At 39.8% G+C, this 144179-nt stretch overlaps 4 protein-coding genes across 6 annotated transcripts; 2 read left to right on the forward strand and 2 right to left on the reverse strand.

Annotated features, from left to right (window-relative positions):
• The first annotated feature begins 3928 nt into the window (after positions 1–3928).
• On the forward strand, positions 3929–16477 carry MRS2 (magnesium transporter MRS2). The gene is made up of 11 exons (XM_066189447.1): positions 3929–4130; positions 4360–4433; positions 5932–5968; positions 6548–6660; positions 7088–7261; positions 7920–8050; positions 8731–8847; positions 12118–12270; positions 13361–13478; positions 14206–14319; positions 15156–16477. Exons 1-11 carry the CDS (start codon positions 3929–3931, stop codon positions 15261–15263), a joined length of 1341 nt encoding a protein of 446 aa, XP_066045544.1. The 3' UTR covers positions 15264–16477.
• Positions 16478–16708: 231 nt separating this feature from the next.
• On the reverse strand, positions 16709–39880 carry GPLD1 (glycosylphosphatidylinositol specific phospholipase D1). 2 transcript variants are annotated; one of them, XM_066189436.1, is made up of 25 exons: positions 39765–39880; positions 36645–36700; positions 36071–36149; positions 33429–33526; positions 32514–32624; positions 32208–32256; positions 31667–31721; positions 30917–31024; positions 30180–30207; positions 29953–30092; positions 28928–28993; positions 28573–28696; positions 27916–28055; positions 26745–26931; positions 25629–25739; positions 24560–24634; positions 23929–24085; positions 22084–22225; positions 21442–21541; positions 21255–21348; positions 20456–20599; positions 19986–20146; positions 19711–19737; positions 19565–19615; positions 16709–18376 (listed from the first exon to the last, which is right to left on the reverse strand). In XM_066189436.1, the coding sequence occupies exons 1-25, from the start codon at positions 39859–39861 to the stop codon at positions 18299–18301; spliced, it is 2478 nt and encodes an 825-aa protein (XP_066045533.1). In that variant the 5' UTR covers positions 39862–39880; the 3' UTR covers positions 16709–18298. The 2 variants fall into 2 exon arrangements, with proteins under 2 accessions (XP_066045533.1, XP_066045524.1); XM_066189427.1 differs by having other exon boundaries at positions 20456–20632.
• Positions 39881–41224: 1344 nt separating this feature from the next.
• ALDH5A1 (aldehyde dehydrogenase 5 family member A1) lies at positions 41225–50157 on the forward strand. Its single transcript, XM_066189458.1, has 10 exons — positions 41225–41555; positions 41679–41762; positions 42701–42871; positions 43001–43117; positions 43551–43694; positions 44568–44711; positions 46001–46159; positions 47484–47653; positions 48413–48471; positions 48619–50157. Exons 1-10 carry the CDS (start codon positions 41259–41261, stop codon positions 48822–48824), a joined length of 1551 nt encoding a protein of 516 aa, XP_066045555.1. The 5' UTR covers positions 41225–41258; the 3' UTR covers positions 48825–50157.
• Positions 50158–52431: 2274 nt separating this feature from the next.
• KIAA0319 (KIAA0319 ortholog) lies at positions 52432–98619 on the reverse strand. Of its 2 annotated transcripts, XM_066189473.1 has the most exons (21): positions 98550–98610; positions 88840–89606; positions 81439–81622; positions 80066–80071; positions 79215–79313; positions 78436–78533; positions 77967–78054; positions 77348–77440; positions 76592–76724; positions 74622–74850; positions 72059–72182; positions 70550–70682; positions 69478–69626; positions 67542–67693; positions 66338–66476; positions 64982–65141; positions 63526–63668; positions 62458–62580; positions 61416–61506; positions 59807–59898; positions 52432–58159 (listed from the first exon to the last, which is right to left on the reverse strand). In XM_066189473.1, the coding sequence occupies exons 1-21, from the start codon at positions 98596–98598 to the stop codon at positions 57981–57983; spliced, it is 3231 nt and encodes a 1076-aa protein (XP_066045570.1). In that variant the 5' UTR covers positions 98599–98610; the 3' UTR covers positions 52432–57980. The 2 variants fall into 2 exon arrangements, with proteins under 2 accessions (XP_066045570.1, XP_066045580.1); XM_066189483.1 differs by lacking the exon at positions 80066–80071 and having other exon boundaries at positions 98550–98619.
• Positions 98620–144179: the final 45560 nt, after the last annotated feature.

Genomic DNA, 144179 nt, shown 5'->3' on the forward strand with positions numbered 1-144179 from the left:
AAAATGGACAGAGACTCTCTGCACTGGCAGTTTAAAGCACATAAATACCAAATGGTTCAGCTCACATGCACACACTAGAAGAAGTAAAATACCGAAGCAGTTGTAAATTTTAAAGCCCATGTTATAGCAAATTCATCTACTTGTTCAACTGCCAAATCAAAAACTGCTTAGAATACCATGATCAAGTACTTTTGCTTTAGAAAATACCTTAGACAATCACAGTTTAAGCTACAGCTTTTGATCACACAGGTCCTGTCCAACAGTATTCTTGACACAGCCAAGATGCTGAAGGATTACATAGGCAAAAGGCTTTAGCAAACCCTTAGAGGCACAAAAGGAAATAGTTCTCCATGGAAAAACAAATTCCAGTGGGTTACCTTAAGTAAGGAAAAGGTTGAAAGATAGCTTCCATGTGGTCTTGGTATAGAGGAATGAAAGTGAAGTCATCCTTCTTAAGCAAAGATTTCTCAGGGTATTACTGTAGCTACCTTTGATCAAGAAACCTCAGATTATCAATTCCTGATTCATTCATGTAAGAGCAATTACTGTAAGCATGAGTGGGTTTTTTTGGTAAGTTTTCTATGGGGTCTTTTTTATCTCTTTCTTCTTGTGTAGCTTCACTCATCATCCACTAAGCACTTATGTTCTGTCTGGTAGTAATTGTGGGGTTTTTGTTAATCTGGCTTTTTGCTTGTTGTTTGTAGCTCTGATTTTTATTTTTTTTTTCTCAGTGCAAATAAAATTGCACATTTCTTTTAGGAGAAGAAACAGGTCATAGGTACAGGCATACATATTTGCATATTAAAAAAGATTGATCAAATGAACAAGTTATACACTGAGAATTGTCTGTAGACCAAGACACCTTTTTACCATAATTTTACCAAAAAGTTCTATGAGCTTTTCTTCAGCAGAGATTTATAAAGAACCCTCTGATTATATCAATGGTTTCCTTCTCTTTCTGTGTTTTTCCTTGCTATTTCTACTCCTTCTTTGCACAAAGCCCAGCTGCAATCAGAGCAGCCCCCCACATCCGCACTGACATTCAGCTAGCAGTGGAACTAGTGGCTTGTGTCATTCAACCTCACAAATAGCTTCTGGTTTGGATGGCAGTTTCATGACTAAGCAAGTCTGTGCTGGAGCTATCCTTTCTTTTTGGCTGAATGAAGAACAGCCCTCATGCCTGTCCTTGTCAGTGAGCCTCTTCAACAAACAGCAGATGAGCTTGGCCCACTATTTCTTTGATGAAATTCAGCAAACCACTCCCAAAAGTCAGCACTGCAGGACAGATACCTGACATGTGCCTACAGCAGAATACAGCAAGCAACTCATTGGTATTTAGAGCTACAACAAATAGATGCCAGTTCTAGATCTCCAGTTATCTTTTGCCAGCAGCAGAGTAAAATCAGACATTGTGTGTATGCTTTATGACTTGTCACTGGCTGCCAGTGCACACTGATATGCTGCCTTCACCTCTGAAGACAGAGGTGACACTTGGTTATTGTCTGCCCTTCCAGACAGTTCCAGTGGTGGCTGATAATGCAGCTGTAATGAGATACAGTGCCAGTGTTTACTAATACTTTGGCCTGTTGGATCTTACATAGCAGAGTTTGTATCAGTATGGATTCAGTGCGAAGTTACATCATCTTACTTCTAACACTTCTGTTGTCCTAGCAGCCAGAAAAACAGATAAGCAAAGGAAAACCAATAGAGCAACCCTGCAACTTTTGCCTTTTTGTTGAAGAGTGTGAAATGTCAGCTGTGTAAGACTGCACATTCATTAAATGTAAATTTCTGGCAGATATCCTTTAGATGCTTTCCTAGTTTTTGCATTCCAACATGCAGAGCCAACATAAGTTGCCATTAATTGTGAGCAATGGTGTGCACTGTTTTCCTCCCTTCCTGAGGTATTTTCTGTGCTGTCTGGTATTTCCAAATATTAAGTATCTCTGACATCCCAGAGATTAAATTAGTGTCACACATACTGCCACCTGCTGAGATTAACCAAAACTAGAGCTAAAAATCTAGAGCAGATTTCAGCTTTTGATCAAGTATGGATAAGGACAACATTTGTAGGCAGACGTGGTTACCCTGAAAATGAAAACCCCTGATGGCTTCAGCCTACATAAATATGCTGTCCATAACTACTGAGGTACTTTTTCATTGAATTACTTCCTTGTGAGTTCATTCACCTTTATGAAAGGTGTGCATAAACCATCCTTCTGATTCTGTGCATGTCAATCTACTTGGAACAAAGGCTCATGTATGTGTGTCAATGTATGTATGTACACACAAACACACAAATGCACAGGTCATCTGGAAAGAAAAGGCCAGTGTTGTTATAAATATTCTGATAAAATAATTGATTTAATAATATAAAAGAGTTAGTTATGATTACATGTAGAAAATAGTAAAGTATAAGGTATAGCAATGTTAGGAGTGCTGTGTTTAAAATATGCAACCATAGAAACTTCACCAAGAAGTTACTGGATTTCATATGTCATGCACACCAGTTATGCTGCTTGGAAACCTTTCTCTCCCCTTCCCATCTTGATCTGAATGCCAAGGATTCCAATCAGTAGAGCTCAGTAGAGACGATCAGTGATTGTCTTAGGGTGGGAATATTAATGAAGTTACATAACTACAAAAACAATCATTGTAAAGGTTAAATTTAAGAGCTGACCTATTATGTATAGTACATAAAACAACGAATGTAACAATGACTTGGCAGAAAAAGTCTATAAAATGGATGGATTTTGTTTACAAAGTAGAACACACTTGGAGGAGTAATCCTGTGTACTCCCAGCACCCAAATAAAGAAGTGTCTGCTTACTCACATCAAATTGGTGTTGGATAAGTTTCTTTTGTCCTGTTTGGTGACACCCTTGTTTTCAAAACTCAGACCGGTGTTTAGATTTGTGTCGTCCTCCTGGAGCAGCCACGCTTCACGGATCATTTCATTAATCACTTCCTTTTTTTACTTCCACGCCAAGGATTAATGAGTATTCTAAGTACATTCTGATAACATGTCCTGCTGCAGGGTTTGGACACAGGCTTTGCCTCCAGGCCGATTTACACATTTCAGCAGGACCAGCCAAAGGAAGGATTACCCCTGCTACCTGCATTGCCCTTTTGTGCATGAAAGCTGCAGTTTCATAAGAATATCTAACAGTGGAAGCTGGTATGCTGCTAATGAAACTTTTACATCTCAACCACCCAGGTTGTCTCTATCTTAGATACAGAAGTAGGGCAAGGAAATTTAATTCCAAGACATTTGCCGAGGATAAAACTGTTTCACTTCACTTGGAAAAAAACCCGAACATATTTTATAAGATCAGGAAGTGGCCGAATGCGGCAGGGAAAATCCCAGTCACAGTAAGGTATGCTGGCATTATTGAGCACTGCTGGAGCTGGAATTTTAAGAACATTTATGTCTTTGGGAGGGGTTATCCATTTAATTGGATTTTCAATTCGGACCTACCTCATTAGGGGCCCTCAGGCGAGCTTTATGGGCTTCTTGGGTGTGTGTGTGTGGGGGGGGGTCTTTCTTTGGTGTTTTTTTTTTTTTTTTTTTTCCATTATCACAAATCATCATGTACAAAATCCAGTTAATTCCAGTGGGGTTGAACACAGGCTGAGTGAGAAAGTGGTGAGAGGGATCACGGCTCTGTGCACATACCAAACAATGGCTATCAACTTCCAGGGCGCCAGTGAGTCATCTCAGAGCGATCAGAAATACAGAAGCGGATCGGCAGGACCCCCCGCTCCGCATCAGGGCCGGCCCCCATCGCTGCGGCCGCGCTTCTCCCAGGCTGCGCCGGGTCCTCCCGTCACCCCGCCGGGCTCCTCCTCCTCCGTCACCGCTCGGGCTCCTCCCTCGCCGCGGCTGCGTGCCGGGAGCGGTGCCGGGCCGAGGGGCCGAGCGGGGTCGATGCTGCGGGGCGCCGCGCTGCTCCCCCGCGCCCTGGGCGCTGGCGGCTGCTGCTGCTGCGCGGCCCGCGGCTGGGCGGGCGCGGCGGGCGGCGGCTCCCGCCCTCGGGCCGCCCCGGGGCTGCCGCCGGGCCGCGCCTGGGACCGGCCCGCGGCCGTGGTGGCGGTGCCGCCGGGCGGCCGCGGGCTGCTGTGCTGGGCCGGTGAGCGGCGCGGCCGCGCTGCGTCGTGTGGGGCCCCGGGACACCCGGGCGGGGGCAGCTGCGCTGGGAGCGGCCGGGCCGGGCAGGGCCGGGCGGTGTCGGGTTCTCCTTCGGGGCCTTGCCGTGACTGGCGCTTCCTGACGTGTGTGCCAGAGCCTGAGAGCGGGCACCGGGCAGCTCGGGGCCAAGGGCGGTGTGCTGGAAGTAGAGCTGTGTTCTCTTTCCGCAGGTAAATTTTACCAGCATACCCCCTCTGAGACCTCCCAAGCCACCCTAGCCAGCGTGTCTCCTGTTTTTGCAGTGGTAAGTACCTGCAGGCGTTTCCGCCAGCGAGGGCAGCTGGTGCACGATGATGGTGCTTTTCTCCCCTGTTGGTTATTTGGTTGGTTGTTTTCTAATCTTAAGGCGTCATAAAAACAGATGGATTTGTGTCTCGGAGAACATCTCTAGTTCTAACTTGTTGCTTTGAGCTACTCTGATATGAGGACCAGTTAGAGTACTTAGTGTTGGTGAAGATGCTTTTCTAAGGCCCAGCATCTCCTGGAAGCCTTCTGGCTCTAATTGTGAAAGTAAGTCAACTCTCGGAAGTACTCCTGTCAGAAGTTTCTTCTTAAGTTTATCAAGGCTTGCTAATACCTTTTAGAAATATTAATCCTGTGTCTTGATAGCTGCAATTCCAAACATAGGATTTGGTGAAAAACAAGCTCTCTCTGAGTCTTTTTAAAGGAGACTGAAAGCTGTTTGCAAGCTGCTTGTTTGCACATTATGTTTTTCTTTTAAGTATGTATATTGTGAAAAACCTCATTATTAGTGCCAGTGAAGGAAGATGTGGTCTCCTTGTTGATAACGAAAAGCAGTCATTATGCAGCAAGGTGCCATGTAACCTCCACTGCCGCTCTACTGGAATGCATGTTTAGGTAGGCTTAATTCACTGAAAGTTTAAAAGTCAGTAGTGTTGCATTAAAACCACATTTTTAACGAGCAAAACAATAAACTTTGTGATTAATCCAGACATAGCAGTCTTTCCAAGAAAATAGTTTTACTAGTAAATACAAGTGTTAAATGAATAACGTGAATGACAGATACTAAGACAAGCTTTTAGGTGCAGGCTACAAGCTAAATAGCATGTCTTTGCAATGCTTGATGTGGGCACAAAGCTTAATTTTACAATCCGTGGTACTCTTTACTTTTTTAAGTTTTATTTGTAAATTTCTCAGAGTGTTCCAGAGCAAACAACTGAATTTCTAATCCCAGGTGTAAGATTCCCTGCTGGTCTCCCTGTGAGATCCAGTGATAGGATGCATGGGAATAGCTCAAAGCTGTGCCATGGGAGGTTTAGGAAGCAATTCTTTACCACGAGGGTAGTCAGACTCTGGGACAGGTTTCATGGAGAGGTGGTCAATATCCCAAGCCTGTCAGCATTTGAGGCATTTGGACAACGTCCTTAGTATCAGGCTTTAACTTCTGGTCAGCCCTGAACTGGTCAAGCAGCTGGACTCAGATCAGTGTAGGTCTCTTCCCACAGAAATAGTCTGTTCTAAGTCTGATCCTCTGTAAATCACCTTAACAAGGTTTGTGTAGGAACATGGTCATGCAGATGACACTGGTCACAAACACAGTGAAACGTGGCCATCTCATGCAATTATTTTGCTTAATTGTGAATAGAGAGCAGAAAAGTTGTTTTCTCTTCATAATGTGTTTTCCATTTGACTACTAGAGAAATGCAAATAATTTTAGAAATTGATTTCTTGTTTTGTAGTCGTTCTGTGAAAAAAAATATTTTTTTTTCCCATTTCTCCAGATGAAGTTTGACAAAGAAGGCAATACTACCTATTTTGGTAAGTTTTCATTGTAGTTTTGTGTGGAGTTTGAGTTTTTTCCTTGTCCAATGCAGAAAAGCCCCATTGGAAATCTACTTGGTTAAAAAAATTACATTTTGGATACTTCAGTGTGCTTATTTGGGATGTTGCAGCATTTCTTCTGTTTTGCTGCCTTTCATTGGGCCTTCGTTGCATCTTTATTGTTACAGTTTTTGTACATCTTAAAGTAATATTTTGATAATAATGTATTACCATTTCTCACAGGAAGGTTATTTTTGCTTTACTGTTTTGCTTCTTGACCAGCATGCTACTTTTTCTGCCTTGTCTGTCCATGTAGGATTATATATGCTTTCTCAAAGGAGTCACTTGTTTCTGATGTGAAATTGATTGTTGTGGCCAACTTTTTCACTTATATCTAGAATTTTTCCATTCAATATACAGTCTTTTAAATTTTGTAGAAAATATCTTAGATCGAGGAGTCAGGGGGAGGAAAACCTTCAAGAATAGCTGCGTTGTTTTGTTGTGGGACTTGGGACATAATTTCTGAACACACGTTTGTCCTCTAAATGTCTTCATCTAAAAATATTTTCATAATAGAAAAGAAGAAAACAGAATTGTACCAGGAGTTGGGTCTTCAAGCTCGAGATCTAAGATTTCAACATGTGATGAGCATTGCGGCCAGGAACAACAGGATCATCATGAGAATGGAGGTAATGGTTTCCCTATAGCTGAGTGTAAACCCTGTGTCATCCTTGCAGTTTGATTTTCTTGCAAGAAAACAGCAGCTTTATGTGACATGCGCTCCAGCAGTAAATGTTTCTTTGGTGCTCTGCCTAGCAATAAGAGTGTGAGTTCACCAACTGTGCACACTAGTGCCCATTTTCCTGTTTGAACACAGGAGAAACAGTACTAACACTGTCATAGATGTAAAGGCTTGTTAGGAGCCTCTTCTCAGTCCTTGGCACAATGCTGTGCCTGAGCCTCTTTGCAGTTAGCATGAGACTTTGTTATTTTCCTATCTGAAATGACATTTCAAGATTGTTTGTATCAGAGCCCAAATCTTCAAATGTGCTACAGAGTTATGAGAAATCTTCAGCGAGTTTTTTCAGACTCCTTAACTTGTACTGTCTTTTTCAGTTCTTGAAGGCTGTCATAACACCAGAGTTTCTTCTGATACTAGATTATCGTAATTTAAGTCTGGAACACTGGCTCCTCAATGAACTAGCATCTCAGCTGGCTGGGGAAGGTCAACTAGTCACATATTCCCTGCCCTTTGAATTTCGAGCCATAGAAGCAATCCTGCAGTACTGGGTGAGCTGTCTCTTTTTTTTTTTTTTTAAATGTCTGGGAAGTTCTTGCTACACAGAAAGGGCAATATGACTTTAGTCTTGTGTTAGTATTTACACATACATGTTTTTAAATGTATTCTGCACTTTCTCGGTTTTTGTTTTGACCCTTGTTTCTTTAGTTCTTAAGGTTTTATGTGTATGTATTTTTTCACTCCCTTTTCAATAAAGTGCTATTTGAATATGACAGCTTCACCACCATTTGGATAATTAAAAAAACAAGTCAGAATTCCTTTCTAGAGACAAGTAGGTGAAATGAAAATTACACAAAAGGGCTGAGGTTTTGGCCTCTTGAGCAGGAGTCAGATAAGATTTCTAGCTATCATTAGAAATCTGTGCTTGCTAATTCTAATATAACATTTATAGACAATAGTGGTTTAGCTTTATCAGCCTTATTGGTGTGGTTGTCACTGGGTTTCAGCTCACTTTTTATTGAATACTGTATTGTGCACTGGCTTTGTGTTTATGGGGTATCCGTATAGGAAGTATTTCCCAGGCATTGGAAAGCAGGTTGTATTAACTACCTATTACTGTGAATTCTGTGTTGAGAGGCAGGAGTCAGTTGCCCTAATCATTCTAAATGAATTATTTTAATTCTTATGAAGGATCATGTTGTTATCTAGATCAGCAAACTGCAGGGAAGACTTAACACTTTGCAGCCTCAGATCCTTGAGACACTTGAAGCCCTAGTGGATCCAAAGCTTTTATCTGTGGATAGGAGTAAACTACACATTCTTCTGCAAAATGGCAAGAGGTAACTAAGAATAAGCTATGAAGACACTAGAATATGATCATAGAAAATGGCATGGCATGCATTAAGGTGCTAGAAAAATGGTATCTGATATTAATTTCTTAGATGACAGTAATGCTGGGTTGTGCATCTTATTTGGAAATGTAAAAATCAGTATATGAATAACCTAGTGATACGGGGAAAAGGGAAAGAAATTCTGAATAGTCAGAAGTACTGTCATGCTCCTTAAATAGCATCTGACAAAACAGAATAATACCTAGGAAAATCAAACAGTGTGAAAATGTTCCCCTTAATGTAAACCTTTGTAAATCTATGTACATCTGTGCTTTGAGGTTACTAGTGCAGTGCTACCTTCATGTATTGGCCTCTCATGTGACAGTGCAAACATGCGCCTGCTATGTGCTCAAAGAGTGCTTGTTTTTTCTGGCTTACAAATACATGCAGAAACACATCTGGATGCCTTTTAGTGTGTGTCTGTGCCTCACTGGTCCTCAGACAGATGACTGCCACAGCTAAGTGTGTGGCTTGTAGAGCATGTGTTGAAGGAGCTCTTACAGCCTTGCAAGGAAGTCTTCCCTGGCCACTCTCTGGCAAGGATGCTGGGTGACAGACTCACGTAGAGATTACCTTTGGGCACTGGTGCCACTGGGGATTACTTGACCTTTTGCCTGTTCTTCCTTCAGCTTGTCAGAACTGGAAACAGATGTTAAAGTTTTCAAAGAAACGATCCTGGAGATCTTAGATGAAGAAGAAGTAATAGAAGAACTTTGTCTGTCTAAATGGACTGATCCACAAGTATTGTATGTATATTTTGAAACCACATACATTTTTTTTAGCAGTGTAATTTGTTTGAGGAGAATTTGAACACTGAACTGGATGTTTTCTGCTAAAAACCAGAAAGAAAAGGTCTTCCTAATTTTTTTAACCCTAATGCTTGCTTCTTTAGAAACAGTTGTAGTTGCCATTGTTATACAGTTACAAATAGTTCTTGAAATAACAGTTTGGCACATACAGTATGTGATGGGATGGGAGCAGGATGGCAGAAAAAGCAAATGTTATTTTTCAGTATAAATCAATACATTCTGGGAGTGTTTTTCCTTTACTAGAAGTGTTCTGAACACCTTGCTCTGAGCTTTTTGCTCACCAGCAGAACCTGAAGGAAAGAGGCCTCTGAGCAATCTTGAGCACCTGAAGAACAGCATTCCAGGAGATGTATGTGCAGAAACAATCCTGTTGTGCTCTGGGGTTCTGGTGAAAAACAGCACACAGCCACAGCAGCACCAGCCACTTTAATAAAAACTAAAAAGCTGAAAGATGATATATACAATTTCCAAATGTGTATTGGGCTGAATTGTATTTAAATCTTGGACATAGAGATGTGTTTTATATGTAAGCACATAACAGAAGTTACCTTCCAGGATACTTTGTGAAGTTGCTGAATGATACTTTTGCCTAATTGCATTGCATGCACGTATTAATACTGTTCACACGGTAGTGTGGGTTTGAAGTCTTGCCCTGCAGAGCTTAATCTAAATGCGCAGCAGAAACTCAGTGTTCCAGAAGTGGGATGTGGTTTGCATTTTTAAGGCATCTTCTGGAGCAATATCAGAGGTAGCTCTAAATTCCAGCTGCCTCTGAGTCAGCAGCTGGTCTTTTTCCTGGTTTTGCTCACAGCCTTCGTTTAGACTTACTATAGTCTGCTGGCAAAGCCTTTGTTGCCTTATGGTAGACAGTGTGTAGGGGATCTAGAAAAGATCCCAATGTCACCTTAATAGTCATGTCAAGAGAAACCCACAGGGATCCCTTCTTTCAGACACCATTGCACAAGCATAGGGGAGGTAGTAAGAGGTTGTGTGAAGAGCTGTGCTGCAGGATGTGGTGAGGCAGTCTGTGCACAAGGCACACCAGGAAACACAAGCCATGACAACACATTTGCAGGCACATTTGCTGTGTGTCAACAGCTCTTCTTTGATCCAGGATTGATGCAACTGATAGGTGGTGTCTGATGAACTTGGGAATCCTGAAAGGATGTGGAGGAGCCCATTTGGGCAGATAGGTGCAGTCAGAGATCTTTTGCAGCAGAATGGTGAGCTTAGCACCGAGAGACAAAGCAGACCTCTTAATTTTGTGTGAAGGAAAGTCAGAATGTGGAGGAGTCATGAGACAGATGGAGGCTAGTTAATGAAAGCACATCCAGTGGCAGTTGTTTTCATGTCTTTATGGCTGTCTTTATTTTTTATATCCCCAGAGGAGCTGATGTAAACATAAAGACACTCGTCAAGTATGACCTTGTGCTGAATCTCTTAATAGTGCAGCTAGTGCTCTAAGACTCAAGTCTGCAGCTCCTCTCATCACCATGCAGTGAAAACCTCAAGGTCTGGAGGGCTTCCAAATCAGGTTGGCTAACTCAGTTTCTGCCCCAGAAGAGAGAAACTAAGTTCTCTGTTAAAGGTCCTCAGGGAGCTTACATGAGTTGATTTGTAAGATGTACCACTGTCTTGGTTTAGATAGACAGGTATCTGCCAGGGAGGGTTGAAGTCTCCCTTGAAATGTAAGCCCCTCCTCCCTTTTCCAAATTGTTATAAATTTGCAATTAAAAGGCTGTCAGGCAAAGATTTTGGGAATAGGTATAGCAGTTCTTTACTAGGGATATAAAAATACAGATGTTGTAGTACAGAAGAATAAGCAAGCAAATAAACAAATCCTAGAAAACCCTGACAGAGTCAGAAATACAACCTGACACTCTGTTGGTCAGGGTGTTGGAAGCAGTCCAAAGTAAGCCCTCCTGGAGTGGCAGATGCGGTTCTGTTGGAGTAGAGATGGTCCCATTGAAGAAAAAGGGTCCAGTAATGGTGAGATGGGTCCAGTCTTCCTCCAGGGATCCGGTGGAAAACTGGATTCCTTGTGGTACTGTGGCTCCTTTTTATCTAGGTTAAGATGGTTTGGCTCCTCCTCCCTGTGTGGAGCATTTTACAGTAGTAGAGTGTGTGTGTCATGTCATTGATGAGCTCTTAATGGTCCATTAGCAGAAGATATTCTCATGGAAGTAGTGAAACAATGAAGAGAGATAAGTAGCACTCCACCATCTGATAAGCGACACTGACCCATTTGGGCAAAGATAAGCAATTCTGCTCCACCCAGATGGAATAGAATAACATATTGTTTACAAAACCTACGACAACCACTTATTTTCATGGAAAACCATTTCAGAGATGTTCCTTTAGCAGTCAATAATGCCAGGAGGAGATTCATTAAAAACTTCAGTCTCTCTAGAGAAATGAGATCATACCACAAAATGAAAAAAATTATGAACAAACTTCCTGGCTTTGCTGCTTAGTTTTCAAGGTCTTGTGGACCTCAGGTGCCTCAGTTTCATCTGCACAGTGCCAGAAATGTGTTTCAGAGGAAGGCTGCTGAGCCAGCAGTAGCACTCTTGAAGGTGGGTCTCTCAGACTTGACTCAAGAGAGGAGCATCTTTCATTAAGATGGTCACTCTTTGGCTGCTTTGGGATTGAAAAATGCTTTTGCAGCAATTGCTGTGTAATGCTCAAATGCTTTACTACTAAACTATTTTAATATAACCTAAACCTTCTCCATCACTGTGTAATTGGGTGTGTATTGACTTTTGGTTGCTTTATTGTTGGGAGCTTTTGACTGCACAGTTACCAGCTCTCACCACTTGAGGGCACCAAAAAGTTAATCTGTCAAAATAGTTAGCATTTTATAATAACTTAATAATAATATATAATACAAACTTTCTATAACTTTGTAATATCTGAAAAACTTAAGATTTGTGGTGTTGGTGTGCATACTTTGAGCACATCAAGTGTTAACTTTGCTACTTAAAATAATTGACTGCCTATGCTGAGGTGATGATAAATGTAAAAGTATTTCTTTTATTTTATGTTGTTGGAACTGATGGAAGTTCCTCACCAAAAGGTTGGATTTTGTGGTGTAGTGTCTAACAGCACTCTTGTTCCCCACAATTCCTATGTACCTAAACACATCATCAGTAATACACTTCTATACAATATGTAGCTAACCAGGAAAATATAAATTGTTGCTCACAGTGAGGAGAGTACGTCTGGGATTGACCATGCAGAGGAAATGGAGCTGCTGTTGGAGAATTATTACAGACAAGCAGAAGATCTTTTAAATGAAGCTCGTGAACTCAGAGTGCTGATTGACGACTCAGAAAGTATCATCTTTATCAACCTGGACAGGTTAGCTGCCACCTGTTAGATTACCAGAAACTGAGTGGAATTTAGAGTTTCTTGGCCTAGACTTTCTCAAATCTTACAAGGAAAGTTGGAGAATTCTGTCTTAGTGAGAGTTGAATGGACTTTGACAGCTGCATTACACTTTTCTAATTGTGAACTGGATAAAGCAAAGCAAGAAGATAGTCTAATTAGTGTGTGTAATTAGTATGTGCCTCTGTAGCTAGGCATCAGACTTTCCTAGCAGAGAAACCCAGCTTCTCCTAGACCCTTCAGAGGAGCTATTCAATACAGGAAATGTCTGCAAATTGAGAGACATATTAAAATTCTGTTCAGAAAAGATTGCTAGCCAGAGTTTGGCTAGGCTACTCAGGTTTCCAGTACAAGATAAATTATTACTTTGTAGAGTGATACAAAAATTGATAACTTGGTAGCAAGTTTTCTCTTTCTCTCTGTGTGTTACATTTTTTCACTTTCAGTCAGATTTCTTACTGAAAAAGTTGCAGCTTGCATTTGCAAGAACGTGCCCCTCTGAGGTCGGTGTTTAATATTCTTTCTCCTCTACACTGAGGAGTATCTGTAGAAGCACTTAGTGGATGCCGTATCGGGAAATGACAAAAATCGTTTTGTGGAAGACTTGAATTTGGAATTCACCCAGAAGGACTGAAGTTTGTAGTCTGTCACATTTAGCAACTCAATTTTTTTGTAAAATGTATTTGTTTGCAAGGTAACAATAAATTTTTCTCTCTTGTGAGTAGAAACATAGAAATTCCAGACAGATGGTAGTGAGAGGTCTCAAATTTCAGCAGAAATGTACTATTACTCTATATATTCACCTCTGAGAAGTGAGCAATGTTGGAAAATCCGGTGATGGTTAAGCAGAACCTGCTGTCTTTAGCGGTGTCCAGATGTAGCAATGTCAAAACTATAGTCTCTTGGTACTGTTGTTTCATGATCTTTGCAACTGGGTTACCTAATTTCAGCATGAGTTCCTCTCTTTCACTACTTGTTTTTAGTGCATGCTATATAGAATTTAAGAATTTAGGCAGCAAATAAATTGTTGGGTTCCCCTTAGAGATGTTTCTCCCTTCTTTAGCCACCGTAATGTGATGATGAGGTTGAACTTGCAGCTGACCATGGGGACTTTCTCTGTCTCTCTCTTTGGACTCATAGGAGTTGCGTTTGGTATGAACTTGGAGTCATCTCTTGAAGAGGTAAGGAACAAGTCCTACATTTATCATAAAATGTGGGTCCTGCTCTTACAGCTTATTTCATATTTGGTACAACTTCAGCCTTTCCATATACAGAGCTCCAGGAATTCGGTTGTTCATTCAGCCACTTCTTTTGTAAGCAAATTACTGCATGGCAAACTGCACAGTATTGAAGCCTTTTTTCTATGTCATGTCCATGGAAAAGAAATGGGAAGACAAATTTTTGGTTATACTAAAAAGTAGTATTTAAGTATTCCTAATGATCATCTATTCTGACCAGAGCAGCTTTGTCTTCCAGATACAAGGGTATTTCCAGCACATCAGAGGAAGTACTCTACTGCCAGTAACTGTTTATACCTAAACTGGGGAGGAACGGGTACAGGCTGGGGGGCTACAACTTTAAAACTGCACATGACACCTTTAAAACAAACAAACAAAACAAAGACTTCTTCCTTTTCAAATCAGTTAAATATAAGGATTGAATTTTCAAACTTTCCAATGAAGGAAGGAAAACTGCATGGAACAGTAACAGAATATAGTACAGTGATCCTAAATAAAATGCTTTGCTATGAAGCAGCCCTTTTCCTAAAGGAGGGCTTGGTTGTTGATGGTGAAGAGACTGCTTCCTCCCATAAAGGAAGCAAACACTGGTGGGGAGTGAGAGATGATCTTTTGGTATCCCTTTTCTGGAGAGATAGTTGGATGACTAATGGGAGTATTCTGTCGGTAGGACCCCAGGATATTTTGGTTGGTGACAGGGATAATGTTTCTGGGAAGTGGTCTGATCTGGCGGCGCTTACTTTCCTTCCTTGGGCGGCACCTGGATCCTCCGCTACCTCCTCACGTATGTATGGCTGGCTGGGGCTCCTGCCTCACACTCTGCATGTACAGTGAATTCCTAAGGCTTAGAGGGGTAGGCCACAAAGCCCTGCAGAATTCAGCTCAGGGTCTGCTCCATGACAGAGAAGGTGCTCCCTAGCTAGATTGAAGAAGGTGGGGAGCCCCAGCACTGGGCAGAAGTGAAGCTGCAGGCTGTTCAATGGGAAGTGCTGTATTTACTTTCATGTGGAAGCCCAACGAAAGCTGAGGCTAATGGTAGAAGCTATCTTCATCCTCCCACCCACATAGTAACTCTGGATCCATAGTTCCTGTCTTGTAAAAGAGTAAGCAGAGCTCAGAGGATGATGAGGAGAAGCACTAGCTTGTAACATCTCTCTGGAGAGTGATGCCGTGGTTGTGATGTCCTGACTTTCAGTCTGAAGTTTGTAATAGTTTCTTACATGCACACCAGTTATCTTTGTCATTGATTGTACCAAGCTGTAGGAAGATTTCCAAAGAGACCATGTTCGGATTAGCATGTGTGGGTCATTTTCCCTATTGACTACCCTTGCCTGGACTTGTGGGACTGTGTTGTCTACTCATCTCTGCACTGTCACATTTATAGCAGATGTATCAGTAGAATCAAAAGTTAGGTTGCTACAAGTGACAAAGGGAGGCTCAGATAAACTGCCCTTCTCTCTCCTCTTAGTAGCAAGAGGTAGATGGAAGTAGTTTGTTGTGGATTGTTCTGAAAATAAGGGGAGTAGAATGAGGGTTCAGGCCTCTGTGGAGCCTTATTTCCTTCTGCCACATGTAGAGCAGCTTCTCATGTAATCACAGGCTATTTTGTTTCTTGCCTAGGTTCCTGCAGTTTTGAAAAAACCCCAACCAGCTGGAAAAATGGAGATAAAGACCAGCCTTAAAGGAGAAACATTTGGGCTGAGCAGAAGCACATTAACAAACCAGTAGGAACAGCAGGAATGAAGAGACTTCTGTTGTTACAGGGTGGACTTTGGACACTTGTATTTGTTCTTCCTTACTGAAAAAATATCAAGAGTTTCTAAACTTGCTGATTTAATCTATATTTTGTGCCAAAAACCTACAATGAAATTTTTAATGCTCACGCACATAAGGAGAGAAACACAAGGAAAAACAGCAAAATGCTTTCTACAGTAGTTTCACCTCCACCCTGTGTATGTGCCTTCAGTTTTCTGTACCACATACACATACTTTTTGGGCATTCTCATTTTTAGTGTTTGTCAAATACTGCTTTGCTTAATGGCCTTTCTTAGAGAGAACAGAATTTTTGGCTTGAAGAAGAACAGAAGTTAGCCTTGATCAGTAATTCTGGTTCTGAACGGCAGATTTAGGAAATCTGACTTCAAAGAAAAATCCACCCCAAGAGTGGCTTCTTGAGTGGATTTTTAAAGCCCTATTTAATTGCACAGAACAGGTTTTCCAGAGCAAAAAGCATACCAGCATCTCTTGTAAAGCATGACTTCTAGATTGGTAGCAATGAAAAAAAAAGGAGCAATAAAAGGCTTTGAAATGTAGCTGCTAATCTTGTATATTCCTTAACAATTAATTTAGGCCCGAAACAGGAGTTCTAGGAACAGGGCAAGCTGGCCTATGGATAATGCCCACTTGTGTTTTTCCATCTGACACTATTTCAACACACACTGATACAGCTGCAGTTTAATAACTCCTCATGTTCTCATAATTCAAATTGTGGTAAAAATCAACAGACCAGTTGTTGGTTTTTCTTAAGGTGGGCTCTGCTTTGTCTCTTCCCTCCAAGACAAAGCATGGACCAGCCTGTACCACAGTAAGTAGCCAGGTTAGTTAAAGATGTGGAAGCCTGATGTGCTGATAGGCTGAAGGAAGGCGTAAAAGCCGTATGCCAACTATTTCTGTTTGTTCTTAGGACTTCTTTTTAAGGGTGTAGTTCTCCACTGGTTTCTCTCAGGTTGTGGAGGGAGCATGAAATGTCTAAATCACATCATACGCTGTCCATTTCTTCTTTGGGATTTTTTAATCTATCTGTAACACAACAAGCAGCTCCTTAGGTGCCACCACATAAATCATTGTACTGGCAGGGGTTGAAAAGACAGTAGCTGTAGCTGTGAACATTCTTCTCAGGACTAATGAGTCAAAGATGGAAATAAAAAGGTTCATAAATTAAAGTTGTCCAGGCCTGTGATTCTGGTTTGGTTAAAGTTATGTAAGTATGTAGTTACTTTCCAACAGTTCTTCTGTATGTGACTTCAAGTACAAATTCTAATGGCATGAGAAGGTGAGAAAGATAATAGGGCTTGTAATGCTTTTGAAGTTTTTAGCTGATTTTTTTTTTTTTCTGCAGCCTTTAGGCTTATCAGGTAAAGTAGTAAAAAATCTCCAAACTGAGAAATCCAATGGAAAAAAACAATGGCTTACATACCTCGGCTGATAAACCCCAGAAATGTCCGTTTGAAGGGAGATGGGTGCTGATGTTTTCAAATGAGCTGTAATTGCTTTAGGCCAGAACTGATACATGTTGGTGCAGCTGTTTGGGAGGCTTTCTTGTAAGCTTTTTTGCAGGGAGGCTTCTGTGAACTCCTTTTGACTCTTTACCTGTTCATAGCTGACTCAAAGCACAATAAAAACATGGAGCGAAAGACATGTTCTACAAGACTGCTTTTTATCTCTATAGACATATGCAAATGTCTAAAGTTTTTCTTACAATTCAAGTAATCAAAATGCAGTCAAGTGCAATAAAATTACATGGAGGTCGTACACAGAACAAAGCCAGTGAAGAATGCATGTTCAGAATGGAATGGCTACAGAACATACTGCTTTTGTCAACTTTTATTTGAAGAGAAAACCTTTATTCTGCCCTTAAAAGCACACTTCATGTTTTGCCTCATACCACAGTTAACAAATTTGTAATATAAGTACTGCAATCCCAGTTGTATCCAGTTACTTCTTTCATGAAGGTCAGAATTAACTTCTTTTTAAAAGTGTTTTGCTATTTGGGCAAGTCCTCAAAATAGATACCAGAATGCATTGTACCTCAAGCTAATGTTCACCTTGCCTTTTTTGATTTGTTTAAAATGTCACCCTTGAGAGAGAATTCCTAGGAATTCTAAGGTAAGTTGAGGTGTTTAATTTTGGCGTATGACCTTCAGAATTCTGTGCAATTTTATTTCAAATAAAAAATAATGCTTGCCTGTGTGAAGGAGGCAAGAGAGAGAAAACACATACGTGTGTCTACAGACTAGCATTGGTAAGAATACTATCAACACATTCTGCTGCTCATGTTGTTTAATAGACCTGCATCATACAAAATTAGTGCTAATTAGTTAAAGACAATACTGTTAACAATAAAAGCCATTAACAACTCTATGTTACCATGGTCATGGAATTTTACACAAAAGCAGAAAGGATGTCAGAGTATAATCAGCCAAATTGCAAAATCTTTTCCTAAAACTTCATCAGTCTTGCTTGTTCTTTTTTCCCTGGGAGATCTGAGCTGTGCTACACCCTCAATGCAGGCCTCAAGACTTGAGAGAGAGGAGAGAGACACACAGTTCTGTTCATCAGCACCCACCTTTCTGTCAGTCTTAAAGCTGCCCCTGCTATCTATGCCTATTATTTTGACAGTAACTTTACATAACTTAGAATCCTGATCTTTATCACAGTATGTAAGGAATTGTACATGCTGTGCTGCAGTTTCCTAGTTTTGTCAAGCAGATACTCAAATCTGGCCAGTAAAGAAGGTGACCACTGAACATTCCTTATACAGCCAAATAGTACCAAAAATGCAGCTGCCTGCTCATTTCAACCTCTGAAAGGTTTTCAGACCAGCTTGCCTGTTCTAGATAAGCGATGCTGCTGCCCACCACATAATTCAGCAAAACCTTGCTGCCACTGTATGTTGGTTTGTGTGAGTTCAGGAAAGTAGCACAAATATTACAAGAGATTCTTCACTAGAAGACCAGGTGTGTCTTCAAGGCTATTGTGAACTTCTAGAGTGAGTAGACAAAAAGCCTTCCACCAAGTCGAGCTTTCGCAGAACTTCTCTCTGCTGCCACTACAACTTGTTTCTGCAGAGACAAAGAGCAAAGGTTAGCAAAATGCAACTGCAGGTGCCTTAAGGCAATTGCTGCCTTAAGCTTCCCTCGTGGATTTTGACCATGTCATTAGTGTCATATAGAAAAATGTGATGGGAAATGAGAGAGCCTGTCTCATCAGACTAGCAGTTAAGAAAATTGTTCAGCAAATAGTTATCTGGTTATCATTTGGGGAACTGGAGCAAGCTGGAACCAAATTAAATTAGTCTCTTGGCCATACAAACTGCTTCTCAGGGCTCAGATCAATAGGGATGAAGCAGGAGTGTGGACTAGATGGTGCTGTAGCAACAGAACACAACTGCTTGGAGAATGGGCTCACTTGCACGTAGCAGTGCTTGTGTTTCAGGTGTTGGATTATGCACCCTAATCTAACAGAGAATAATTTCCAGGTGTTCCCCCACTGCATGTTTTAATGCAAGAAGTCAAACAGCATTTGCTGAAGACCTCCTCAGCCAGGTACTGAGGCTTCCTTTGTACTCACACAGAGAACCCCAGTCCTCATGGAGGTGATGTTAGAGTGACCAGAACATTGGAACTCAGCTGAACAAGCACTAAGTAACCTTCCAGATGAAAAAAAGGCTTCTCAGTGCATCATAAAAATGTAGCAATTGGTGTTTGGTAAACAAATGGGCATCTGAGGGAAGCAAAGCAAAAACAGGTACACAAACACATCCTAAATCAGTCAGGTAGGAAGGAACTGGACCTCTGTGCTTAGAAACACAAGACTTATGAATGGCGTTCACTGCAGGAGATAGCCAGGACAGCAAGCCTGTAAAGACTAAATGAGAGGGGTGGTTTTGGGTTCCTGGTTTGCTCCACAGCTGAGCATTCAGTTTGCATACAGTTTGGCATGAGCAGTAAAGCTGGGAGGCACCTATGCTGCATTTCCCATGGAACCTTTCAGTATATTCCTAAGCAGTTTAGAATTCAGGCTGCTTTAAAGTGATTAATTTTTTTTAATTTAGGTGTCAAAACTTTGGCAACTCCATAGCTTATCAATCCCTAAAATGGGTTTAATTATTGGTTCAAAGACTGGCTTAATTAACTATGTAAAGAACTTAAGACTTGAAAATGTGTAAGATACATGTGAGATGTTAGCTAGTATATGCAAGTGAGGTAGAAAGATGTTACGAAACAACCAACCACAGTAATTTTTCTCACCTTTCTTTCAGATTTCACAGTGGTAACTGAACTCCCAAATCTTGATAGTTCCTGTAAAATAACACTCTGGTTATAATGCTGCTAGGTATTTTTAAGTAGGACTTTTTAGTTTCTCTCAGTAGTTCATTTTCTGGTTACTTACTTACCTCAGGAGAAATCAGGACATACTGTGCCTAAAGAAGAGGAAAAAAAAAAAAAAGTCAATGGAAGAGAGTAGAAGACCAGTATGATAACCCTGGCTCCTAAACAGCTAAGTAATTTAAGAACAAACAGGAGGAGCCAAACTGCAGAGATTCAGAAACCTGAGAAAACCTTTCGTTTTCTGGAACCAAGGCAGAGCACACTTGATATTTGTACTGGATATAATTAATTAGTTGTCATTCTAAACTTAGGTCCAGAATTCACTTTCATGTATTCTTACCCAGTCCTCAGGACAGGGAGATGTCCATGATGTGCAGTGGCCTGTCACATTCCCCGAGGATGCCTGTCTGCCATTGTAAATATAAACACGGCCAGCAGCCGCACCAGATAGGACTGAGGTGACACCATTAGATCGCAGTGGGGATGCCACAATCATTTCATCTGCATATATTACAAAGAGGACATAAAACAGCAGAAGTCAATTAATGGTAGACCAACACGGGAGAGCTGGCATTTATATGCCTCTAAATGCCACAGTTCCTATTAATGATGGCAACTAAAATGTTTCAATTTCTGATTGAGTTGCTTGGGATTTTAGAGAGGCCTTTTTGTAAGGCACAATGGAATACTGGAACAATTCAATTGAGAAAACAGATTGTGTTTAGCACTTCTATTAATATGTAGGTGACTAATTTTCCTGTTGCCAAAAGTTAAACACTTCATTTCTGGTTGAAATTCATCAAGCTTTACCTAGCCCATCGCTATCCAGATCACTTAAGTATATGTCTCCTCCAAAACGAGAAAACCTCCTGTCTCCACTGAATGCACTCAGCAGAGAAGGCTTGGTGCTGTTTGACAGGTCATATACCAGAGCCAGTCCAGCTTGATGCAGCACTGAGGATATAAATAAAATCCTAGACAGGCTGTCTGGGGAAAAAAAAAAAACAAACAAAAAACAAACAAACAAAAAAAAAACAACAACAAAAAAACCACAACAAAACACAGATATTGAGCGTAAGACATAGGAACTCAGGTTTAATACTTACAATTATAGGTAATACTGGTATTACATAAAATGGACAAAGTTAATATAATGGATCAAATAACATCAACAATTATATGCAATTAACACTAATTAGCATAGGAAAAAAAAATCTTTTAGTCACAGTACCAGGGGAGAAATGCATTCAAGTTAGACTTCTGCAGTTTGACATCCTCAGTTTCTTACTGTCTACGGCCAGAGTGAAGACAAAATACTGTCTTGTTTCAATTCCGATAAATAGGCAGTCTACTAGAAAATCACTGTTATATAAAAAATGCAAAGTAGTAATGCTGTTAAGCCCATTTTAAGGAAGGAAAAAGACCCACTCGAGACACAGTAGAGAGGATTCTACATATAAGCCAATACAGGTGATTACAGTGATTTCTATTTTTTTTTAATTACATGGCAATTTAAAGGTCCATTTTCCCTTAAACATTGTATCTCTCCTCAAGTCATGCAGAAACAAACATCCTAAAGCAGAAATGGTCTCAAATTTTCAAGACATACCTGCAGTAGGTGCACCCACCACCAAAACTTTCCTTGTGTTCCCGGCCACAGACAGCACACCACAGGCCAGAGACAAACCCATTCTGCCCATCTCCTGTTAGATTTTTAAAACACCTATGTAATTTCTACAGAATGCCACTTTATTTCAAATTATTCACAAGGTCCCATACTAAAGAAGCAACCCTACCTTGTCTCCAGTTATCTCAAACCAGCGCTTTGTACTTGGTGGATTATACCCGTATACCTTCCCAACACTCTGTCTGACGTCCGGCAAGAGGGGATTGCAGCTTGAAATACAATGCAAAATAAATTTGTATGTAAAAACATATAATTGTACATGTTCTCCCCTTTTACTTTGGAATAATACTGCCTGACAAATTCTAGAAATCTACTTTAGTAATTCCCATATTTGTTCTAATTACACAATACTTAGAGCACAGACTCGGTCTGTCTATCCACTTTTTTATCATCCAATACATCTTTATGTTCAATTTGCATTTAAAAATGCGATCTCAAAGTAAGAGTTATCCATATGGTTATTTAAGGCACACTTATCCATCAGCCTTTTTGTGATCCCTCTCCCTCCCCAAGGAAACTCAAGAAATTCTTAGGTGTCTTTAAATAACAAAGACCTGCCCTAAAGAGGGTCTAATAACCCTTGTCTTCATAAGGAAGGGTGAAAACATAAAAATATTAATGTAATATAAATATTCTAAGCAGAACAAAAAGAAACTTCCTAAAAAGCTGGAAATCTAATCCATTGCAAATCTTAAACCTTGCAGAAGTAGAGCAGAGTGGAGAAGACAGCAAGCTGTCACATGCAACACACCTAGAACAAGTCTTCCATGTAGGGCTACCAATCAGCATTAATGTCACGTTCTCCAGCTGGCAGCTGGCAAGTGAAAATCCAAACCAAGCATAGTTTTCTTCCCCTTCCACCCTCCAGTTGGCATCCTGTACTGACAGAAGTCCTGAGAGACCAGAAAAAAATATGAGTTAAATCTTGGTGTACCCTGGCATTGAAAAACCCACCTGCAATCCTCCACTGATGCATCCTACAACAGCAAGTTTCTCTATGCAAAGTTACACTGACCATGACACGGCATCAGTGGTTGTTGACTTTGCTTGCTCACCCTGCACCTCTGCTGGCTGGCGAAAGCTTTCATTTGACACAGCCCATTTGTCAATCCTTCCAATAGCCTGCATTAAGTACATGAAAGCTACCACTTGAGCCTGCCCTAAACTACTTACAGTTTATCAGAACTTGTAATTCTTCAAGGGTGCTAGGTGAGAGAGCTTCAGATCATTCTGGCTATAATTTAAATAACTCATTCCGTACTTTGGTTTTACAAAAATGTCAGTTAGCAGTCTTTTGAAACCCATGTTCTTGTGGTTTCTAATTTTACATGAATTAGAATAAACTGCAACAATTAAGCATTATTGTAAATCTCAATTGCATGATTCTGACAAAGCTGCCCATGCTTTATTATTTAGTTCCATATATGACATTTCCTCCCTCATTCACTAGAAACTTCATCACCTTTACTCATTAACTGTATTCACTTGTAGCATTCCTCTTTAGCCACATGAAGGAATATACAGAATTATGAAGACTCATTTGTTGAGCTTCATTTGCAGTTTTCCAAGAAAGAGCAGTGAGCCTACACTGGACTCACAGTACATAGTTGAATCCACTGCTTTAGCAAGGTTTTCAACAGTTTCCCACAATTGTTCTTGCAACCAAGCTGGGACATCGAAATTTGGATGGACAGAAAACCAGATGGGAAAACCTTGGGTTTTTTTCTTGTCTGACATGCGCAGAGAACCATGTGTTGTTCTCTGAATGCCTGTAACAAGTGGAGTGCCTTCAGGGATCAATTCTTTGACTCGTCCTGTTGGACACTCTATTATAAATTATTTAGGCAAGGCAACAAGATGCCCTTTTGTGAAGCTGGCAGATAACAGGAGATTGCAGGGGGTGGTCCCATTCAAAGGCACATGGGCAGGCTGAAGTAACAGACTGACAGGAACCTCACAAAATTCAGTGAGGACGAATGCAAAGCCTGACCCTGGGAAAGGAGATGCCTTGAACTGATACAACTGGGGACAGACTGACTTAGGAGCTGTCATGTGGAAAAGGCCTTGGAGATCCTGGTGGGCAAAGAGCTGAGTGTGAGGCTCTGACAGCAGAGAGCCAACAGTGCCTCAGACTGTGTAAGCAGGAGCATGGCAAAGAGATTGAGAGAAGCAATTGTTCCCTAGATCACACCTATAATACATTGCTCCATAACAGGAAAGATGTTGACAAACTGGAGCAAATTTAGCGGTGTTCCATGCTTTCTATGCCTATAAGGTCACTATGCATGGTGGGAGGACAACAGACAATGAACATAAACTGAAACAAGAAAGGTTCATACTAGCTGTAACAGGAGACCCCTATGAGAACTGCCAAGAAGTAGAACAGCTGTCCAGAGTGGCCATGCAATTTCTATCACTGGAGGTTTTAAGATGCAACTGCACAAAGCCCTGAGCACTTTGGTCTGGCTTCACAGCTTATTGAGTAGGAGGGACATCCTTTGAGATCACTTAAGACCTGACTAATGCCATGATTACTTAGGAACAAATAACCGGTCACATAAACTATGGGAGGGTTAATTTACTCAACAAATATTACCTTGATCACTCCTGTTGAAATGAGAGTAAAATGCAACCACAAATCCTCTCTGCTTCCCACTACCGGGTGCATATGGAGAGCCCACAACCAGATCAGCATTTCCATTCCCATCAACATCAGCTGCCAGGAGGGACCATCCAAGATTACAGTAGGAATACTGCAATAAAGTTAGTTTAAGCCTGAAATAGAACTGAAACCATCAATTCTGTAGCAAAAGAGACCAACTTAATTCTAAAGAGCTAACTTTGCTTCTGACCAAATTACCCTCCCACTCCCTGGCTTCAGTTTCGTTTTCTTTGGTTTTTTGTTTGGTTTGGGTTTTTTGGTGGCTTTTTGTTTGTTTGGTTTGTTTTGTTTTGTTTTGTTTTGAGGGCTATGCACCTTTCTATTCACCCTGCTGCCTTCCTGCACTGGGGTATAAATGTCTTTCCCAAATACAATCCATCTAAACAAGCACCTGCTTGCTCCATCCCCATCAGTCTAAATTTCTTTGCAATGATAAGTTGAATTTTAATATTCTTTTTTTAAGCCCATAAGCTCTTTTCCCCTTTATTTCACCTCATGCCTGTGTAGCCCTGTGTTAGCCTGGCCAACCGGACAGTATAAACAGGACATTACATTATCAATATACCTGACAAGTTATGGTAACGTTTGGCTGAGGTGCCAAGCCTCTTCCCTCAGTTCCAAAGTAGACATACACAGCACCCTAAACAGCAGAAGAAGAAAATAAGGCATGAGAGCACCTGCAGGTCGGTATCAAGTTTTAAATCCAAGGCCAATCACAAGGAGTGGAACAGTTCTGCAAGGGCTATTTATGCAACTTCATTTTCCCTCTCAGAGCGTTCCCGTAATACTTTCTTTCCCATCCCAAACCTAAGAATATCCATGGGTAATGGGTACTGCTGTAGCCAAGCAACAAAGTAGAGAAGTACATTTTCATCATACTGTGAGTAAGGAACAAGGGCAGTATACTTTTACTCATAATACACATGTTCAGATGGCTCAAATTTTGATAAATATTATTTAATGCAATGGCAAACAGTGCTGGGCACAACAGATGCACACAATTTTCCAAGTGGTGAGTCTAAAGAAAAGCAACTTAATTCTTAGTCAGACAGGTAAATTAGTATCTAAAATTCTGAAGAGTTTTAAGCTTAATGTTTATCGTTTAAATCAAAACATTTTACCCCTCAGTTTGCATGGTCTAAAAATACTCAGGGACCATTACACAGGCTTATCTGATAGGCTGTAAGCCATTAAGCCTCTGTGACTTGATTATTTTAGCAAGTGTGTTTGTGTTCATATCATATTTTAGCTATCATTTGTTGGCCTTGTGACAGCATATGACAAAGCTCATTGACCATGAGATCCATTCCAGACTCTCTGTTCCTAAACAAAAAGGGTACATTTGTATTTCATGAAAGGCCCCTTACATTTCCAGCATATCAATGCTGCCAAGTTGCAATCTGGTTTGGATTTCTAATGCACAAAAAGGCCACTGAAAGAGAAATACAGGTAGCTGGCATTGTTCTAGTCAAAGTACCCACAAAGGGTATAAGCTTCTGTTTAAATTACAGTGTCACCTTGAGCAACGACAGAAATGTTCTTTTTCATTTAAATGTCTTAAAAAAATATGTATCAATAAAAAAACTCAGTTTGGAGAGTTTTAAAAGAACAACAAACCCATGTTTGTAGCTTACATTGTACGTAAGAAACTGAGATCCCACAGAAGGTGCTCCAATTGCGAGATCTGGCACTCCATCCTCATTGAAGTCCAGGACTGCCAAGGCAGAACCAAATCTTCCTGAAGGCTAAAAGAAAAGGGATTGCTCTCATGTTTTCAAGTCAAAACCATGAAAACCAAATGTACATTTGCACAGGGAAGAACTGGAAACAGACAACAAAAGTCTATCCAAACATTTTTTTTCTTCTAAGTAATAAACCCCATGATTGTACACTAATTCAAAGTCAACTGTGTAAAATGAAGGACAATTGAATATAATAGGGTGCTGCTTGCCATTTCCTCTTCTGAGTCCAGTGCACCACTGATGTTAAGTTTATGGTCTTTTCTGTTGACAGTATTATGACTGGGAACCACTAAAACACTCTGTAAGAAGACAGCAGCTGTTAATCCACCATTTATAACCACTGAAACAAATTAAAAGGAAATGTATCTCATTTCTCCCTATTATTTTCATTCTGAATAAAGGTATTTTCTACAGAGGATCATATTTAACACTCAAAAGGATCATTTGCTCCTACTTCTTGGTTACAAACCGGCCCCATTCATGTCAAATCAGTTTTCTCTCTCTCTCTCTCTTTTTTTTTTTTTTTTTTTTCTTTTTTTTTTTTTTTTTTTTTTTTTTCTCCAATACCCCTACTACAGACAAAATTATTTGGGGAGAAGTTATCAATTAATGAAGAAATGTAGCCTCAAAGGAATTAAAACATATCAAATTAATAATTTTAGATTTAAAAGGACAGGAAACACAATATTTTCTTAAATGCAGGGACCAGAATGAGCTATACTGTGATTTACAGAGACACAACCTGAGTTTTGTTTAAGGGCACTTTATGGTCTAATACTCACTTATCTGGTACAGTAATGGAAGTGAACCTACAGATCACCATCACTTCAATTGTTCCTGGGACTTTAATAATGATTATTTTCCTTGAAAAGCATATGCCATCATATGACATCAGGAGTGTCTCAGGAATAATACTCATACACATTAATGATACCACTGCTCATTCAAAACTCACCAATTTTTAGGCAAAAAAAAATTAACTGACAAATATCTGCCTTGACCCCTTACCTGATGACCCTGTAGTATTTGGTCAGCTTTCCCATCCAGGTCCATGTCCTCTGGGGGCAAACCTGACTGATTGCCATAGACCACATACACCCTTCCTGTCTGAATATGGCCCATGGTGCTGTACCCTGGTGCTCCAGCCACCAGATCTTCATATCCATCCTGGTTTAGGTCAGCTGAGATCAGTGCCCTGTACAGCAAGGAAGTCAACAAAATCAGTATTTCCAGACTACTACAACATTAGTGGAAAAAAACCCCATAATTCAGATAAACCAGCACCTGTGCTTCCCCATATTGTTTTGTAAAGATCTATACAGCATGTTTTATATCATATATTTATTTGTGTTTTCTTGAATTAAGTGAAACCAGAAGAATCATCTTCCATCAATGCAACCGAGATCTGTAGAAACTGCTGTTTACTGACTGAGAGCAATCAGAGCAAGGAGCATGAAAAAGGACCGCTTGCATATTGACAAAGAACACAGAAAAAAAGAAATTAAGTATCTTTTAAACTGAACATCTGATTTAATTGATGGACTTAACAAGAGATAAGCAGAAGGATCACAGATCTCAGTAACATGTTGGAGTTTAGAGAGGGAACATGGAAAGAACTAATTACTGTTAATTTAGCCAGTGTGAAGTAAACTCAAGAATAAAACCCAAAATTCGAGACAGAATAAGGGAAGGTAGATAAGCAGGAATGGAAATCTGTTTTTTTAGTCTTCTTTGTAGCAGGTCAAGGTAGAACCTTATGGGCAAGGAGAGAGAATATGCCTCTCTGTGTCCTGAATCTATCTACTAGTCTAGAGTATTTCCAAGAAGTCTCACTAGACATCATCGGTCATCAACTCATGACAGATGATTAATTTTGCGCAAACATCATCCAGCAATCAAAAAAGGATAGCAATGACCCTTTTCTGTTCAGAACTAGAGCCAATGTTAGATCTAATGTTGGTTCCTTCCATTCTGAGCTTAATCAACATCTGGAAAAAAAATCTTATGAGTTAACTTGCTGTTCTGGACATACAGTGTAAGCCATTCTCTCAGATTTGTACCACTAGTTGATTTGCACTGTCACCTTTGAAGAGTATCCAAAAGACTAACAATAATATCTTGGTAGGTACTCAAAATTTTCAGAAATAAAGAAGAAGGTGGGATGAAAGAAATTACCAACCATCCAAGCCTAGCATAGGGTGAAGTCAGAAAATATGAAGCTGCTGGCTTGGAGATGTGCTTAGAAGATTTCTGATGTGTAGTTCCTAATGCTCTCCAGACGTTAGTTTTAAAAGCATGGTTTATCAAGTGGAGAGATTTCTGAAATAAAAACAATAAAGGGACACAACAGTGGTTAAAACACAGGTTGAAACTCCACAATGTTTTGGGACACCTCAAAAATCAAGTCACCAACAATGGAAATCACCACCGGGATTTAAGAGGAGTTTGACTCAGATCATAAGCACCATTTTAGAAAGACAAAAATCTGTATGCTCGAAAGGGAGCACTACTAATCATTCACTGCCATGCTTTGCTGGGAGTTCTTAACCCAAAAAAGCTATCATATGTCTGTAAAATGTAAATACTAAATATATATGTTGTCATTTTTGGCATTGCAGGATTTGTTCTAACTTCACTATACAATGAGCAAAGTTTAAAAATTGAGTATTTATGATGTACATATATAGATTAACAATGGTACCGGAATGTCCATGAAGAAGTCTGCTACTGTTAATATCCAGAGACCCTGCTCCATAACGTAGCATTTGAGACAGAAACAAAAACAATTTTCTATAGTGATGAATTTTACCTGACACATCTGTCACTTCTCACTTACTGTTGCCCAAGGCTGTATGTTGAATTGAACTCCTCTCTCTGTATAGTTTATATTCTTCTCAAGTGTTTCTGTAAGCAAAGAAGTTGTATTCTTGTGATGTTCATGTTTTGATTGTTTGTTTCTGCTAAAATAAAGAAGGCAGTGATAAGAATTAATATAACTGAAATAATGACTCGAGGTAAAAGCTGCTCTTAGGTTCCCAGTTCCTTTATACAAAACTTAGTTATTTATGCTAAAAGAATCCCTAATTTATACACAAAAAGATTACCCAAAATATCTCTAATTTTCAGTAGCTCATTTAGCAGAAGACTCTCCTTTCATCACTGAAGCTTTAAACCATCAGAGCTATACTTACATGTGGTTGTCCTTGTGCTCCTTTGTGCAGTTTATGAACAGAGGGTTCTCAGGCAGGTAGCAGTCACTAAAGAAAAATACACAGAATGCACTTTAAAGAATTTACCATAATGAAAGTGAAACTAAAAAATACAACTTTTATCCTTACTGATTCTTCTGTTAAAAGTCATCTGTTTTCTCAAGAAAATCAAAATCAGAGCATCATCATAACCCTTAGAAACCCCTATGATGTTTATTTGATGACCTTGATTAGGTTCTGTATGAGTATCATATGTCTTCATAGAGCTCTTGAAGGAGTCATATTGTAACATGCACATATATGAATCTAAAGCGCTTTTAATGAAAGTGCCATTCTGGAACAAAGAATGTAACAGATTGTATTTCATTCCGTATTTCAAATATAATTTCCCAAAATAGCAATAGAGACATCTTCCATATAAATGGATGAATTAATTGCCACTGTTGGTTTTCTAAAGTTATTTACAGAAAGGTTGTATTTGTAAGAGAGCTGTACAGGGTTAAACTTTTATAAAAATACGAAATTGTGACTAAAAGCCTGAGCTTAAACACTAGAATATATACTCCTACTCTTTCTAATCCTATTTGCCTGCAGAGTCTAAATATCTGACCTCTCCTCAAAAGGGACATCTTTGTTGACTGATGGCAGCAGCCAAAAAGTGCATGCTCAGATTGCCAGTCCAGGCAGAACCTCAGGGCATGGCTATGCAACATTTAAGCAAACTCTTGAGTCTGTCTTGAAGAATGTCCTAAATTTTCCCTGCTAAGTATCACTTGGGCATCCCAGAGGCATGCCAGGGCAAAGGAGTGTGCACACGTAAAAAATACAAACTTAAGGCCTGCATAATCCTGTGCACCCAGGTAAAAGGCAGCCATGGAAATCCCCTTGTCCAAGCGAGGATCTAAAGCTCAGCACGTCTTCTGGGAAAGATCCTGCCTTAAGAAGAACATTTAAGTGGGTGTCAGGACTTGACTACTGCATTTCATAGCTCAGGACAGACACTATACCTGGTTCCATTCTCTAGCATATGGCTCGTCAGCTCAAAAATGTTGTTGGTCCAGAATGCCATGTCATCCACTCCTCCAAGGAAATATTCATGGAACTTCTCCACCAGAAATGGAGATTTACTCGCAAATGTTGGAAAAAGCTAAGAGACAGGCAACATCCTCAGTAAAATGGATCACATCGTCTCCGTGCTACATGTTCATTTTTATACAGAAAACAGAAAACCAACCTTGCCAACAAGAAGCCTTTCTCCATGCCTGAAAAAAATCAGAAATAAAACTTGCTTCATTTAATACTTAATTATTTAAATAGTTCTTTTCAAAAGTGCTATATGGTAAATACTAGACAAATCATTACATTCCCATGTTGGTTGTTAATGTATTTTAAAGTTGTAAAGTAAAAAGTAACAATATAAAGTTTATTGCCCTTAATTTTGAAGGATTTACAGTTTTCGTAAATGTTGTGTGACTATTGGTAATTAACTGAAATACAAGATACAGCTAAGTTGTTTAGGATATTCAAAACCAGACACTGCCAGATATCTAAAGTCTCTTTTGAATTATTCTTGGATTTGAAGGAATGTACATAAAGTCTAGATAAGGCATGCATCTAGAGACTCCTTCAGTGCATGATAATTATACTGCTAACTCACCACAGTGCAATGGTACTTGAAGATACAGCTGTTCTCAAATAAATAGGCATAAATACATTAGATGTATAAATGCATTAAATAGCCAAGATTCACCATCTGTGGTGTAATGATTAATTTAACAGTCATTAAGTACTCCAAATTTGAATCCTAGTCATTAAAAAGTTCAGATGTTTAGTGATTTTGGGGTCTAGGAAGGAGTCTTCTTTGCTGACATCAATGCGTAAGGTGTTTCAAATATGATTTCAAACATGATTATCATATTTCTCCTACATATGTTTCACTTACAAAAGCTCAGGCAGATATATTCAACTTACAGTTCAAAAAACAGCAGATTTGTACATTCAGCAATTGTGCTTTCAGTTATGATCTCTTTTCCATAAAATTCTTTATAAATAGCTGCTAGGTCTTTGACAGGTACATACCTAAAAACAAAAAGAATGTATTACAACAAAAGATGTTCCACATCACCCAACAAAAGATTGCAGTTCTTGTAATAACAACAGCCTATAAAATATTTCAAATTTCAAAAGACCATATAAGTCATGAAAATTTACGAATGCCAGGATTACACATGCAACTGTGAGGGGAAAAAAAAAAAAAAAGTGGATATCTAAATCTTCTGCTCATTTTAATGCTTTTAAAACTGTCTGAATTCACATCCTCAGCTTCCAAAACTTAAACTAAATCTCACTGAGATTGCCACTTAACTGAGTTATTTAACTAGCTGTTAGGACATTTCAGCAAAAGGTTTTCACTAGCCATTTATATACAACAACTTATAATTTAAGATATAAATAATTTAATCTTTTTTGCTGTGTTCCTAAACATAAAACTCTCTTCTGTCCTTCCAGTTTTTCATGTCATGGAACAGGAAATATGCGTATAAGAAATACCAAACTCATAACATTTAAAATAGTTGCAAGGGTTTCTTTTGAAAGAAAAATGTAGGACAGCATTTTGTTAAAACAGATTAATACAGAATTATGTGATATGATATGTCATTTTAACATATATTACACAAAAATAAACATTAAATATTAAAGAAGGCAACCTCATTATCTTACCAACTTGATGCCAAGTAACTGAAGTCCAGCTCATACTGACTCACTACATCTCCTCCTGAGGATGAAAGAATGAAAAGAAACCCAAATAGCCCAACAAAGAAGACCTGTTAAGTATCTGTCATGGGTAGCAGTGTGCATGAAGCTATGTTTGGCTCTTCTATATGCCTTTATATGGCAGATCTTCCAGCTATATATTTAGAATACACAAATGGTTCACCTGAAAGTATGCTGCACATTTTGTATCTCTGGAGAATAATGTACAATTTAAAATCACAGTAGTGACTCCATCCAAATCTTAGCATCCTTTGGTCTGCATTTTGGCTTTAATCAAAATGTCCATATGCCTCATCACCTCTCCTGAAACCTGAAGACAGGTACAGCAGGGCTTTGCAAGCCATGTGGGAGGGCAAGAATACAGTATCCATAAGCTGTTCTTAACTCCTGCATTGCACAGGACAAGAGGCAGAATCAACCACCATGGGTTTGAAGAGAACTAGTTATTCTAATACAAAGATCTATGACTGGCAAACAGAAACATTACCAAAATCTCCAACACTGTGAGCTTCTGAGTATGAACCATGAAAATCAATCTGGAGAAAGAGAAAAACAAGAGAACTGCCTGTTTCTTTTAATATGAGCAGAAACAAACTCTCCAAGCAACACTTATGTATACAGGTCCCAAACCTGACCAGCTTCACACTTATGAAGTTTGTGATATTGTGTCTCTCCAAACATCTTCCTGAAACAGGGCTCCAGCTTTTCTCTTTCCTCCCCACCACAGTCCAAAGTGAAGCCATCTGTTCCAATAAATCCAGTTGTATCAATAAATAAAAAAATACAGGCTTACTTCTCCCATGGCCTTTAGAAATCCTTGGTCGATGCCCAGGCTATGCCAGCTAACATCTGTCACCATATGTGAAGCAATTCCAAACAGGAAAGCCACCAGCTTCTCTGTAGCCTACACAACAACAATCCACTTGTCCATCATTCTACTCCTGTCTTTAAGAAAATGTTAGCATTTTCTACATGTGCATTATACAAGGATACAAGTGAGAAGCTCTTACAACCCAGGAGCTACCAGGACTAAGTGCTGACCACTCATTGCTTGATGCTGTGGTTAACTTTTGTAACTTCAGAAACTTTAAGCAGTTTACACAGCCCAGGGCCATAGAAACATGGTTGATGTGAGGGTAATTTGCATACTTCAAGTTAAATGCATACTAAACTGTTTTTCTGGACTGAGGATAAACTTCCAAGGACTGAACTCCGTCTGCCACCATGGTTGGTAGGTAGGTAGACAGAGGACAGAAATACATTCCTCTGCATGTTTACTTTTGACAAATTGTTTTTCCTTTCCTCCTACATAGCTCACAGACCATTAACAAGAGCAAATATGGACTAAGTTCAAGATTTCACAAGTGAGAAGTCTAAAAGGTGTCTGGCTTTCAAATGGCAAACCCTCAACCAGATCTCACAGGAATGCAAGACCACCAATCATATTTAAAAGTCTGGACCTATGAAATGTATCATAAGCACCAGACCACAGTGGAGAAAACTGACAGACTTTATATGGAAACTGTAGATTTTTTGTATGGTAAAGATTAAAACAAGATTTCAAGTGTTCCTGCATAAGCAGAGACTTTAAGACACAAAAATGTTGTTTTTTTTCTACACCTCACAAAGGATGAAATTACAACAAGCGAAGGTGAAGAAAACAGTTGAAAACAAAGTCAATCAAGCAAAAGTTAATCAATTTTCTTACCTCTTCCCAAGGCTGAGGATAATTCCTTCTGATGTAGTCAATACTTGCTTTGAGAAATGGTGACCAGTGAGTGTCTTCAGACACACCATGGAACATTCCTATTGCAATAAAATTTATATCAATATTTGATTTATTCTTTGGGGAAAAAATGAAATAGAAAAAAGAAAAAGAAAGTGTCTTCTCCATTAAAAACCACATAGACTTTTGTTCAATTTCATGTCAGACAGATGATACATTTTGCACTCCAACTAATGAAAAGAGCCAAAAGAGGCATACTGTTATCTGATTCATCCTATCAAAACAGATACTAGATTTACCTTCTATGATTTTGGCTTGAAGCATCTGAAAATTTTGTGCCTGCTCTTTTCTCTGTGCCTGTGAGTAGGTACAGTACAATGAAAAGCTGCCTCCCAAGCAGAGAAGATAAAGAGAGCTGACAGAGAACCTGTTGACTAAATTAATGCATCCACTTGTATAGCAGAAAAACTGTAGGGAATGGGAGCCAACTCAAAATGTCATGTTTTTTGGCAAGTATCAGTTTCCACAGGGCAGAGAAGGGCTATGTTATCATTATCACCACAATCACTTTCAATAGAAAGGCAAACTAGCCAAGATACAGTCAGTGTAGGAGGAGAAAAAGGGAGGAAAGCAGGAAAAAAATCAGGTTTCATTTGAAGAATCAATTACTACTCACACCTGAATTTAGGCAGAAAAAATTGTGTAGGATCTAATACAAGTGACCTTGCCTAAAATTTTCTGTGTACCTACATAAAGCTAAGTGCAAAGGGATGTTGACATAAAGAGATCAAGCAGCACACAATATTAAATTCTCTAAGGGGGAAGAAGGTAGGCAGGAGATTGTTCAGACCATCAGTACTCTTGGAGGAAGAGTGCGTGTTTGTTGACACAGCAGTGTGAAACTGCACAATGTTAGGGTAGATTAAACACTGAGAGAGCAGACCTTGGGGGTAATTCAGTTACCTTTTGTCCTCTTACCATCTTACAGTGCAGCTAAACTAGATAAAAGAAGGATGGTACTTGCTTGGCCAAAATCAGAGTAGCCGTCTATATCTAAGCTTGTCTCCTGTCCAAAGAGGCAGTCTGCATGGCTTTGTTCTGGATGGCTTTGTTCTTGATCTTGTCCCACTCAGTTAGAACAGCTCAGGTCTGAAGAGGTACCTATTTCTTCCATATTGACTAAGGAGACTGCTGACAAGTGGTCCAACTCTAACAAGGCAAGAGGGACTCCAATGTTAGTGAGGAATGAAGATTGGATACTGTAGATAGAGAACTTGATATAAGGTCAAAACGGTTAGAAGGGAAAGACGAGGCAGACAGATATAACCAAGCTGAAGTAGGAACTGAAAAAAATCCCAGGAGAACATCAGTCACGAAAACAGGGAAAGCAAGACTGAAGTTTGGGACAAGAAGTTGGCAGAGAAAACCGAGACCAGTGACCCGATGAGTGACAGAAGACAAAACCAGTATTAAATGCCAGAACAGAGAGGTGATTTGGATGTGAACTGAGTACATCAGGATATGAACCAAGCAGCCTTTAGTTGGCATAACCACCAGGCAGCATCGACAACCTCTGAGAAAAATAAGAACACTTTGGCTGCAACTGTGTGATTTGGCTCTAAACCAAACAAAGATCCTAAGTACACCTCAAATTTAATGGAATTTGCATAGCCCACTAAAATAAGCTACTTCAATACTCTAAACTTCCACTAATATCTCAACAATATTGAAGCCAGTAAGGCCAGATATCCTCACACAAAGTACTTATCACTGCCCTGAACTGGTATCTGTCTAAACACCCTAATAGCCTGTAGCTGGAGGACAGGCTCTTTATCCTATTTGCTAACTGCTCACTATCCAGATTTACTCTTGCAGTGGCAAATATTCTACAGCAAAGCCTAGCTGGCTGTTTTATAGCTCTAATGTTGCTGGAGAAGCTGATTATGATCGAGAGCTAACCTTTCAGAGCTGAAAAATCAGGGGACCGCTTGCAAGTCAAGACATACTTTTTACAGCTATTGCAAGAGAGTGCTTATTTTGTGGTGCAGTCATTTGATCTGAAAGCAGCAAAATTAAGACTGGAATTAATTTCCAACAAGAAGAGTAAAAGGCAAAAGACTGCACTCTGGCAAAAGAGGCTATAAACTGGGATGTTATTAACACTTGCCCACCCACCCCCAGTGAGTCCTACACTATTTCGTTGCTGTGGGATTTTTAGAGTCTCCTATCCTCTTTTTGACTGATCTGACAGAACCTAATAAATTTTAATACAGAAATAGTTTTAGGCCTTCCCTAAGATTTATTTTAAAAATATCATTTTGTCCTCTCTGCACTCAGTAATCTGACCTAATTTAATCAAACAGCATCCTTCTATCAAAATGACCTACCCATTAAATAGTTAAATTTACCCAAGAGTTACTTTCTAAAACATTTTCAAATATATTATTTCATTACAAAGTTCTACAAAAAGGCTTCAACAAAAATGGTGGATAGTTTTTGCAGGAAAGCATTTTTGGCCACACTTCATTTCTTACAACATAACCATTTTTAACCCACTAAATTCTGTAGGATTTCCACATAAAAATGCAGTTGCTGTAACATTGGACTTATAAAGCTTCTCTTACCATGTTTGCAGATTGGAGGATAAAAGGCATCAGGATAAATGCTCCCAGCCTGAAAAGCATCTTGGTGATTTAGTAATAACTGGGGAAAGGATGGGGGGGAAAGAAATCAGAATGATATTGCACAGCACAAAACCACATTTTACTGCCAACATCAAAGATACATTCTAAATAGCCAGCAAAATATAACTATTACCTTGGCAAAATACACCATGTGGTGCATAAAACCTTACTTTCATTTTGCTGTCCTTAGGTTTATTAAATCTGCTTTCCCAAAGCCTTCTACTGGTTCTTCTAATACAACTGCTCACATAGAACATGACTAAAGAAGATAGGAAAACATGCAAGAAACCACACCAAGTATATATATATAGATATATAGATATTGGTATAATTGCTACATTTCGGTAATAATATTCAGAAGGAGTCAAATTATTTTGAATAAAAAAGATGCAAATACATTCTGGGCACAATACTGACACACACATTACTGAGAATAATAAAGAAGGGCAATAAGACAGAAAGAAAAACATTCAGAAGAAAGGTGTACAAAATTAAGCAATAGTATGCTTCCTACCTGTCTATAATTAACACTCCCTTCATGCTTAATGAAAAATTCCAGAGCTCTATGTGCTGAAAAACAATATATCAAAGTGTTGATTTATAGGTATTGTGTACTAGCCCATGTTCTGTCAGAAGCACTAGCAGAACCAGAAGACACCACATTTTCATACCTAAACCAAGCACCACGTGCATGAAACACCATTTCTCACAGAACTGTGCACCTGTGAGAGGCTGCGTTTTCTCACGTAGGGAGTTAATAAGGAAGTGCTCTTTCTGTGGCACGTCTTCAGTCTCTAATCCCTAGCTCCCAAGCTGACCAAACTGAAATCACAGGGAAATAAGCTCCCCATGTCCAGAAATGAGCTACAGCAGTGAACTGACAGGACCCCACCCAGCACACGTAAAGTGTGGACCGTAAAGTTCTAGCTGTACTGTATCCAAGCCTCACTGTTGCCTTAAACAGTGAAAAAGATATGTTGGGAATCAATGTGGGTGTTTAACAGTTTGATTAATTTTAACAGGCATGAAAAGTAACAAAAATCAAAAGTAAGCAAAGTAAATAACACTAATTATTCACTGAATTGGCAGATATTCTTACTGCCAAAATCTTTATTTAGTTGGCATAACACGTGAATCAAATGAACTGACATTCTTTTCTTTAATGAGGTCTCCTAATTAATATTTGATCCCAGGTATAATCTATCAGCACTATTCTAAAACTACCTAACATTTCCTCTAAAGGTATTTACAAAGATTGAAGTTAATTTTTTCCCTACCAAATAAATCACATCACAAAAAACCCAAAAAACCAAACAACAAAACAAACAAACAAAAACCTCTTCCCATGAAATCCGAAACAATTCCTATTACTATTCTGGAACAAGATCCAGCCAAAACTGTGGGGGTTTGAATGATATTTCACTTTGAATTTTACCCAATAATCTAAATCATCCTTATACAAGTACGATACCTTAAAGACCAGCCTTGCACCAGAAGAGAAACAGCAACAAAATAATAAGTAATAATCTAAAATTTTAAGGCTCAGACATTTCTACACACATCACATCTCTGATTCCAGTGTGGGAGAGACTCAGTCTGGCAGTTTGCTTTTTCTGCCTCACACCTCCCCCACACTTCTCTCACTACTCGAGTGGGCCCAGGTTCTACAACTCCACCTTTACAAGGGAATTTTATGCCAGATCCCCACAGTCCCACAGAGCCTCACAAGTCTGACAGGAACCCCTAGGGCAAAGAGCTTCCCCACCCAGATCTGCACAGCACGGCCATGCAAGTAGGGCACAACACAGCTCTGCCAAGCACACTGAACACGATCAACATTCTGAACAGGCAGGGCTTTTCGCCATTTAAAAGTACTTTCAGAATTCTGTCCAGGATTTCTTTGGTGCTGGCTTTGAGTGAGAGGAATTCTTTCCTATGGCTTGTTGTTTGTTTGTTTTTTGTTTTGTTTTGCTTTGTTCTTTTAATTTTTGGGGTGGTGGTGGTTTTTCTTGTTTTGGTGGGGGTTTTTTGGTGTTCTGTTTTTTTTTTTTTTTTTTTTTTTTTTGTTTTTTTTTTTTTTTTTTTGTTTTCTTTTTTTGTTTTGTTGGTTGGTTGGTTGGCTGGTTGGTTGTGTTTTTTCGCTTGTTTTTGTTTTCCTGGAGTACTCAGTGTCTGAATTTTGGAAATATTCTCAACTTATTGTCATAGACTTCTATGTGAACAACAATAAGCACTCATTTTAGCAGCATCAGAGCTGATCACAGTTTAGTGTAATTTTCCAACAAATGGACAAAACTTGTTGTAAACTATGACTCAACAGTTCAGTGTACACACAAATCCCCAGACAACCAAGATTATAAAAATATATATTATATTATATTATATTATATTATATTATATTATATTATATTAGATTAGATTAGATTAGATTAGATTATATTAGCACAAGTTTTCTGCAACATGCTCCCCTGATTAGAAAAAGAAAAAAAAAAAAAAGACTGCTTTGGGATGGATCTGTAAGCTTGTTTCTCTCTGTAGACTTTTTTTTCCAAACACACCCTGTTCTGGCAAATCTGCTATTTCAAGCCCTCAGAAGCTCATACTCAGTAATTAGAGCCGGAAGCTTGCAAAGTTGTGTGCACTTGCCTAACCTCAGGCAGCGTGACTTCTCCTACAGATTATTATAGGTTTCTTGACACATTGTTAGGAAAAGCAAATTGTTCCAGGATGCTGACCATGGGTACAACACTCAGCAAGGGAACACACTCCAGTCTCAAATACCATGAATAATCCCAGTCTTTAAATTGTTCAAAGTTGCATGTATTCAGTACTTAAAGTCTGAGAAAATTACTTGAATAAAGGCAACATCCTACATTTTACCACCTGTTTGAGCAATGGATTTAGAAACAAAACCAGAAGAATAATTAAAACTGTCAATTATTGTGAGTAGCTGTTTCAGAATAACCTCACACTGCTCATATTTGTGCTTACAATAACTGCAGAAGAAACTAGGTTTTAAAAATAGCACAGGCAAACAAGAAATTCAAAACAGAAATATTTCTCCATTTTGATGTTCACTCAGTTCTCTCCTTCATTCTCTACAAATTAAGGCTGTTCTGTCTACAGAGAGCAACCTACCAGAAAGAGACAGAACAAAATTTTTTATCATGTTAGTTACAGATATAAACACATTACAGAATTTTATCTACTTGTGCAGGTATGGCACAATCAATACAGAGTGATTTGTAAACAGAGTTACCACAAAGGACTTGTGTTATTCTTTAGTTTAAACATAACAATCCCACGAATTGCACAAAGTATTCCTTTTCTTTCTCCAAACCAAACTCTGTGTACGACTCACAGACAAAAACATTCCAGTTACATAATGACTGCGTCTTAGGAGACGGAAAAATACACAACCCAAGTCAATTCAAGCATTTTACTTACAAAACCAGTAAAATTTCAAACTCCAAAATCATACTACTCATTAATCCTGCTTTCACATTTTTAAAATTATGTAGACAGCTCGTTACTTTAACATTTTTTCCTCCCTCTGCTTTCTGGCTAAATCTGAATTTACTTCTCTTCACAAGAAATTCAAAACACAAGAAAATCCATTTTGAACATGCCTTACCTATTTCGACATGTGTTGAAATTCCACACGGGATACATCTTTGACAAAAATGGTAGAGGATAACCAGCGAGACAGACCAAATGTTCAGACCAACCATGATGCTGGCTCCAACTGTGGTTTTCAGAAGCCTGGAGCAGTAGCACTGTGACCTTTGAAACGTAGGTTACGGAGCATGCCTTTTCTTTCACGCATATTGCTGACACAGCAAGCAAACGACTGCCAAATTTGAAAGGCTATTTTATACCAATGCTTTCTTTTACTGCAAATAAAGTAATTTATAGAAAGAAAGGAATAAACTGTGGATATTCTCCCCACTTGAATTCTGTAATATCTCTGAGATTTGAGCAGGGTAATCAGTGCACCACTGCACAGCAGCAGTGAGATTTCTGTTAAATTCAACAGCATGACAAAGAGTTTATCCAGCTCATGGTGTGCTTGCTGCTTGCTTTGCAGCAACTACATCCCATTTCACAAAAGAAATTAAAGTCAAATGCCAAAGCAGTATTAATAGAAAAACACTAGCTCCTGAGGTGCAGGTAATACACATTCATAACCTTTGGTGAGCTGATAGATTATGCACTTAAGTCTGGGTCTGATGATCAGTATTGAAAGCTCAGCTGATATGTGGGAAGTACTCCTGCCAAGTGTGCTGCCATGAAGTCCTGGCTGCAGAGGCTGGGCACCCTGCCCTTCCCAGCCACGCTTCATGCATGTGCCACAGCCACACCAGTCCCCAGGGAGGTGGTGGCACTGGGCAGGGGCTTCGCATGGCTCTTGTGCCAGAGACTGAGCAGCTATCACGGGATCCTGTGGCCCGCAGGCTCCCGTGGGCCAGTGCTGCTGCAGTAAAGCACAAGTTAGTCTGGGGAACTGGAGACTGAGAGCCGTGAGACCCTATCACAGTCTGCAACTTCCTCAGGAAGGGACAAGGAGGGGCAGATATTGATCTCATCTCTGTGGTGATCAGTGACAGAACCCGAAGTAATGGCATGAAGCCGTGTCAGGAGTGGTTTGGGTTAGGTACTAAGGAAAGGTTCTTCACGCAGAGGGCACCGGAACAGGCTCCTCAAGGAAGCGGTCAGACCACCAAGCCTGACAGAGTTCAAGAAGCCTTTGTAGAACGCCCTCAGGCACACGGTGTGTCGCTTGGCCTGTGCTGTGCAGGGGCAGGAACTAGACTTCGATGATCCCAGTAGGTTCCTTCCAACACAGGATATTCTGTGACTCTAAGCCTCCCCTCTCCCTGCGAAGCGGGGATCTCGATGGGGCGCAGGAAAAGAGGCTCCGGGATGCACAAGCCTCCTCCCACCCCCAGCACCACCGCGGCTACACGACCACCCCCGCCCAGGACACCGGGTGTCCCTGGCAGGGTGCCACCGCCCCCATGTCCCGGCGAGGCGCCGCTTCTGGCCCGGCCCCCCGGCAGCTCCTCCTCCGGGGCGGGCGGGAGGGCCGTGCCGGGGCCGTGCTGGGCCCTGTCGCCGAAGCGCGGCTATGGCCACCCTCCTGCCCCGGGGCGCTGCTGCCGCCCGCCGCCGCCTCCTGCTGCGCCCCGTGCCGCTCGCCCCGGGGCCGACGAGAGCCGCCAGCCAGGCCCTGTCCGCCTCCCTAGTGCGCCGGGGCGGCCTGGTGGGCGGCCGATGGGTGGAGACGGCCGCCGCTTTCCCTGTGCAGGACCCGGCCAGCGGCGAGGAGCTGGGCCGGGTGTCCGACTGCGGGGCGGTCGAGGCGCGGGCGGCTGTGCGGGCCGCGCACGAAGCCGGCGCCGCCTGGAGCCGCGTCCCCGCCAAGGTGAGCGCCCGCGGGAGGTGGCGGCGAAGGGGCCGGGGCGGTCCGGTACGGTCGGGGTTCCCGGGGCCTCGCTTTCCCGTCCCTGTGTGCCGCGGCCACGGCAGCCTTGTCTCTCCCTCCCAGGAGAGGAGCGCGCGCCTCCGCAGATGGTACGAGCTGATGATGGAGAACAAGCAGGAGCTGGCGCGGATCATCACAGCCGAGAACGTGAGTGGGGCGGCGGGGGTGGGCATGGGCGCTGCCCCGTGCTGACACTCGCTCTGGGAAACCCAACACAGGCAGGCGAGCACTGACCCCAAGTAAAACTGACAGGCGTCAAGCCTCTTCCTGTGCGCTTCACCACTTAGCCCTAGTGTCCTTTTTAATAACTTCAGGCATATTGTGCACTCACATTGCTCTGCTGGGTCAGTGGGTGTCGTTCCAAACATTCCTTCTCCGGACGTACATAAAGTGCATCGGTTTGATGGCGGTAGTACTTACTCAGAGGAAGCCAGACCCATGTTGTGCTTCATGGCATGCAAAAGCAGACATTTACCTAAACCATGGTCCTCATGGCAGAAATGTTTGTGACTGGGAAAAATCATGCAAGTCTTCCAGTTGGATTCATACAGTCTGTATCACTGAGTAGTCTGGGAGCTCACAAGCTGGTATCCTTTTGAACAAAACCTTGGTGAAAGATACTTCAGCAGCTCCTCCGTGGTGTGGTGTCACAGCTGCTAATGGTTATTCACTCCACGGGATCAGACCTGGGGGTAGTCCAAAGCAATACTCCCGAAACAAATGACCCATGGCATAAACTTGTAACTGTTTTGCCATGATTTGTGTCTTTCTTCAGAGTGGTAATAGCAGCTAACTCTGAGTTTGTAAATAAATGCATACTACATTTGCTATTTTTCTTCCTTGTCCTGGGCAGGTATGAATCTAGGCACAGAATACGAATGATTGACTATACAATGATGGTATATTGAATCCACACAAATATTGCTGCTGCAATCATATAATCCTTGTTGGAGATCGCAGTGTATGGCAGAGGGAAAGGATCATAAAGTACTCAAAAAATAAGAGAAAATCCAAAATTACTTGAATTTGTTTATATTGCTTCCATTTGCTGCTTACAATGTATCTTCAATCTGATTTAATCAAAGGGGAAGCCTCTGAAAGAAGCACAGGGTGAAATCGTGTATTCAGCCTCGTTTCTGGAGTGGTTTGCGGAGGAGGCTCGACGGATTTATGGTGATGTTATTCCAGCATCTGCAAAAGACAGAAGAGTCCTGGTGCTGAAGCAGCCAGTAGGAGTGGCAGCCATTATAACCCCAGTAAGCAAAGCTGAACTCTTCTGAGTCACGTCAAGGTTTTCAGCCCCCAGTTAAAAATATCACTTATGTCTGCAAAAACAGGAGGTTAAATTTTCCCAGCTTTGATTGTATTATTTTCTCTTTTCCTAGTGGAATTTTCCCAGCGCTATGATCACCCGTAAGGTTGGTGCAGCTCTGGCAGCTGGCTGTACAGTGGTGGTGAAACCTGCAGAGGACACACCTTTATCAGCATTAGCTCTTGGGGAGGTGAGCTTTCAGTGCTAAGCTTTACCTCAGCAATGGACTGATACTGTAAAGAGGGAGTCAGATGGGCTTGGAAGGTAGCTCTGACCAGTTTCATATGTGAAGAAAGGACAAATGGACTTATTGCAGGTGTTTTAGTTTAGTGAGAATCTTTGCAAATTGCATCTAATGTGGTCTAGAGCCTCAAAAGGGATTGGGCCCTTTTGATACTCAAAATATCCTTATGTCTTTAATTTGGTTCTTTTGAACACACAGCTTAAACGGAAGCAAAGCTGCTCTCTCAAGCACCTGTGGCACCTGTTCCTGGTTATGCTGACCCCTTTTGGCTTCTGTTGACTTACAGACTGTTTTCTTCAAAACAATGAACAATCATTAAGTAACTATTCCTCTTACAAAATGCACTAATAAAGCAGTTTCTGTTTTTCTTTTGTTGCAGCTTGCAAACCAGGCTGGAATCCCAGCAGGAGTGTATAATGTTGTCCCTTGTTCCAGACAACAGACGGCTGCTGTAGGGGAAGTTCTATGCACTGATCCATTGGTATCTAAAATATCTTTTACTGGCTCTACAGCAACAGGAAAGGTACATACGTGGACAGAATACCCTTGAAGATTATTACTGTGGTTATACTAGAAAGGTAGGGGGCAAGTGTGTGCCTTTATACAGAGCCTTCTTTTCTGGCTACTGTACATAGATTGTCCAAATAATTGTGTACCTCTTGAGATACTGCTTATATGTTTTAGCAACAGTACTTCACAGAATTGCCTGTCTGCAATTCTTGATAACTGCCTGTTATTAAACTATAGTGTGGACAGTTCTGTACAAGGTATTCTTGGTTTTTATCATCAGGTGACAACATACTAATAACAACACTGAAACTGAGTTTCAAAGGTGCCATTCAAGAATGGCTTCAGCGGTTGAGAGAAAGTATTAGAGGAGTGAGGCCCTGGAATCACTGCTATCGACCTTAGTCAATAAGCAGTCATGTGACTATCTCTAATTGAATCACTAAAGCTGCAGAGCATGACAGTATGACAAAATGACAGAATTCTCTAGGATGGCTGTATGCAGAATGAAGAAAAAGTCTGGTATCAAGGCAAATCATAATACCAAATTCTCTCAGATCTTGGAAAACTTTTGTAAGAGTAGTCAAGATTTTATTATTAAAAAAAATAGAACAAACAAAAAAAAAGGGTTGACAGTATTAGTGTATAAAAGCTTGACCTGACTTAAGGTTGATCAGAATCTTTCTCTGCATTAGTCCTTGGCCAGAATTTCATCTTTAAGGATTTTAATGGATGAAATTTCTTTTTGTCATAGGAGATGGTGTAGCATTGTAGAGAAGATGCAGATTATTTCCTTGCCAGAATTAATTTTTCACTGCCTTGCATCCATGATTCCACTGTTCACATCTGTTAGAGGTATAGGTGTGTGTGTCTCTTCTGTTGCCTGCAGATCTTGCTGAAACATGCAGCTGGAACTGTGAAGAGAGTTTCCATGGAGCTTGGGGGACATGCTCCTTTTATTGTGTTTGACAGTGCTGATGTGAACCGGGCTGTTGCGGGAGCCCTTGCTTCTAAGTATAGAAACTCAGGACAGGTGAGATTTTTTGTCCCTGTTTCTAGACAATGAAGAGCTGTATATAAGTTTAAGCTGTAAATAAGCTATTTTATGTAACAGGAGAGCACAGAACACTTCATTGTTAGGAGAAAGATGCTGCACTCATACATGGCTCTGGACACTGAAGCCAGTTATGAGCAAGTCTATATACCAACACTGAAATCCCATACGTTTTCATAACATACGTGGCAGTCAGTAGCATCACTATTAGAGAAGATGATGTTCTCTAGGACCCCTTGCAAGAGCTTGAGAAGTGATAAGGCATTTTTTCATATGTTTTGTTAACCTTAAATTCAATGGAGAACTAGAGCTGTGAAAGACACCATCTTACTTCAGTCTGTTAAGACACTCACAGATAGTTTTTTCTACAATGAATAGCTGTAAAAAATTGGTAGACAATATTCAAGAGTGTGTTGCTTCAGATGTTATTTTATTTAGAGTAAAAAATACTTTAAGAGCATAATTTTCCAGAATAGTCAGCTGAGAAGAGCTGTGTGGAGACTGTTCTAGCCTTACGAGTACATGTGAAGATGAAGTTGATGAACTCCAGCTTTTGAGAAGCACCAAATTTTCAGTGGCTCTGGGAGGTCATTTGATAGGGAAAACTTTGCTTGAGTAACATAAGAAGAAGACATGACTAATCTTGGGAAGAAGGAAAGGAAACAAAAGTGGACAAGGACCACTAAGGGATCAGACCCAAGATCTATCATAAAAGGCATCTTTGGTGCTGTAGAGAAAGATAAGTAGGTGTTAATTTTCACATACTGTAGCAATCAAAATAGGATGCGGTCAGAGGAAAAGGGTAGCACAAATAAATAGACCATTGAAAGCATTTAAAAACAACTTTCAGGAAGAAAGCAAAAAACAAAGATAATAAAAGAGTTAGAAAATAAGACCCCAGATCACTAAGTATGATTTGAAGTTTTGCTGCTCAGTCCAGCATTCTGCAGTCTAATTAGGAGATATTTTGTGGAGCTTCTGGACCTTGGTTGATCCATGTATCTGACTCCATAAAACTCACAAAACATTTCCCCAGTGTAAGCAACTTAGCAGTGTGATATATTTCACACACCCACTGACAGCTAGTTGAAGTTGTAATTCTGAAGTGAAATGGGTGGTGAAAGAAATGGCATAGCTAGGTAACAGCTTAGGATGAGGGAGGATAGGCAGGGGACATCACTACAGTAACTTGATTCTGTGGCATGAAGATCAGAATTAATTAATGGGTGAATTAAATACAATATAAACTAAATCTTGTTTGTTTTCAGACTTGTGTTTGCACAAACCGTTTCCTGGTGCAAAAGGGAATTCATGATGAATTTGTGGAAAAGTTTGCTAAAGTTATAGAGAAAGAACTACATGTTGGAAATGGATTTGATGCCAAAACTACTCAAGGACCACTAATAAATGAAAAAGCAGTGGAGAAGGTATAAGCAAATAGTTCATTTTTAACATCCTAATTTTCTTTTTATTATCCATAAAATAACTTTACATTTATGTTTCACATTTTTTCCCTTGTTTTATTAAAACATATTTGCAGTGTGGCTGGAAGTGTGTTCTGTCCCCCAAGTCCATGTGTACATATAGACAAACAGATGTAGACAGTTCATGTATCATCCCCCTGCTTCCATTAGGGAAAGAGAGGCCTCCTTTAGGAGAAACTGATTCCTCCTGATTACTCCCTAGCTCTTCTCAAGTCCATTCACTGAAACTGGATACACTGTGAGAGCTGTACAGTGATCCTGCAGTTCTGAAGCACTGTGATTGACAATTTCTTTTGAGGAACACTTGCTTTTTGGCAAAAGCTAGGCAGAATAATTTAATCTGGGTTTAAAATACCACAACTCTGGATGTTGTAATCACTTGAAACTTCACGTGCGTGGTTTGGGTCTTCTGTTTTGGGTGACCTGCAACTCCAGGAGTATTTCTCTTTTTAAAAATCCTAATAAGTTACAAGTTCTATAATATTTCACTCTTCCTAAGGTTGAAGATTATTGAGTCAAGTGGCCCATACCTTATAAGATATTACAGCTCAGTTATATGCAGGCTTGGTTTGAATCCATTATACGTGAATGCTGCCAGATTCTCTTTATGAAAGAGTGGGAAAATACTCAGTTATTTGGGAGACAAAGAATACAGTCTTTGAATTTCTTTCCTTCATGCCTTCCCTTCTTGCATCGTGACAGTGTAGTATGTGTATCAGGTACTATATATACAAATAATCAAACACTGTATATAGTCACTTTCTGTAATTTCTGTAATATCAAAGGACAGTAGGTCCTAGGTGGGGATTTCTACTTTAGTTTTCTTATTACTTTGTTGTCTTTAGATGAATATAGGGGGTAGGTGGAATCATAGATGTAGGAAAATTTCTTGTCAGTTCCATCTTGAGAGTTGTTTCTCTTTCCATGGCAGTCATATGCTTCCATTTCCACAGTACTTGATCACTGATACAAGATCCAGTTTTTAGTCCTAAGACTTTTTCTCACATTAGGTGTAGGCTTTTAATTTCTACAGAAAAGTGGGTTGGGGACCACGTTCATAATTTATCCCTCTGAAATTATGTCAGATTGAGAGAAACAAGAATTGAAAAGAAATTAGATAATATTGCAAAGATGATCCTGTGCAAAGTGTAAACCTATCTTCAAAGTTTTCTCTTAAATATTGGGAGAGTATTATTTCATCATTGGGAAATGTGTTATTGCTCATTCTTAAATGCTGACTTTAAGATTTTTGTTATGCATACCTCAGGTTGAGAAACACATTAAGGATGCAGTTTCTCTAGGAGCATCTGTCGTGACTGGAGGGAAACGACACAGCTTGGGGAAGAATTTCTTTGAGCCAACATTACTTAGTAATGTTACAACAAAAATGCTTTGCACCCAAGAGGAGACATTTGGCCCTTTAGCCCCAGTTATCAAGTAAGATTATTAATTCTACAGATTGAAATTAACAGTTAAAAAAACAAAGAAAGATTATTTTGAATAAACAAGATTTGAAAGACAAAAAAATATTTTTGTATGATCACACAAGCCTTGTAAAAAAGACTGGGGTACACATGTGAAAACAATTTGTATATATAGCTCATTTGTTTCTTTTTCTTGAGCTGATTTTAGTATCTCTGCAACTTTTTGAAAATTGAAGTATCTCAATGGTTAAGCAAGGCTAGGTAGCAGCAAAACCTTTATCAGCTTCATGATCTGTGTTATGAAATAGGAGACAGGACTTTTGAGTTTGTCATGTGATTTGCTAGTCCTAAGCTTTTCTGACAGAGAATGAGTTGGAGCTGTCTATTCTCCTTAAAGCCTTTCCTGCCTTTGCGCAGAGCAATTGGATGCGATGGAAGAACGTATCTGTGAGTTGAGAGTGCTGTGTAGTTGGGGAAATAGGTAGGCTTACCCATGTGAAGTAAATGTCTCAGTACCATCCAGCTATCTAGAGGGAATAAAGGCAATCTTGACTACTTAACTGCAGTTTAAATTAAGAGAAGAGGTAGACACTTCAGTATTTCAAAATGGAAGTTAAATTAGCCTTTTAACGTATACTTTTGGGAAAAATAAATTGACATTTTAATCCCCGATAAGACTGCTTCTTGCCAGTAAGTCCACAAGACAGCAGGTGAACATTTTTATGTTTTATGAGCATGGCCTCATTTTTATTTTTTCTCTTTCTATTGACAGATTTGAGACCGAAGCAGAAGCTGTTGCTATAGCAAATGCAGCTAATGTGGGTTTAGCAGGTATGCTTCTCTGTCAGATCAGTATTTCTGTGGTTTTGTGACCTGTAGTATTACGGGTTGATGATTTGGAATGTCATTAAGTCTCTTTTTCAGTCTTTGCAATTGCTGTTACTGATTTTCACTCCTGCATCTGTGTCTGCACAACAGGCTATTTCTACTCCCGTGATCCAGGGCAGATCTGGAGAGTTGCGGAACAGCTGGAAGTTGGAATGGTTGGTGTTAATGAAGGCATAATCTCGTCAGTGGAGTGTCCTTTCGGTGGGGTAAAGGAGTCTGGCTTAGGGCGAGAAGGTTCAAAATATGGCATCGATGAATATTTAGAAATAAAATATGTCTGCTTTGGGGGATTATAGAAACCTTCAAACAGCACAATTCCCACAACTTGGGAAAGAGTGCCGTTGTTTTAATAAGCTTCTTGAGCCAGAAATATGTATGAATGCAACTTCTACCTTCTTTAGAACTAATCAACCATGTCATCTGTGTGTATAGAGATAGCAACGGTATTCTGCGCTGCCAAATGTTTTTACATGGTCTTTGTTTATACATCCGGTTTTTTTGCAATGTGATCACAATGTCCATTATTTTTAGTAATGAGTAGGGATGTACATTTATTGGTTTTGGATTAGCCATGTGTGACTGGGAGAACTTTGAGACTTGTGCACAATGAGAACAGATTGTAACCTATTGTAAGGGAAACTAGACCACCATTTCTTACTACCTTTAGTATTTTAGTTTGGATAAGGGAGGCTTTGGGATGGCAATCTCCCTTCAGAATTTTGTGTAAATACTCAAACTTTCTAGTGTGGTTATGTGACCTTTAGAAGCAAGTGTGTGGAGGGGGTTTTTTGTTGGTGGATTTGGTTGGTTGTTTGGGTTTTTTTTTAATTGTGTGAGAATCTGCTGCTTACAAAAGGTGATGAATTGTTTTGAGCTCTATCTTGGTATCCACATAGGCTGAAAGACAGCTTTTTCAGCACTGTTAATGCTCACTGCAAGGCTGCTGCCTGTTCAGCTTTAGGTTTTTGAGCAAAGAGGTATACTTTGTGCCAAACAGCTTGCATGTCTAGGATGAAATATAGCCCTTGTTTGATGCCTCTTAGCCCCAGGAGTCCTGGAAACAGGACAGTCCTGGAGAAAGAATTGTTGTCTTAGTGAGAAGCAGGAGAAAGATAAGATACTCACAGAAACAACTTGCAGAATTAATTTTAAGGGCTGTGTTAATAAAGCACAAGTGGTAACATGATGATACAGATAAACTCCTTCCATTCCACAAAAAGACCATGACTCTCCTTGGGCAGAAGTACAGTCCCTGATGTAAGTATTGCTCAGTGTCTAAAGGAACGTAACTCACCCCCTTCAAAGAATAGGAGCAGATATCCATCCCTGTGGGCTTTGTGTCTTGAGTTGGCTTTGTGATTACACAGGTGAAGGTCCATTAGGGAGGAAGGTTTAAAAAACTTTGAACATGGCTCATTAGTGATCTAATAAAGATTTAAATAATGGTGGTTAGAGGTGAGGCTTTGATATATCACCTTACTATTCTGTCATCTTCAAAGGATTATGTAAGGCTTCCTTAGTATGAAATAAACAATGTTGTTTGAGCGTTATTTTAATGGCAGTCAAACAAAGCACTTTAAAAAATGTACAGGGTTAATTTGGTGAATAAATCAGCTCAGCAGAAGTTAAGTGGAATAAATTTTGTGTTTATTATTTAAAATAAATAAAGGAAGGCAATGGACCCCTTCTTCCTATAAAGTAATGAATGTACCCTGTGAAATGAAATATTTTAAAATATTTTAACCCATCAGGCAAAGAGGTACCAGGTAACACAAGACTTAGGGAGGGAGGGAAAGCAAGCTGGAACCGAGTTTCACAGAGTTTTTGTTCAAAACGCACATTAAGTAGCATTGACTGCTACTCCTTATTCTTCAATATTTTTTATGGTTGTATTTGTATTGCAGTTGAGACCAGGTGGGTCTGGAGCACATTATCTGTCAGTACCGTGTGCATCATGCCAACCAAAGGGCAGTTAAAGGGCATTTACTGCCCTTCCAGTAATTCCCAATGCACCAAACCCATGTATTTGTGGTAGTGAGGACTTAGTACTGTTATTTGTACTTGTTGTCAAGAACACAAAAAGGATGGCCTCTTTCTACACTAGTTGCAAGAAACTTCTATAGCCACCTTCTAAGATTACACTATTGAGCACACAGACTGCCTGAATTTGGGGAATACAGTGTTGTGGGAGAAAGCTGTTTGCCAGCCTTTTTAATTATTTTAAATTAATACTAAACATCGTTGTGTTTAGTATTAATTGGAAAAAACATCTGGCTAAAAGAAGGTCATGCCTTGGTTCCCAGCTTCCACAACACAATGGTGCAGGCATAGTTACAGGTATTATACACAGGTAGAGTATCTGCCACTGAAATTCAATTATGTCTGCCTGTGAACCTCAGTATAAGGTCAAAATTAAAATCATCTTATTTATGGCTGTATGACAGTGTAGTATTTAATGTGAGTGTTCTTGGGACAGTGCAGTTGGAGGATAAATTATTTAACCCTTGCTCTCTTCACTGCAAAGTTACTGATCTGATGCATTTGTACGTTTAAAATCTTAATGTCTTTTCTGATAACAGCACTTCTAATTTTTTTAGCAAATAATACCTTTTACAATGCCTGACAACAAGCACAAACAATAATAAATGTTTGTAAGAAACTTAAAAAATACCTTTGTGTAGCTTGGATTGTGGTTGGATTCCAGCATAATATCCTCATGTCAGCAAAGTCTACATCAGTTAAGCACAGAATAATCAAGGTTGTCTTCATAGCAAAAGCTGGGATTCTTCAACAAAAGACTTACTTGAATTCTCACACCTCAGTTGTGTTGATTGCACTTGTGATAGTTTAGCAATTTCTGGATATTAAAACTGTGAGTAAAAAAATGTTTTCAGTTAATAAATAACTTCTGTGAAAGAACTGGATTTTGTGGTTTATTACCCTTTTTAATGCTGAATTGACAAATTCACAGCAGCCACATTAAGTTCAGTCTCTCGGATTTGCCCAGATTTTGCTCTGACAGCTTTATCACTGGAAAAGACATCATGTTCATACAGTGTAAGATTTTGGTACCCTCAATTACAGTCCCTTGACTGTATCTAAATCAAATAGATGAGACTACTTGGGCATAGTAATATGCCATCAGTTATTTTGTATACCAGTCTTATATGCTGAGTTAAACATTTTATCACAAAATAGATCAGAGTGTCTTCTCCGCTTTTTTAATGTGATTACTTGCATAGTTCTTTATTTCATTCATTAAGATTTAAAACTTTGGGATTTAAGATTTAAAATTAAGAGTTTTGAGGGCTCTTTTGTTTCTATTTATTTAATACAGTCTCGAAGCCTGAGAAACTGTCTTTTAATTTCCAGCTTGACACAGTCATGGCCAATTTCTATTTTACTTTCCTAAGTTACTCTTTAAACAGCTGTTTCACACATACACACCCACCCACCCACCCACCCACCCGCCCACTGCCTCCACTCCCTGCCTTCTCTGTGTAACAAGCTCTCAAGAAACTGTTTACCTGTTCTACTTGCTATTAACAACTTAGCTATCTCAGAGTTTTAATTATGGTGTTCAGAAGCTCTAAGTTACATTTTAGCACTTGTTTAAAGGGTTTCCAGGTCAAAATTTCCTGCTTAGGTCCTTCCAAGGAGAACCATGAGAAGTTGGTGGTTTAGTCGCTTCATCAGTGAGTGCCAAAGCTGCTTACCACAACTGGCTGAAGTTGTTTTGGAATCATGCCGATTATCTTCTGTTGCACCACCTACTCACAGGGATGGGGGCAGGCTTACTGCTATTACCAAAATGTACAGTGCAATAACAAAGGGGCAGATTCCATCCTTCAGCAAAGGACACATGGATCTCATCAGCTCATTCAGGTGCCAGTATTCCCTTGCAGTCCAATGGCAACGTTTTGAGGTACGTCCTGGAGTGTGGCACCATGTATCCAAACAGACTAAAAAGTTGCTTTCGTGGTGTATGGTTTTTTCCTTACAGAAAGACACTTGTATCTCATAGCACCTTTTATTATCACTATTCAGCACAAACATAATACACAATGGTGGATTTTTTGTTTTCCAGTTCAAAAACAAGCAGCATAATCTACCCCTCTCTAACAGCGTATTTTGGGTTATATTGCACACCTGTATCTCTGATTACTGCTAAGCAGCTGACTCAAGTATGGAATCTGTTATAGAGAAAGCCACAACACCTGTGAAACCACCACGCTTGGCATGACAGCTGGTGATTACTTACACACTGCCAATTAAACCAAGTAAGGACAAGCACCACATGAAAACTTATTGTGAAGTGCAGTAAACTAATTTTTCCTGCTCTCTGATCTACTGAATTATGTCACCTCTCTAGAAAAAGATGCTTCTGTCAGTAGGAAGGAATCAGATACTGCATTGCTTTTATGTTTGAGTACAGACAAGCTACAGATGTCAATTAGCCTGGCCTGACTGTTGGATGCAATACAGAATACCATGCTTCAAAGAGTACCTGACAAGTTTCTAAAAGGAAAGACAAAACTTTATTAATAGTTACATAAATGTAGTAATTTCAGCTCCAAAATGGTTCCAGTTACAATACAATAGCATTTGCAATAAATAACATTTTCTAGAAACAGATTCCTAATATAAATTCTGTAATAACTCACCCATCCACCCACAGGGAGAAGTGCTTTCATACAGAGACAAAATACAGATGTGCAGCTCACCTGCATCTTATTCATAGCCTGTGCAAAAATCATTTGCCTTTGTTGCCTCCCTCTTAAGATTTTATTTTTAAACTTTATATTTCCTCCTTTGTCTTGGGCAGTTAAGGTTATAAAAGGTACATGAAATGGGTTTTTCTTTGCTGCAGAAGTATGGGATTAATACTCACGTTAGAGATCCCTGATAAGCAATAACTGACATTAAGAAACTAATTCACCTCTATCCCGTTTCCCTTCTCCTGGAGGAACGTTTTCCTCTCTCAAACCTCATCTAAATGTCAGAAGACTACATTTACTGTAATTTTATTACTGCCATCCTGAAGCTCCACCTGACTACTGCCCATTACCTGTATACTGACGGGCAAAATTAGTTTCACTTGAGGTTAAAAGCAGGAATGAAACATTTGCCTAGGAACTCAGTTATTTCAAAAACATCAGACTATCTGACGAAAGTTTGCACCAGCACAGAGAACACACATGCACTCTCTCACTATTAAGTTCCTTGCACTTCTGTTTGCCTACAGGAGACCAAGGAAAGGAAAATGACATCACATAAGCAAACAGCTGACAGCACAAAACAGAGGCTTGAACAGTACTTTTATCTGATGCATCTTACAGGGGGAGAGTAAGACTGTTTACTCAAAGGACAGAGTTGATAATCTATTCTTACACACAAAACAAGAATAACCTTTTTCCCCTATGCAAATAAACAATTATCTGTAATTAATACATTTTGCATTTTGCTTTGTTTTCTCCACTTAATATGACAGGTTGAAGCACAGGACAGAGAATTTGGATGTGGATCTCAACAGATTTGCCAAGGTAAACTTTGTTTCATACTGCAGTATGATTTTTTAGGAAAATAAAATCCACAAGACAATTGCCTGTTCACAGCCAGGGCAGTTTCATGCTGTGTATGTACGGTATTGAATACTACAATTGAGTACTGAACCTGTTTAAAGCTTAGGAAGTTTTTTTCAAAGTACATTCCTTCCTCATAATGCAAACAAAGGCAGTTCTTTTATACAGCTGGACAGTCCTCGCTTGTGTGTGTAAAACCAAGATTCAAATGAAAATCCAGTGCTTACACTTCAAGGCAACGAGGCACTGCAAGTATCACTACACTGTCTTCCTTCAACAAGAGGCAGTATCTTAGAAATGCCAAACTGAATTATTCTTTATTTTCAGTAGATTCTGAGTCACACAGGACAAGCTCTATCTGGTCTCCTCTGCTGTTCAGTGCAGATGAGTCTTTTAGGAATAGCCCCATCCCTACTTTACAAATCAGCTGCCAGTAGTCTCTCTGTATGTGAAGGAAAACAGTCTGCAGAAGTAAACGTGAGGACTGAGAATCTACTTGGAACCTATAATAACCCAAACCAAAGGGTTAGAATCCAAATTGTGCCATTGTGTTTGCACTGTTACAGCCAGTTTTCTGACCCTTTCATTCATGGTGTGAGCTGACATTCTGTAAGAAAGCAGTAGTTCTAGAAGTAACAATTATACTGAATCAAGACACAAGGCTTGCTATAGTCTCTCCTAAATTCCTGACACACACATGCTTGGCCAAGTGACACAAACGTGATACCACAAACACACAGAGCCAGAAATCATTGCTTTCAGCTTCTGTGCAAGAGCCATATACTAAAAGCAAGCCTGCTCTTGTGGTAAGAGGAATAACTTCTCTTTCCAAGCAGCTGGAATAACCAAACTAGTAGAATCAGAAGCAGCTGAAAATTTTAAACTATATTCAATTTTGAAAACATAGCTAAAATACTGTTAGCAACAAAGATGTCAGAGTATCATCTAGAGAACTGAATTTACCAATGCAACCAAACTTGCACTTGCTAGGGCCTGATACAATGAGAAATTGGTCTAATATTTCTTATTTGTTAGTGTGAGAAAAAATTAGCCAAATTATGCATACATTCTCATGGCCCATGAACTTCCCAGAGATCCAAAGACCTAGGCCCACCAGCGTGCATCTGTGGGCAGGGGAATAGTTCTGGAAATTCTGCAGCATTAAGGAATGCAGGTTTATGATTCCTGGAGTTGTTTTACTAGAGAAACAGTTTTTCATTTTGGTGAGGTTTGTTTGTTTGTTTTTAAAAAAAGATATTTCATTGCCTTCAAAGAACATCCTAGGTTTCAGCACTGGCTTTAAAACATAAAATAAACCCAAAAGACGTAAGTCACTAATTTCACAAAACTGACAGATGGTGCTGACTGCACTGACATGTCCTAGAAGGTAAGCTTATAGATAAAGGCCCACTGGAGACAGTATTTAGCAGAAGCATCAATGGCAGCATGGCACATACAAGCTTGGAATTATTTAAGCAACTTATTTGCTTGTTTAAAAATGCATGTTTTCAAGAGAATAATCCCTGCTAGAACATTCTGTGTAGTTGTTCATAATGGATTAAGCCCAACATTTGGATTTCAAAGGAAAGAAATAAATTACTATTCTGAGTGGGCTTTAACTTTTTTCAGGAATGCTTTAAAGTGAACACTGCTTTTATTATGTTTACACGTCTGGAACAGGAACTGAAAGACATCAGAATCTGACCCTGCTGTTGTTGACCAAGTTATTTAAAAAAAAATATATATATATACACATACACACACACTCTCTCAAGAAGAGGAAGTGTGTGATAAAGTAGATTTCTTTCAAGAAACAGCCCAAACCCCCCAAACACAGAGTTGAAACTTGGTTACTGAAGAAAGCAAATCATACCATTCATACTGCATTTTGCTGGTGCATATGGGAAAAACACAGACAACACCTGTATTAGCCCTTTTTAGCTCTTCACAGCCTCTCCCACCACAATGACTCTTGCAGCCACACAAAGATCTCCAGAAAAATGCAGGGCCGGACACAGGGTAAATACTCCTCAGTGCTGAGTAAGTAGCCTTAGGGACTGTTGTTGACTGCACTTGAGAATCAAAAGTAGTAAGTTATGAGCATGCTATGTTGCTGCAACTTTTGACCACTGATTTCTTCCAGCCTAGACAGTTCTGACAGTTGCCTAAGTCCATTAATAAGAGAAGCACAGAAGCCACAGTGTTCAACCCAGCTACGCTGTTGTGTCAGACTTCTAAGAAAGGATGGAGAAAGCACCAAAATTCTCTACTACATTATTCCTCATGATGTAAATGGGCTATGTCCCCTCCCCAACCCTTCTAAACTGCTCCCCTTGATCTCTATACTGCTCCATCCTCTGATAATGGATTCTCTACCACATGATTAAAAAAAAAAAAAAAACAAACAAAAACAAAAAACAAAACCAACCAACAAAACAAGACCCCAAAATATTAAAAAAAAAAAAAAACTTTTCAAAAATGCTCCCAGAGGAACATTTTCTCCATCAAAACACATCATTCCTCCATATCAGCCCTAGACTTCAATACATCAGTAGAGGACCCCCAGGAAAAGCTGACGTTACAGCTAAACAGTACCACTGATACACCTGCCCCCACATGTGAGACCTGTGTATAAAAGTCAGGTTGGCAGTTAGGGATTTCAAAAGCAGTACTGGGGCCATGATTTCAAAGCCTAACAAACAGACTGTAAAGAAATTACCCAGATTGTGAACAAGAATGTCAGAACTGCAATACACCTACCCTTGCCAAAGACCTAAAAGGATCTCTTTAGGCCAACACATCCAGTCATTCAATAGCCAGAGAGGAAAAAGTCAATCTCATTTTCAAGCTGAAACATTGCTCAGTATCAATTAACACAACAATGAAAGTACAGCAAACCTCCTGCTGGGTATTTGCCACAAACATTTCCCTGCACAAGTGCCCAGCACATTCTTTAATTGAGCACTTGATGCTGACTTGATGTAAACTCACCTCAGCTGAGCATTTAGTCTTAAAAGGTCCAAAGCTCCCCAAAGTGATCTAAAAAGGTTATTTGGGATGCTCAAAATGCTTCTCAAGGAGGATCGAACCAAGTCCTTCCTGCTACAGTTTCCTGGATGTACAGGGCAGAGCCAAAGCAACTTGATCATTACAGAAGCAACCTAAGGCTGGATTTCCCTGCAGACACCACACCTCCTATGTGAATACAGGAAACGTTGCATCCTACAGGACACAGATATATCATGTTACATTACAGCTGATCCAGTGCAACTGCTCTAATTGTTAACTTTCTCTGAAAACAAGAATGTTTTCACTCAGTGAACACTACCCTAGAAAAGAAAGTCACAAAGTACAGCTGGATAAAGACAATGCACTAAAAATGCTCTTGGTGTTTCCGTCCTAAACTGAAAATTAAGATGGAGCCTGTGGCCACATATTGCTCTCTATAGTTGTAAGGAACTTCATCTATATTGGCTTTTGCTGTTGTAAACCACGCCACTTCTCAAAGAGAGCATCAGGAGCACATATGAATCTGTATGCCACTGTTAGTTACCATAGTTTGTAGCAGAACAGCTCTGGCTAGTTTTGTAGCAGTGACATAGAAAAAAAGGCCTTCTGAAGTTCAAACATTCAGCACAGAACATACAAGAAATAAGATGTGCTTTTTCTTGTTCCTATAATGATGACAAGAGGAGTTACCTGACCATCTAATCCTTTCTCCCTCTTTCTGCCTTTCCCTACCTGTGCTAAAAATTTACCCTTTAATCTGCAATTAGTTGATATTTTAGGAAGATTTTGGTTCTGGAAAAAGAGAGGTGGGCCAACATGTCTCAGATGTGTTGCACCCTCTGTGCTTTTACCCTAATTCGGTTATCTGTCTTTGGAGCTGTAGTTGAAGGAAACTCCATTTCTGACAGATCCATTTATAAGTGTTCTAGAATTCTCTCTTTCAATCTTTTCTCTGCTGAAGATAGTGTCCTGATCGCTGTCAAACTCTGACTCAGAGACCATCAGACTGGAGTTGTGTTCTGTACTTCTGTGTTTTATACCTGACAATAAAAAAGCAAAACAAACTCATTAGAAAGGCTTGGGTTTTTAGTAACACCTAACCATCTTCTCCCCAGATGTGGTATGAAAGGTAAGTGAAAACATTGTCTGCAGTGCAATGTAACAGCATACACCAATACAAAGGCTGGCTTAAGAAGTATCATACACCATTTCAGATACTCTCATGACTTCACTGCAGACCCATCAGTTTATGACTCTGAAGTGTGAATATATGTACTTAAATGTAGTTAAACAACTAGATTATCTTAGCACATACCCAATGTTTTTTTTTAATATCTTGAATCTGGAAATAAGTCTGTGCACTCAATGACCTTATCAACAGAAGTGGCAATGAAAGATCATGGTTTCTACAGAAACATTATCTCTGTCTTTCTAGGACAGCAATTTCTCAGAATGATTTTAGTTCCTTGGATTTGAACATTTACCCGGCTAAAAACTGAAAGTCAATGTTGGGGGTTAGGTTTGTTCCTTTTTTCTCTAAAGAATTTTTTCCCCACAAGTTACCAAGGAGACCAAGTGTTGGATACTTGAGAGTACTTAACCGAAACAAAGAGGTGGACAAAGGTGGAAGGGGGAGATAATGCAGGTAAAAGACAAAGCTTGAGGCAGCTGCGCTGCGGGATCTTCTTTTTCCGGCGTTCAGGGAGAGAGAGAACGGCTATCGCTGGCTGGAAGAGTTTCACTGTGGCCAAAGGGATCCAGTCCTGGGAAATCTACTATCACCGGTTCGGCCTGAATCCTGAGTTTTCCCTGCCACCCGTGGGAGCTGGTCCAGGCACTGCCACGCCTTCGGTTTCTTCGGCGCTGCTCCTCTTGCTACAGCGTGACCCTGCACCCCCTGCGCTGCCGGGACATCCTGCCCCTGCCTTCCGAGACACCCTGCCATCCCAGCTACCAGCCCGGGACTTTTCCACTGTTTCAGCTTGGTGCTCTGAGGATCCTGCAGGGACACCGAAACCAAACTGCCCTGGGTTTTGTGAAACAAAGCCCTCAAGGTTCTTGGTACTGTTGTCGTTTGTTATTAATGCTGTAGTTGTTTGGTGGGGGGTGTGTGTGTGTGTGTGTGTGTGTGTGTGTGTGTGTGTGTGTGTTTGTTTGCTTTGTATTACATACTAGTAAAGAACTGCTATTCCTATTTCCCAAATCTTTGCCAAAGAGCCTCTGATTGTAATTTTACCTGGCAGATACCTGTCTTCCCAAACCAAGACAGTCAAGTAAATTAAAAGACATGTAAACAGCAGCTGAAATCTACTGATGTCTAGTAGACAATCTACTGACATCTAGTGATGTCTGACAGGGCACTTATGGGTCAGGAGTGCTGCTGTGCAGCAACAAAAACAGCTACAAATTAAAGCATGTGCAGAGGAGGAAAGCTTACATGAAGAAAATCTGTGGGGCAATTGAACATTCTAAATTAAGATAAACTTGGATGCTCAGAGCAGAGGCTGAGCCCGAAGTTTTATTAAAGAAATTAACTGATTCTCCTCCAGCCACTTCAGTGTCTGTTTGTCTCTGCCATTTCCAAATTGTAGGCCTGCTTCTGGGCTCCCCCTACCTACAGGTATCAATTCAGACACATTGGCTGCACACTTGGTGGGTGAGTTCCCAGGCTGCCATATAGCACGTACCATATTTGGGCCGTAGCTCCATTCTCTCCTGTTCATCTATGTTATCTAGGATGGTATATTTTGTTTTCTTTCTTATCTTTGTCCTCTTCCTGCTAAAAAGACAATAACCAAAAAGATGTTTAATTCTCATGTACACACATAAATCTTTCCCCCCTTCCTTTTCATATACATAGCTCAATATACAGATTGTCATTATACTTTCTCACCTCCACTTAAAAATATTTGCAGATTATACCTGAATAAGACAGTTGTGCAATATGGACAAGACAGTATACTTAATTTTCACTGATATAGAAAGAGAGCAAGGCAGATTGATTTACTTTCCTAAGCCACAGTTTGTTCAATTCAAAATAGTAATTACAAACACAGTAGATGAATATTCATGTGTCCCCACAGTTCACAGTGGAGAAGCTACCTTACTGCTCAGCTAGCATTACAGCAACAGCCAGCCTTGGCCTTCCATCCATGATCTTCTGTAGAATTCATCTGGCAACTTAAAGTTTTTAAAACCCCCTAATCTTCAGCCAAGTCTTGAGTCTACGCTGTCTTTTTCATGTAGTTTCCACAAGGCAAAGGGAATCTCTTGATATTCTCTCCCATGATGTAATTCCCTCCTCTTTTTCACATGGATCTATACCATCCAGCCCTCACTCTCAGGCACAAGCCACATGAGGACAAAGGACAGAAGCAGGTGAACTCATTAAAAAAAAATCCCTTGAATAATCATCCAATACACATGAGCCTGTGAGGCTCCACCCCAGACTGTGGGAGTGGAATGGGACATACTTTACTATTTAAAGTATTCTACTAACAGCACTGTTCCTTCAACCATAAAATAAAATTGGTATCGACTCCTACACATCCTTTATACACTGCAAAGACACCCTAGAAAAATATGAAAATCCAGGAAGATTTTGATGGCTTTTTTTTTTTTTTTTTTTTTTTTTTTTTTTTTTTTTTTTGGCTAACTCCTGAACAAGCTATCTATTTGCTGAGCTGTTTGAGCTGCAGCAAAAACACTTGCTCTAGTGACAGAACTTGCAGGGGCTTGTCACTTGAAAGAGAATTTCTTATCAGCTCAGCTAGGAAAGACTGGAGGGGAGGCAGGGAGGGAAACAACATTCAGTAGTATGAATGCTCTTGTTTAAGGAAAGAGAAAGCAAGCAGTCTGCATGACTGAGATCACTAGAGTACTCCTTGCCTGTGAGCCACATGCAGTCTGGCCACCCACCCTTCCTGTCCAAAGGAGAAACCAGATCGGGGGCAGATTCTTTCCCATGGCCTAAAACATTCCTACTTCAGTGACCTTCAGGGTGTGCCTTTTTTTCCTTAGCATGGAGTACCTGCGGGACTCAGTAGGATACTGAAGATCTGCAGTATACTCTCAGCATTTTAACATTAATTATCACTTAATATGAAGGGTACTTCAACATTACCATTTTGGTTTTCATAATGCAGAAGAGCACACACACACAAATGGATACTCCTTCTTTTCAAAATAAGTGTGTCTACAGAAACAGCTACAGGAAGCTCCTCACATGTCCAAAAATGTGGCGGTTGTGTGCAATATTTGGGCATACCCCATCAAAAAGAAACACAAATAATGTACCTTTTACAGCAGCAGATGCAGAACCAGGCAAGCCCGACCATAACCACAATCAAAATAAAAACAGATACAGTCACATAGAGTATACTCCACTCTGAAAAAAGAAACACAACAGTGCTTTGTAAGGTCATGTGAATAGAATAACTTCTAATACAATTCTGTTAAAATAACCAACCCTGAGGAATGGAAAGTGGCAACAGGCATTTAGGAAAACTCAGCAACAACATATTCTTAGATGAATTCCTAAAAATCTTCAGGCTTTAAGATTAGAAGTGCACATTAGAAAATTTTCTTCCTCTCAAATATCTTTTACCATCCCAAGATATCTGAAGTGAAACGTGCAGACAGTTCTGCAAAAGGCCATGGTTACCACCTCAGTAATCATTTCCTAACTGAAATAAACAGAGGTACTCTGGGTATAGCACTTTAGTGCTTCAATAGAGGAGCTGATTAGAGACAGACTCTACCTGCACATTCATATTTATAAATCAAGGAAAACAGGAAAGGATACAGAGAGATGTGCAATAATTTGAACATCAATGTGTATACTCACAGCTGTCAGTGTCATCAGGTTCTAAAAGTCAGTATTGGCCAATCCAGAACACTAATGTTTTCTTTGCTTAGATCAGATCATACTTCTGGCACAGAAGCATCAACCACCCACTCAGGAAACTGAAATTGCTCCCTCTTTCCCAGCTTTGCAACAGTCCTACTCAAAAGCTTTTCAATGCCTATGTTATTCAACAATCCCTCCAAGTGGCCCCAAATTATTGCAAAACCTCCCTCCCATGATCAAGTTTTCACTTTTTTTTCATTATATAGTGATTCTCTGTAAAATTTAGGCTACTACTGTCAAGACATCATTTCAAGAAATTATTCAAATACCTTTCTATAGGAAAGTATTGTTGGGCTGGAAAACAAAGACTGTTTTAGTCTTCCCTCAGCATCTTCCTCTTAAGTATTCCCCGTTCTGAGAACAAATAATCAACAGTCTCACAGGATAACTAGTTATTCTTGAAAGTCATCCCACAACACCCAAACTCACCACAATTACTCTCTCCATCATTTAGATAACGATGAATCAAGTTCTCCATCCACAGCTGGTAGCAAATGCAGCGCTTTGTTATGGGGTCACAGTGCCCATGTCCTGAGCATTTCAAAAGACAGGCTAAGAACAGAACCAAACACAGAGTCAGTTGTGTAAATGGACAACTTGTAATACATCCTCTTAATGTTAGACTAGGTTGGTGGCAAAGCATCTGGCTCATAACACTGTGAGTGCTTTGAAACTTCCTTTCCTTTGGGTTTATGTGTCAAATAGATCTACAGTCTAGCAGACTGCTGGCTGTGAGGAGAAAGAATGTAATCAGAGTATAATATAACAACAAACTTTTCAACCAGTAAATAAAGACAGAATTTACTACATAGTGACTATTTTATCACCAGAGCTTGCTTACTTTGTTTGTATTTTAATTATTGTGTCCTGATTTGAAGTTATGGAGAAGTCACGTCTGTAATACCTAAAGATCATAAAGAGTTGACATTACTAGTGAAGCTTAAAATAAGCTTATAAGTTCAAGCATTTTTTTGGGCAAAAGAAAGAGCTCATTACAGGAAACCCCAGTGGCCTGTGTACATTGCAAAGATTAGAAGACTAGAGGGTAACGTAGCAATCACCCATTTTGCCTGATACAGGCAGAGAAGAACAAATAAGATTACAAACCTATTTACTGAACTCTAAAAGCCCTGAAGAAACCAGAGACATGAAATATATCTACTTTATGGCCATATTAAGTTTTGCACATCCTCTAAGAAAAGGCAGTATGTAAGGCATCTTTGCCCTCATTCCACAGGCCTTCCTGATGCACAGCAGATTAAGATGTGCTTTTGCCTGCTGATACAGATGATGTCTTTTAAGAGTGACTGGGACCAGTCTACCTACCACAAATCATGAAGCATTTTAAGTATTGTCCTCAACATCATCTCTTGTAAAGCTACACCCACCAAGCCGAGACACCAGATGGCAGACAGGACTTCATGAAGTGTTTCCAGGTGCTGTGTTAGCCAAACACCTGCAAAGTTCTGAGATGAGCAAGCACAATCCAAAACATACCAGCCGTGTCAACTCGCAGGACTTTGAAAAGCAGGAAGTCAGCCTTCTGTTTCAAAAGCTGCATGTGCAGAGTCCGTGAGACATCTGATGCCTTGATCACTGTGGAAGGATGCCCGTTCTGCACGTAGAACACAACCGCAGTGCTGCAGGAAGAACAGCTAATGTCAGGACTGCTGTCACAGGTCACTTTTGTCAGGCATTCAGCAATAAAGGATAAAGGCATGTAGTGTTTAGTCTTTTTTGCTTCTGGAAAGCCAACGTCACCACTGATAAAGATTAGGGAACTCTGTCTGTGGAGCCAACTGATCTTTATTCTGAGCTGGGAGCACCAGCAGTTCTTGGGATTCTGAGTTTCACAGAAGACAGAGGAGCATAACAGCAAATATAATTCCCTCCTTGGTCTTCCTGACTTTTGCTTGAAGAAGTATGTATACATTTTCTTTCCACTCTCATGTAAAGCCTGTCACAAAACACTCTGAATCAATTTCACTAACTTTAGGAAACTGAATTTAATAGGAGAAAAAGCTCAGAAGCAAGGGATCCAGAGAACTACACATGTAAGCCCTCCTGCCCTGTCATCCACGACTTTTAAATTGGGTGGTGTAGATCTCACCCTGTATCAGACACTTCGGGGAACATTTTAATTTGAAAAGCTGTGATTAAAAATATCATAGCTATAAATAGTAGACTTTCCACACTGTGTTTTTAAATTTTAAGAGGTTCCATGAGAGCAAAATAAACACCAAAATGGGTTTTAAATTACCAGGTAGTTGACAAGTAATTCAAAGCTAACTCATGTAAACAGGTTCTACCAATCATGCTGAAAAGTTTCTTTGGGTATACGCAGCCATCTCTAGCACTCTACACCAAGCAGAGGGAGTATTTCTTCTTCACAATAAAATACTACATTTAAGAAAAATCCACTGTGGAATTTTCTGTGCAAAAAATGGATTTTTGTCACCAGTTACCTGGGAAAATGTTTAAAAATATTAAGAATATCAAAACCATGGAGAAGAAAAAAAAGAGGAAGTAAAATAGGTTTGATTAAATAGAGCTGGAACCTTATTTTGAAATACAATACATGCTTTACAGTGAGAAAGTCTGTTTATCTCACTCCATCCAGCATTTGGAAAAAATAGCAGCATTGTATGGAACAAAGACACTGAAATATACATGCATGCATTTTCTTTAAAGGAAAAAGAAAAAATCTGTACAGAAAAAATTGGATTTTTTTAAAAATAAAATACTTCAGCTCTGAGCCTCCAAAGAGTTTACTCCAACAATTTTCTACCCTAGAAAAAAATTCACATTTTAAAGTATCTTCTGTTGAGAAGTATAGATTTTTTGTAATCTTAGGAAAGATTATTTTAATAATTATTAACAAGAACTAATTATGAGCTATGAGAGAGGCAAAGAAAATCACAAGTCTTTCTGGCACAGCAGGACATCTTTGTACCTTATGTCTGAGTAGGCTTGTATCTTCTGAACTTTGATATCTGAATCCAAAACATTCAGCAGTACAGCCAACTGCCTCACCAGAGTGTCCTTCTGCTGCTCACTTAGTTGCCCCACTCCAACCTGCAGGATCAGTTCCACCAGACCACTCCTTTTGGGATCTGACAGAAGAAGAATATGCTATTTCTTCAGAGCCTGGCAAGTATTTCAGTACCAACATGCAGTACTTGAAAGTATTTACTAACACTATAGTTTTCTGCATGAGACCCATATCACTGATAAGCCAACTCTCTTATGTTCTTAGAGAAGTCCTCAGCTTATTTTGTCACATTATCTGTGAAACAAACCTGGTGGATCCTAAGATAGTAACCCATCTTAACAGAAATAAGGTACTTCAGCGTGCACTTTCAGCATTTACACGTTTCTGTGCAGCAGAGCAACTTCTGCTCTCCTAAATGCTGCCAATCTGAAGTCAGAGGTAAGCACTAGATGAGTCCAATTACCAAATTCCCTGCTAGTTATCTACGACTGACTACCACCAGGAAAAGGGAGACCAAGATGGACTTGTATTGAAGCATGCAAGGCTGTGAGCAAGTCTAAATGAGGATGGTCAATTTGAGAAATATCAGGTATGTTTACCCTCCCTACCCTTACAAACTGAGGGTTTTGTTATATGCTGCTTGAACTTCATGAGTTCCTTGCAAACAAAAAAAACTTCACATATACCCCTTGAGAATCATGATCCAATTACTATAACTACATTCAACAGTAAACTGGGAAACAGAAATAAAATCATTGCCCAGGAGCCAGATCAAACAAGCTATCTCTGAAGACCCAAGATTTCAGACTTTCTTCCTGAGACTTTAACTTCCATCATTTAGCTCTTCCTCCTGCATTTACAACCCCCTAAACTCCTTTTAGGATTTTTTTGGTCTTTCAGGATGAAAGAAGAAAAACAAACAAAGCCACACTTTCAACTACCAAACAGCAGCATTTGCACTTAAATTTAATGGTCAGCTCCTATCTCTTTCTATTGGCCAAACAAATTAAAAACCAGAAAAAGAAAGAAAAAACCTACAATAAATGAGAAACAACAACAGCCTAATGAAAATATTAACTAGTAAGTATATTTTTTATTTATTTATGGTCCCAACCACGGTGACTGTAGTAGCTAAGAATCCTGATGTCATCTTTTAACACACTTGGGCCTGGTCACAGAACAGTGAGAAGGCAGAGAGAGACCTGTTTGCTCTGTGTTTTAACTTGAGAGATTCTCATCAACATCTGAATAAATAAGTGAAAAGGAGGACAAAGATGTGGTATTCACAACATGTCGATGACCTTTTAATTGTCATACCAGGCCGAACTTCAACAGTTGCTGAATCAACATCTGAGTCTCCCTTAGCATCCGTCACTTTCAAGTGGAAAATATAGGTTCCTTCCACAAGATTAGTTAGCTGTAGTACTGCCTCGTGGTCTGAGCCATGGATCACATCCTGCAAAAACAAGGTCCTGAATCACTCCCAGAGAAAGATGTAGGTTTCATTATCAAGTCAGCTACCTGGTATGATGCTGTGTGTTCTTGCTTGGACTTTTTGGACAAATGTGATCTACCCACAGTTTATAGCAGACTAATGAAATTTGGAAGCGACAGTTAATGAGGATGTTTGCACACTATGGGTATTTTCATTAAAAATACCCAAAGAGAGAACAACTGACAATCTGAAGAACTCATCTTCTTGAAAATCCAAGAATGTTACATTATTATTTCTCAATTTTATTCTGTATCCTTAGTTCTACTTTCTTAACTCCTAATTTCTTCTCCTTGGAGTTCATGCATTTTCAACTAACAACTCTTCCAGTTATATTTAAGCTAAACCTCTTCAATTCTTACACCCTCATGTGAATTGCTTCTGGAAGTTTTTTTTATGATTTTGCTTTTTTCTCCTCTCCCAGTACTTGCTGATTTACCACTATCTTCCTGAGACCGAAGAGCTGTCCACAACACATTTTGCAAATAGGGAAAGAACTTTTCCCAGTTTTATTAGCTGACACATAACTGAAGTTTATCCTCAGGTATTTATGCTGTCTGCTCCACTCAGAGAGCAGAATCCTCTGCCCTAATGTCCCAGGCGAACCACCATCATCTGTTTCCATCTGTAGGAAACATACCTACACATGTAATCCAAACACCATTTTTACCTTAAATTTTTACCTCATATGCTACCAGGCAGGATTCCTTAATCTTTATTGATACTTGCCCTCTCTCAGACACTTTATTCTTTGGAATATCTGGATATCAGATTTTTTTTTTCTCTCAAACACATTAGCTTCATACTATCACCAACTACTCTGCATTGCTGCAGTCCTTACTTACTATATTCTCTAGCTTTACTTAAAATATTACCAGCCTCTTGAACCACAGCCTTACAGAGAGCAGGGGAGACAAACCAGAAACAGACACCACACCTGACAGCATCTTATTGGTCATACCTGCTCTCGCTGCTGCAGTTACATGCATAACAAAAGCCAAATTTTGTTAAAACTTTCAAGAAACTTACCCCAGCTGCTGGGCTTTGACCATCCCGAATCCACAAATATGATACAATTCCCTGGTCATCAGCAGACCCTGAGCCATCCAAGGTAACAGAGTTGTTTGGAAGGACTAGAACATGCTTCCCACCAGCATGTGCCTGGGGTGGACTGTTGTTTTCTAGCCATAAAAATAGTGGAGAAGGATTTGCTTTCAAAACATGTGACATGCCATTGCCAATACACCCACACTGCAATTGCACCTGATGATTACAGACAATAACAGAACCTCATGTCAAAGCTACAAGGAAAGGATGAGTGGGTATACAAAATCTGGCTCTGAGCATACTGCAGTCAAGGAGAAAGATCTTTTTTCAAAAGGCATTGTGGGATATTCTATTTACAGTCTCACAATAACTTAAGCATCAGATGTCAGTCAAGCAAAAAGATTTTCTGCCTACTTAGAAACACAGCCCAGTGTGAGATCACCACATCTTTAAAATGCCTGTATTTAGGCAAAATGCAATCAGGAAACTTCAGCGTAAGTCTAATTGCCAAATGTTTTTCCCTCACCACTAGCAGTGAAACTAAGGCATGCATTGGTCATATGGTGAAAAAAAGCCAAAGAAATATGAACATGTTCTCTTTCCAGAAACCAGGCATCGCCGATTTTTTTTTCAGAACACAACTAGTAAGCCAGGGCTCAAGGAAGCTATGGGCCATACCTCACAGAACACAAATAGTTGGACATAAATAATTCAGTTCTCGGCAGATCTCAAGGGTGTTGCCTGTAACAGCATAGGATTGTGTCTCTTCCAAGTAAAAGCAGTTGACTAAACTTGGTTATTGGAAACAGTATTTTTTATATCAAACCTGCAACTGTGGACATAACTTACTGTGGCTACACTTCACAGCACAAACAAGACCATGGACACATCTGGACAGAGCTGTTGCATATTTCTAACTGAAAAATAACTGAAACTCTGAAATGGTTCAAGCAATGAGGCACCTGAATAAAACAAAGTCCAACTTCTTCTCCAAGATGCACATGGGTCACAGCAATCCTAATCCCATGTACAAAGACTGGATGTGGAGTAGTCAGCATAACGCCACTAAGCCTTGAAGAGGACTTGGGGTGTTGACTGATAAGAAGCTCAGCATGACCCAGCAATGTGCAGTTGCAGTCCAGAATACCAACTGCATCCTGGGCTTGCTGAAGTCAACACATCCCTGGAAGTGTCCAGGGCTAGGTTGGATGGGGCTTTAAGCTACCTGGTCTAGTGGAAGGTCTCCCAGCCTATGGCAGGAGGTTTGGAACAGGATGATTTTCAAGGTCCTTTCAACCTCAAACCATTCTGTGATACTATGATTATCTTAAAGTCTCTTCCACAGCATGCATGTTGGGGAAAAAAACCCCCAAAACCTAAAATACTCCACACTACAGCAACTGTTTCTCTGTACAATTAAAACAAACAAACAAACAAAACTAAACCTACCACAACAACACACCACCAAAATTAAAAAAAAAGCAACCAAACAACCCAGGTCTCCTAATAATAAATTTTTAAGTGGAATTTGGTTCACTGAGATGTCACTTCTTGCATGTTGCTTTAAAATCCACAGTAAAACTGCTTTTCTGCTCAAAGCTTAATTTCAAAGATAAAATAAAAACATATCTACTTAATGATGCAGACATACAATTGTCAAAAATATTATTTTGGAGCATGCTAACTACAACTAATTTTGCATATATTGAACACTAAAACAGCTTGCATCAAATGAAATTAATTCTGCCAGTCACTCACAATACTACTTTACTACAAAAGAGTGGTTTTCTTTAACATATTTGAAATATAACAACAAATATGTTACACCTGTCTGTTCTGATTTCCTTCACATTCTGCCAGCGACTGAATGAACTGTCCAGCTGCCCACCATGCCCTAAGAAGCAGCAGCCAGGCTTACCTTCCTTCACAGTAATGGAGAGCACAGATGCACTGCTCAAGCCCTGCTTGTCTTTCACAGTCAGCCTGAAGTGATAGGTACCGACCTGGAGACCACTCACAGTTGCTATTGCCTTGTCATCGTTTTCCATCTGTACAGAGCTAGGCCCACTGAAACAAAACATCCCACAAAAATAATCACACCCAGCCAAACTGTGAGTTCAGCAGCATTGCTCAGGCCTTTTGATTTTATGTGTTGTAGGTCTACTACTGCTATGAGCACTGACGTCTAAAGAACTGTTTGAGACATGAGTTTAGTTTAGAGAATTCATTAATGCCTTTTTTCAAGACATTCAAAGCATCCAAGCACACATCCCCACCTATGAGAAGGGTAGAAAATACCCTCCCAAAGATCAACCTCACCACGGTTCTATTTCATGAGAGCATGAAAATAGAACTATAACTAATAGCTATTTCATGCAAATTATATTGCTCTAAGAGCCAGTCATAACCTGTACAGGTTGCCAGCAGATCTCTTCCTGTACCAGATACGACAGCTGCATGAGCTAAAATACCTTGCCCTTCTATTAAGGATCAGTGAGGTTTGCACATAAACATACAATTATAAGCTTTTGTAAAATATTTTCAATCATCATTCAAGAGTGATTTAGTCACCAATTACTGCAAGTTCAGGGCAAAGTGACCAACACTTAACTGTTCAATAAACAAGTGACTGAGAAACCCTAGTTCTAAGCACAAATCAAAAAACTTTGTATATTACAGGATGCAACCCAAGCCTTCTACTTGCTTTTTAATGGGAGACACAGAAGTTCCTGTCATTATCTCTTAATTTTATAAAAGTAGGCCTCAAAATCAAACATTGCAAAACATAGGCAGAGACAGCCTGAGCTTTTCAAGTTCAACTTAAAATTGCTATTTCTTACGCTACTACTACCTAAGTGGGATTGACCTGAAAGCAATTCTTAAACATCATTCACGATTCATCATTCAACATGATTGGATAAGAAGCTCTAGACCTAATCACTTTCACTTTTTTCTCTATTTCACTGAGGATTAGTAAAATCTTTGGATACCTGATATTTTCCCAGTGATAGAAGACAATGCCTTGGTCATCTTGGCTTTTGCTTCCATCCAATGTAGTACTTTCTACTGGGAAGGTCAATTCCTTGTCAGGGCCAGTCACTGCTACCGGAGGACTGTTATTTTCTGCAAAATTAGTATTTAGTGTATGACATTTTCTAGGTAGCCACTGCCAAGGCTTGCCAACCAGATATTACACAGGGTGTTTTAATAAAATTTTGATACATTGGCTCAAAAGGTACAAACCACAAGTCCAACATGCGCAAGCCAGCAGGTGGGAGAGGTCAGCTCTGCAGCAAGCTAAATCCTACAGCAACTGGGATCCCAAATCCCACATCAAGTACTTCCCTTTTTCATAGTCCTATCTGAAGGCACAGTCACACTCCCAAAAATCTTCCTACATTCTCAATGCATTATATGAAATGTCCCAAAACATGCGGGGTGGGGTATTCTCTTGGTTCCACCAGGCCATCCCTTTCAAAACCTCCCACGCAAATATGACTCTTTGCCCACAGAGAAGATACTAACCCATTCTGTTTGCTGCTCAAGGCCACTAAGTTAATGCCAATTCAGAGCCTTTGAGAATTTAGTGCAGAAATATAACCTGTTACTCTGTTTTCAGCCTCTACTTTTGTGACATGGTAAAACTGGAAATGTTACCATTTTCCTGGGTATTTATTTACCCTTGGGCCTAACTTCAGCAATAGCATCTTTCTAACTCCACATTACAGAGGATCTAAAAGGCACCACCACACACCACACTTCCAATTCATGTTCTTGATTTCTGTAGTGAATGACTGCTGTAAAGTTGCCCCAGAAGGGATCATCCACAAAAGATGTATATTAAGCGGCAACAGGAAAATAAAACATTTCCCCATTGCGGAATGTGAGATCTGCACATGGGCAGAAAAGGCCACTGTGGATGTAAAAGGCAAACATACTGTGGAAAAAAAAGGCATTAAAAAAATCACATGAGGCCCAGATCATTTGGGCTTATTCATCATTTGGCTCCCAAACATAAACAAGCATGTGAAAGATGCAGATTTTGAAAAGTCTTTGGTCGACACTTTCCTAGAAAACACAATGAAATTCAACTGAATTCAAATCACACAAGGACTCCTGCAGGAACACTGCAAAACAATAAGAAAACTGAGCGAAGCACTGAGTGATACTCTGAGCAGCTTTCAAAACAGATTTTGTAGGACATTAAACTCAAGAGCTACAATTTGGGTTTTAGAAGCACATTCAGACCTCTGTTGCCTTCCATAACCAGGCTGGTGTGAACCCTCAGGATCACCACCTGGATTTTGCTTGATTGATTCTACACTTAACTACCTGCTTTGACAGAAAATGGAGACGGAGAAGTCCTCGATCAAGGGGTACCAGGCACTAGGGCTGCCACATCAGTGGTGTAATGTGGAGTGAGGAGGTGTTGGAGAACGGTGCCAAGGCACCAGGCTGGGCCAGCCCTGAGGGACCCAGCCATGCCTGCAGTGCCTTACCAGGCTGCACGATCAGTGTGACCTCGGCTGTGGAGCGCTGCCGCGCAGAGTCTGTCACAGTCAGCTGGAACGTGTAATCTCCTTCCTGCATTGCAGAGAGCTGCAGGTACGGCGTCCGCACACCCTTCACAGTATCCGTAAGGACAGAGCACAAGACAAAACAGAAAAGGTGGTGGGTAATGAAGGTTTTGCAGAGCAAATGTAAGGAAAAAGAAATGCTTATATACAGTGTTTGAGCAAGGAGTTTATGCACCTTGCAGATAAAGAGGAGGCTTAAAATTTGGTGCACAGACAGAGGTAACATGTTCACTACTGCAAATGTTCCTACCAAGCCAGAGAAATATCTATAGGCAATAAATCCTAATTTCTGCTGTTGGTATAACCACTGCATTATTTTTCCACAATAGTAATTGTGAAACACATGGAACACTACCATTCTCAATTAGAAAATTAAACACCAATGAAAATTCCTATAGCTTATTCCATTTCCTTAGGGATATTTTAAAAACAAACATCATGACATCTTTCAGTACTTATAAAAACTGTTAAATGCAAAACCAAGCTTGACTCAAACCCAGAAAAATAGGTTTATGGAAAAAAAGAACAAAACATATTAAACAAGACAATTCTGTCCTGAGTTTACTCTTCCAGCAGCATTTGCTGATATCCATAGAAGCTCATTAAATGACTGGCCCCAGCTATAGGTCCTTTTGCTAATAAAATGAACATTTGTGGCATCTCTCATATGAGGAATACCAAATCATAATGCAAATTATGTATTATGGTTTGGTATTCCTCATATGAGAGATGCCACAAATATTCATTTTATTAGCAAAGGACCTATAGAGGTTTCGCTCTTTCTTTCTGGGGGGATAAAGATGACAATGAGAACAAAGAGACTTGATATACGATTAACTAACCAGCAGAGGTACTTGTTACGTTGCTTCCTAACTAGTGAATATCATATAATACACCACAGACCAGCATCCTCTGGAGTGGTCCAGAGAAGGGCCAGGAAGATGGGTCAGAAGGCTGGAGCATCTCTCCAAAAAAAAGGCTGAGAAAGTTGGGCTTGTTCAGCCTGGAGAAGAGAAGGCTCTTGGAAGACCTCACTGCAGTCTTCCAGTACCTAAAGGGGGCTTATAAAGGGAGGCAGAAGGACTTTTTATATTGGCAGATAGTGACAAGACAAGAGGGAATAGTTTCAAAGTGAAAGGGGGCAGGCTTACATTAGGTATTAGAAAAAAATATTTACTCAGAAGGTGGTGAAGCACCAGCACAGGTTGCCCAGAGAAGCGGTGGATACTCCATCACTGGAACTGTTAAAGGCCAAATTGGATGGGGCCCTGAACAATCTGGTCTAGTGAGTGACATCCCTGCCCACGGCAAGGTGTTGGAACAAGATGATCTTCAATATCCCTTCCAACCCAAACTATTCTGTGATTCTATGATGCTCAGCTTCAGGCACATGAAAAAGATTACTAGTCTGTTGAAAAGAAACTGTAACATGCCCTTGCATTTTCACATTAAATACCCAGTGAATCCATTGGATATCTCAAGCAGTCACTCCCTTCCTTCAGAAAGGTTGCTTTAATATTGAACAGCTCTCAAAAACTACAAGTTCAGTTTGCTTGTGTGCTTTTGCAAAGTTTTTGTCTTGGCGAAAGATCAGAAAAAGTCATTATGCTATAAGTCCTTCCCTAATTTTTACTTTCCTCTATGGTGTAGTCTTGCATTAATATTATTACTTCTTTCCTAAATAGATCTACAGTGATCTCTTTTCAGTTCTGAAGGTCTAAAGCATTTGTCAACAACATGGCAGAAATCAAGTCTCATTAAAAAAATGACTGCTGAGTTTCAGCTGGATTCATTACATTAATTATCTCAACCGCCTACAGAGCTGTAAGAATCTCCAACCTACTGAATGCAAGTCAAATGAAAATATTTCTAATTTCTCAGATTAAAAAAAAAAACAAACAAAAAACAAAACAAACTCCAACAAAACAACAACAGAAACAGTAATAAAAATTATAGAGAATAAATTCTGTAAGGCCTCACTGAAAAGCCATGTTTTAGTGAGCATAAAAATCCACCACAGAGCATGGATGCATAAACACTGCCAAAAGATCCTGTCTTCTTCCACTCAGAAAATTAAATTTCTATTTGGGTTCCACTCTCTCCAGGAGAAAGTGTTTCAAGAAAACTCCGACTATCCCCACGTTCTCCTATAACCAGTTTTCAGCCTGCCCAGAGCCTCAGAAGACGGGAACCTGTGAAACAGACTCTGGGGTTCAAGGACAGACAATGTGAACTTGAAGTCTATCCAAACCACCAGGGAACAAGCAAGTTTGTTTGGCCCCAAAGAATTTAAAAAAAATATGAAAAGAAATTAAAAGCAGTATCTAAAATAAGAGCTGAATACACATGAGATTTAAAAAAAAAAGAAATAACATCACTCTAGATATTCCAGTGTTTCTGATCAGTTACTTAGGTATGTGTTTGCTCATATTAGAGGCAAAAATAAAAGAGCATTTCAATCCTATGCAAGGAGAAATACACATACCTGCATTGCTACAACCTTGCCTTTGCTTCTGGGACTGAGAGACCATTCATAGCTGACAATTTCATGGTCATCACTGCTCTGGTTTCCATTCAGTGTGATGAAGTTCTGGGGCAAAGTGACTGCCTGATTTGGTCCTGCATTAGCAATAGGTGGGTAATCCACGGGCTTGTTGACAGTCAGAGATGCAATGGTGGAGTTGGCTGCGCCATCTGAATCAATCACTGTGAGTCTACAACAGGAAAAACAGTACCTGTTAAGAAGAACTTCTGCCAACTTCTAAACTGAAATATTAATCTTCTTCTGGCACTTTTTCAAGCACCACCAAAACAAAAATCACTGATTATATGATATGAACTTCTGCTTCAGACACATAAATCCCTCAACTAAGACAGGAAAGAAATTCTTTCCTTTCCTTTAAGAAATAATTAAAAAAAAAGCCTAGTTATTCTGGATCCCAGATTAAACCCTTTACCTGCTGTCAATGGCAACTTCACCATTCACCACAAATTTTTTTAGAAATTTACTCAGTAAAAATCAGGGATTTTATTCATCACCTATAGTGAAACAGTATAGTGAAACATCTAAAACTACTCTGGATGTTCAGAAGCTCTGCTTATAGAACAGCAGCAGATCCTCACTTCTTATTTCTTTGTTGCACACCATTAGTAATTTTAATGGAACTTAATATCAAGCTACAAAACTAAAAATGTACAGGGTTTTAAAAAACCCCAGATATTACTGCCTCTCAGAAGCATAAAATAATCTTAAAATGAGACTACTTGCAGGCACTGGAAAGGGATGAAAGCTGACCTCTGCAGTATGGTGACCAACTAATCTGTAATCTACCTCTGTTATGAAAACAGCATACAGCTGACCACATGGAAGGAAACCTGAGCAGGAACAAAACTAGTGCTTATTACCTCAGACATTAGGGAACATGTACATTTTGCAATGGGTGCACATCCATGCGTATCAAGGGCACTGGATTTTTTTGGCCGCTAATTTCTTGTAATCTTCAACACACTGCTCTCTACTCTTCAGTTAAGTTAGCCTCTCCCAAAGGTGCAGAGATGTAACTGACTTCTTAATTCCCTAGGGTTTGGAACACACTTAGAAGGATTGCTTGCAAGCAAGACTGCCATTTTTAACATGAAAAAAAAAAATTAACACTAATTTCTGCTACTGCTCGATGTGGACCAATTCCAGTAAAAAATACAGAATTACAGTAGAAGCTGTAAACCTTTGGTAGAACTTATGTGAAGCACCACAGTTAATGTATATGTATGCTGGTTTCAACAATCTGCTGATGCTACATTGGTACATAATATATTGATTGATAGGCAACCCACTGGCAGCCAGAAAACCCAAGCTGGGCCACTGGGAAGTCTGCCTCTGTATAGACTGGGCTTTAATTAAACAGAAAAAGGACTGATTTTTACTAAAGCACCTTGAACCACAAACATTGCTTCCACTGTCTGGGCTACCCCCAGCTTCAGCAATGCATAAATGGAGGAAACCAGTAGCAAGGCAAATGCTTTTATAAAGAACAGAATGACTCTTAGTAAAACCAGTGCATAACAATGTCTTGCGAGGATCAGTCTGCCAATATTCTGTCTGCCACCACCCTTCAGAGGACAACTTTCACAGCCTGACTCATAGTTTCATTCAGGGCACTAGCCAACTTCTAAGCTGGAAAAAAAATATAGTCTGTCACAGTTGTTATTGCTGGAAGTGAGGACATATTTAATTTATGATACCTTCTTTTCTGTAATTTTGTGTTATAAAGGATCACTGCAAGCACTTTTTAATAAAACCGTTCCATATGTTTCTCCACTGTGGAAAATGAAGAGCAACAGTATGCAGAAGAAAAATTAAGTTTTTTGTTTGAGGAGATACACAAGAGCACAGAAAAAACCAAACATTTAGCCGGTATCACAAATAAGACCCCAAGAAAATCATCATGCAGGTACCTGAAGGTGTAGTTTCCGGGAACAAGGTTAGACAAGTGCAAGACAGGTGTGTCAGCAGATGCCTTCTGCTCTCGCAGGGGACCCTTAATTTCCTCCCAGTGATAACTCACTATCTTCACATCATCTGTGCTTTCTACATTCATTAAAAAAAAACCGCATCAGTTTCTTGTAGCAATTGCTAGAATGAACACTTAAGTCATTCATACGCTCATCCCTAACTAGTTTTCTACAGTTGTCTCTACAAGTATAATTGAATAAGCTTCATGAACCACAGAGTCACACCAGGTTACCTTTGGTATGAGTTATCTAAAAAATTCTTCACACACATGAATTAAAAAAAAAAATTTATCAGTCTTGCACTCTGCACATTCTGACTTGTCTGCACACACTAATTATGAGTGTAATTACAACGCCTCATCACACCCTTTCTGACAGCTCTCCACTATGGCCCCTGTTTTACTGGCACAGAGGCTCTGTGGGCAGGACAGCAAAAAGCTGTAAGAGTAGCTGCCCTCTAGATGAAGCAGTCTCTGATGCACTGCATCTCAATCTCCAAGTGCAAAGGTTGTGTTTTATAATTTTTTTTAATTTATTAAAATAATTTATAACTAGACACATATTCCCAAAATGAATCATTATTCAGGGAACTTCTGAGAAGAGTGGGAAGAAGAAATTGCACTTGTAATTGACAAACAATAATGTTGTAACTGTATATTAAAAATATAGGATATAAGCACAGGGTGATCCAGTACATACGACTGCCATCGATGAAGGTAGAAGTTGTAGGCAAGGAAACTTCTTGCACTTTGGGTGAAGCAACAGCAACAGGTGGCTGGTTAATTCTGACTGCTGTGAGAAAGATAGAGGGGGAAGAAAAAAAGGGGAAGAAAAATATTAGTGAAAGCTCAGGCAAAACTAATGTTAAGTCTACAGATCAATAGTCCCCAGTGATTAAATCTAGGACACACAGCTTTGCAGCATCTGCTGTCCGTTTTGGACAAGGCAAAGAAGAGGTTACTGATGAGCAGTGTGCTGACACAGCATTGCTCCAGATGGTGTAATTCAGATCAGAGCTGTGCACTGTAACCTGCAGATAGAGGTGGATCAGCACGATTGCTGTCCCTAGCTGGGGAACAGCACCAGGAAAGGCGGCATGATGATAGCTCAGGTTTTGCCTGAGGAGGGGGAAACACTAGAGAGCACTTAAACACAGTGAGCAAGACCCTTAGCTATACTTCCTTAAAACCATGAAGATATGAAACACATCAGCATGACTGGACATCAGATGTCCTTGACAAACAATAACTGAGAGACTGTTTGATAAGTATGCTGTACTTGTGTCAGAGAAATTAATTATATCAGTCAACTGATTTACCTGGTTTGACCGTGACATTTACAAAACCTTCGCCAAAGGCATTTTCACCAGAAACTGTCACTTTGAAGGCATAAAGTCCCACTGATAACTGAGACAAACACAGAACAAACAGGGTTACATGTTCAGTTATACAAAAGAAATATGCTTAAATCTGACAATCATACCACAAAAGAATAAATCTGGATGTCTGAATCCTCAAACTACTTTGATAAACACATACATAGAAGGCAACTAGTCACTGCCTGGGAGTGGGTAGTATGCAAACACTGAGGAATTTTTTACTCTTAGAAAATTATTAGAGCACTCTAAGATATCATTATAAATTTGGAGACATAAACAAGTGAAGAGACTCAGGATGCCTTAAAGCCATTTGAACTCCTTGAATCAAGGTGCTCTTCCCCAGAGGTTACATACAATTCTGTGAAAGGACCACACAGACATGATGAGCCTGAGCTTACAGCTCACTTACATGAGAGAGCTTCAAAGTCTGGCTGTGCCTGTGCTCCATTTCCCCACTATAGTCAGCAGGGTGACTGATTAAGCTCCACTCATAGGTGTAGGCTGTTTCTAAGAGCAATAAAACAGTGTAAGAACAATCAGTTTTGTGTTCAAGATAAGCCCAGAAAACAAAGAAATCAAGTTCACCACTCATCAGATAAAATGCTACAGGTAAGAAATCATGACTGCTACTGCATAAGCCTGTAAAATGAAGCCGTATGACCACGTTACACGCCCAGTGTGTTGCAACTTGGTAAAGCAGCAATGATGTAATGGACTTCACAAATAATCAACCTCTTAACAAAAACCAGCTTCATGTGAAACCAATATATTTTACATAGCAACTTATGAAACACCTTTTATTTGGTCCTGCAATTTAGAAGCTGGCAGCTTTAGGGCAAACGTTGCATTCAAAACCCACTTTCCCACCTCCTCTGAGCTTTACAAGAAGATGCTGAAAACTAGGCCACAGCATCTTTTTGTAGAAATTACAGGCTTTCTATTGAACTATCTGCCTAATGAGTTCAGGTTCTGAAAGTAAAAGCCATTTAAAAAAATTCCCTTTTAAAATCCAACAGAGGAAATCCTCTCTGCAGTTACACCCACAAAAGAGGCAGTAAAAGAGGCAGTATTAGAAATGAGAAAAATTGTTTTATCCCAAGTGGTGGATGTTCATATAACTCATAACTTGTCTGCATTTACAAGTTGATAGTGTGTGCATCTCCTTGTGTACCAAAGCATTCAACTCACCTGTAGATGGTGGTGGGACAGCAAAGGCATTCAGTTCAACCTCATTTTTGGGTAACATCACTTGTATGTTATCTCCAGCAGACACAGTAAGTTCTTTAACTGCATATAAGACAGGATGAGTACACAATGTTTGTAACAGATGGGACTGATATAAATTTAGTCACTTCAAATATTATTTGCAATGGATTAAGTACGATTTGACAAGTACTCTACAGAGAACAGGCAGCAATAATTATAAAAACCCCCAAACTCCTTAATGCATTATAAAATAATGATCTATTTAAACATGACTGTGATTCCCTCACCTTTTACCAAACCAAAGTTTTTTTTCTTCTCCAGGTATGAAGTGTCATTTTCCCTACTTCTGTTTCAGAGAAAAGGATTCTCATTATTCATTTATATCAGAGGTAAAAATGCTCTGCATAAAGAGTTGTGGATTTTCCTCAGTAACTGGAAGTGCAGGAATTAAAAAATACAGTTACAGAAGACAAAAAAGCATAGTAGAACTTTTATATCACACTTTCTTTCACCACATTTCTATGTTTGTGTGGCACTTGTAAGGCAGGTTCCAATGTCCATCTTGTGTTCCTCTTAAAAAATCCACTTGCGTAGCAGGGCAAATGGTTATTTCTTATCTGAACTGCCCATTCAATCCACTTGCTATCCAGTCTTTGCCTGTGAAAACTTCTCTTTCAAAAAGTGTCAAAGTACACAAAAACAGCTCCCAGCAGAAACGTACCAAAGCACAACTTAGGGAAAGTTCGCTTCGTCCTGTATTTTAAATGTTCTAAATATCTTACTTTTAATACTGGGAAACCACAGAACAAAAGTTCTCCAAAGGCAGCATTCACTAGTGTCTAAATGTCCAACTTAAAAACTCAGAAGAGATGCCAAAGAAGCTACTCAGCAATGGCAGCTGATGGGTCCAAAAATGGATGAAGTGAAGATACTGACAGCACACTTTCTGTCACTGCTACTTGAATTCACCCAAGGTTTCACAACTGATCATGGAAGTTGCCCTAGACACCTGTGGAATGAAGGTTTGCACTTGGACCTTCATATGAGATGATAATAAAATGGCTAGAATAGGGTGATGGCCAAAAGAGAAAAGGAGGGTCTGTCATTGAGACTTTCTAGACAGTCTGGCTGAGAACACACAAACTCTAGGCAATCCTTGTATAAAGCAGTACCTACAACGAGATTCATCACAACCTTCCTTCCCTTCAGCTTCTTCTTCTAAACTCATTTTTGGGCCCTCTTCACAGGAGGAGGAGGAAGAGCTGCCAAGTCAACAGTTCAGTGGTAATGATGGTCCATTGTCTTGGAGAGGAATCTCTTGTAGCTCATATCTCTTCCTGTTACCTTCTATTGCTATCCTGGCTGGCAGGTTGCATTTTGGTAGAGGTATCAAGAATGTCCCAAACCAGACCTTCTCTACCAGGAAGCAAAGGGCTTAGCTCTCCACATCCCTCAGTACATCAGGAGAGCAGAAAAACACACATCTGTGCTTCTTGCAGCCCTTCTAACTCTTTGCCAGTGTGCTCAGGGAGGCAGGAAAGTCAGCAGGAGAAAGAAGATACACAAACATACACACAGAATTTAACACAGCTACAGATGACATGGTGGTTAAAAGTCCCTTTCAAAGTAAAACCATTTGTTCTGCAGCCGTGTGATAAGCTTCCCCACAGTTTTGAAATTAGAGTAAAATTTTGTTTTCCCAGGATTTGGAGGTCATGTTCTCCACTGTTAAGGGCTGAGCTTCCTGAGGTCCCACCTATGTTGCTGCATAATATCTGGCAACTATGGATAGGCTTCTACTGCAGAGTTTCTGAAAAGGAACACTGTTCTGAAGAGTCACATCAAAAATAACAATATGGCTAGAAGAGACTATTCTGAAACCCCAAAAAGCCTCAGGTATTGCTTACCAAGTGGAAAAAAAAATTTAAAACAGGTCTTAATCCCTCCTTTTTACTTTGCTGTATTTCCTTGAGTTGTCATTTCCCACTAATGGTGGACTTGGTCAGAGTTTTGCCTCAGAATTAAGTGACTTCAGGGTCTGGGGTTGGAAGTGTTACTGTAGGTCTACAGGTTTAAAGTGGGATTATGTAACATTTGGATAAAGAATGAGCTCTTACTCCAACAACAGGTTAGAAACCTGACAACAGAAAAGCCATGCCCACCCTCTGTCCAACCTCTCAGATTGCCAGCTATGTTAAAACATTACCTGCTTTAGCAGCAGTAGCAGGTGATGTGAACTGCTGCATGGGGTCAGATGGTGCAGTATTAGTGGGAAGTGGCATGATCCCACCTTCAGTGGCATTCTCTGGGGCCACTGTGCGAGTCTGTGTATTCCCTGACACGCCTGGGGAGAAATCTGATTTATCTGAAGAAGAGGAAGGTGAAGCAGCCTGAAAAAAAAAAAAAATTATAGGGAAAGAATTGCTGCGAGACATTTTTCACATTTCTAGATTTAGAGGTATGCTGTTTTTCTAATAGCATGTAGGATGACCCTAGAGATTTATGCCACTAGGAGATTTTATTCATGTGCAGAATACCCATCAACCAAGGACTGGGTTTTTTCCAATCAGACATTGTAACAAATACTAATAATTTTCCAAGTTTCAGATGTAGAACAGTCATGAGGTAACCTGGAATACAACTAAGGCTACCAGTTATCAAAATATTAAACAAATCAGTATGACAGGTCTAAATGTAGTTACAAACCTTTAAAAGCCAACCTAAGAAAGTCTGTGTGGTATTATTGTCTTTGTGCCATACACAAATATAACACAGTCCTTGCTTCTTACTACATCTGCTCAGTACACAAGTTGCTCATGTCTTTTTATCTCCTCAACAGTAATAAAACTCCCTACGTGTTTCTATGTCAGGCATCAAGCAGCACTGCCTCACCTCGTTAGAAAATCAGAACTGCAGCAAAGGACATGGCAAGTGTGGCATGAATAACTCAGCACTGCGTTAATCTTGCCTTTCAACAACACATTACCCTCAGTGGGCCAGCAGTTTTTCCTTAATATTCTTAAAACTTATTTCTGATCTAATGATATGGGAAAAGCATTTTTCCAGTTATGTCTACTGTGTTTGGCATGTGAAGGTACAGCAAATACATTGTCTATTAACTGAAGAATAGGATTATGAAGGTTGGCAAACTTCATAATGTGTACACTTATATCACAAACAGGCTGAGGTGGAAAGGGAGCTCTGGAGATAGACCAATTCAGCCCCCTCCCCCAAAGCACAGTCAGCTACAGCAGACTGCTCAAGTTCAATCAGGTTATGAGTATCTCCAAAGACGGAGAATCCACGTCTCTGGAAAACCTCCAGTGTTTGGCCATCCTCACAGGAAAAAATATGGAGTTTAGTGTTTAAATAAAGCTCCCTGTATTTCATTTTGTGTCCATTGTATCTTGTCCTGCCACTGAACAGCACTGAGAAGAGCCTGGCTCCATCTTCTTCACACCCATCAGAGTTATTTACACACATCTGTAAAATCCCCTGAACCCTCTCTTCTCAAGGCTGAACAGTACCTACTCTGCATTTCAGGTGCTCTGCTTTCCCTTTGCAGTTTTTCTCCCTAGGAAATAAGAGCAGCCCTGCCTTCTGGACAGAGAAAAAGCACTCTGTGCATCTGGAAATGTGAAAGCAATGCCAGGAAATGTTCCTTCCTAGCCTGCAAGAAAACAGAGAACACAGAAATCATCTGCAACTCCATCTCAACCTTCAACAATGGACACAGAGAAAAGATCCCTGTGCGGTGTCAGGGATTGTGGCTGCTCACCCCTGAAGACGACAAGGAAAACACCAAGAGCTGTACTTTTGGGTGAGTCCATAACACAGACAATAGAAGTACCTTTGTGGTCACACCTCCAGCTCTGCTCCACATGCAGACAGTACTCTCTGAGTAGCTTGACACTGATTTCAGGATCAGGAACTGCAGCTCCCCTAAAGTAGTGCCTTCAGGAATCTCACCCTTGACAGCATCATGTACAGGGAGAGCTTCAAACCCATCCTGCTTTGTATCTTGACAAAAAGTCTTTTCTCCAGATAGGTCTCTTTTACATACTAACTCCACCCCTCATCTTTATAAAGGATTTTCTTCCCACACTTGGGCAAACCTTCTCACCTCTCACCCTTTGCCAATCCAGCAGCTGAAAAGCAGCCATCATGGCTTCGTAAGACAGATGGAGATAAAGTCACCTCAAATGTACCTTTCCAGGGTGCCTCTTCTGCAGTGGCACCAAACATCACTTCAGCCAGGAAGCCTAGGCAAGACACTGCAATCAAAAATGGTGCCCTGTGGCACTGTCACATCTGAAGTGGCATCACAGCCAAAAAGACAAACTAAAAATGTTAGCAGAGAGCAGACAACTGGGGCAGGGACAATATCAGAAATGAGGTTCTCAGACTGAAGCTATTACTGAGAGATTTGCTGGAACCAATGCGGAGGGCAAGATAAACCTAAATTCCAGCTTGGGAAGTGAACATTAAAGGAAAGAAAAGAATTCTTTCTGGGAGTGAGACTGACAGGCAGTTCTGTTGGTAGAGGCTTTGTGGATCGTTAGTTTTTACCCTTTTTTACAGCCACTATTGCTCAATACAAACACACCAATGGTGAGGGCCCAGATCCTCCAGTTCTCTGGGTTTGACCTGAGTACGAATCTCTTGAGAATTCCAATAAAAAATGAGAACAATCATACAACATGAAGTACATACTTCAAAATAGAAAGAAAGGTAAATCTAAATATCAAAATATCTTTCAGGGGTTTTATACATGCCCTATGGATCAAGTAAATGTATTTTTGACCAAACAGAACTGTTCAGCTTCTGCAGCCCTCAAAGCTGAAACAAAGCCAAAACAAGAGATAAACATCTATGATATTCAACTGTGTTCTAAGTCTTAAGTACAAATTCTGAAGGCAAGCCAATCAGATATAAAAAGGCTCACCATCACATAGAGTTTGTCAGCCATCTTAAGGTTTCTTAGGTAGAGATTTATGCATTTTGACTGCACCATTATGCCTGCAAATACAATAAGCACAAGAATTAAGTCAGGCCTTGGCTTTGAGTAAATGTTTGGAACACTGCAGCATCAACATAACAGCAGCTGGACTCTGACTAAGACCTGAAAAACCTTACTTGGCTTAGCAGATCAGCAGTTAACTGGAAATTTTAAAAAGAAAATTAATTCTTTGCAGATATCTCACTTCGAGGATGAGCAGCACTGCAGACTTCTGTTCTGGGCAGCTGGACAGCATATACTCTGTACAGATTTCTGAATGTACTCATGTTATTGAGCTGCCAGAGACTGACAGTCCAAAAGATCTCTCTGAACTCTGATTTAAACCCAACAGTCAGGTGACTCACTTAAACGACAAACCCCATATTCTCTCCCCCAAATCACATACATAAACTCCCTGCATCTGACTGCATCTATGACAAGGATGCTCCAAGGGCATCAACTCCAGAGGTCTGTGTTTGGTTGGTTTCTCAGTTTAAAATCTCTGTGCAGGTCCTTGTTCAAAGAATACAGCACCTGAGGACACCACATCCTGCTGACTACTGTGAAGGGAGGAAATCAGGAAAACACATTTTTGCCACCTTGCTCTGTCTGGCTTGTCAAAACAGCTTTGTCTGAAAACTGCAGAAGGGAATGCGTCAGCACAGATCCAGGAACACAGATATAGAATTGCCATGACAGAATTAAGAGGATGATAGGAAAACATTGTATAATGTGCAATAAACAGGGCAATTCATTAAACCTAGAAGCAAGCATGATTTTAAGACCTTCGTATTTTCATAACCTCTACAAAAACACCACAGTTTGAGAGGTTGTTTGGATTATATACCAATGAAAAAGCTATTTGGAGACCTCTTGGCATTTTTAATCCAGTATAAAAATTTAAGATTTCCTTCATAACAAAATTAGCTTTTCAAAAATCAACCTTTTTCAGAAGCAAACACAAATATGTGCTAAACAATCTATATGAGATTTGATGAAAATGTCTGCTTGCTGGAGAAAGAGACACATAAGACGGAAATCCTATCACCAGAATATATCACAGGCAGTTTCTATTTCACTAGGGTCACAAGTAAATTTCCCAAACCAGAAAAACTTGAAGCCAAGCTGAAAATTTGTGTTAGGCATACCTGGCAGGGCTTAGGTGGCAGAGGACTGGCTGCAGGGGCCACCCTGGTGGTCCCAGTCAATTTGGCAGTGGATGGAATCAAGCCACCACACGCCAACACCGTAACCTCTGAAACCTAGTTAAAAAAGGGCAATAGCCACTGTGGGCAGGGGACACAGGAGGATGTGGGGGCATGCACAACAGGAGACATGAGAGGAAACATCTGGAAGCAAACATTATTGTGTGCAGGGCTGGAGACACCCTCAAGGAAACATGCACTCCATGCCACCTCCCAGGGAAATGAGGCCCACAGAGAAGCCCACACTTTTGCAATCTTGCAAAAGATGCTTGCAAGTTTCCCCTAGCAGTGGGATGAAACAAAAAGGAAGGAACAATGGGAAAAAAGAGAAAGAAGTGACAAGTGCCAAAAAGGAGACTGCCATGCATTGACCCCAACCTCCTGTGCCACCTGCTTCCTCACCAAAGTGACTGAGCATAATCTGCTGTGAAAGGAAGGGGAGTGAAGACTAGGTAAGAGAGGGGAGATGTGTCTGCACTGAATTTGATTCTAGGGAAGGCCACAGAAAACTATTTGCTAAAACTGCTCATCATCTCCATTTCTCCACACATGTCCAAATTCAAAGAATTCCCACCTTGGAAACAAAGGTTGCCTAAGCTTTGGCAGTTTCTGAAAGCCTTCCACTTCCCCAGGTTTCTACACTAATAGAGAGCCGTTAGAGCCATTTCTCAATACATGTCATGAACAGCTTTTGATGTTATCCCATTAACATGCTTTCTACAGCTCTGCTCACAGAGCACTCCATCCCACCTTCCAACTACACTTGTCTTATCAGTTCTCCAGCACCATTATCAGCTGTGGCTAAAGACCAACCCAGGTTTGGAGTTTCATCCCTTCTGCACTGGAAGCAGCAAGCTCATTCCTCAACCTTTCTATTGGAATTTCAGTGGCTGTGCTAGCATAATGTTAGCATATATAAAGATCACACAAGAATGACTCCTCTGTGTCCTGGTGAGAAAGAGGTTTCTCTCAATTTCACTTTACAAGAAACTCCCATCTACACAGTGTACAAAGAGAAAGCAAAATATATTTATATTCTGGATGGGGTAGGAAAATCAAAGTAGAGATCTACAAAGTAGGCTTGGCCATATATATTTATCACTGCTTCAGGATATGAAATCTCAACTTTCATAAAATGGTATTCACATGATCCCTTAGAGACAGGGAACAAACTTGCTCATACATAGCTTAGGTGAACTCAAAGTTTTATGACTACTCTAAGGCACATGGCATAAACAGTTCAGTTAGCAGGGATCCTGACAAATGGCTAAGGATTAGCACCACGCTAATGGGTCTTCCATTAGACAGCAAAATGCAATGGAAACCAGTTTCAAACCTTACTGCACACCTAAAGTGAATAAGTATGGTAGAGCATGGAGCTACTGAAGGTTCTTGGTGTGGCTTAATTTCCAGCACACTACACAGGCAGTAACTAAAAGATGCTTGCAAGTTTCCCCTAGCAGATGGAAGGAAATATGGGTGATGAGTTTTGTATAGCAGTGGGTGTCCTTAATTTTAATTCTGTAAGAATAGTTCAGCTATTGCCCTGTATTAGAACTAACTGCAGCACTAGTGCATGAGAGAATGTCACTCCAAATTTTATTAGCAGGGACAGTCTACTTTGGTATCATATTCTTCATATGTACATATATACATACTTTTTGCATACTAAGAAAAAAACAACCAATATCTATGCCTCTCACCTAAACCCCCACATTAACTATACTCATTCTGAGGTGTGCATGGTAGGAACTTTTTAAAACAAGTCTCCCATCATCAACTCTGCTTGCAGAAGCAGTATCTAATTTTCAACTTGCCACAGCACTCATTCTGTTGTCAAGTGTTCTTCCACACACATTAAGACAAGTTCTAATCTCTTCTCACTTGTGTCAATACACTCCAGACCAACTTAGTCATAAAAGTCATAAGCTACCTTGACTCTACAGGAGATGGTCCTCGAAAAGCAACCTGCTGTCATGGCCCCCACTTAACACCAGGGCAATCTCCCTTGCAATTCTTCCAAACAGATCCCACAACAGGCCAAAGACTGCTCTGCTGCAGGCCATGGTTGTGACCCTGCTTCCTTACTTATTCTTGCCCCTCATAGGAGCTTCTACCTCATGCCTGCATCCCTAACTAATCCTTTGTTTCCTGCAAGGGTGAGGTCCAGTGGAGTCTCTGTCCATTTCAACCCCTGGAAACAACTCAAAGCAACTTCTTGAAGTTATCAACAACCTTCAGAAACCTTCTGCAAAGCTTTTGCCCTGCTCTGTTGCCCTCCCGGTAGGTATTGGGGTGTCTTAAATCCACCATGAGGACCAGGGCTGTTAACACAAGGCTCCTTCCAGTTACCTGAAGTCTTTATCTGTTTCTTATGACTTGCTGCTCTCCACACATAAGTCATCCCCTCCCAGAACTGCAGTTGTCACACATTTCACGTGACTTTCTTATTTGCTTGCATTTTTCTTTCCTACAGTACAGCAATAAATTACCATTTTTACAGCAAGAGATACTTCCTGGTTGCAAAATCTTGGGAAACTTAGAGCAAGTCAGCTAACATTGATCAATTTCCTCTTTCCTCTGGCAAGGGGAGTCAAACCCAGTGAATGCTGAATTTACAGCCTGTTTAAACTTTCCAACTGAACCTACCCTGTTCTTAAGAAACCAAGGTCCCTTTAGTCTCAACTGATCAAACTAGCTGGCATAAATAGAGAACAGGTGAATCTTACTTATACTGACTTATACTAACTTATACTGACTTTAAGTAATAATTTATTTTTCTAATTATCAGACTCAAGGATTACGAGAACAGAAGCACCTTACCCACTTTATCCTGCTGCACATCATGGTCCAAAAGTGCTATCATCCCTCCTTAAGTTCTATGCCCCTCTCATGTTTTAAAAGCATTATAAGAAGTAACTCAACACTTACATCTGTAATGCCACTGTGCATTAGTGGCATGAAATCCATGAAGCAAGCCTTATTTTATTGATGGAGGAGCTTATGTTCCCCCATCTTGGCCTTTGGATACCAGAGGGTCTACTGGTACTGCTCTAACTTCTTCCAATGGGTCACCAGGGGCCAGAAGTAAAGACCAGTGTAAGTAACACTATTATATCAGGTCCAGGTTCACTCATTTGTACACTTTCAAGTAAATCTCACAGTGCCCTAAAAGCAACTTTACTCCTTATCTTCTGATAAAAAAAAAAAAAGTCCTTTAGTGATTCACCTCTTAAAACAATCCCATCCCCTTCAGCCTCTTCTACACCGTAACACAACTGTAAGTCATTTGAGAGTTGTAATATTACAAAGCAATAACCTAAGACTTTCAAAGATTTGAAAACTAAAATAATTTCCAAGTAGCCTCACCATACTTTGGCTGCTTCCTGAGGGGCAAACATACCTCTTTTTGCAAAGCATCCTCAGGTTGTGCAAGTGGAACAGCTGCTTCCCTTTCAACTGTCGTCGCAGGGAGTGGTGTAATCTCTGGAAGGGGTGACCTCTCTGTGGAGTGTTCATTGATGGAAGTAATTTCAGAGCTGTTTTTATTCAGAAAGCTTTCCACCTTCCCAGCCTCCCCTTTCTTTTCAGCAAAATCTTCCTGGTTACCTCCATCATCACCCGTGGAAGAGTTGAAGCCATTTTCACCTGCCACCATCAGGCCCCAGTCAGCATAATCCATACTGTCCTTCTGCTCCTGTTTGATGCCCACCTCAAAGGGGTCCTGCTCAAACTCTTTATAATCATCAATGTATTCAGGTATCTCCTCAAGGCTGGGATCTTTTCCAAGCAGAGACAGCTTCTTCAGGCTACTCACTTCCTCTGATGGCTCATTCTGGAGTCCCACAGAGTGGACCATGCTTGGGATTACTTGCCCAAACCCTAGCAGTGAGGCTGGCCTCTGAGAAGGCCTCAGCACAAAGATAAGGTAGGACTTCACAGTTTCAATTTTTTTAGGTTCACAATTGTCCTTGTGTTGGCAGTTCACGATGTAACAGCGCCGTTCAAACATCCAGGACAAGTCACAACCAGAGAGGTCACAACACGCTGCGATGCAGTCAGACACTGACAAAGCGTGAGGAACTCGCATGATTTTAGTGGTTTCTAAGTTGGGAGATATTACTGCACCTGAGTATGTGGCTCCTTCTCTGCACTGCTCACAACTGGAACCTGCAACAACACCACCAACATAAGGCACAGCACTACAGCCAAGCCATAATATAGTTTACTGTGACCATAAATGGCTTACAAGATAGAGACAGGTGGTACCCTGTTTTAAAAAGCTCATTTCCTTTCACTAACATCATCACTACCTTTTTTAAGCATGTCCCTTTGCAGCAATATTTGTACTTTTGGAGGACTTTTCAGTGTAGGACATTGACATATATTGCAGAAGTACCTTTTACTCCTGTGCTACAAATTCAAATACATAGAGATGAAAGCAAATTGCCAATACTTTAAAGCAAGAACAGAGCAGAGCATACAAAAAAAAAAAAAAAAAAAAAAAAAGAAAAAAAAATAAAAAGAAGAAAGAAGAAGAAAAAAGTACCTCCATTACTCTCACAGCATGTTCCTACTGGGATCTTTAAGAACATGTTTTAAAACCAAACTCAAATAAGATGCCGTAGCATGCCATTGTTTCACTTGAGGGAGAAGGGAGCAAAACTCTAAATAGGAGAAAGATTTGCTATCACATCTGAATATCATTAATAGTTCCTCACTCCAACATACTTACTGGTCTTAATATAAAACCTGGATCAATTTCTTAAACTTTTGCTGCTTTACCCACAAGTTCATGTGAAAACCCAAGAGCTTGCTTCAGTATGGAGCTCTTTCCTTCATTTGCAGTAAAGTTGCTATCTTTTAATGTGACATCAGAATTATTTTCATGGCACATTACAGACTGAGTGTGAAATGGTCAAAAAATGCAGGAATCAACATACTATATATTCCAGTCAGTTTTTAACATCTTTTCTAGGTGTTTTTCCCCTGGTTATAACTGCTCTTCAGAATTTCTTTCCCTAAAATCTGATTATGTTTCAAGAAAGTTGAGTAACACCAAAAATTATTCTCTTTGGTTTTTAACTGGACTTGCTAACTCAATGAATGGAAACAAATATGCCCCCACTGTGGAGCTAAGAAAGGAATGGAAGACAAAGCTGACTTTGCCTACTTTGTACCTCATTACTCACAATAGTTAGGTCAGGAAAAATGAAATCAAGGAGTAAGAATAGGCTGGCAGTAGGGATTAGGTCTGAATATGAGATGCAAATTCTCCAATACATGCAATGTGTCCAGCACCCCACTACAGTTTCACAACCTCATCTGGGCTGAACTGCAGCACACTCCTTTACAATACATGGTCTGAATATATGTGGGGAATCAAACTGCCCAGTGTCTTGGTCTGGCAACACTTAGTCTCCTTGGTAACTTATGGGGAAAAAATTCTTTAGAGAAAGAAGGAACAAACCTAACCCCCAAAACCCAGGAAGAATGTAAAGCTTGCAAAGTAGCTTAGTTCAATGCAAAAAACTCCAAATCAAACAAAAAAACAAAATTGCACCACATACTGAGGGACAGAGAGATAGAGTGGGTAAGATGGTAGGATGGTTTTGCAGAGCTGGCTGTGTGGGGTAAAGAAAAACATGAAATGAAGGCAAATTTTAAAGAAGACTGACGACTTGCAAATAGGTATAGCTGAATAGGAAGCTGACAAAAATGAAAAAGAGCTTCAAGTACCATTTTTCTGACTGCAGCTACTCCTTCACACAGAGCTAGGATGCTGTCAACTGTTCCACTTTACACTTTCAGTGAAAAAAATCTATCCAGGGAAACATGCACTTAAAACAACCTATCCTGTTCTTACACAGCCCAGACATGAAGTATCCTCATCTGTACCCAGAAGATGCTCAAGATTTCTGCACTTTTTTTCTGTAACACTGCATAAAAACATTTCTTCTGTATTCCCCTTTGCCTCCAAAAAGGCCTTGGCAGAGACTCAGAATTGTCATCACAAGTTTTTCCTTTAAGTTGTCAGCACAACTCAGAACAGGGGAGCCAGAAAAACTCTGGGTTAAAATGAAATACAGGAGTCAGGCATCCCATACAACCATTCTGTCTTTTTGCAACTCATATGCATTTAGTTAATCCTATCAATCAGTAGAGAGATGAGTAACAGGCCTTTAAGAAGGGAAAACAGAAACATGTCTCTGTGCAAAAGTGTAATATTAGGTCAGTAACAAATCATCACAATGAATACTTTAGGAAAAGCACTGTTAATTGGGCCAAAAAGCTCCCTTGATTGCTGTTTTGATCACCCCCCTTCTTTAACTTATTCCTGAAATAGAAAGTGAAGAGTGTGTTAAAAAAAAATAAAACTGAAGGTTTCACTATTTATTTGTTCAGAACACAATGACCAACAGTTCTTGTTTTAGAGACAGACTACACAACTGGAACACTCCACAGCTCTTACCTGAGGCCAGACTTCAAGTCCTCAATCAGCTTCAAATCTTACTCTGCCACTTTCAGTTTGACACATCAGTTACCACACTGCAGAGTCAACATCCCACAAAATTCATGGTGCTTCTTTAGCCATAGAGAGAATTAAGTCCAGCACACTCCTAAGATGATACATGACTTTGAACCTAGATCTCTCAAGCACACAACCTAGCCACAAACCTTGGCTACCTGCTTTTGCAAATGTCAGAAAGCCTTGATTTCATCCCAACAAGGAACAGGAAAAAAAATATCAAAGAAATGGAAGTTTCATCTCTTGCTTTATCTAGTGCTACACCTGAGTTGTACACAGTAGGTGTGCAAGAAAGGATGAATTCATAAAGCTATTTCAGCCTCACACTTCGTGTGTCCACTAGTTGTCTTCATATGAAAAATATGTAAGATCTACTTAGAGTGAACTTGATCTGACCTTTAATTTCATATTCTCTCTCATCTAATCTTCACTCTGCAGTGGACTTAAATGGAGAAAGCAAGGTCTCTTATTTACAGAAAATTTCCTGAAGATGCGCCACATGAAAGGTCACTTACTAACATTTGCATCTGCTACAGTATTACCCACTGTGTGAGGCCATAGCACAGCTATTTTAATTTAGTTAACTGATCTCAGGAATTAAACCAATGTTCTACTATGACCAGTAATGGCAAAACCCAGCCTTATAAAATTCTCTTTATTTCAGAAGTAATCATTCAAGTTACAACAGGAAGACTGATTCCCTTTATTAAAAGCTCTGAAAACCCTCTGAACATGAGTCAATAGCCAAAAACTTCTGCAAGCTAAGTGCTTCCCTTCCTCTTAGCTGCACCCTGTTACATTTACAGTAGGACAACACTGACATATCCAGAGACCTAGTCAGGCAAGTTGGTTACTGTAAAAAGAGACCCCAGCTTATACCCCCCACCAAAATCCTAATAGAGTCACAGTGTGGAATACAGTTTCATTGTAAAGAGATTCCCTCATTTAATGAGGGAACATTGGCACCTGTCTTTGAGCTTCACACTTCTGCTCCTTCACATCTTGGAACGTGAGTCCACTGATGTCAAGAACCCATCAGGAACACAGCTGCTCCCCTGTTGCAGGTGGCTGGAGACCTTTCCTCAAGGGCACATGGAAATCTAAGAGTTGTTCTTCCCCATGCTCACACAGCCATGAGCACTTGAATGACTTGGTGGCAAGTATTCTTTAGTCAGTCAGTAGCAAATTGTGATGGTATACTAACACTGAGGTCATCAGAGCTAATCACCCCAGCAGGAAGCCCTGCAAGGGCAGAACTATCCATTCTGTTTGCTTCCTCTAGCAGCCAGCAAGCACTGTTAGAAGAAGCAGAAAGAAGGGGCAAGAGGAAATGTACAGTAATAGAGAAAAGGTCAGATTCAGACCTTGCCCCTAGAAAAGTCAAATTTGACCACAATCCCATTACTGTTTTGCTAGCAGCACAGCACTGAGAGCCCAGATAGCACATTATTCTCACAGCCTAAAAGCCTCTGAACTACCCGTGCATGGAGGATCCTACAGCAGTTTGCTACAGGAAGAGTAGGATTGTCCCTGTTTTCTTGCCATAAGCTCCATACACTCTCTTTTAGCAGCAAACTACTTCTATTACCTTTTTAGGTTTAGTGATTTTTAAAAAATCTATCCAAGTAACTTTTATCTCATTTGGTGAATTTTGAGATGGAAGTATCAGCATAGTATCAGTAAAAAATAATTTCTGTTTTTTCTACTACCATATTAACACACTGAAACAATTTTGATAAGATTCTGGAAGCAAAATCAAAATAAGGTTTTATTTTTAGTTACAGATATCTGAGAGGAGAAAATAAAGTTCCAATTTTCAAGCTAGAGAGAATTTCTACAGCAGAGCTATAAACCCCTGCAAAACACACTTTATATCATAAATGATGGAAAAGGCTTATACTCCATCAGCGCTGGTAATGCCCCACAGAAGGTAGCAAAACCTTTTCTGGAAACCAGAAAAGCAGTATCACTGACATCTGAATATTTCAGCATTGGTTTCTCTAGCAGCAGCTAACATCTCTGCATACCATGAAAGCATTTTCAATCTTTTACTGTGCGCTGCCCTGAAGTTGCTCGGACGCAGACGTCTTTAAAGACAGATACACGTGCAATAACAAAGTACCCTTTTGGGTGTTGGTAAAGGTGCTGACTGAAGAACAGATTAAAAAGCTGCTCAGTTACATAAAGGCAAATCCTCAACACAAGCTACCAACAGTAACTAATTACAGCTGCAAATAACGATTTGCAAAGCCTTTATGGTCATTACAGCACTCTTCACACTTCTTTTGTCCAGGATCTGTAAAGGCATCATAATTAGTTCAGTGGGTCTGATGATCCTTTCCAAGTATTGTTTTATTCCATGAAGTGTCATCATCCCTGTTTGTCACTTGTCACTGATAAACCAACTAAGTGTTATTTAAGAAGAAGGGAGAAAAAAAAAAAAAAAAAAAAAAAAAAAAAAAAAAAAAAAAAAAGGATTGATGCAGGGCTGCAACTGCTGCTTCACTCCACAAGGAAATACCAGACCACTTCCAACAGAAGTATGGAAAATGTGAACTAACCTGGCATACAGCATAATTTAGTATAATCTCAGCGATTGTAATCAAGCACTACACCACCTTGCATCTCTGGAAAGGTCTGCGTGAACCAGGACACTAGAATATCTAGGCATGGTAGTATAAGTAACAAAGAATGCACCACCACCCCAGGGCAGTGTTCCACTGTCATTTCAAAGGCACACCTACATCTTAAACTGTACCTTGACATTCCTGGCCTGGGCTTTACAAGCTAGACATGTGGGAAGAAAAGGGTATTAATCTTTTTCAAAGTCCAAGATCAGTAGTAGTGAAACACTTTGAAAATTGAGGGTTTGTATTGTATTTAGAAACACCTTCTGCTAGAGTAAAGAAAAGGACATTCGTGAAGGCCATCAAAGAATCTGGGAGATCATATAACCTACATCTGGGCTATGCAGACTTGAAAACAGGAGACAAGATGGCACAACACCTGTGACTGCAATTACCTGGTAACTGCTGTTTATATTTTTGTTGGAGTGGCTAATCTCAAAACAAAGCACACAACACACACACACAATATGACAAAACCGAGTCAGCCATGAGAACACTATTCATAATATTTGCAGAAATTCATTTTAACAGCAGTATTTGCAAGGTCTGCTTCAAATGCCAAATTAGAATATACCTGCTCAAGATGAGACCTAGACTTAATTGCTTCCAAGATACTGGACTCCCAGTTGCAAAGTAAACTCGTGTTTCTGTACTGGAAAACAATGTCTCCTCTTTCTCACAGAGAAAAAAGATATTGATACATTAGCAAAAAAACATTAATTATTGGCCAGAATAATTGAAATGTATTTCAATTTATGCTGCTTTCATTAATGAATGGATTCAAAAAAGTGGAATAAGATTATAAGCATGCTAAGGCATGTCTATACAGATAAATTAGGAGCTGCATCCAGAGGTTTTGGCAATCAATCACCTAAAATGCATGAAATGTTGAGTGACAGAAGCATGATGCACACTCATACCTATTGCTATACTTAGCTCAAGCCTCCTCAGTAGCATGAACATTAGTCAGTGATGGATTATCTGTATCAATTAGGTTTATGTGGTAAATAAACATGTGGTTGGGGGGGGGGGGGGGAATGGACTGCTGGAATGTCTTTTTGAGAAGACACCAGAAAATGCCCCACGTCAGAACAGAACCTCTTACAAGACTGACTCCCAACTCACCAAGGCTGAGCCAAATAGGGACAATGGCAGCTCCTCTGTGATAAGGTTTTAGAAAGGGGCAAAAAACCTGGCATAGCCACAGTAGGCAGGAGAGAGGAGTAAGAAAAATGTGAGAAAAGCCATCCTATATACAGCAAGGTCAGTGAAGAAGAGGTAGGAAGTAATCCAGCGTCAGTGCAGGAATTCCCCTGCAGCTGTGGTGAAAACCATGGTGAAGCACATTGTCCTGCTGCAGTCCATGGAGATCCACAGTGAAGCAGATACCTACCCCTGCAGCCCATGGAGGACCCCACCTCAAAGCAGGTGGGTAATCCCTGAAGGAAGTTGTGAACCCTAGAAAAACCCAGGCTGAAGCAGGCTCCTGGCCTGAACTGAAACCCCATGAAGAGGAGTCCACACGGAAACACATATTTGTGTGAACCTACAGGGCATCTACACTGGAGCAGCCTGTTCCTGAAGGACTTTCATGTGAAAAGAACCCATGGTAGTATAGTTCTTGAAGAATTTGAGCCCATGGGAAAGACCTCATCCTGGAGCAGGGAAACGGTATGAGGAGAAAGGTGCAACAGAGAGAAAGCATTATGAACTAATTGCAACCTTCATTCCCTGGCTCTCTGACCTGCTCAGGGGAAGAAAGAAGAAGAATTGGGAGTAAAGCTGAATATAGAAAGATGGGAGAAGTGAGGGCAAGGTGTTTTTATAGTAGTTCTTACTTCTCATTATCCTGCTCTGCTTAATCGACAATAAATTAAATAAACTTCACTAAGTCAAGTCTCGTCAGCTCTTGACTGTAACTGGAACATGACCTTCCTGTCTTGATCTCAATCCATTGGAGATTTTAATCTTATTTTTCTCTCCCATCTTGATGAGAAAGAGAAGTGATAGAGTGACTTGCTGTGCACCTGGCAGCCAGCAAAGGTCAACCCACACATTCATTAAAAGCAGTAAAACACTATTAGTCAAAAACCATCATGCCCAAAATAAAACTAAATAAACATCACCTAAACAGGACAGAGTAGCCCACCTCAATTTCTTTTAATGAACCAGAGCATATTTTTCAATATCCTTCCAACATTATTCATCAGTGAGGCTGTTTATCTCTTCTCTCAGTGATGAAATCTCAAGCCTTTTCTTTCCTATATTCAGTCTACTTCATTATCTTAAATTAAAACAAGTGTTGAGATAACTTGGGTTTTTTTTTTTAAGAAAAGGTAGCCTTTAAAAGTGTAAGCTCATGTGCAGAAAAAACCTGCAGAATGATCATCTAGCAAATTCCTGAGTCTCAATCAATTCACCTTAAAGCCTGCACTAAAAAGAAGTTTTTTTGACTTAGGAGAGGTGAGCATTTACTGATACATCGTAGTAAACATATCCAGGAGATTAGCAGGAACCTCCTAGTTTAATTAAATATTAATTGCATTAAAAATACTGCAGATTATTGAGGTGGAAATAAATGCTAACATATTTAGATTATATTATCCTCTAAACACTGTGAGCTGGTAGCTGAGATACAGGTAGAGGCTTGAATTACAGCCAGCATTTTGAGAGCAATGGTCATATTCTCAGACAAGCCAAGAGAGTATAGAAAATTTGCAACTAAAAATAGATAACTTCCTATATGCATGTGGAAGATGTTCTAATCTGCTAAAAATTAACAGTAGTATCAAAAAAATGAAACTAACATTCTCTACAGACAAATTTCAGTATTTACTGCACATTACTGTCTTCTGTTGAAGTTGCTGTGGGCTTTTTTTCTAAAGATACTAGCATAGACTCTACAGCAGGTACTCAGTGTCTCATAGGAAAGGATTTTATTTACAAAAGCATACTGTTCACTACAGCAACAAAAAAATCAGCTCCATGTTCTCTGCAAAAAACTTGGCATTATGAGATCCTCATGGATGAGATCCTCATGGATGACTACCACAAACCATCTACAAGCTCAGACATAGTTAATGCCTATCCCCCTCAGCTGCGGGCTAATATCCATCCCCTTTCATCAAACTTTTCTAAACTTAGCCATCAATTTAAGCCTTAGCACATTAAGCAAGTCTCTCCCTCATGAAACAGCACATTCTGTTGATACTACAAGAGAGGAAAATCAGACAATGGTGCATTATTAATCTCAATTTCTGCTAATATGGATACTACAAGTACCACCAGAGACAGAATTCAAACCGTATTTTTTTAAGGAAATAAACCCCACTTCTTCATATATTTTTCTTCAGTTACTTTATCAAAACTACCTGCATCAGATTAACTCTGTCTGACAGAGGCAGTATTAACTATCATTCTTCATCTGTCTGGTTACAGAATAAATTACCTGTTCCTGTGGCTGAAACAGTGTTGGGGGTTAGGTTCCTAAACCAAGACAAACAGAAACTTACAAGACTTTCCTGTGTTTTTTGAAAGGATAGATATGTTTGCAGAGAGTATGTAAGGTGAGAGATGTGAACCAATGCACTCATGTTACTCATATATAAACCACCTTATAATAATTCAGAACAAAAATGTAGCTCACAATGCAAGCAACACATTATTCTTTAATTGCTCTCCTGCAAGACAAAAAGGGAAAACTCTTTGAACTCTCCCACCACCCACTCTTGCCCCATGTATCTCCCCCAAAACAGCCTGCTGAAATCGGCTTCAAATATCTACTCACAACTGCCTTCCACCATTGCACCTTACTAAGGCTTTTTGCACTGACGAGTCATAAGATTTCCTAGCTTTTGCCTTATTCATATTTATTTCACAGCTGTATACATACTCCAGGAACATTTAATTCACTTGTTCTGTCTGGGCGACTCAGATATAGGAGAAGAAAACTCCTACCTGTTATTGTCCATAGGAACAGGCAGAGAACACCAAGTCCAAATGCCATGCTGCACCAGGAAGGCAGTGACAACTGCTTTTCCAGCTGGTCGTTTTGGAAATTATAGGTCTTAATGCTGGGGGTTTTTTTCTAATATTGTTTAGTGCCCTGCTGTGGCCATCAAGCACTGAAACAGATAGCACAGGAAACAAATAGGTCAGATGTGAGTATTAATTAGAATGTCACAGTAAAAGACAATAGACAGGTGACATGCAGGCTTTATCATTACTTCCTGACTTCTTGATGGATGACATGGTAGATCAGGCACACTGAAGATACAGAACAAATTACCCACCTGGAAATCTCTTTCTCCAGAGATACAGAAACACCCCAGAAATATTTGCACTATTGGGCTCCAGTACCTCAAACCCCACAAATACTCTGTCTGCAGTTATCCAGATCCTGGTTTAGCTGTGACTTTAAACTAGCAGGTACTTCTAACCCAGGAATCACAGACAGCATTATCCATGCTAAAATCCATGCAGTGTGAAGTCAGCTTTTGAAGCAGTGCTCAAGCTATTCTTTCCCAGCTGTCATGGTAATGCAAGCAGACACTACTCCAGAATTTCTAGGGGGACATTCCTTGTCAGGACACCTAATTCCCCAAGTAGGATATCCTAAGCAACAAATAGATGTAAGGAATAAATAGTTCAAAGCAACATTACTCATGCAAGACTCATGCAAGGAAAAAACTAGTTTAGCCAAACTCCCCCACATAAAGGATCCTAAATGGATGCTTGACCAAGAAACACTCCTGTAAATGGAAACACCGGTAGTGGGGTTTTTTCAGTGAACAGGCCTTCTCAAGGCAGAGTATCACATGTTCATTACATGACTTTCATACTTCAGCTGCCTGTATCTACACGTTAGAAATGCTAACTGGCTGCTCTTGGCAGGTTCCTTGCCACACATAATTTTAAATGATGAAAGACCATCTAGGTTTTTTCCCTTGCAAAAGGAAAAGTAAGCTACCTAGACAAGCCAGCACTGACTGAGCAAGAGTAGAAATCCTAGCAGCTCAGCAGTTGGACTTTTGCTCTCTGAGAAGGGATCCTTTCTAGGATCCTTTATAGGTGGCAAGTCTCTAAATCACACAAACAAGTGGACCCTGATCTGCAACTTGCACTTTTGTGACTGACCATAGCTTTTCCAAAGCAAGACATGCATTTATCTCAAGACAAAAGGGACCAGATGTTTATTTTAGATATTATTAGATCTATCAACAGCTGAGTGGATCAACTGATGGAGTAAATATTTCCCCCAGTTAGTTCACTATAGAGTGTGGCTGCCTCCCTGAGGAAGCCAGATCAGCATGAGCCAAGTGAACAGGTGGCTTAACCCAATACAGAGTATGAAAACTAAACAACTAACAAAAAAATTTCAAAGACAGCAATGGGCCTCAGCTAGCTTCAATCCACACATTCCATCTCAGTGACAGAAGATGCCCAGTGCTGTGATGCTGGGATTATAGAGACCAGTGATGGGAATCACACTGGCATTGAGATAGAATTGTATATTGCCACTGCTACATTTTGCCAAATATAAGGGATAATTGCACTGTGATTTCAGTATACTTTTCATTGCTTCACTAAATCAGAAATCCCATGTCACAGTAAGTATCTCCAAATAATTAAATCTGATATTAGACAATGCATGCTCTACACATGGAATATCTAAACGAGCCTGGCCAAAGAATACTGGACTCTGACAATTTCTCCTCAAGCCTGTGGTACAAGCACTAACTTTGCTCAAAACACAAACAAAATGACTACAGAACATGACTGGAGCAAGGACTGTCCCAAGTACAAAAAGATAAGCCTTTGGGCAAGCTCTCTGTAAAACTAGGAAAGACTATTACTAACTTTTCAAAAGCCTGATACTTGACTTCTGTGACCTTTGTTCTATCCAACATAAAACAAAATCTTCTTCCTGAGACAGCTGCCTTAGTGAAGAGTAAGCTGGTCTCCCAATCTATTCCTATGCTGCACAATTAGAAAAATTATCTCTGATAACAAAAAAACCCAAAAAGAACCCCGCCCAAAAAACAAAACAAAACAAAACAAAACAAAAAATCCCCAAACAAGCCAAAAAACAAACAAAAAAAACCCCCACACAACACTATACTACTTTTAAGATTATGCTATTTTAATATCTGTAATTAGATGTTCTCTCAGGAAACAATTCCTGACAGAATACTGAGGAGCTGTGCTCCTCTGTAGCAAATTTAGTAAGGCATGACCTGAGAAAGAGCAAAAGGTTGTCTGGATGCTTTTAGGTACTACTTCTCTGAATTTTCAGCAACAGGGCCATTTTTTGCAGTTTTGTATTACCAAATTGCTCTTCTGTCCTTCCATCAACTATAAACTTAATTGGTTTTGTAGCAGACAAAAAGACCAAAAGTTCTTATTTTTTTAAAGCCAAGTCATTCTAAATGTTCCACTTATGCAGCCATTCAAAAAAGCCACCGAGCAGTGTCAGGGTACAGGATCATTGGCAACTGAAGAGAAATGAACACTTTTGCACAAGAGGGAAAGAGTCAGTCCTGAAGGTCCCACAACATGGAGCCTTGTCTTTCAATTTCACTGTAAAGGTGAAGTGAACGGAATTGCTTAATTTCACACTGAAATGAACTATGGAGATTAACACAACCCATTCACATAATGGTTGAGGTTAAAAGGGACTTCTGGAAGTCACCTTGTCTACCCCTCAGCTCAAGTGGGGGAGCCTAGAGCTCCCAAGGACCATATCCAGACAGATCCAGTATCTCCAATGATGGAGACTCCACAACCTTACTGGACAATGTGCCAGTGTATGGTAATCCTCACCACAAAAACGTCTGTTTATCCAGATCTCAGTTATGCAGACAGGGATCTCCAGCTGAAAAAAAAAGATTTGTTCAGCCTTTCCTTAAGCTGAATCCAGCAGCATACACTTGCCCATGCACATTTACTCTAACATAATACTCAAAGTGATTATTTTTATTTGGTGTTTTATTTCAGAACATTCAAACTAAACCAGAGAGATGTACAGAGCATCCAATTTTTATAGACTTCACCTTTCAATGGTTTTTGAAATGTTCCTGTGGCTTTTGAGAAAAACAACAGAGGAGCAGAAGTGCGCTATGTTCCTACTAAATATTTCCAACTTATTTGCACAAACCCCAAATACTTCATCCTTGAGGGATAGAAGAGATATTATTATAGTAAGACCACAATTTCACATACAGTCTTTCTTGTTTCTATGGAAATCCTTCTAGACCTGAAAATGTTGTTAGCCCCCCCCAAAAAAAAAAAAAAAAAAAAAAAGATTTGCAGAAGAACTTACTACTGCAGATCAAGGTTTCTAAGACGCTGTGCATTTGCTGTAACCTTCACCCATTCCCAGAAACAGCCAAATGGACCAGATGCCTCAGAGAGACTTTTAGTTCTTTAGCCTAAGGAAAAAATGCATCAGGCTTGGTATCAGAACATCACAAGGTCAAAATTAACCACAACCAGAGGTGGAAAAATAATTTGTTTGTTTTATAGGCCTTTTCCTCTGCAAGGCCAACCTTACAATCTCACTGTCACTAAAAAGAGACAACTAGCAGCTTCTATTTCCTACAGAACAGTTCCCTGAGAAGTCCACATGATTACTTTTAGCAGCACTAGGAAAAACACTGAAAGATGGTCCAAATGATCCAGATTTGTTCAACGTTACTTGTCCTGGGTTCAGAAACAAAAGCTCTTGAAGCAAACGGTTGTGGATTTCATTTTTGTTGTTTTTTTGTTTATTTTTTGTTTGTGGTGGGTTTTTTTTGGGGGGGGGGTTGTTTGTTTGTTTGTTTGTAGGGGGGGTTGTTGCTGTTTGTTTTTGGGGGGTTGGTTTTTGGTTTTGTTTTGTGTTGTTTTGGGGTTTTGGGGCGTTTTTTTCTGTTTTGTTTTGGTTTTAATTTATATTAAGAAAACATGACTTAGCAAAACGACAAAATGCCTGACTTTGGACCACATGTACAATCTTCATTGAATCCTGATAGGACACACCATGTGAGGATTCACAAAATCCTCACATTGAGAATGCACAAAAGCAGCACTGTGCTCTCCCATGCTCCTCTGTGGCTCGACATCTATTGATGTTTAATTTCCACATAATAAAAGAGCTCACATTCACTGCAACACTAGCCTGTGCCTCCTGATATTAGGATCAAGCTCAGACACAAAGCTCACCCAGTCACAATTCAATGCACAGCTTCTGACCCACAGATGAGGAAAAGAGCTACCAGACACTGCATGCCTTCTTAAGCTGTTAAAACAGTAAACAGTGATGCAGTGTGTGCATGCAGTGCTCCTCTTATCTTCCCCATGATACTCTTCTGTTCCACACAAGTTCAAGTTTCATCACACAAACACAAGACATATTAAAATTTAAGGTGGCCAGCCCTGAGTGGCCAGCAGTTAAAAATAACTAAAGCCACAAGATTAATTTACTTGCTGAATCTCTATCCTTCACATACAAGAAAAAGCTTGTTATTTTTATAACAGCAGAAGCAGACAGCATTGCTGGTAATTACTTTGGCATTTCTTGTCTCTTAAAAGTTCAAGTGTGATTTGCACTCTTAGCTAGAAGAGGGATGGCAGCCTTGAGCAGCATGTATGGTCAAAACAGGTATGTATTATACATATATTGCTTTACTCTGAAAACTATGTTTTTCTGTTCCAGCTGGCGGCTTTTGGCAGTGCTCTAGCCAACAGGATAAGGGGAAATTCTGAACTGATCCCTCTATACAAACATTTTGACTTCATGACCTTTTAAACATATGCAGTTGCTGTTCAGGACCATAACATCTTTTCATAGATAATACATGAAGTACAAGGTATTTCCAAGGAAAGTAATTACCTTTATATTCCTCCTCTCCTCCACCCCAAATCTCACTCTACATTTTGGTTCACATTAACTTTAATGCAGACTCAGGTAATTTTCACACATAGAGAGAGAAAGGGGTCAGCCAAGTAGAACTATATTGCCACTTCCTACACATAACTAGGCCAGGGCCATTAGCAGTAAGAACGTGTACTGAATTACCCGTGTCTGGCAATACACTCAAATCCTTCAGCTGCAAAACTGCAAACAGAGCATTAGGTAGTATGCTGGTGCTCCACAAAAGGTGTAGTAAAATCCCTGCATGCCTACAAAATCAGAGACAGGAACACGTGGTGTCATGATGGCAGTCAGAGAACATTGCCAGGCAGCAGAAACCTCCAGGAGAATGAGGGCCCTGGATACTGGGTCCAGCCACACTGGCATCAGTGGGAAAGGCAGGCAGGAGCTCCTTGCCTTTCTGGTCATTAGCACAGCTAGGGAACACACCAAAAGAAATACTGAAACAGCATCTGAAACTCAACCCACAGTAAAGCAAAACCCCTATTTTTGAACTGACAGCATTTCCTTTATAAAGCAGGCTGGCTGAGTAAATGCAGCAAAGCATCTATACACATAAATACACAGACATATTTACCAGCATTTCTAGTAAATGCAATACAAGACAATCCTTCAGGAAATCCATCTCTCATGAAGAATTCAAAATAGTTATTTTATCAATTATGATATCTGCATTAATACCTGAGACAGTTACTTAATAGCTGAGCATTAATGTTGCATAAATACTGCAGAAGGAAAGAAAATTACACTTCATGCCAGTAGCATTTGTTCCTGGTAATAGAGAGAAAAACTCAGGACAAGTGAAGACACTAGGACTTCTAACAGTAACACATGCTGTATGAACACACAACAGCCACAAGTTACGCATCTAAATAAAGGAGATAATTTTCAAGCCCTTCAGCAGATGTGGAAGATACTTCAGAGTCATCAATGCTTATGACCTGTGCAAAGTCACCTTCCTCTCACACAGTTTTCTAAATATAGGTACCTATATTTAAAAACAAAACCATGACTTCTGACGGAATGTTAGTGCAGCTGCAGGATATAGCTATAATTGCAAATGTCTCTCTGTTTTATTAAGAGGGTCTCCCACAGGTCTTAGTGAAGGCTGACATTACATTGGTATTACATCCAAACTCTATCAATTTCCTCAGTCAGGTCCAGGGCACAAACAGCAAGTTAACGGTGATAAAACAACAAACTGAATAGCTGAATACATTCTGCCATTTTAAGCTGGATTGGATACATGCTCCACTAGCTCCACTGGTAACCACAGCTCTGTCTACTGCTAAGTGACACCAAACAGCCAGATAAAGAGAAAAGAGCAGTTCTGCATAGAAAGAGCAATTTTATTCTACAAGATTTCAGCAGCCTTCATTACAACTGCCATGGAGAGTGCAAACAATAGTGGAAATCCTAAAGGTGAGAGAGTTAGCAGGAGTATATGGGGTCAATAGCTATTGACAAGGAAGGAAAGAATACTTTAAACCCACCAATGAATGGTGGAACTGCTCTTTATATAAGATATATCTGCTCTTTATATAAGACATAAAAACACTATAATTAGTGTCAGGATTGACAGGTTTCAGGATTGTTACTACTTAATTTTCAATACAGACATTTGCATAGCCCTGAGGTCAGACAGCCCAGCAAGGAGGGAAGGCTAATCAAAAACTAACCCTTAGGAAAATCAGTAGCACAGAGTGAGATCACTAGACACCTGAGAGCTTTTCTCTCCCCAGGACAGGCCAGACAAATCAAAATATCTCCCTTCAGAAAGCAGTCAAACTGTTGGACAACTCCTCTAAACCATCATACTCAACCTCCATTTGTTTTCCATTTTCACAAGGACATAGAAGAGAGAGAGAACAGATAAGTGAGGCAATCTTCAAATATGTACTCCACAATGAAAATTAAGTGAGACCTATAAAGGGAGAGCTTGAAGGAACAAGATGATTATCTTGTGCCTTCCCCAGGGCAGAGGCAAGATAAAGGAACCTTGTATCATCCTCTGGATTTTCATCTAGCCTGTCATTAGCCTGCCATGAAGGGTAGTTCAGAATCTATCCATCTATCTATCTATCTATCTATCTATCTATCTATCTATCCATCTTCTAGTATTTAAATACCTTTTTTTCCAACTGGAAAACAGGTCACAGAAGAAAACTATCCATTGGGTGTACATAACATCACTTTTGAACTTTGGATGGAAAAAGCAAAAAAGAGATTTAGCAAACTGCCTGCAAAAGACATGTACAACTGCAGAGAAGGTAGAAATCTTCTTCAGTTTGCAGAATTCAAATTTGCTACTGCCCAGCTGCTGACTGAAGGCCTGTGTGACGAAGTCGTGTGGTCTCAGTCTACTGCCTAGCTCCTTCCAGTGCCATTCTGGCAGAAAGCAATTACACACAGCAAGCTGCACTGCACAGCAGGCACCAGATAGCTACTGAGGCATCCTGTGCAGCAGAGAGACAATTTGCAAGTGCAGGTTGATGCTTCTGGAAAAACTTGAGGAAATTAAGAGGAGAGGTGGAAGAAAGACTCTCACATGGATAGTTTAATCTGGATCACATAATTGCACAGAAGACAAGAATGTATTTATTTTGCACTTGCTCAAGATCAAAAATGACTATACTAAAACTGCAAAAAGCTTTGCTATAGCATTGAGCTGAAACTAAGAGCAATTTTTTCCACTTATATTCTACATCCTCAAATTAAAAGGAAAAAATAATTGATTCAAAACACCATTGTTGAATTGCAGTTCTTAGGATTTTGACAAATTTTCTTGAAGTGCCATTTCCTGAACTACAGTAATTATTGAAAAAGTCTCAATCTTCAGTAGAAAAAAATAAATCTCTTTATTCTGAAGAGAAAATCACACAATTTAAACCCACAAGATTCACAGTTTTCATAGATTGGTCAAGACTTTAAATAGCACCTTTTTTCTTTTTTTAAGAAAAACTTGATGAGACAAAGTCATTTAAGTCAGTGGATTAGAAGATCTCTTTTATGGTAACTTGAACTGCTGCAGTTGTTAATATGGCTATTTAGTATCTAATACTTAAAAAAAAAATAAATTAAAGATGATTCTTCCTGCAACACGATCTCTACCTAAGCACCAAAGCTACTATTTGCAGACTGGAGACCAAGTTCACCAACATATTATGCTGGAACCCCGGACACTGACCTCTGAAGTTCTGAACATAGAGATGATCACACTCCAAAGGAAATTGTAGACACTTTCTATCTTTGAAATGTAGATGACAGCTGTCACATAAAACATTGAGGTTTCTCAAAAAACCCAATTTTATAACCTCAGCCAAAGCAACATTAGCTACAGAAAGACTTGCAATAACTTTTATGTTAACATCCAGTGCAACTTGCTGCACTTAAATTAATGACTACACTCTATTTTGACATCCTAATATTAATAGCACTCACAATGCAAACACTGTGGAGGAAGACAACGCAAAACTACTACATCAAAATTTAAGTTTTACTGTAGAAGTTCTCTGAACCCCCTTCCCTTACATGAGATGCCAACTTTCTGATTTATAGCTTTCAGGCGATAAATACTACCTTCATTAATGAACAAAGCACCATACAGTAGAAGAAATAACAGTCTGACACTTGAAGTCAAATGGATGCACTAGAATTTTAGGTAATGTTTTTGCATCATGCTATGGTGTGATAAAACCGGACTTAGAAGTGCATCTAATTTATGAAAGCTTTCAAAGCTGTTCACAGATTGAGTGGCAGAGACTGGATCAAGCAATATAAGTATTAATGTCGACAAAGTTAATTGACCATTTCTGAGATTAGAGTATTGAACACCCAGTGACTGCCTGAGATACAATAATAACACGCAATGCCAGAAAAAAACTCTTGCATAAGAGGCATGGGTACAACAGCAGACAGGTAGAAAAGCCCAAATCTCCATTTGTTTTGCTATTTTATGGCCTTCATGAAAAGAGATTCAGTGCAGCTGGATGCTGCAAATCCATTTCTAGACATGGGGAAGTCTTTTGACCCACATGACCACATCAAGTTTTTATGTCCATTGTTAGTCTGCTCTCCTGTAGAGAAAAATCTTCCCTGAAAGGTTTTTTCACTTATGTACCCTTTACACCATTCATTGCTTTCAACCAGAGAAGAACAGATTGCCAGAAGGTAATTAAGTTCTCAGGACTTTTGTAAAATAAGCCAGGCCAGTGAAGGCAAAACTGTAATTTGAACATCTTTAGGCTCAAACCTCATAGAATGTGCCATCCAGTTTCCATAATTGAAAATGGTATCCCATGTGTCATGAAATCAGTCCAGTCTGTGGAAAGAGGAAGCTACATGGCAAAAATGTAGAGGTACAGGAAAAGACAAAGAAAAAAATCCATTTTTTACCTCAAGACACAACTTTACAGAAATTCTCATTAACTCTGCTGTTCAGAAAAACACTTGCTAGGAATAAACAGCCAAAGCACACGTGTGCACACACACTCTCCTAACACGCAAGCTTCTGGAGCCCAATCTCAGATAACTGAGTAGATTTTATTTCTTTAAAATCCATCTGTATTTTACTAGGGGAACTTCTTGCAACATGCAAAGCAGTTAACAAACTGTGCAGAGGACAGATTTATCAAAGAAAATGCATCAGGACAGGAAATAACCTTTGAACTGCCTTTTCATCAAGGTTAACTAGCTGAAAACTGGCATTAGAATAACAACATTCATATTATCTCCAACTGGACTGGGACTGACTCAATTCCAATCTGCTTGTACACATCATCCTGAAAAATACTCGCTGGCCATACCCTGGCATCATTCAGGAAGAGATTAGATGCTTAAATGGAAAAGCAACTGTATCTGCTGTTAAATTAGATTATAAATTTGTACAGAAAGACACCTTGTGACAGAAATTGAAAGCTAACTGCCTGACAGTGGGAAGGATTTCTCCCCATGGGCACAATATCCATTACAATGGTTTTTGCTTTCTCCATGGTCTTGAAATTGGAGACTGCTGGATATGCAGCACTTGTTCACAGTTCTGCCTTTAATCACTGGTTTTCCATTAAGGATATACATTTAGTACCTAGCATACTAACATGCCAAAACTAGCATACATGAAACTTTCTTACACATTTTCTTAAAGGAAAGATCTGTAAGCAAAGCATACCACTGGTATGTGTGGAAGTCTAGAGAAAGCCTTCTTCAACATTACAGTAGGTACAGATGGAAAGGGTCAGAAAGACTCCATCTGAAACGGATATCATGTTTTGTATATGTCTAGGAGAGAGAATAAACTGTTCTTAAAGCATTCCTGATGGAGATTTCACTAGCAGGTTCAGAAACCTGTCCATGGTAACTCCTCTATCTCCATGCCACTGAAATTAGCAGCCTGCTCAGACAACATCCAAAACCAACGTGGTGAGAGGCCAACTCTATGCAAAGCTGAAACAAAGTACAGCATCCCCAGGTCACCAAAACTTCATCACCTCATGCAGTTTGCTAAAACTGACAGAATTACAGCTCACTGACACACAGCTAGTGAAGACGAAGCAGATTAATAGTTGCATGTATTCTCTGTGGAACCCGAAGTCCTTAGAAGTGTTACAGAAGCACTCCAGCCCTCCACCACAGTATTCCCCAAAGGAAATGGTGGGGAAAAGACTAAACTGGCCAAGAAACCCCCACACACAGCATCCTCCATAGACCACCATGACCATGATTCCACTTACCTTAAATAATGTAAAATCGAGGCTATATTGCATTCTCCACTGCCTTGTGCTTAGGGGAAAAGCACCAGCCCAAGAAGCTTGTACATACCACTCTCACCTTACCTGCACACTCAGACCCACAACATGCTGAGCAGCTCACTTCCCATCATCTAAGCTACCAAAACGAGTAGACAGTATCACCTATTAACTCTGTATTTTGGCAGGTTTTCAGAAATTCAAATTTGGCTCAATGCAACGCCTAACTGTGAAACATCAACTGCAACAGTCAAATCTTGTCAAACACAAGGATACTTATATGATACTTACATGAAACAAACATCTCTCAGAATTGTGTGGCTGAGGATCAGTCTCCAACTACAAGATACTGCAAAGGCAAAAACAGACAGAAAACCTACCCCAAAGAGTTTAACATACCAACTCCACTATCTTGTCATACAGTCAGTGTGAGGAACACGAGAGTGTTCCTGAAGTATAAACAGGTAAGGGAGGAACAGAGGGCAAACCAGTTTGCATTTCATTTTGTTCCCTCAAGTATCTGACTGTTCTGCAATAGGTGCCTGAAGGGGGTCAGGAGAAAAATGGAAACGTGTAGCAACCATAATGCAGATTACACCCAAAACTGCAGTGATATAAAAATCACACATAGCACTTTCTCCTGTTTAAGCTCTGTTCTACTGCTCAAAATGCAATCTAACAAAGCATTTCACATATTACACATTAGCACCATTCTAGCAGACACATAAATAGGTGTCTGGGCTGTAACAAAACCACAGACAGAAGACTGGATGGCAGCTTGGCGAGAGTATTATTCTTACATTCCTTGGATACATAAATACCAATATACACACACATTCAGAACAACACAAAGCTATGATTTCTGATCTCCAATCAGACATAGCTAAATGCACATGAACACCTAGGAAATATCCTATCAAAACTGACCCTTCATACATAATTATTTTCTAAACGTAAATAAATTAATATATGTAACTACCAACTAAACACCAACACACACAAACGTTTCCCGAAAGCAGCCCACTGTTGTATCCCCCCACGCTCCCGGCCTAACAGGTCGCACAGGATACACACTTTGCTACACGCAGACGGGGGAGTCAAGGAGTGAAGGAGAACTCCCAGGAAGACCGGGTGGCTCATCGCTACCGCTGTCCCGCAGCCTTCCAGCCCGGCGCTTCCAGCCGTGCCAGGGCTCCTTCCCCCGGGGTCCGGGCTGCGCCCCGCCGGGAGCCGAGGGCGGCTGCCCAGCGCTCGGCTCGGGGAGCGCCTCTCCCGGAGCATCGGCTCCGTCTCCCACCCCACCCTCGCCCAGGCCGCGGCGGCGATCCCATCTCGTGGCGATCCTACCTAGCGGAGGGCAGGAGCCGGCACAGCCCCGCTGCCCCTCCCTCGCTCCCTTCCGCGGGTGCTGAGCGCCGCGAGCGGGAGCGGCCGTGGGGCCGGGCCGAGCAGGGCGGGAGGTGCCACCGCCTCCTCCTCGCCGCTGCTGACTCAGGAGCAGGCGCCGTCCCTTCACGCCGCTCCCGAGGGGCGGCCGCCGCGATCCGCGCAGGATCGCTGCCCACAGACCCCGCCGGGCACGTACCGCCCGCCGCCGCGGGAGCGGGCCGCACCTGTGGGCAGCCGCGGCCGCCCTGGGCACGACAGGGGAGGGGAAGAGTGGGAGGCGGCCCCCGGTCGGGAAGGTGGGGTCGTTCCGGCTGCATTCCCAGAGGGAGTGCGGGGGGGGCTCCTGCCGGCAGCATGGCTAGGAGCTGCCGCGTCTCCATCTTGAGGAGGGGGTGAGCGGGAGGCGCAGCCCCCTCAGCGCGGGGTCCCGCTGCCGCCGCTGTCCTCCCCGCCCGGCGGGACCCTGGTGGAGCCGCGGCACCTTCCGCGGTTTTGCACCGAAAGGGCTTTTACTGTAGAGCAGCGAGGCGTCTCCCAGGTCTGAAGACCTTCAGCAAAGGTCTGAAGGTGTTGAGCCAGCAAGCTATAGCGGGAAGGCAGCCGAGCCTTCTGCCTCACGCCACTTTGGGTACCAGCATCTGAAAGGCGACCATGGTATTGCTGTTGCTCTGCCAAGGGGCCTCGAAGGTGGGATCCCACACCCAATCCCTATGTGCAGGTCTCCCTACTTTTGCCACCTGTGCAGCTTTTCGCTGCTCTGTTTCCATGTGCAGTGTTTTGAGGATACTGTTACTGCTGGTAGGGATTTCCCGCGGTGACTGGCTGCACGGCAGGAGGCCAGCACTTGTCGGGCTGGGCATCCTCCCCAGCTCACTCATCCTCATTCTACCTACCTTCTGATCCTTACCTTTCTAATATTCTGATAAACTTGGGCTGGGGAGCCAATGCTGCTCATCTGGCAAAGTCTCACACCCTAATGACAAAAATCTCTGCCAGAAGCCTCTGCAAAAGAACCCATAGCTTATTCAGAACAGCTTTTCAAGAAAATATTCAGCTTTTCTCTGTCTTTGATTTTTCTCTATTCTTCCACATTCCCATTTTCTATTTGCAGTCAGAGCATGCAGAAATGGTTTGATTGCTTCTTTGATTTTTACAGCTCTACTCCAAAATAATAGACCAATTTGATTTGGAAAGAGGCATTTTTCTACTCAACACCAATGTCCATGTGACATAGAGAAGCGATTTAAGTATATTCACCTCAGCAACATTTTAAAACAAGCAATTTCATTTTTTAAGTGAAATAAAACAAAAATAGCAGTGAATTTCAAACTTGCAAAGGTCTCATGCTGTTTTGCACCAGCCTATCAAGGTCCCAGATCCTCGGTTCCACCTGTTAGTGATGCTTCTGTATTGCCAAATTCTGCTCAGGTTTAATGAATTGCCAGTGCCTGACTCGGGGTACATAGTGTTTTGCAGGTACTACAAGTAGATAAAAAAAGCGCGTTTTAAAGATGTAAAAATGTCATCTCTTGAGTGAACAACAGCTTTTACCTCCTTGCCTGAGTCCCACCCTACCAACTGTTTTCAACAATTCTGTCTGAAGCTACTTATGTCTTCCTCAGTATGAAAAGGTTGTTTCTCATGTGCTTGCTCTTTGAAGGAATGGTATCTTGGAACTGTAATAGTGGATTGCTTTTGAATATATATGAATGAGCCTAAAGGAGTTGTCTGTTGACTTTTTTTTTTTTTTTTTTTTTTTTTTTTTTTTTTTTTTTTTTTGCTATGTTCTTGTGCCAATTTCAGTTCCACGGTTTCTGCATGTTGGCTGTTTTGGCCGGCTTAGGGAGACTGAGTCTACTTATTTGAAGTAAAAAAGTATCATGTGAATTCCTAAAAAATGTTCTCACAACAACACAAAAGGAAGAGAAGACTTATTATTTCCATTGTTTACCAAGTCTGCTTGACTTGGAAGAGGATGTGCATGCAGAGAGGAAGCCTGGATATCTTTCCTTTGTGGCAGCCCCATTTCTCATGTCTTGAAGCCTTCCTGTCAGCACTGGGACTCTATTTACTCCCTCGGTGGGAGAAGAAAATTGTCCTCCAATGCTTCATATGGTTGTGTGATCCTAATTTTACTGACTGACACCAGATATAGTAGCACAATTTTTTAAAAATTATTTTCTCTGCAGGAAGGATTATTCACTCAATGTTAGTGCTTTTTGAAGGATCTGTGGAGGTACGCAAAAGGCTCCTCAGCACAGCACAAGCTTAGGGACCACAAGTCTTCTGCATGTCCTCTCAGGAGGTTCTTCCCACAATCCTAATTAAAACAGGGTGAAAAGGATGAAAGCAGTAACTGTCCATTTTTGCTTTCCTTGTGTGGGGTAGCTGATCCATTGCCCTTGACTTTCCAGATTGTCTTCTCCACTGAAGGATCCAGATGCAGCTACTCCTATGCAAACGCAAAGGAATCAGAGCAAACAGCTCCTGTTTGAGAAACCCAGCAGCAGCACCTGGTGCCTGTTCTGCTGCCAGTCTGCCAACTCCAGAAATGCTATGAAATAGAAAAACAGATTATGAAGGCAGGTTTGCTGCAGATGGCTGAGGCTGAGAAGGTATTTTCTTGCTGAGCGAGTTTTTGCCTTTTGTATCATAGATAAATTAATAGGCATAACCCTCCCAAAACAATAGTCTTAGCATGCCATAATGATATCTGAAAATCATTAAAACTTCAAAATGTAGGTAAATGTTGATCTGGTTACCTCCAGCTGCCTTCCCACTGTAAGTGCTTTCATTTGATCAGACAAAAGTCTCATGAAGTTTCATCACCCAGGACAATTGTCTTAGTGCCAGATATCTGGGTTCGTTTTGGACTTTGCCTCTGACATGCACCCCCCCATCACTGCCCAGTGGACCTTATGAGCAGCTTCTTGCTGTGTCAGGGAAGCCCTGGCCTGAGGCATAGCACAACATTATGGTGACATACAGGAGGTTCCTCCCACCACAGGGTGCTGGCACAGCCCTTCAAGTCACCTTGCACCTTACTCTCCTTTCCTTTTCAACTGGTATGCTAAACCAGTTGCTCTGAAGTTTTCCCTGTGACATCTGTTTCAAAAGAAGGAGGTTTGGGACATATGCCAATTAGGTCACATCACTTAACTCTCATTAGATTGTGTTGCACTTTTCTGAAAATAACTTTTTCCTACCTCCCATTTAACCAGGTAAATAACTTCATCTGTTTCAGTTCAAGGAAGAGTCTATCAACACTGAAAAAGAGGGTAGTATTCACCTTCTAGGCATCTCAGACAGATTTTTTTTTTTTTTTTTTTTTTGATTCATCAATGGTTGTAAAAGTTTTTGAAAGCTGGAATGAGGTTAGTCACCCTTGGCCACATTTGTCCATTGGGTCAGTTGTCATGTCACATATCATTTCTACTGCCAGCCCAGGTAAAGCTTCTGCCTTGACAAATTGTGTCTGAGTAGGTTTTTATTGGCTTCTCTGTCCCACCAATGACAGTATCAGGAAATCTAGTAGGAGTGCAAAAGGTTAGTGACATGGTGTAATCCTTTCCTTTCTGTTGTTGACATATGTTATATTTCATTGAGTCAAGTCTATACTTTTTCCCTTTTCCTTAATCGAAACTGTAGTTTTATAACAGTTCTGTATGTTATGAAGTCCATTTCTTATCAAGTATGCATGAATCCGTAAATAATGACAGAGTAATGATCTTTCCATGGGTTGTTGCAGATGCAATGTTACTTTCATTTCAATTGTAATGTAGCAACATTCCTGCCTACTGCATCTTCCATTTAAGCTTCCTGTATTCTCAGCTTTACTGAAATGACAGCCTCTTTGTAAACACATTTTTGTTACTTACAGTTTCAGATTATTTTCTGTAGTTAAAATCAGATCGTTTTCAATAGCTAAGAGCATAAATATTGTTTAGCTGTATACTTTTAATCACGACAAAATGATTTCCTGTTATTATTGTAGTTTTGCTTCTCCCCCTTTTTTGAAAAACATCCATCTAATTATTATTTACCTCACAGTTGTCTAACATTTCCTTATTTTGTTATATCTCTCCTGTTTTTAGTAATTTCAAGCTATTTTAGTGTAGAAATGTTTAAAGCTTGTCCTGGGTTGTAGTATAGGATGTGCACAAAGTATTCTATCACCATCTTCATGAACTGTTGAATCCAGGTGGGGCAGTGTTTTCCCAGACCCCCTCCCTCTGGGCCATTATCTTCTGTTAATGGCTCATCAGATGCCTTTCCCATGACTCACAGATAACTCCCTCCAGGAGCTATCTCTGCTTAATGGGCCATCAAGGATCTCCTGCATGACTTATCATCCCATTGTGATGAGAATCCCAAGCATTCTCACCTGGATATAATCTGGGGTTTGGGATAGTACAAGGCGTCCATACCCACTGGATTCCTAGAGGAACAGAGCTACCAGACCTTGCTACAGGATCACTGCTTCAGAAAGACCACCTCATCTGGACTGCTTCCATCACTCTGCTCAGGTAGTATTCTGACTCTGTCAGTGGTCTTTTATAATATTGCATCTATTTTATTTTACTTTCTTTCCTTTCTTCCTATTAAATTGTATCTCTGACTTGGAGCCTCTCATTTGTTTTGCTTTCAAACCACTACAAGCTCTGTCTGGATTCCCAGAAGAGGTTGCTTTTCTTGATACCTAAATCAAAGTATTGATAAAATAATGCTTCTGACCATATAGAATTTTATCACAGTCCATTGTTGTTACTGATTATCAATAGGAGATTATCACTGCATTTTCTAATATTCCATGTTTTTGTAAATCCTCTGACATGGATAGTTTCCATAATATCATATCACTGATTCAGGAAAAATATTCAAATTCTAAGTTGTAGTGTAATAAATATTTTTTTGGTTTTACATTTTTGTTTTTTAATGTTAATTATTTATGGTGTTTTCTTACCAGTTTGAGTTGCCATATTCAGCAGTTATTTTGCCTTTTACCTCAATGTAGGAGATAAATTGATATAAGGGGTCTGTAACTTGATTGTCAGAGATTTAGGTACTTTTAAAATGGTCTAAAATGTACTTAATTACAGATGTAGTGCTTGCTTAATATTCAATAGTCAGCAAAATATTTAGCCTTTTTGCCTTTTTTAAAAAATATGATTGCTTTATTGTTGTTCAAAAAATTTTTTAAAAGCTGTATGCAAGATTTTCTTATTCTGGAAGAAAGACTAACTACTTAATTGCACCAAATATAATCTTCTTCTTATCTGTCTTTGCAATTAGAAAAATGAATTGTCTCTTATAAAGTGTTATGACTTTGGTTGTATGTAATAAAAATATTACACCCCCACTCACTCTTTCAAAGGTGAAGAAATACTACTGATCAAAGGAAGGAGCAGTTAGCAGTAGAGATGGATCTGCAGCTTAGACGTGATGCTAAGTCACTCAAAGTTCTGAAACCTATTTTTTCTTTTCTTTCTTCTCCAAATTGAAAACCTACCCTACAACATCAGCCATTAATAGTATTTTTCCTTTCTTTCAAAATAATCCAGAAGATACACAGAGAAACAGAAGTAGCCATAATGTAGAAAGGGCATGGACACTGCTGCTTCTTTGACAAATCATGAGTTTATTTAGGATCATTAGGAATGTTGAATTCCCACCCTGTCTTCACCTTCCCCATGAATCCTTTGGCTGCAGCTCCCAGGGAAGGATAGGAGATGTAAGCAATGAAAGCAAACCTCATGGTTTTTCTTTCCTCTTAGCGAGGGAGAATGTGAAGCAAATCAAAAGTCATGAGCACTGTTTGCTCATGCTGGCATTGTTACTCACAACCAGATGTAGGAGAACAGGGAACACTTGCTTTGTCAGAGTTACAGATGTAGAGGGACAACTGGTGCAGAAGCAATTCCTTAAAAATGACAGTAAATATGAACTGAGATTGTGAGTCTTGACTAGACTGTCTTTTTCTGAATCATATGACCGTAATAATTAGACTTCCAAATTTCATACCACTGGTATCACTTAAATAACAGCCCCAGTTCTTAGCACTGGAATGCTCCCAGTCACTTAAGCTGGAGGGAGTAATTTAATTTAACATTAGACTCATTCCTTGTAAAAAAACCACATAGGTTAAAGATGTATAAAAGGCAAATATAAAAGACAGTTTGTCATTGTGGGAAACCACAAACAAGGTTAAACCACACTTTTCTTTTCATCATCATTTCCTTGAAAGTCAAAACAAACAAAAATATTTTCAAAATGAAAAACAAACAAAAACAAAAACCACCACCACCACCACCAAACCCCAAACAAATACTCTCTATTTGTTTGAGTATTCTCTCTGTTCTCTCTGGTATGTTTGAGAGCTAGTCCATAAAAAGTAGTATGTATCTGAGGATTTTACGAGCTGCTAATTATTTGGAAACATAAATGAATAAATCAAATACTGAGTTTTCTGCCTTAGCAGAAAAGAGAAAAATGAGACTTTACAATGATGTTTCTAAGCCAAGTTACTCCTGAGAAGCTGTCTGGGTATGTTAAGAATAGGTCCTTTAATATTTTATTTCAGTTGTCATATCATGGTTTTCCTTCATGTAGCCAAAAATAATGAACGGTTGTGTCTAAATATGACTTTTTTTTACACCTGGGCAGCTCACTGACACCAGAGACCAGGGCTCCTGATTGTAGACAAAGGTCTACTTGTCACTGTCTATCCCTCTCCCCAGTTTGAATGTCCTTAGTGATTTCATGTCATGCCATGACCTGCAGCAGAGAGGCATGCCCATGACCATGGCTGTGGGGCAGGAGCACCCTCTTGCATGAGTAGGATGAGCCCCCTGCCCCAGCTGAGGGCACTGTGCAGTGCCCAGCAAGGCCAGGCCAGCAGCACCCAGGGAAGGCCTTCAGGTCCCATGGTGGTGAGAGGGGAGGAAAGGGTGTGGTGAAAGAGGAGCTGAGATGGGGGCTCTTACCCCTCTGGTCCCTGCAGCTGTCTTACCCCAGTGGTTTGAAAGTTTATTACTGTTGCCTGCAACAGTTGGTTCCTGAAGCATTAATCAGTCCTTATAAACCAGTGAGCTGTAGAAAACAGAGGAATTAAACACACTGGCATAGTTTACACACATTGAATTAGAATAAAATGACTGGCCCTGCTGCCTTTTTGGTCCATGGTGACAAAGGTACTCAACTGGAAATTGTACTGTGATAGCAGCCTTCTTAAAAGAAGTAGCTGACTGGACTGAAATAAAAGCAGATAGAGGCTTTTGAAAAAAGAAATGGTGTCATCATTGTCCATTTTTATAACCATATCACTGTCCTGTTTATAGTTACAGGGAGATGTGTAGGGCTCGGAGCAGAAAATCCAGGCTGTTTCTAATTATCTTGGCTGAGCTTCAAGCATTTTTGTGTCTCAAAGTGTAGTTTTATCTTGAGCAGAATCTTTCATGTAACACTCATACTTACACTGTTTTATGTTGGAGATCTGATTGTTTAAATTACATGTCAAGGGTTTCTTACATAAGCAGAGTCAAGCCAAATATTCATTTAGTGCAGTGCCCCATTGTATATTCTTGCCAAAATCAGGCATCTAGGGAAAAAACATACATGGTAGCTTTTACGTTTGCCCAGCATCCAGCTGGTTTTATCTCAGAGCTTGTGAGCTGATTGTGGTATTTCTGTGTATTTCTAGTCTCTGAGCATCCAAGTTCCCTTTGACCCTGTGTTAGCTCTTAGTTTGCATACCATCTGTTGGCAAGAAGTTATAGAGCTCTAAGGCTTCAAACACCTACAACTTGGTATCCTCAAACAAAGCACAGGGAGGTTGAATTGTCAAATAAGTGACTCAGAACAGGCATCAGAAAAGTCTGATATCCTGAACCCACCCTAGACATGCATTGTGCATCATATTATTGCTTTACGCAATTTTTTTCAGTATTGGTGAAATTCTGCAGTACATTTTTTCTGTTTCCATGCAGCTATTTTCCAACACACAGAAGTATATTCCATGGATAAGAGTGCAACTCTTCTAGAAAGGTGATTTTGGCCAGTTCTTGAAAATCACATGAAAATCCTGGACTCAAAAGCTTGCTAATGTTTGAGCTAAACATTCCAATTTCATTTTTCTGTTCAGGTCAAGCCTAAAGATTTAGCTCCATACTTTGCGTCAACACTTCTGACAGTGTTACTAGAATGTTTTCTGCTTAATCAGCAGTGTTTTGAGGACCAGCTTTCACATAAAGCTTGCAGCATCCTAGTGAATTCTGCAGGTGATTTTAATGCCTTTGGTTTGTAACACTGGTAACTTAAGAAGTCATTCCTCAACTACAGTTCACAGTATTTAACCTAGTCCTAACTAAGGTATGATGATTATGAATTTGCAAATCTCTTCATGGAGATGTTTACTCAGCTGACTACTAGCATTCTTAATCAGCTAGCAAACTCAAAACTCAAACTTCAATGTAAGTTGCTAAAATCTATTTAAAAGAAGGGAAAGGAGACAATTTGACAGAAGAACAAGAATTACTAATTATATTTAAAAAAACACAAATAGGCTTTCTTCTCCTGAAGCTAATCAGACTCCTGCCTCAGATTCTGTAATATCTTGGTATAAAAACGGTCATCTAAAATTGCAATATAATATTTTAAACAGCTGACTCTGGGTCTCTAGAATTTATTGTTTATGTTCCTAAATAGATGATAAGACTCTCCGTTAACTTTATCCAACTTTAGAAGGATAGTGTATGTTTCAGAAATGGAAGCCATTTCCATTTTTTGCCCATATTTTGTACATTTAAAAAGTTATTGTCAATAATATATAGTTAACACTAGAAAGAAAGCATTACAAATTTCCTGAATGGATTAAAGAATGTTTATAATTTAAACATAATGTCTTAGACAAGGAAATAAAGAGATATCCATTTACAAGAATAGATCCCCAAAAATATCAAGACAGAAGGAAAACAATTCAAGCTTTTATTTTGACACTTAATTCTCAGAATTTCTAGAACTTGCAGCAGAGAGTGGATATCCATTAAAAAATTAAAGCTTTCTCTTTCATGGGGGGAAAGATTTTCTTTTATTCAGGGTTGCATTCTACTTCAGAAACGTGATCTGTCGTTTCAGACAGCAATAATATTCAGAAAGGTTTCTAAATTATACTTTACACTGTCTTAGAGAATAACTATTATTGCAACCAGGATATATAATGTGCTTTAGCACCTTGTAATAATTTTTTGAATTTTAAAAGATAAGAAGTTATTAATTTTCAGCAAGTTGGTTGTTTTATCTGAAAAGTATCGACATTCTTATTTTTTTCCATTTGAAATAACTTAGAGGCATAGATCTTAGCAAACTGTCTTTGAATGAAAATACAGGGGTTTATTTTTTTTTACTGTAGATGGACTGCAAAATTACAAAGAGCATCTATTTTTTTCATGCTATCTGATGGAGGTCATTAAAGACTCAGTTTCTGAATACAGGTTAACAGTGTCTACTGTGTATTTCAATGTAGTTTAGACACTTAGATATACCAATGCCCACGTAAAGCTCTTTTTGCAATTTTGTGAGCAGAAAAATGTAAACCTAGTTCCGTGCACTTCCTATTCTATCTCTTTTTACATTTATAGGCTGTTTGGTCTAATTTTGTCAGTTTACATATTGCAGCAGACTTTTGCAAATCTGTGGATTCTTTTTAACAAGTACCTATTGTACAGCGCAGGAGATTTTCCCCATTGGTAAGATAATATTGACCTTAACTGTAGACAGCACTCTGCTCTGATTCAGTCTCTGTTGGTCTGGGTTGGAATTTTGTAATATAGTTAGAATCGGGATATTCCTGTCTTTTGCCAGAAGGTACTCAAGTGCTTTATTTCAGGCAAGGTAGCTATGTCATTTCCATTTTCTGTTTGGTGAGCATCCTCTCCTTTTATAACAAATTTATTGACTTGTTTAACTCAAGGAACTCCACTAATTTTGCCCTCAGGATTCAAATGCTGTGTCAAACAAGATATATTGCATATACGTTCAGCATACAGGAGGGCTATACCCCTGCAATCTTGACTTGAAACTGCTGTATTTTATGACAACTTGTATCCTTGGCAACCAATGGTGTGGAAGAAAAGTGCCAGAATCACCTGAGTAACCATGGAAACCAAAAACATGTTTATGGGTCTATTACCTATGCAAAATAACAAATAATTGATATTTAATACCTGGTGACACTGGCCTGAAATTAATCATTTGGAATGAGTAATGTCTTATCATTGTAATTATTATAATTTTTATCATTATATGTCTTGTCATTGTAATCATTATCATTGGGGCCTGGAACTAGTTCTTTAAGGTCTTTCCAACCCAAGCCATTCTATGATTCTGTGTTTCCAACACACAAAACAAAAAGCTACATACAAAATATATGATAAAGAAAATGAGATCACCTTTCTGTAGCCTTTTCCTTTCTGATCACACCTAGGTCAAGTAAAATACCCTTGCACTATGAGGATATTGCTTAGTCAGTATCTGTTATATATGTCATACAAGGTATTGCTGAATTCTAATTTAGCCTTGATTTGTCTTTGATATAAAATATTTATTCTCCCATGTCACTCAAGAAACAAGTGTCAAATCCTGTGAAGTACTTCCATAATGGAAAACTATCTATGTTGCTGTTTTGAGTAAGATGTTCAGATCAAGACTGAGAAATAGGGAAAGACTGTTTGAAAAAAGGATTGTGAAAATACTCTGATCTGTCTGGTCTTGACTGCTCTCTACAGCTGCAATAGAAAACTGTAACTGGCTTCAGCTGCACTCAGGGAACTGCTGTGGGAAGTAAGTCAGTATAAGTCCTAAAAAAAAAAAAAAAAGAAAAAAAAAAAGAAAAAAAAAAGAGTTTTTACAGCATACTTTTATCTAGGAACAACACAGCATCCTTTGAGAAGAAACTGGCATGGAGGAGAAGAGATCTAAGACTCAGTGCAGGAGGCTTGATCCTTTCTTTCTTCTCCTTGACTTCTCATGCTGCATCTTTTGTATGGGTCTGGAGTCCTTACTGCTGAGCCTGGTGGGAGAATGTTGCAGGGTCAAAGTAGAGGGCAGTGAGGGTACTTCAGTGAGATTATTACACTTGCAGTTGAAGTTTTATATATATGAAGCTGTCTTTGCCTCATAGTGGCCAGCTACTGCATCCAAAAGGGAAGCATAAGAGCAATAGAAGATGTATTCATGCTAACTTACTGCTCTAGGCTCATCTTACACTGTTAGCAAGCAGCCCAGAGTGCATTTGACAAATTTATTAAATCAGGGGAAAGGAAAGAATGCCAATAGAAGATACTCAGTAAGAGAACCTTGGAATGTAATTGCAGGGAAAGGAGAAGGCATTGTAATAAATGACAATTATACATGATGTCATTGAGCTTATTGCATGAAAGGTCATCAGCACTGATTTAGGGTACAGAAGCTGCTTTAATCAAAGGATAGAAAGGTAATTGCAGTCAGGGACTTTTACAACAAGAAATCAGATACTGAGATATCTAAAGGAAAATTAACTGCTAAAAAAGACTTTCAATTAAATAGGTGACAATGGGAAAGCAACAGTGAAGGTCATTAGCAAGCTGAAAGAAATGTCTGAAAAGTGAAAGGTAAGAGACAGTGTTGTGAATGAGTGGTCTAGGTCACTTAGAGAAACACTGACCAAAATATCAACAAAAACAGGTTTAATATATGTTTGCAAAAGCACGAAGTTTGATGATAAGGTTCATTCTGTTACTATATGCATAAAGTACACAAAGTAAAATCAGAGTAGTGTCAGTCTAGAATAGTTTACATGGAGACTAGGAATGCTCTTTGTTAGGAAACAGGACCTCATTAGACAGCAGAAATTCCTTGGGGCAGACAGTGTTTCCAGTGATCTCAAGGGGAGCTTAACTTTGTAAGAGGCATTAATCAAGGCTTGGGCCTAAGCCTAACAACCATTCCTGAAATTGTAAAGCAGCCCAAGGGGTGGTGGGGGGATATGCACCTCAACAGAGAAATATGATTACATTGCCTAACAGCAGAGAAATAACAGTTTTATTATTCCTGGGGTGAAAGTGAAGGGGCTCTTTTGGATACCCTTTCTTACTAGCGTCCTGGGTTGAAGTATATTCTATCACCATCTTCATAAACTGTTGAAACCAGGTGAGGCGGTGCTCCCTGCCTCCTCCACTCTGGCTTATCTTCTGTTAATGGGCCCATCAGCACCTTTGCTACACAGCTCACAGATAACCCCCTCCTGGACTACCTCCTGTTAATGGGCCCATCAGACCTTATCACATGACTCACCATGCCATTGTGAGATGCTCTGCCCAGAGGGAAGAACCAAGCATTCCAGCCTGGATATAAGCGGAGACTCTGAACACCAGAGTGGGAGGTTTACCCACTGGATTACCAGAGGACCTGAGTTACCAGACCTTTCTACAGGATCACTGCTTCAGAAAGACCACCTCATCTGGACTGCTTCCATCACTCTGCTCAGGTTGTATTCTGACTCTGTCAGTGGTCTTTTGTAGTATTGCATCTATTTTATTTTACTTTCTTTTCTTTTTTTTTTCCTATTAAATTGTATCTCTGACTTGGAGCCTCTCATTTGTTTTGCTTTCAAACCACTACATTTTTTGGCACCCAACATGGGGCTCGAGGCACTGAGAAAAGTCAGAATTACAATTTTGTGTTGAAGAAGACACCTGTTCGCTATGATGCTCAACATGCTTACCTGTGTCTTATATCTATCTCTCTATATTTTTCCACAACTGGGGCACTATCTGCCAGTCCTAATGCTCCTGTGTAGACCAGTGTATGGTACTAAAATTGCTTTAGTGGTCTATTATGTCCATTGCTTGATAAACTCCGAGGCAATGAACATTATTCGGAATATACACCCACTTTTGTTTTCTTGTTCTGGTCTAGGATACTACATCTGGGGCCTCAACAATGTCACCCAGCCCCTGTGGGGAGGGGTGAAGAATGATTTTTTCCAGCTTTTCAGGCATGACACAGCAGTTTTTGAAAATATGGAGTACCCTCTGGATGCCAAGGACAGCATGATGTTGTTGTTAGTCCTGCTTTGTCTTCTCTGCACGGCCCGCACCATGCTTAGAATCAAAACACTACCCAGTGTGATACAGCGTGTTCTGACGGAAGAGGAAGAGGGAAAAAGAAGCAGAGCAACAGTATCAGTGTCTACACAGACCGTCACAGAGGAGAAAGAAGACAAAAGTGAGGCAACAGTGTCCACATCTATGCAGACTGTCACAGAGGAGAAAGGGACCAAAGCTGCCATCAGCATCTCCACACAAACCATCACTGAACCGGAACAGCCTAAACCAGTAGCAGTTGCCCCTGTTCAGAAGAAGAAATCAAGGACCAAATCAGTCTGCATAGTGACTGATGAGGGTGCAGCAGGACCTTCACAATCAGCAGAAGAGACAGAGCCAGAAATCATCACTCGCTCTCTATCTCTGGGTGAGCTGCGTGACCTGCGAAGGGAATTCACCCGCCAGACCAACAAGTCCACCCTGACCTGGCTGCTCCGCATCTGGGACGCTGCAGCCAATGACACCATTCTGGATGGAAGTGAGGCCAGGCAACTGGGATCGTTGTCCCAGGATGTGGTCATTGACCAGGGGATTGGGAAAAGCCAAGAACCTCTCAGCCTCTGGCAGCGACTGCTAACAAGTGTGAAGGATAGATACCTTTGTAAAGAAGACCTCCAAGTGCACCAAGGAAAATGGAACACAATAGAACAAGGTATCCGATGCCTGAGGGAATTGGCTGTGTTGGAGATCATTTTTTCAGAAGATGAGAGATTTCCTAAAAACCCAGACGGTGTCCAGTGCACATCACGGATGTGGTTGAGATTTGCATGACTTGGACCCGAGATGTACTCACGTTACCTGGCAACACTGCAATGGAGGGAAGGTGAGGACAGGGTAGGTGTCTTGGCTAATAAACTAAGAATTTATAAGGACACTGTCACTGCCCCAGTTCATACCCATGTCTCGTCTGTGGAAACAAGACTGGCTGAGCAAGTCCGGAGCTTGATTGAAGAAGGTCATCAGAAACTGAAAAAAGAACTTAAGGAAGAAATTTACCATATCCAACCAGAGCCAATGAGAGTCTCTGCCATTAGGAGCAGGCGCTCCCCAGCCAGGGAGAGAGGATACACACCACGAGGCAACCTCTGGTTTTTTCTTTGGGAGCATGGAGAAGACATGAGGAAGTGGGATGGAAAACCCACCTCCTCCTTAGCAGCCCGGGTACGTGAATGGAAAAGAGAAACACCTACCACAAAGAGCCCATCTAGAATCAATGTTGCTCTGGTCTCTCGTGCACAGAACTCCAGACAGTACAGGAATGATGATATGACTGATCCACTTGAAGGAACCTCAGAAACATATTTACAAAAAGAGAGCAATGTATGCCATGACCAGGAATAGGGGGGCCCTGCCTCTAGCCAGGTAGAGGAAAGGGACAATTGGATCTACTGGACTGATATTTATTGAAGTTAATGTAAGATTATGGCAGATAACCAGACTACTCTTGAAAAAGTGTGATTCAAAATGACTGCTCTGGAATAATGGTTTGTGTGTGACCTTGTAATTGTAAAAAATATAAGCTACTTCATCTGTCCTTGGAGCCTTCATTAATTTAGGCATGATAATAAATTGTACCAATGGTTGTTTTGTGAAACATCCAAATCGTTATTCATTTAAGGTGGCTTGAGAGATTTTCTGATTTAGTACTTCATGGCACTAAGAACCTAAAAGTGTATAGATATACTAGAATAGCTAAATATTATCTTCCAGAAAAGCAAAAATCTCTAACAACAACTAGATTTTAATTTTACTTTCCATTTCAAAAAATTGAAAAGGACTCCTTTGCTTTCAGCAGATAATTGAAACAATTTCCACAGCACAGAGAATGCAATAACTAGTCCCAATTATTAGAGCACCATGTGCAACCTAGTAATTTATTTGAAAATCAGGATCAAGACACTATTTATTAACTAAATGAATATTGAATATTAATTACCTCATTCTAAACGACTTGTCCAATTTTTATTTGATTTTCCCAAACATTGCTTTATCTTTTTCAATTTTATGGTCAAGGAATTGTGATGCTGACAAATTCAACACTCGCCCAAGACTACCTAATGTAATACTCAGGGAATTTCTCATGCTGTCAGCACAAAACAAGCCTGTAGCAAAGTGGAAATCCCTACTCAGATGCTCTGATCCATCAGTTGTCGCTATCAACTGGGGCAAACTACTGGACTTCCCTTTTCAACCAAGACTGACTCTTCTATTGCTGCATAGGGAAATTCCCTGTATTTATAAAAATTGAGATGACTGAGTCAAAAGCATTTTGTACGTGTAAAGTACCAAAATGCTACCCCTGAGATTTCTGCACTTGTGAATTAATGTTTAATGTAATGGGAAGTTTGCCTCCTTTCTGGGGTGCAAAGGAATTCCTGTTAAAGGCTCTAGTTTGAGAGTGAAATGGCAAGCTTATTTTAGCTATGGTGGTGTTACTGAAATTAAAGTCCCTGTGTTTTCCTTTTCTTCTAGTTCACATATAGGTACTGGGGGAAAGCAAGGCAGCAGAAGCACATGTTAACTAAACCTCCTTTTTATTGCCAGCAGTAAAGGTACCTCTGGGCTGAGAAGGACCCTGTGTTACAGCTCTAGATTCCTTAAATGCAACCTGAACACTACTTGCCTGTTTGTTTGTACACTTTACAGAATGTATTTGCTTTGGCCATGATATAATAGAATCATGGAAGCACTAAGATTGAAAAAATCTCCAAGATCAAGTCCAACCTTTGGTCTGTCTTTAGTTACCGTTCACCTTTAAGTGATTGGACATGCAAACCTCTGTGCCCATTTATTACCTGAGTTTATATGAGTTTGTTGCAGCTTTCTTTTAATACTCTTTTCAAAAACCTTTCCTTCCTGAAAGAGTATGGAAACATCTTTTTACTATCAGGTAGAAGTGGAGAAAAAAAGCCCTTCTTAACATGTAATTAATTACTAAAGGCTGAATTATCATTCACAGAGTGCTTTGCAGACCAGATGCAGTGAAAGACAGCACTATGTGATTGATGTGGGAAGTTTGGGAAAGAATCAGAGGCAGATGTTTTAGAAGTCTACTCTATGATGTGACTTTCATATATTTTTTACTAGGCAATAATTTTAATTTTTATTTTAAAAAATATCTGATGAATAATATTTCCATAGTTAGACACCAAAATTATTAAGCAAATATGTTTGTTACAATATTTTAATTATTTCTATAATTTAAAGGTTATTTAAAGACTAGCAAACCTTTATGAAATCAAATATATAAATTTACCAACAAATGTAGGAGACTACAAAATTCTGATGACCAGAGTTGCAGAGGACAGGCTAAAGTAGATAAACTAAAAAACCCATGAGTTCCAAGGAAAAATGAGTGAGCAGCTGAGAACACTGGCAGAAAACAGATTCTTTATCCCCACTTCTTACACCCATTCTTCTTTATTCTATTTTGTTTTAAAGAAGTAATTTTACATTGTAGTACATAGTCAGGGATGTAGTGGAGGCCAAAAGTTTTAATGAGTTCAAGAGAGGATCATTACTGCTATAGAAAACTATTTTGATAACTACACAGATTAGTCAATGATTTTTCCTTGTAGCCTGTTGTATGGTTATTACTGTTGAAAAGAGTGTCTGCCGTGCAAGCAATACAACAGAACTTTGTGTTTACAGCCCATGGGCAGTATTCATTTGATGATTATTTTCACTCATCTGAAATGAAATGTCAAACATTTCATTAGTAGTAAAAAAAATCGCCTTTTTGAAAACCTCTTTGCTACTAGTCTTATTCATTAGGTAACATATACCTTGTAATGGAACAAGGTAATGAAATTTTGCATGGGAGTTTAATATTTTTTATGCTGAAGTAAAGCTAAAGGGCAGTCCTGGAAAGAAGGACTTGGCTTCCTAGAAGCTTAGAACTGTCTCTGAATTAGAAAAGACGTGCCTGGGTGACCTAAACAACACCAGCATCCTAGCTCCTCTAGCACATCTCTGAAACCCTCCTAGTGTCATCTGGCATCATAAGGACTTAGCTGTCTCAAGGCTGACTCCAGGAACATCTGGATCAACAGGCAGCAAGAATGCTGCAGAAATGTGGCTACCTTGCAAAGTTTTACTGCCATCAGTAATTCACAATAGGGGAGTTTATTGATGACTAAAATGGTGTTGTACCTGGACAATTCAATAAGTCTGTAAAGAACCTATAAGAAACCTGTGTCAGTCCAGATTTGGGATGCCCCACTTTGGGTGGAGCACTTAATGTGCATGTATGAATATATCCACTAGCAATTCTAGACTTTGTGTCCAAGCTCTGCTCCTCAGTCATCACTGACCACTTGCCATTTTGCTCAAGAGCCCCCGGTGAGGAGGGGTTTGCTTGCCTGAAACACATTCTGCAAGCAGATTCACTGTGTTCCCATAAAAATAGTGCTGCCAGTAATGAAGCATTTCTTTTCTTCTTAGCCTTTTAAGACTTTTAGTGCTTTAACTTAAAAAAATTAGGGGGGGGGAACAAATGAAGAAATTATTTAAAAGTTCAGTAAAGATTAAATCAACACTAAAACCATTGTTGTAAATAAGCAATGAAATCCAGGGGCAGAAGCAGTGGGATTAGTAACAGCTGGTACAGGGTACAACAGTCCGGAAAAAGGCTGTCCTGGGGTCACAATTTCAGCACTCATTTCTGCAAATATGTGCAGTTTCCAAAACAAAGTTATCTAAAATTCAGTGCACAGAAGAAAGGACAGTTCAGCCCTGAGGCATGTGTGTATTGGTTGTATGCACACACATCAAGTGTTACGTACCTGGCATGAGTAGAGCGCATACATTCAGCTGCTTTTCTCACTGGCACAGCCATGATGTACCTTTGGTTCATCTTCAGGCATTGCCATCATATTTGGCATTTGCATGGCACAAACCTTCATGCCAAATTGGGGTACAGACTAAGTAACAGTTCCCCTTGCCTTAAAATGCACCAATAAGCAAAAAACACATTTCAGAAGCACTATAGACAATGCAAAGAAATGTTTGAGGATTAAGAAGAGTATGATTTACCACTAGTATTGGCTCATTTTTAGGTATTGTGTTTACAGGAACAATTCAAAAGTTTGGATTTTCCATTAGTTTTTGTTCGTGTTCTGCAGTTAAGAAAAAGCAAGCAGAAGATGTATTTCTGTTAAAGAATGACAAACATGTTGTAACTAAGCTGCTGTTCAAAATAGGGAGATAAATGGAGACAAAGAATTTAAGCCAGCAGTCCAGAAGAACTTCATCCAGCAGTTGGCCAAGAAGCTCCATGAGCTGGCAGGAAGCCAGCACTGCACCAGAGTTAATAAGAGTGAATAAACAATACAAAAACTGATTAATCCATCAGCTGTGATATGGATCCTGGGCAAAGTGATAGAATGGATGCTTGTGAAGCCACTTCTTGATGAGGTTGCAAGTTTGGTTGATAAAGGTAATATTTTTGATTTAGCAGACTTTTTCTTGTGAGGCATTTGACTTAGTGTTGCGTGGCATCTTGATCTATTATCCAGCATGATAATCAACTTGGCACTAATGAATTTAGGGCTGATTAAGTGGCAAGTCCTTATAAAGGACTTATTTATAATTACTTAAGACAGTAATTATAAGCAAGAAATTACTGAGTGAGGGTGTTTTTCATGACACCCTGCAGAGATTAGTTCTCTGATTTCTGCTGCTTAATGATTTTATCAGTGTTTGGGAAAAAAGTCTAATATGAGTGATGAACTTTGCAGTTATGCTGAAATATTAACTGTTTCATTTTGAGATATTTAGATTATGAAGAGACAATATATTCCAAACAGTTCTTTATTTCTACATGTGCCATGGAATGCAGCCTATCAACAACTGAAATAAGGTGGGGCAGTGGGTTGTTCTCTGCCAATCAATTAAGGATTTTTTCTTTACTTGTGGGAGTAAAGGCTGGGATAGATGCATGCAGTACTAACTTGACTTGCACTTGAAAGTGAAGTCAGTATCATGCATTCAGTCTGGACTGTGATTGGAATAAAACACTATGGAGGTATCTGCCAACCCAGTTTTTCACAGGACGCTAGCAAGGGAGAGAGATGTCTTCAGTGTCTCGAAACCTTCTTGGAGAATCATCACAATTGCTCCCCTATTTGCAGTTGTGCAGCTGTTTTAGCTGGCATCAGTGGGTGGCAGAACCTGTCCTGTTGAGCCAAAGGCACACAGGGCCAGAATATGCTTCCACATCTCACAGAGGACCAGATTTTGCCTGTGTACAGTTATTACATGACTTTTAAATAGCTCCATTTTCACACCAGTTCAGCTATGTTGGCTTCACTGGAGCTATTCCCGGAGAAAACAGATGATAAAAGCTGTTTCTGTTTCTCGCTGCTAAGGTAATTTGACTATGACCTGTTAGAGCTACATGGCATGCTTTCCTTTGCAGCATTGCCTGTTTTTGAGTCACCTAATTTTTCTGTGGTTCCTGCTTTTTGCTGTCTCTGGCTCTCCCTCATTTGCACCAGTCTTCCTGTCTTTTATATAAAAGATCAGTGAAAATATCAGCTTCAAGTAACACTTTTACTTGTGAGGACTGACTATTTTAATGGAGATCTTTGCAATGATGAAGTGCTCCATAAAAGTTGTACCAATACATCAGGTCGATAGGGTTTATGAAGAAGTCAGAAGAGACAGGACTGAGCGAATGGAAGGAGCCACGTATGCTGGGTACCAAGGGTGACATGATAAAAATACAGTTTCTATGTGCTTCCACAATTTAAAACATGATCTGCCCATTATTTTCGTAACACCTGTGGTTGTTTATATTACAATGACCTTAATGTGTTAAAGTTAACATTTTCATTGATCTTTGTCCTATCATGTCCCTATGATTCAAAGTAGAAACATTACCCTATTATCTTTTAGATAAATCATTTGCAAGGTACCTTTATATAGAATTAATTTTAGAGTGATCAGGACAGAATAAGTCCTATTGAGTGACTTTCAGTTTGATAAGACATGGTTAATTTAGCTCATAGAGGCATTTCATATTAAGCCCCCTGACTATGATGTTTTAATCATACCGAATAATGAGGTAAATCTTTAATATATCAGGATGCCAACATTTCTAAGTGATGAGGAAGATTGCTGTGGTCTGACTGCCAAATATTTCTGTGTTGAGAATAACATTTCTTTAATGCTAGGTGATTTCACAGACAGGTTCAGAATATTTTCTGTCTGATTGCAAAGTATCGAAATGTTTATATATTGTGCATAAACAACTTGAGGATAGCTGTCATCTATTTTCCTAATAAACATTAACAACTTTTATTGATATAGTTGTACCCATCTCAGCAAATAATAGGAGATGATCTCTTCCTTTTCTTCCCACTCATATTTTGGGTTTCCCCTAGTTACTCAGCAGTGATTGGAGGTGAAGGGAAAATTCTTAAAATTAATATGAAATGCATTTAAAAATTTAAAAAGTAAGATTTTAGGAACCAGGTCATTAAAAGGTGTGCTAGAAAGGGTTATGGGAAGTTATGAAATGAAGGGAGAAACTGGAAGCAAACATTTAAGTGTGTTAGATTTTGATTGGTTGTTTTGTAGTCACTTCAAGTTCTCAAAATGAAGAAAAGTCAAGGAAGACTGAGATAAATACCATAAAACTCATAGTTCTGGTTTCAGTCTTAAAAAAGAATTCAGGTTGCTTTATTCATTGCCAAGGTGGAGTTTTCAAAACTGACAGTGAGTACCCAATGTAACAAGTTGTCTAAAAATTGTCATGACAGAGCATTGCAAAGATTGCCTTGTACCATTCTTTAAAACTATGTTTGGCACACATTTTTCAAACTTTTGTCTACACTTACTTAGACCAGGATTTTCCATAAACAATTGAAATATATTTGAAAATGGAAAATCTACGCTCTAAAATGTTTGGTGTCTATAAAGGAAACATTGCAAAAAACCATTTTTGCACAGTTAAAATGACAAGTATTGCTACCTAACTTTTGAATAGTTGGTAGCTTGTAAGGACTGAGTTTTCGGTCATTTAAGCTGTCCATTTCCACCCTTTTCTTCACTTTTTCAGTTTTATTCAGTTCTTACAGATCATTTTCAGAGTAGGCTAGGAGTCCCTCTCCATCTACTATATGTGCCTTGAAAATTCCAAGATGTTCTGAGGACCCCTCATAAAACCAAGAAAGATATTCTCAAAGAGATCCTAGAATATAGGCCTAAAAATTGATGAAAAGAATATAAAGTCAGCAGTTGCAGTTCCAGTCTCTAAAACTAAATCCATCTGTAGTACTGGGCTTCATCAGCTTCTGTTGCCAGTCTGGCCTGTTAGCAAGATATTTCAGGATACAAGACTGTCTTTAGATTGCACTTTCCTTTTGTAGCATTCAGTGTGTGTCATTTAGCCCTGATGAAATTCAGTGTCATAATTAGTTGCAGGTTATATATGGTATAAACATCTTTTTTTTGTTTCTTTCACAGAATGAAAAGAGTAATTGAATTAATGAAAAGTGCTTCAGTATAGCTATTGTCTAAATTACTCCTTTTTAAATAAAAATAAACCAGCTTTGTTTAAATGAATTGATGGACTTTCACTGCAAATCTAAAAAAATATCTTGTGAGTTTGTTTGTTTGTTTGTCTGTTTTTTAAAATTAGTAATTCAAAATTCTTTCAGGCTTCTGTTAAACCTCTGTGGAAGAGCTGGAGAAACAGACAGTAATATTTAAGATAAGCACAGAATTTTTAGCATTTTTTAATATCTCCTCAGTGTCAGTAAATACTAAATAAATAGTGTTGCATGTTGTTATGATCCAATTAGTGAAAGATGTATCTGCCAAATTAAGGTTCAGACAAGACCATATGTCAAAGACAATAATATAGATTTTATTTAAAAGTAAGTGTGAGGTAGAGAGATAGAAAGAAATAGAAAATACAGGAAGGGGAGAGAGAGGGAGAGAGAGAGAGAAAGAGAGAGATCAAGCTGAAGATAGTCATCACCCATGGATCCAACTGCATCCCGTTGGTCCTTCTTCACCCTTGCCTTCTCAGTGGTGGAGTTCCCCAGGTTGTTAAAAGCTTTTCACTATTTACAAATTTTGGCAAACAAAAGATTTAATGCTCATTGACTACACAGTTCTCTTATTCTATTGGTTAAATGAATCCCTCGCTTCTAAGGCTAATTAGTCCCATGCTTAGTCTTTTCTTTTGTGTTGGTGTTTTTTTTTGTTTTTTTTTTTTTTTTTTTTTTTTTTTTTTTTTTTTTTTTTTTGAGTTGGTGGGTTGTGAATCAGTGTTTGCAATCTCCCTCTGTGAGAATTACATTTTATCCAGTCTGAGCTGTTTTCAGCACAGTTTCTGGGTTGCCTTTTCTTGTGGCCCATAAATTCTGTATTCTCTGTGTCCATTTTCAGTGATACATTCTGCTTCCCCAGCTTTGTTAATCTCCCCCGGCTTTGTTAAACCCCAGTAGGTCTGAGATGACATCTGGACCACCTTTATCTTATCTCGAAGGTCTTTTATCCCATCATGGTGGCTTAACTTACAGACCAGGTTCCAGGCTGCCACAAAAGCAAATTTGAGGAAGGGGCTTCAGGGGTAACAGATGCCATCTCTCCCACAGTGTGGAGTGAACTTTTTTTGACTGATGATATGTGTATGAGCACTTTTTTACACACTTAGCCACAGTGGGAATTTCTGCCTGGATGCATTAGCCAGATCTCACCTCTGCCAGGACTGGAGTGAGTGCCCTACAGTCACTTATCTCCTGGCAAAGTCTTTCTGTGGCCTTAACAGTGTTTGAGGCAGGTAATGATGCACTTTAAGTCTTTACACATGTCTTTGTAGAAGCTTGTTAATAAGACGTTTTAATACAAATGAGTGTAGTTTCATTTTAGTCTCATTTAAAATAAATTTTAACCCGCTACTATGAATAGGTGGTAAACTTCAAGGTACAAACTCTGCATTAACAGCAAAATGATGATTAGGAATATTTACTTCTTTAGTGGTTAAATACGGAAAGCTGTGAGGAAGGCTTGAGAACAACTGCAGCTCTAAATCCATCAAATACTGTGAGACTGCTGCCATCTTCTGGGAGGTAAGACAAAGACATCACTTCTACACGAAATAATTTCACGTGCAAGAGCAGAAGAAGCTTAGCTTTTCAGATATAGAATGATCAGAAATTATTGTGATTGGCTCAATGGCTCATGGCTTCCTGTCAATACCATAATCCAATTCCTCACCATTTTCGTAATTGACTTCTAAACAGTGGGTTAACATCATTCTGTAAGTACAGCAAAATTGTACTCCTATAATTTAAGCTGTGGGGAAGCTGCTTGTAAGCACTTGTTGCATTCTACATCTGAGATATTTCTCAGAGTAATTGCCTTGGAGAAGAGTAATTTTTTTTTTAGTATCGCTCTGAAGTGGCTTCTCATGGTTCGTGGCTTGGGCTTACTGAAGTACTGTGATAACACAAATATATAATTCAGTAGATGTTTGTGTGTGTGATGCATTTTGTAATAATTTTATTGCACCCTTCAGCCTTTTTCTGCTTTGTGAAGGGCTCCAAACAGAATAACAGGATGATTCATTTGCTCATTTTCTTTTATAGTTGCTGTGTATTTTGTGTGCTAGTGTACGCTGTAAATCAGTTGTGAAGAGAGAACATATGAATTTAATAACCCGCAAGAAAATTATGACTGATTTTGTTATGAATGACCACAAAATTGTTTTCTGTCTCCTCAGGTGAGCATGATTAAAGAGGTAAGTATATCAGGAGGCAAGTATAAACAAGTTACCTAGCATCAGGGTTATTAGGGTCAGGTTATATTTCAGGACCACAAAAAAATAAAAAAAGTAAGAACCCTTAGTTCTTCTTGAAGGGTATAAAACTCACTTTTAAAAGCAAACTACAGGTCCTGTACAACCTGAAGGTCCTGCACAGCCACCTAGTAGAATAAGCTGTTTAATACATGTACCTGGCCTTGAAGGGCAGCAACACTTATGCGTGCTCTCTTAAATATTAGCCTGAGGCATAGATAAACCTGGGATGTTTTCATCATCTTTGCCAGTTTCTTACCTTCTTATCTCTACTTCAGGTTGGATGCTTCCCAACCAAAAGTTATGATTGCCTCCTGGGGATATTTTTTTTTGGACAACACACGCAAACAAACATAAAATATTGCCTGGTCAAAATTCTACCACTGCATGTGCGTGGTAAGAGAAAAACTGTATCTGACTAGCCACGGCGCAGCAGGATATATGGGAACTGGGATGACCTTTGGGACTGGGCTACCAAATGCAAGTTGTGTAATGCTTGGCACCCTGCCTTGGGTTTATCTTTACTGTTAATACTGGCCATCAATCTTGTTTCTCCAGCGCCCGACTGTTCCTATAAGAAACTACTTCTGCCCTCTCACTGTCTCTAACTTATAAAAGATGATATTGTACTCTTGCTGCAGCCAAAAACATCTACCTCTTGGGTCAGCTGAAATAGCCCCTGGTCTTGAAGAAGTCCCCCATGCTGAGGTGGGACAGCTGAGGAAAGCTGTTACAGAGTCTGAAAGTATTTTGGGGGTGAGTGTGTGATAACTGGTCAGTGAAACGCACACCCTGTAACGACAATTAAAAAAAAATTGGACCAGCTCTGTTCAACATTTACTGGTTAGTGAGATTCCATTTTGTTACAATTCTCCATTTATTTCCTTCTCATAACACCTGGAATACAGCCTGGTGGTTCTGAGGTAGTTTATTGGTTATGTATTGCAATTTATATTGTATAGAAATCTTATTCATGATGCCCCAGGTTTATGTTATACTTTCACAAAAGTAGCTTAGATTTTTTCTTTCATTGCCATGGAAATCCACAGAAAACAGGGTCAGTCTTCTGTACTTTCCTTTTAGCAGACTACTTGACAAAAAATTATTTCATATTTATAATTCTGCGTTGTAGGGGTTTGAAAGCTAATCCTGTCATCTGTCAGTCAGTAATTGTTACCCAAGTTGTGTCCACGCCCCAATGAAACATGAAATACAATTTAAATAAGTACAGCAGTGTAATTTATTTATTTGTTGCCTTATTATCTTTGGATCTTATGCAAAACTGCTCCATACATTCTCATGTTAATGTTTTTGCTAATGTTTTTACCAGTTATAACTTGGTTGGCATCGTTGTTATTTATGGAGAGCAAAGGAGTTTATTGTTTCAGGCTATCCCAACATGTTATCTACTCTTTACAGTAAAGTGATATTTTTTCTCACTGTACTTCTGCTGCCGAGTGGAAGATGTAGGGTGTATAAGATCATTTAGAAATGACCTTTGACCTGTTCATGGGAGTGTAGACCATAACAATTTCTAATTCAATCTAAACACAATCAAATTTTAAATGTATTGTCCTTTGGGTTACATGATAAAAACTTCTCGTGCTTACCTACAAAGGAGCAGAAAGAAGTGGGTGGAGGGGACTCCAAGTATTACCCTGCCAAGGCCTCACAGGAGCCATCAGCCCATCAAGGGCTGGTCTCCACAAGCTCAGAGGAGCACATGGATACTCACAAGCAGACAGGAACCCAAACTGTGGATTCAGGCTAGGGGACACCCTGCCCAGTCCCTCCCTGAGCAGCTCCAGGAAAGCCTCAGCCCCACTGTGCTAGGATGACACACGTTGTGATGAGTCAGTTCTGGAGCACCTTTTGAGCTGTTACCTAGGAAAACAGGGCACATTATGGGAAACACGGCACTGCATTTTGAGATTGCACTGGACTCATTATGAGATGCTTAGGGGAGAAACCAAAGGTGAGGAAAGGGAGAGATTTAGATGACTTGGGGAGGAATGAGAGTGGGGAAAGCAGGAGGGAATAAGCGGTCTGGTTGCCTATGCACTTGTCTGGCCATGACCTGCTCCTCGTCAGTCTGTCTTCATACTAAAAGCTTTTCCAACCCTTACCTTGAATGAGGGATTCTCTATTTGGGATGAGGGGGTGGGGTTTGGGAGGGTCTGGATGGCAGTGACTGGAGTCAGGTCATGGGTCAGGATTGCCCGTGTCTTTGTTCCAGCCACTGGAGGTATCAGAGTAACTGAAAACCAGTGCCAGCCCCTGGAATAGGATCATGGGCCGCAGGGGGGGATGTGTGTGCTCTTGGTGCCAGTGGCTGGACTGAGCACTGGGTGTGCATCACCACACATCAAGCGTGACCATACAGGGAGTAGTTGAAATGGCTTGGGATGTGTGGGTGCCTCTGAAGGTGACACCACGGTGGGATCGGCTACTGGGAGAGTCCCATATGGGGACATCCACCTGTGTATCACCAGGTGATCTCCGTCCTACTAAGTGCAAGCTGTCAGCTTCTGCTCGGTGGCCAGTGCTTCTTTTTCACTCGTTTTTGAACTCGTTAAGGCAAAAAGCAGAGATGTTCAGAGCGTGGATGGATTAGCAGGATAGTTAGAAAAATGAAGTGGAACTTCGTGGTCTGGGAAGAAATGGAAGCCTTGCTGCTCTTTCCCACTAGAGGTCTCTGCAGATAACACAGAGAAACGTGAAAATCTCTTTGCCGCTGACAAAGTGAGCTGCTGATGTCGCTGTTTCTGTGCAGACAACTGCTTGCGAGACAGTTGCGAGACAGACGTTGTACAGACGCTTTATAGTTATAATGTATTTAGATACAATTCCCCTAGTACTGATAGGTGGTAATGCTTGACTGATTGTCTTCTGTGATATTGCACCAGGTGAGGCTCTCAGCTGGTGTCTTCAGATCAAAGGACTAATTCCAGTTTCATAAGTACAAGAAACCCAGAAAGACCAAACAGTAGAGAGTCTTAAAAATTAATAGTGAGTCATTTTTTGTTTCAAGGGGATATTCACCTTAGGAACAAATCCTTTACTCCTAATAGATCCTAATTTCACCACTTTTTAATTCTGATAATTTTAGTAGCGTAACTGGTGACTTGAACTGGATTTACTGGTTCTTCCCTTTCCCGGATCTCTGTAATTGCATTTGTTTGTGTGATGTTTCCAATATGGCTAGCCATCTGTGGAGAAATAACTGACATTAAACACACTACCAACATTCACATTTATTTAGATAAAGCCTGCTTTGTTTAAAAGAGCATTGTAAAGTTGAGTATGGGCACAGGTAACAATGGACTGCTGCATACTTTGGGAAGATGGAATAGACTTTCTCTTCAGAACTGAAATTTAGATTTCCTGTTTATTACTACATGCAAATATTCTGTTTCTGTTTTAATTTCCAGAAATGAAAACTTTATCAGATTTTCTAGACTGTCTTTCAAATTCAGGATTGCTTAGTAAGCAGGAGAAATGAGCATGCCCTTCATAAATGGGACAGGGTAATACTCTAAGTACAAAGCAGAGGGAGAAGTACTAGGGCAAAATTTCTCAGGGATATGTGGTTTGCAAAGACCCTTTGGCTATGTTTAAATGGTAAGGCTGCTGCGCTGACTTTGCACACAACTAACAGCTGGGTGCATTCGAACAACTCCCTGCCGTGCCTGTTCTGCCTTGGTTTCCACTGAAAGGAAGCTTGGATGTGTAGGCTGAGGACAGATGGACCTTGGGAGCCCTGAGGGAGGCCATGGAGCACATCCAGTGATCAGGTTTGATGTAGATTTGACACTTCTGAGGCAACTGCAGAGAAGGCAAGAAGAAAAATCCTTTCTAATACACCATCAATCTAATTAATGTTGTGGAGGATTTGGGTAGTGAGTAAAGAGGTTAGATACAGGGACACAACCTCCCGTGGAGTCTGTGATTGCAGAACAGCTTGGAAAGAAACAAGTCCTCACTTTCAGATACTTACAGAGAGCCTCAAGAGCTGATGCTCTGCGAGCAGGGTCTATTGGAGTAGAGGACGTGACCAGAATACAGTGACACAAGACCTGCTACTGCAGGGGTTTTGAGCATATATTGCAAATAAGCTGTGTTGGTCTACTCCAGCAAAGAGAAAACTCTTTTACAGATGGTCAGACTTCTCTGCTGTCTTTGGTTCAGAGCTTTCAGTTTCAGGTTTCCTATCAGCAGGATATTTTGAATTAGTGTGCAGAATTTTTTTCTGCTATGAATTAGATATGTTCAAGTTACTCAATTACTTTCAGCTTCTTTTTTTTTTTTTTTTTTTTTTTTTTTTTTTTTTTTTTAATTTTTTTTGGTACAGTTTTGTAGAGAGGAAATCTGTTGTGGTTTACATATCAAAAAGGATCATGGAAGTGTATAACACGCTTCATTTCTGTAGTTGTAGAAATCTTGCAATTACTAATTGTCTAAATACTACTTCTACATTTTGGAAAGTTTAGATATAATTAGTTCTCAATAGATTAGAGAAATATAAGTCAGTAGCTGTGCCAGAAAGGGTTGGGGGTCACAGGGTAACTCATCCTGCCTACAAAATAAAAGTGATCTTGTTTTGTCCTTGAGGGTATCTGCTGGGTTCATTGAGCTGTATGCAGGTGTAGGGATCCCTGCATGATTCCAGTCATCCCCTTTATTCCCAGAACGGTCTAACTACCAGAAGCCCAGGCTTAAGGCTGAGGGTGAATGAAAATTTGCATGAAGTGAATTTCTTCAGTTTTGTTGTTGCTGTAACTCCAAATTAAATGATATTTTACACTGATTATCAAGCAAAATCTGAGCATTTCCTATTGACAGTACATTCATTCATATATTGCAGAGGAGAATAAAAGACAGCTACTGCTGTCCTCAAAATCAAAATGAGCCACAATGAATTTAATGTAGTGGCAAAGACAAAAGTGCAAATCATTTTATTAAATGATGGTGTATTTTACACCCCCATTCAGTAAAATATTTAAACCAAATTATAAAAGCAGGTGCCTTGTTCCATTGGATACCAACAGCTTTAAAGGTAAATGTGATTTAAATATTATTGTGAAATACAGCCACTGAGCTGCATCTACGCACCTGAAAAACATGTAGGCATTTCTTTTGCAAAAAATATCAAATTGCTCTGAAGATATAGAAGTAGCATCATGTTGCAAAGTTAGCTAATTTTGAAATATCTTATTTACAAAGATTTATGCAATATCTGATGCACAGTTAGAATCCTTCTGTAGCAATATGCAGCATTTCTCCATTTTAAATATGTATATTCATATTACTTTTTATATATGTATGTGCCACATCTTTCTTCTCATTAATGAAGTTTGACAATTTGTGACAAGACAGAAAGGGAATTCATTATATTTAGTAATAGAAAACCCATTTCTCATTTTTCGAGAACCAAGCAGCTGCAATGAATTGCCTAAACCACTATATCACAATTCCCCACCTTTGTGGTTCTTAAGGTCACCCTCAAGGGTCTTCAATTTCCTTATGTTCACAGCTTGGCACTTAGTAATTTTCAGAATCAGAAAATATAAGGAAGCTATATATTTTTATTCTAAGAAGGATTTTTTTTTTATTTGAGAAGAAATAAATCTGTCAGGTTGAAAATATTAAAAAATCAGAAGCTTGACTGTAATAATCACAGCAACGTCAATGCCAATTTTGTTTAGAAAACTTGGGAATGGAAATTTTCTGCATCACAGAGAAACTTTCCCTCTTCCTGAAAGGAGTTGTCAACGTGTAAAGGAAATAGGCTGTTATTTTAATAATCAATGGAGAGTATAAGAGTAATTTATGGTAATAAGACTACAAGGCACCTAGCATTGCATTTCTTCAAAAAGTTGCTCAGTATTCTGGATGCTGACAACTTCAATGGACTATATCATCTGAAATGAAAGAATTTTAGTTGTTTAGATTAAATTTAGAGGAATTTCTCTCTGTAGAAAACTGTCATATACTCTGTATTCCAATGTCAATTATTGAGGAAATGCAACAATAGGCAACAGTAAAGAATTCAATTGATTTCTTAGAGTATGTCTTCAGATAGCCTCCAGGTTTATAAATTCCAGTGGCATAAATTGAGAAAAATACATTATTAGGGCTCTGCAATATGATAAAAGAAGGTGGTGTTTGATTTTTTTTCCTGACCTAACTTCTACTGATGACAAATTTTCTTATTCTTTCAGTGTATGACTTGAAATAAACTACAAAAAACAGTTATCTTCCAGTTAATTTTTTCTACTTACATTTATGTAAGTAGAAGACACTCTGAATAAGAAGACACTAATTAAAGACAGTAAAAAGTTTGATAAATAACATGTTGAAAAGCAAACAGCTTTGTATTTATTCACTCCATTGCAATACGAGCTCATCCAGAAATTCAGTCATGAATACTACCATATTGCCATAATCAATGGCACTACTGACAATGCTGACAATGCTGTCAGCATCAGGTTTGTGCACTTCTGTGTCCTGCCTTGATCAACCCAACCAGCTCAGCCCTACTAGGACTTGCCTTCCCCCAAATCCTCTGTTCCCAGTTCTGGGTCAGCACCTTCAGACCCTTAAAAAAAGATGTCTGAAGTGTGTAAATAATTGAAACAGAGGAAGTAAGGCAAATGAGGAAGTGAAATGGATAAAGTTTGTTTGTATTTGGGGTTTTTTCCCTAGTTTGATTAATAAAAAAGCTTTTTGCATCTTCATCAGGCAATATTTTTTGCACTAAAAACACAATAATTTCAGTTCTGTGATTACTATACAGATTTTCTAAGGGGTTGTGGAAAACACCTGAGGAATATTCCTCTACTTATAGGTTCTTATGAAGATGACTGAAGCAGTGCTCCCAACGTGTCTTGATTCTCAGTAGGGTTAAGTTTGCATTGAAATACTGAGAATTATATTTCATGGATGTCTGCAGCTATAGAAATAATCAGCTAACTATCAAGGAAAATAAAAGGTAAATTCTCGTCTTGATGCTACTTTTTATTACTTCTGATAAATTCCATCAGAACCTTGTTTTATATTGTTTGTACTGCATAGGGCTTGCAATGTTAGCTATTCTTACAAAAAACCAATTTCAAACACTAGTACAAATGGTTGGATTACAGTCCAAGGTCAGGGATATGATTAATTAATATGATTTTCACAAATGTTTTAATCATTCTTGATGTACCCTGTGACATAATTTATATCTGGAATGCTCATAATATGAATCATGGGGGTATTTTTCCATGTATATATGTATAAGGACTGAAATCAGAAGCCATCTCATCTGTGGGTGTTTCCCTTGTTATACATCTCACTGAAGGGAGCAATCTCCATGAACAACTCTGGTTTTCCTCAAAATTCAAGCTCATTTTTGGCACTATCTTTCAAAGATAGTCTTTCTGTATACTACCATATGAAAGTGGATTTTATTGGACCTGCTAGTCATACCACCAGAGTACAGTAGGAAAACCAGCATGTTCAGTATGCATCTATAAATTTACTCATGCAACTAGTTTTAGGTCTGAAAAAACAAGCCAACAACAACAAAAAGAAGATGTATGTACTTGTCAAGTTTTTCTATGGCTTTAAAAATATTTTGGTCCTTATTTAACTAGCATATTTGTTAATGTATTTTTTCTGTGAAAATCATTAACTGTCTCTTTTACTTATTTTTTTATTATTTTACCGTAATGACTTTGTTTTATTCTGAAAAATGTGAAAAGGGATATTTTGGTATTGTGTTTGGAAATTGTAGAAATGCAGATGTGAATGGTGTTATGTTAGTTTTATACTAATACTTGGTTTATACTGGTGATGTACATATTTTTTTTTCCCCAACTATTATTAAATTTAACAGCAGGTACTAGTGATGACTATTATGATTGTTATTGCATTTGTCTGCCTATAGTTTTGAATATCTTGTGCTTCACTGATGAAACTTAGTTGAAGAAAGTTACAGTGCAGATTTTTATCATTTTGAGATATTACAATTATTGCTTTTTGGAGAATTAAAAAACGTATTTAAGAAAAGAATTTAAAAGGAGAACCATCACTATATTTCAGAGTTGCTGCTACGCTGAACATCTTTTAAGTGAAATGGGAAGCCTTTGTTGCTAAGAGTATCATCATTTTAATGGTCATTCTGCATGAGTAGATTGTGATTAATGCCAGTATAAATCTAGATTTGGAGATGAGATTATTAATGGTGAGAAGTATGGCAATATCACTAAGTCTTTGCAATGTTTAATTTCATAGAGGTTGACTTCAGAATTATGAGGTTGAATTTCTGTCTCTATTGTTTTGGATGTTTTGTTGGGATGTCAGATCCCCAGGTCTACTCTTTTTTAGCACTGTCAGCCGCACACTTGCACATTTAAAACTCTTATAATCCTCTGTAACTCACTGGTGCTCCAGCTCAACTGTGCATGGAAACAGCTACGCATGTGAATACATATCACATCACTAGATGTCCTCCTCCCACTAAATTTCTTCTCCTCAGTTAACAAACTGGTGACACTGTGTTTAAAAAAAAGACCTAGAATCATATGCAGCAATAACAGATGGCTGCTCGTGTAGTGCCAAATGACCTGTTCCTGAAAAACAACCTCAGGGTAGGTCAGAAGAGCTCTGCAGGTGTGAAAAATGTTCCATTGCCCATGTTTTGGACCATTAAAGACTGCAGAGGAACTTCCTATCACTGCAAGGGGTGCAGGAGCAGGGCAAGCCGCTTGCTTGTAACTTATAAAATCGCAGACTTCCTGAACATCTAAGTCTTTATTTCACAACTAATATTTTGATTACCTTATGTACCAGTTGTATGGTGCTTTCTGATTACAGATGCATATACCTTCAAGAAAATATCTTGCTTGAGTGTCGAGTGTCCAGTGGCCCACCTGTTCTTTGCTGCTGAGGAAATGTAGGCAGCCTTCGGTGGCGTTTAATGCTCTGTAAACCAGGCTTTTGGTTTATTTTTATCAGAGGGTTTTGTAAGGATACCGCCATCCCCACCACTAGAAGAGGATCAGTATCCATAGTCAAAAGGGAAGAGTGATCTGCAGGGCTTACTGTTGCCACAGCGGCCTGGACAGCTTCCCTGGGGAGTCCCAGCCACTCTGCTTTGTGCCTGGAGTGGTGGCTGAACGGTCTAGAGGGTGGAACAGGGAGGGAAGGAGCGTGTGTGTGATGGAAAGCAGCGGAAAGGAATATCTGTATTGTCTTTCTCAGGACTTAGAGTGGCTCCTGACTGCCTTGCCACAAACCATTGAAATGACACATGCTTCTTAAAAACTGCTGCATTGCTCAAAAATGCTTTTAAATGCTGATGACATAAAAGAGTACCAAACTAATAGCTGCAGGACATGCTGGTTGTGGAAATGTATGGCTTGAGAAGTTAAAGGATACCCTGGACCTGGAGGAAGAGAGATATTCTAAAAGGTTTTTGCTATTTCTGTAACACTGGTACTGAGGGCTGGGTTCTTGTTCTGGGGCATTGGACAAACAGGGTTGTTGGATTTTGTCTGAGACCTAAACGTGACATGCAAGAGACTGCATTTCACAGCATGTTTAAAG

The sequence above is a fragment of the Chamaea fasciata genome, unplaced genomic scaffold, assembly GCF_029207755.1.
Source record: "Chamaea fasciata isolate MVZ Bird 193981 ecotype frontalis unplaced genomic scaffold, bChaFas1.0.hap1 SCAF_1, whole genome shotgun sequence".
Lineage (NCBI taxonomy): Eukaryota > Metazoa > Chordata > Aves > Passeriformes > Sylviidae > Chamaea > Chamaea fasciata.

Bases quoted from the DNA above. Each gene is read 5' to 3' on its own strand.
- MRS2 (XM_066189447.1), top strand. From the start codon at position 3,929: ATGCTGCGGGGCGCCGCGCTGCTCCCCCGCGCCCTGGGCGCTGGCGGC. The intron at 4,131-4,359 runs GTGAGCGGCGCG...CTCTTTCCGCAG, and splicing joins CGGGCTGCTGTGCTGGGCCG to GTAAATTTTACCAGCATACC. The intron at 4,434-5,931 runs GTAAGTACCTGC...CCATTTCTCCAG, and splicing joins TGTCTCCTGTTTTTGCAGTG to ATGAAGTTTGACAAAGAAGG.
- GPLD1 (XM_066189427.1), bottom strand. From the start codon at position 39,861: ATGGTTGGTCTGAACATTTGGTCTGTCTCGCTGGTTATCCTCTACCAT. The intron at 21,542-22,083 runs GTGTGTTGCATG...TTGTATTTCAAG, and splicing joins ACATGGAAGACTTGTTCTAG to CTGCAATCCCCTCTTGCCGG. The intron at 19,738-19,985 runs GTAAGAATACAT...CCTCTTCTTTAG, and splicing joins CTCCCTGTCCTGAGGACTGG to GCACAGTATGTCCTGATTTC.
- ALDH5A1 (XM_066189458.1), top strand. From the start codon at position 41,259: ATGGCCACCCTCCTGCCCCGGGGCGCTGCTGCCGCCCGCCGCCGCCTC. The intron at 41,556-41,678 runs GTGAGCGCCCGC...TCTCCCTCCCAG, and splicing joins GGAGCCGCGTCCCCGCCAAG to GAGAGGAGCGCGCGCCTCCG. The intron at 48,472-48,618 runs GTATGCTTCTCT...TCTGCACAACAG, and splicing joins AGCTAATGTGGGTTTAGCAG to GCTATTTCTACTCCCGTGAT.
- KIAA0319 (XM_066189473.1), bottom strand. From the start codon at position 98,598: ATGGCATTTGGACTTGGTGTTCTCTGCCTGTTCCTATGGACAATAACA. The intron at 77,441-77,966 runs GTAAATCAGTTG...TCTTTCTCACAG, and splicing joins AAATGTCACGGTCAAACCAG to CAGTCAGAATTAACCAGCCA. The intron at 61,507-62,457 runs GTGAGTTTGGGT...TTCTTTTTTCAG, and splicing joins TGATGGAGAGAGTAATTGTG to AGTGGAGTATACTCTATGTG.